This window comes from Chiloscyllium punctatum, chromosome 40, assembly GCF_047496795.1.
Source record: "Chiloscyllium punctatum isolate Juve2018m chromosome 40, sChiPun1.3, whole genome shotgun sequence".
Lineage (NCBI taxonomy): Eukaryota > Metazoa > Chordata > Chondrichthyes > Orectolobiformes > Hemiscylliidae > Chiloscyllium > Chiloscyllium punctatum.
Window position 1 is genome coordinate 33,445,359 of NC_092778.1, and position 144,179 is coordinate 33,589,537.

General features: G+C 43.9%; 1 protein-coding gene across 1 annotated transcript; it reads right to left on the reverse strand.

The window, feature by feature from the left end:
- Nucleotides 1-3,298: 3,298 nt before the first annotated feature.
- LOC140464450 (heparan sulfate glucosamine 3-O-sulfotransferase 2-like) lies at nucleotides 3,299-76,438 on the reverse strand. Its single transcript, XM_072559510.1, has 2 exons — nucleotides 74,680-76,438; nucleotides 3,299-5,190 (listed from the first exon to the last, which is right to left on the reverse strand). Exons 1-2 carry the CDS (start codon nucleotides 75,144-75,146, stop codon nucleotides 4,572-4,574), a joined length of 1,086 nt encoding a protein of 361 aa, XP_072415611.1. The 5' UTR covers nucleotides 75,147-76,438; the 3' UTR covers nucleotides 3,299-4,571.
- Between the last annotated feature and the right edge of the window lie 67,741 nt (nucleotides 76,439-144,179).

Here is a 144,179-nt window from a genome sequence, read left to right on the forward strand (position 1 = left end):
AGAGGGAGTTAGGTCCATTGGGTTCTCTATAATGGGAGTGAATGGAAAGGGGTTTGGGTGTTGATGAATTAGCAGTTTTAGTGGATATCAGAAATACGCTGTGTTAATGAGTTACTGACTCTGACCCATTTCTGCACATCTTAAGTGAACAGTGGCTTTTCAAACCCTGCAGCATTAGATAGAAACTTCTAAAACTATTTCTACCTCAGGCCATATGTCAGAATGCTGTTGTAATAAATGGTGTGTGTGTAATTCCCACTAGCAACCCAGTCTCTAACCTGCTCCACGTCTGATACACAATCGCTGCATACTGTCTGTCTTGTGTCAAGTCACCTGATGGAACCTGCACAGCAAAACCTTCTGTCCTTTAGTTGCTGTTTGGGGACATCACGTACCTCTCTCCAGCTTCAAGGTGAAGAGAAAGGAAAAGAAAAGGATTGATCCTGACTGATTCTTATTGTTAATAGGGCATTGCTACAAGCCAGAGTGTTTGGCTGGAGATAGAGTGGAGCAGGGTGTAAATAATAGAATTAGCAGCAACTCATAGAGTCTTCTGAGGCTTGTTCTAATTCTTGAGCTGCCTTCCTTTTATTTCCATTTGAGTGCGAGTCTCTCATCTCCTCTCTTTCCACCTGTCACCCTAATTAGCATTCTGGCTGGTGCACAGAACTTTCTTACCTGAAACTTACTCACCTGTAGTTAGTCAATGAAACCAAGATCTATGCAGGAAAGTTATCAATATTGTAGAACATTGATGCAATGTTCCTCAAGCACTCTTCTAGTGGGGATTGGCCAGACTATGAAACCACTGGCCCTTGGTCTGTGTAATGGTGTTTGAATTTATTTCCCAATTTTTTATTTAATGGTAAAAGAGTGAAAGAACTGCAGCTGATTTCATGTTTTGTTATCAGGTAAGGATTAAGAGAATAAAAACAAAAAGAAAAAAAGTTAAAAAATGGGATTACATTAGGAGATCAGAGAGCTGCTTGGATAGATTCTCCATTTCAAACTAAACCAATTTGCACTCCTTTGTTACCACCCTGGCATTTTTGTGTTTTTAGAATGAGGCACAGATTTTGAAGAGAGATTCTGCTGATTAGCTTTGGTCACTTTTGGATTTTTTTTCTGCAAAATTCTCATTCCTTTTATGTTTTGTATTGTGACAGTGGAATGCCAATTTTTTTTATTGGAGTGTGCAACTTTATCAGAGTGTACTATTTTCACGGTGTGCCATTTTCACAGAATAAACCATGTTTAGTACTATGTGGAGTTGGTTGGCCCTAATAGAAACACCAAAACACCTTATCTATATTTTCTGTGGGACTTTATAACCCTCTGAAATGTTTCCCATTCCAAACAAGACACACCAAGCAATCTCATTGTTTTGCAGTCAAATCATTGACAGCCCACCCTGAAATATATTGCCATTGTTTCTTTAACATTTTCTTAGCCACAAATGACACAGTGGACCTCCCCCCAACTCTGCTATATTTTTTACAAAATCATTCTTGTTATTAAATGTTGTTGAAGCACAGGAAAAAAAAAGAGCAAGCCTTGCATTTTTACGCTACTTTTCATCATCTCAGGATATTCCAAAATGTTCCACATCCAAATAAGTATTTTTGAAGGGTCCAAATAATAATCCAAATAAAAAGAGCTGTCATTTTGTGCACAGTGCAAGATTTGACAAATAGCAATGTTCTATGAGCAGATCATCTGTTTTAACATTGTTGACAGATAAATATTGGCCAAGGATGCACAGCAGATACAAAAGCTCCTCTCTGACTCGTGCAGTAGGATCTTTTGTGTCCACTTGGCAGGGCAAATGGGGCCTCAGTTTAATATCTCACTTTAAAAGTACCGATCCCTCAGTTTTGTGCTGAAGTGTCTTTGGTGTGGAACTCAAACGCACAGCCTTCTGGCATTTCAATTTACTCCAACTTCCTTCCATGTTTTTAAAGTTTGCAATCTTTATTTTAGAAGCTTTAGCCCTTCACCCAATTTCCTCAACAGAAACAAAAATGTTGTGTGAATCCTTTCTATTTCTGACAACTTCATGCTATGTAGAAATGATGGCAGATAATGCTCAGGCAGACGGTATGAAGTAGATTTCATTATACTGTGACAATACTCTCTTTCATCGATCAATAAGCTTAAGTAAATCTGTTCCAAGGGTAATAAAATGTCACTATTGACACAGCACCACCAAGAATATAAGGTTACTAACTGTGAAACCTTGTTACGTCAAGTGCTGAGGGTTTTGACCTTCGAAAGATGGAGACAAACCCTTGGCTCAATGTAATTTGAGAGAGTAGTTATTCTAATTAAATCACATTATCTGCATTCATTTCTGGCTAATGCTTCTTGACATTATATAACCCAGACAGTTTGCGGGGAATATGGGAGGGATGGGGTTGGAGTGGTAGGAGTGAATGTCTATCCACTGTGGCCATACAAGATTACTGCTTCTCTTTCAGTGAGGCCAGTGCAGCGTGGTGAAAGGAGGTTACAAATACAAATCTTGTAGAGAACCAGCAACTACTTCAGATAGGGATTCAGGCAGAACCTGTCATCTGCTAGTTCAGTTAAAAAATTTAAATTTGAGATTGACAGTTTCTGCTAGGTTAGGATACAGACAAAAAAAACCCTGCAGATATCAAAATAGACAGGCAGGAGGCTGAAAGAACACAGCAGGCCAGGCAGCATCAGCAGGTGGGGAAGTCGACATTTCGGATGTAACCCACACAGTCACCATGAGGCATCAATGCTGATCTTTACATATAACGCAGTGAAAGGGTCCTCCATGATCCAACTGATAGGCACAATTCTACAACATGAATCTGTTTTTCTGTAGATTTGGACAATCTAGCGTGACACAGCCATTCCTTTGACTAGCAACGTATCCCTTCTTTTAGAACAGAAATATGTGCCATTATTTTTCTCTGACAAATTGACTGCTGAGTTTCTGTGAATTACCCACAGTGACTAATTCCTTATACTTGCTTATAATAAAATATAGGGTCCCATTGTGAGGACAGGGCAGTCAGTTAAACAAAATGTATCACCTAAATTACCCCTTAAACCAGTTTGAGGCAACTAAATTGCCTGTCCAGTGAGAAATGGAGCGGAGTAGAAAAATAAGGAGGATTCAAAGCTAACTGAAAAGAACTTCTGTGCCAAGGATGGGTATTACTGTATAGTGTAATCATTATGTTATTAAACTTGTAATCTACAGAATGTAGCAGTAATTTGGACTTTGAATGATACTATAAAACAAGTTATATTGATTAGCCTCCTATTATACGTCTTCTTAGTTGGGCTGTTGTAGCACAGTGGTAGCTTCCCTACCTGAGTCAGGAGTTCTGCTTTCAAGTCCCATCTGCTCCACAATGTGTAATAACATCCCTGCACAGTTTTATTCAAAAATATCAACATTGCTCTACCTTTCCTTGTTGCCCATTTTACATGAGTACCCTAAGTTAAATTCTACCTTTTAATTTCAAACTCTACCATGGGCAGTTGAGAGTTCGAGAATGGAATGCTGGCCTCAGTAAAAGTGACCATGAAACTGTTGTATCATTGTAAAAACTTCAACTGTTTCACTGATGTTGCCTCAGGAATGAAATGCTGTCCTGACCAGGCTGGGCCTGTTAATGATTCCAAGTCCCTCACCAACATGGTTCACCTTTGCATGCTGTTCTACAGACACCTTGAATTGTTTAAGTCTCAGTCTACTTGTGGGATAGGCTGAGGACATTAAGGACATTAGCTGGGCCGCATACTGAGAACGAACAAACAATAATGTACACTATGATATCATATAGCAATAGATCCTCTCTATAAGTTGGGGCAATGCTGATAAATCCATGCTAAATAAGCCTGTGACAACTGAAACACCCACGGGGATTAGAAAAGAGAGATTAACGATTGCAATAAAATAAACTATGGAAGAGGAAATCAATAAAGGGAGAGAAGCATAGGTCTCTACATTCAATCACTCCTTCAACCATGATACATGCTGCAGAAGGATTTTTATTGGATTCTTTGTTTTATGCTATAATGGGGTGAGCGTCTGTTTGTTTTAGAGCGCAGGTGAATCTTAGAGTTCCAATTGGTTTCAATGGCAATATTTCAGATGCCAACGATATCGGTACAATACGACACATTTCACTTAAAAAAAAAACACACATCATTTGGACTGATGCCACTACACTGCCTCAGTAGTGGACCAAAGTGATGGCTGGTCCAAGGTACCCCAGTGTGTAAATCTTGTGGTTGGCTCTGGTCTCCCAGTGATTGCATCCATAACTGACCCTCATTTCCCCAGTGGCTTCCTTAGGAGGTGCCCCAGTGGTTTGCCTTGCTTTTCCCAGGATTGACCTAAACTCTGATGAATTACGGAGGAGGATCTTTAGCTCACAGTTCAACCTCAGGGTGTCAGCTTTGAGCTCTGGAACAGCTTGCCTGTTGTGTGCCAGACAGGCTATCATTTTGAATGTGTTAAGTCCTCTAATATGGAAGACGTATATAAATTTTCTCCTTTTTTTCCTCAATTTGTGGGATGTTAGTGGTTAGTCCCATCGAAAGTCATGTCCCACCATTTGATAAAATTTAATATTATATGATCTGTAAAACTCCTTCAACTGCTCAATTACATCTTGGTCTATTTGGACATGAGTCCTTCCTTTTGATTTGCCGAGGCACCTCGGCGTGCTGCTGCTCTCTGGTTTCTTCAGGCAAGGAAAGCCCTTGGTTTTGTTGAAATAAAAGTGCTTGTCAGTGACGATCCTCTTGAGGCCCAGAAAGTCCTGCACTTTGCCCATTTCTCCAGCCGGGTCGATGATGAGCCTCTCCCCACTGACAAAATGGATCTGGGAGAGGGGAAAGAACTGGAGCCAGTTCTCCAGGTGCAAGGCGTAGATTCCAATGCGGATTGCACTCCAAGAGGCATCAATCAGGCCCAGGGTCCGGTTCTTGAACGCTAGAACCTCAAAGGTCGGAATCTCCGGTTTCTTGGACAGTGTCTGGGTATAGTCTGAAATGGCTCTCGTCACTGGGTTCCTGACCACTACGATGAGTTTAGTGCCTTTTGCCATCGAGAAGATTCGCTTTGGTGCCTCCCTGGTAACAAAGTAACTGGGTGTTTTCTCCATGGTGATCTGACCATCCAGCGTCTTGGGCATCAAGCTTCTAAAGACATATAAAAAGCAGCTATTAGTATTCTTGGTGGTAGTCTATTCAATTATCTTCCGGTCTACATAGAATGCATGAAAATGGTTAACAGATAATCAGACAAATTATTTTACATGGTGTGCAGAAGGAGTTTCAGTCAGTGGGTCAGGTCTATGACAGGGGAGATTGTACGTCAGCTGTGGAAGGGACTTTCTAAATTACTTTTTCTCTCAAGTCCTGCATATTACAAACAATCAATTTGCAGTGTATTGAGAATGTAAAAAGCAAATGTGCTCTGATGAGGTGGCTACATTCACTTTGACATCTAGAAGGACAAAGGCAGGCTTGAGGATTAAATGATTAGTTACATTTCAAATTTAATTTGACTCTGCAGAACTCTTAAATGTGATATTAACTTCCTTCCAAAGCTGAGCTATTAAAGGTATTAAGTTACTGCAAACCTTCCTTTGCTGCCTTGCTTTTATATTCCCAATCCTAACCACACAGGAAGTGTTCTTTAACCATGCACCAGTGTGACTAACAGATCATAAAATATTTTCCTGTCAATCTAATTTCCTCACAGTATTATTTATTTCTGAGAAAATTCCTGGCCCATGCTATAACATCTCTCCAAATATTTGCTGTGGTTCACTGAGTGACATAAATTCCTGAGTTAGAACATTATGGATTGATCAGAGATTGAGCATAAAATGATATTGATATTTCACTTTATTTCATTAAGCCCAATGAGTCCATTCCAATGTTGATCTCCCATCTTTCCTCATCTAACCTTATAATTGTACCTCCCTATTCCTTATCTCTGACATATTGCCTACCTTCCCCTACAATGCATCTGCATTATTTTCTTTAATAATGCCCTGTGGTCGTGTTCTTAGAAGTTTTTTTCTAAATTTCCTATAGGATTTCCTGGTGATGATCTTTTATTGATAGTCACTAGTCTGCATTTTTACACAAGAGGAAACGTTTTCTCTGTATCCACTCAACCAAAACCTTCCATAATTTTAAAGACCTCTGGTAAATCAATCTTTAGCTTTCTGTACTCAAGAGAAAAGAGGTTTAACCTCTCAATACTTTCCTGACATGTAAACTCATACATTTTTGCTATCATCTATGTCAGTCTTCATGAACTTTCCAGTGCCTCTATATGCTTTCTATATTCAAGCAATCAGAACTTCATGCAGTAATCCGTGTCATTTAACCAAGGTTTAAGACAGGTTTAGCATAATTTATCTACTTTACGAATCTACCACTTTAGAAATGAAGGCTAGAACTTGGTTTGCTATTCTTTTAGTGATCTTTTTCTCCCAGAAGCTTTTCTACTCAATGTAGACTTGCACCTTCCATTGGTTTCTAAAGCACTTTGGGACATCCTGAACTGCAATAGAAAGAAAAGATATTTTCCTTTTACATCTCTGACTCATGAACAAACACACATTTAATATTTGAAACCACTCTTACATCTAACTTTTCATAGAGTCATACAGCATGGAAACAGATCCTTTGGTCCAACTAGTCCATGCCAACCATGTTCCCAAACTAAATTGGCCCCACCTGCTTGCATTTGGTCCATCTCCCTCCAACCCTTTCCTATTCATGTACTTATCCAAATGTCTTGTAAATGTTGTAAACGTATCTGCATCCACCACTTCCTCTGGCAGTTCATGCCACATATGAGCCACTCTCAGTGTAAAAAAAGTTGTCCCATATGTCCTTTTCAAATCTTTCTCCTCACCTTAAAAAATGCCTCTTAGTCTTGAAGTCCCCTACTCTAGGGAAAAGACCCTTTCTATTCACCTTACCTACGCCCCTCATGATTTTCTAATCCTCTGTAAAAGGTCACCCCTCAACCTTTTATGCTCCAGTGAAAAAAAAATCCCAGTGTATCTTTATCAAACCTTCTATCCCTGGCAACATTCTGGTAAATCTTTTCTGAACCCTCTCCAATTTAATAACATCCTTCCTTTAGCAAGGCAACCAGAACTGTACACATGATTTGGAGATGCCGGTGTTGGACTGGGGTGTACAAAGTTGAATATCACACAACACCAGGTTATAGTCCAACAGGTTTAATTGGAAGCACTAGCTTTCAGAGCATCGCTCCTTACCACCTGATGAAGGAGCGATGTTCTGAAAGCTAGTGTGCTTCCAATTAAACCTATTGGACTATAACCTGGTATTGTGTGATTTAGAACTGTACCCGGTACTCTAGAAGAGGCTTTTCCAATATCCTGTACAACCTCAACATTACATCCCAACTCATACACTCAAAGGCCTCAGCAATGAAGGCAAATTTCAAACTCCTCAATCTCTGTTCTACAGCTCAACCCAGAGACCTCCCATTAATTGTATAAGTCCTGTCCTTGTTTGTTTTACCAAAATACCTCACATTTATCCAAATTAAACTTCATCTTCCACTCCTCAGTTCATTGACCCAGTTGATCATGATCTCTTTGTAATCTTCAACCTCTCTGTCCCTCAGTTTTCTTTGTTACTGTTTAATCAAATTGTCTATAATTAAAGCTCATTTTCATGTACTCCGGTTTCTCCTATCACTTTCTTTTGATGAAGTTAGTGCATAATCTTTGATTTTGACATGTTTGTTTTCTTCATAATTTTCCAATTTCCACCACCTCAGACATCCCCCTCCTGCAATTAGTATTTATTTCACACCTGAGACTGGCCTTAAGAATGAGGCAGTGGGAAATAATTATAGAGAGTCAGGAAATGGTGGAGGGAAGTGAATAAGTATTTGACATCAGTCGTTGTGGTGGGGGACACTAATAACATTCCAAAAATACTAAATAATCAAGGAGTTAAAAGGGACAGAACATAAACAGAATGACTATCACAACAGATAGTACTAGGGATATGAAAACCGATACTTTTCCTGGAACCAATGAGTTGTATTGATGTTAAAAGGAAGTAGCTACAGAGAAAATGGATGCACTAATGATAATCTTCTAAGATTCTTAGATTCTGGAGAGTCACAGAGGGTTTGAAAACTGCCAATGTAATGCCCTTATTCAGCAATGAGAAGGGACACAAAACAAATAACTACAGATAGTTAGCTAAACATTTGTTATTGGGAAATTATTACAGTCCATTATAAAGGATGTAATAGCTGAAATTTAGAAATACAAAATATAATCAAGCAAAGTCAACATGGCTTCATCCTGATAAGTTTATTAGACTTCTTTAAGGAGGTAACAAGCAGAATAGACAAATATTTTCTAATCAATGTGTTCGGAGATGTTATTACACACATCCAGAACAGGTGACATTTTACCCTGGTCTTCTGCCTCAGTGGTAGGGACACTACCACTGGACCACAAAAGCTTTCAAGGGAGCCAAGAGAAACAATGTAACAATGCAGCAAGTTACCTCATAAGATAACAGCCTGTGGTGTTGGAGGCAATATATTAGCACAGATAGATGATTAGCTAACCAACAGAAGACAGAGACTTTCGAGGGAACTTTCTGGCTAGCAATCTGTAAATGGTGGAGCACCATAGGGACTATGGCTGGGGTCACAATAATATATATTAGTGACTTGGATGAGAAAAGTAAATGGAACATCACTAAGTTTGTAAAATACACAATAACATGATAAATGGTGAGGATGATACAATCTACAGTGGGACATTTGATAAGGTTAAGTGAGTGGGCAAAAACTTGGCAAATGGAATATAATGTGGGAAAATGTGAAGTTGTGCATTTTATTTAAATAAAGAAAAACTGCAGAAAATTGCTGCCCAGAGGCATTTGGAGGTCCTTCGGCATGAAGCACAACAAGCTAGTGTACAAGTTCAGCAGGCAATAAGGAAAGCAAATGGAATAATAGCCTTTATTTCAAAGGGAACGGAGAATAAAAATGGGGCATCTTGTTTTAGTTATTTAGACCATAGCTGGAATACTGTGAACAGTTTGATCCCTTTATCTAAGGAAAGATATCTTGGTATTGGAGGCAGTCCAGAAAAGGTTCATGGTTGATTCTGGGTATGGAGGGAGTTTCTGGGAGTAGGTTTGAACTTATTAGAGTTTAGAAGAATGAGCCATGACCTTGTATGTAATGTATAAAATTTGTAGGAGGCTTGATAGGTTCAAAGTGGAGATGTTGTTTCTTCTTGTCAAGAGTCAGAGGGCATAACCTCTGAGCAAGGGTTCAGCCAGGTAGGACAGGGCTGAAAAGCAAATTCTTCTCTCAGATTGGAGTGAATCTGTGGAATTCCTTGCCACAGAGAGCTGTAAAAGCTGAGTTGTTAAGGCTGAGATGGACAGATTTTTAATTAGTAAGAGAATCAAAGGAATAGGCAGGGAAGTAGAGTTGGAGATTATCAGATCAGCCATGATGATCTCATCGAATGGCAGAACAGTGTTGATGAGCTGAATGGCTTGCTTCAGTTCCTACATCCTTTGGCCTTGTGGTTACCTACCAACCATTTCTCAATTTGTTTCTGTGTCTGTGCTACACTTTTCAACATTACCTCCAGGCAATGAAAAAAATCCATAAACTAAAGCTCCATTATGGCAAGGGTGAGCAGAGGAGAAGATAACTGCAGAGGTAGTGGATACATTTGTCAGTGAAGAATGACTCTGCAAGGATTTATGGTGTTTGAAATCCACATTGCTGTGCATGTTTCCCAGGGATGGACTAACAGAACAATACCAGATAAGAACCAGGAAGATGCCCACATCAGATCTTCACATTAGTCAGAATTCTTTTGGCGGCCTGACAGAGTAGGACGTCACTCATCTCACAGGCCTACTCCATGCATTATCATTGCATTCTTATTTAACATAAACTGCCATTACTGGAGGGATACAAACAGCTTTTTCCCTGACAATGCCATTAATATCTCTTAATTTCTCTTCTCAATACATTTTGATCCAGTAACTGACATTGAATCAAACTCCCTTTCTCTGGATGTTGGTTCTAAGTGTTCATTATTTTGTAGGAGACTTTTTAAAAAAAAATCCAATTTATACAAAACTGGCTAATCTTGTACATGTGTCTTCATGTTCATCATGCACTGTGTAAATTAAATAACTTGTTTTCTGCTTCGTGCACAAGACCTTTTATTGTGATAAAGACCTTCAAATAAAAAAAGGAAATTGCAAAGTTGTACAGCACTTTATCATGTACGCATACCATGCAGCAGGCTGTAATACATCAGGGAACACTTACTCAGAGTAATACAGCAGAGAACAAACAATACATTTGATGGAAACTCAGAGGAAGTCAGCAGGGAATAATGCATCTGGGAGGGATACAGCAGGGGACAATACAGCAGGTAATAATAGGTATGGGAGTAATAGGGCATGCAACAGTACATTTAAGAGTTATACACCACAGAATATTACAGCAGGAAGAAATACATTTGGGAACGACACAGCGGGGAATGGTTGCGTTGTGATTATGTTTCTGAGCTAGCAATCCTCTTTTAGAAACATGAATTCATCCCACTGCAGCGACTTGTAAGGTAAATTCCACTTACTTTATACATACCTAAAATAAAAACTGGTCTCAGTAATGGTGACCATGAATTGTCAACAAAGCCATCTAATTCATTTATGTACTTTAGGGAAGGAAATCTGCCACCTTTACTTAGTCTGGCTAACGAGCGATTCCACACCCACAGCAATGTGGTTAACTTGTAACTGCTCTCTCAATTTGTCTTGCAAGTCACTCAGTTGTCTCCAGCTGTCAGGAAAAGGTAAAATAAGACTGAAAGTAAAAGGATTACTATGAATTCTCTAGGCACTGAAAACAACATACTGACCAGCCATTATTACAAAGTTCCTGATGAAAGGCTTATGCCCAAAACGTCAATTCTCCTGCTCTTCGAATGCTGCCTGACCTGCTGTGTTTTTTCCAGTGCTATGCTTTTAGACTCCAATTTCCAGAATCTGCAGTCCTCACTTTCTCCAAACTACAACCTGGTCTTCCTGGCTAACATCTTTGTATCAGAACTGGGACAGTTGTCCCACAGACTAGTCAAGCAATAGAACAAAATAGTCTATTCACAGAATCATTCCATTTGGTGGATGTCCCAGATACCAGCATCACCATTCGCACACAGAGCCACCAGAGGTGGTAGTGGAGGCAGTCAAATGGGAGTTGCCCTGGCAATCCAGAATACTGGCAGAACTTATGTCGTCTTGTAGCATCAAGTCAAAAAGTGAAAAAGGAACTCCCCTGATGATTCCCCCATATTGGACTTCCTTGGCTGATGAATCAGTACTCCTCCATGTTAAAACATTGAGAGTAGCAAGGGTGCACAATGTACTTTGGTAGGGAACTTCAATGCCCATCATTAACAGTGCCATAATATTACTCCTGACCAAGCCAGCTGAGTCCTGAAAAGATTTCTCACAGACTATTCTGCAGCAGCTGGTGATAAGGAAGAACTTTGTTGACCTTGTCCTCACCAATGTACAAAAGATAAGGCTAAAGAATTTGCAACAATCTTCAGCCAGAACTTCAGAGTGGATGGTCTATCTCAGCCTCCTCCTGAGCTCTCCAGGATCATAAAAGATTGTCTTCCGTCAATTAGATTCACACTTGATATCAAGAAGTGGCTGAAGACACTGGATACAGAAAAGGCTATGGGACCTGATAATATCCCAGCTGGAGACTTGTGTGTTAGACCTATTGGTGCTCTCAGTCCAGTTGTCCACGTACAGCTACAACACTGACTATTACATGACAATGGAAACCTTCCAAGCTATGTCCTTCATATAAAATACAGTGCAAATCCAATCTAACTAATTATTACCCCATAAACCTATTGTCAATCAATAGCAAAGTGCTGGAAGGTGTCATTGACAGTACTATCAAGCAACACTTAGTTTGAATATTATACTCAAGATGCTCAGTCAGAACCATGTGGCTCCTAATACTATTACAATTTTTGTAACAAACATGGACAGAACAGCTGAATTCCAGAGATGAGGCAAAAGTGACTACTCTTGATATCATGGCAGTATTTGACTAATCAACGAGACCTAGTGAAAATGAAGTCAATGAGAATCAGGGGGAAAACTCTCTGCTGCTTTGAATTATAAAAGCACAAAGGAAAATGGTTGCATTATTGAATGCCAATTATCTCAGCAGGAGTTCCTCAGGCCAACAATATGGGTATCGATTTGCTCTATGACTCTATGACTACAGCTACACATTAATGCCTTTCCTTCCAATGTAAGGTCAGAAGTGAAGATATGTTTGATGATTACACAATGTTACCATTGACCACTTCAAGGTGCTGGAACAGTCTGTAGCATGTGAAAAGACATTGACAACAGTCATGCTTGGTATGATATGTGAGGTAAATATTACCCGTCACTTATGAGAAACTAGCCAACTCCCTTTTACATTCAATAGCTTTATTATCATTGAGCACATTGGCCAGAGCTTTAACTGGAACACCACAAACACTACAAAGCAAATGAAAGGCTGGAAATGTTGTGGTGGGTAACTCATCTCCTGACTCCCCAAAGCCTACATAATTTACACTGCACAGGTCTGAACTGTGAAGGAATATTCTGCATTTGCCTGGATGGATGAAGCTCCAACAACACTCAAGCTCAACATCATCCAGGACAAAGCAGCTGGCTTAATTGGTATCCCATCTATACCCCCTCCATCACTCGTGCACAGCAGCAGCATGTGTCATTCACAAGAGACATTGTAGCTATTCAACAAGGGTCCTTGCAACCCATGAGCTTTACCAACAGGAAAGTCAAGATCAAGAGATGGATGGGATCATCATCACCTTTAGGTTACCTCCAAAGGCTTACATCAACCTGACTTGGAAATAATATTGCAATACGTTTGCTTTTTCTTGGACGTTCCTTCTTTACAACACTGTGGATGTACTCACATGACTTAGATTGTAGCAGTTTGGATTGGGCTTTGTCTTTAGCTGGGTGTTTTAACTAATGCACCAATGTTTATGTTATCTCCCTTAACATACAAATCTGGGAGTACTGAGGTGTTCAAGACTCCAACAGACCTTAAGTTAACTGTGATATACAAACATTACATTCGCAGGCACAAACAGAACAACTTAATATTAAACCGGACATGTTACAACAGAGAAACAGGTTTTCAGTGTGAACGTTATGCTTCAAGTGAACCAAGCTAAGTTGGATTATGAGATCTTTATACCTCTGGTTCATATGCTTTAAAATGCTGATATTAGCATGGGCAGGTCTCTTAAAAGGTTATGACAGTGCAACATAACACAACGTTCTTCCCTTTTTCTGTTGATAAAACCTCATCCCAAACGGAAATACATGGTTGTACATTAAGTGTGTGCTGTCAATTTTTTAAAACAGGCAAATAAGGAGAACAGAGTTTAAAAATCTAACATTTCAAGCTTCAGTTTAAGGCTTTGGAGGTTTGATGATTGCCTTGATCTGGTAATCATAAATCCAGCTGGATAAGTATTAATTCCCTGTTGCACATGTTTGACAAATTGATTGCCTTGCTGCTGGGTTCTGTCACTCACTGTCACTAAACAATCATCTTCAAGATTTCTTTCCTCTTCATGCATGATCGATGTGCCATACATTGCAAAGGAACAGAAACCAGCCAATGTAGCATCATGATCAGTGTTGAGTTCATATGACACGGAATGGTTGCACTTCTAGAAACCTTTTCTGGACCTCAAGTATTTCTAACAAGCATTGTTCTCCCAATTCTGGTCGTTCTCTACCTGCTCATACACTGTGTGCCTCTCCCATCAAATTTATAATTGAAGAAAAATGTCCTGTGTCTCAGAACTTCAGCTGTGTATCTCAGATTACTGGCTGCTGGGAAATGTCATTTGCAATTGCCTCCCGAGCATTTCTTTCATGAGGGATGGTAATTCCCTTCTCCACTGGGGTTGCATTAAAATTACATATGAAAATCTTGCTGTGTTGCAGAACTAAATGCTCATTAATTTAGAAATACTTTTCATATGTCCTGCTATATTTTTTGAGCATGGAGTGACAATGTGATATGGGTCACCCCTCAGTACCCCTATCTTGAAACAGTTTGCCAGTTTACTGGAGTCCATTGTCAGACACTATCTGATCTGGGACACTGAATAAACAAGAATAGTGCACTGTCAGTGTCCTGTTGCACTCTTGTGTTGCTAAATTGTTGAACAACAGGAAATCTGGAGAAGTAATTCATCACAAGGCTGTAATCTTACCCATGCACTGTAAATAGGTCTGTTGCTACTTTCATTCAAGAAGTGGATGAAACATCATGTGGATGTTTGATATGTTTGGCATGCCTCACATGCACTCACCAGTTGTTGAATGTCCTATACATTTCTGTAAATCTTTTCTGATCCCTTTCAAGTTTCACAACATGTTTCCAATAGGAAGGAGACCAGAATTGCACGTAATATTCCAGCAGTGGCCTAACCAATGTCCTGTTTAGCCGCAACATGACCTCCCAACTCCTGCACTCAATACTCAGACCAATAAAGGGAAGCATACCAAATGCCTTCTTCACTATTCGATCTACCTGCGACTCCACTTTCAAGGAGCTATGAACCTGCACTCCAAAGTCTCTTTGTTCAGCAACACTCCCTAGGATCTTACCATTAAGTGTATAAGTCCTGCTAAGATTTACTTTCTCAAAATGCAGCACCTCACATTTATCTGAATTAAACTCCATCTGCCCCTTCTAACTCAAACCTTTAACAGCACACTAGTCAACAGATGAGCACCATTGACCAGAAACTGAACTTGATTAGCTGTATAAATACTGAAGCTACAAGAGCAGGGCGGAATCTTGCAGTGAGTAACTCAGCTTCAGCATTCCTTCTGATCCCATGGGCCTCTGAGGTCCATGTGCAACAGCAACTTCTGGAAGCCAATATCAGAATTGGTGCGCTGACACCAGTTGCCGTGTGTGGAACCTTGGAGAGAATAATACACACCTCGTGATTCCCCAAAGCCTGTCCGCCATCAACAAGGCACAAGTCAAGGGTGAGACGGAATATTCCCCACTTACCTGGATGGGTGCAGCTCCAACTACATGAGGTAATTTGACACCACCCAGGACAAAGCAGCCCGTTTGATTGGCAATCCAACCACAAACATTAACTCCCTCCACCACTGGTGCTCAGGAGCAGCAGTGTGTACTATCCATAAGATGCACTGCAGAGATTCGCCAAAGATCCTCAGACAGCACTTGACAAACTCACAATCACTTCCACCTAGAGGGACAAGGGAAGCAAATACATCAGAATACCACCACCTGCAAGTTCCCCTCCAAGCCCTTCACCACCTTGACTTAAATATTCCTTCATTGTCACTGGGTCAAGATCTTGGAATTCCTTCCCTAAGGGCATTGTGGGTCAACCCACAGCAGATGGTCTGCGGGGGTTTGCAGAGGTTCAAGAAGGCAGCTCATCTCCACCTTCTGAAGGGCAACTAGGGATGGGTAATAAATGCTGGCCAGCGAGCAATGTCCACATCCCACAAATGAATTAAAAAGAATATATTAATGGTTATGAAAGCTTCTGATCACCTTCTTCCATTAACACAGTGTATGAGATTAACAGTGTGGAAAGCTTGGTCATCTTCTGAAATGTATCTTTTGCCTGGTTGAATCGGAACCTCACTGAGTGTTTACATTTCTGTATATTCTTAACCCTTTCCTTGCTGTCAGCATTGTGTTGTTGTACCACCTTATTGGTCATGTGGCATTCTCCAATAAACTGGTCAATAAACAAACTCTTGGGGTTGCTGATTTAATAACAAAACTTCAAGTCTGTTAATCCTAAAGTTAATCCTGAGCTGGTCCTTGATAAACTTCCAGACACTGTTTCTCCACCTGCTGTGAAGTCCAAACTTGATAATGGCAAGTATAATTTTTGTTCACTTTTCAGTGTCACTTATCATTTCATAATGAGTTTCTGCTATCAATGATTCTATCCGATCAATTGAACTCAACCACCACAAGCCATGTCCCTGACTTTGTGTCAGCAAAGGTTAAAAACTGCTCCTCTTTTCAGAGCACAGACTTTATTGACAGTCAAGAATGCAGTAGCCATATGTAAGTAAAAGCACTCTAGTCAAGTGTGTGTTGCTGGAACAACACAGGTCAGGCAGCATCCGAGGAGCAGGAGAATTGACGTTTCGGGCCTTCATCAGGAATGAAGCTGAGAGCCAAGGGGGTGGTGAGATAAATGGGAGGGAGTGGGCTGGAGGGGGAGGTAGCTGAGAGTGCAATACATAGATGGGGGTTGGGGTAATGGTGATAGGTCAGAGAGGAGGGTGGTTGGAAGGAAGAATGACATGTAGGACAGGTCATGAGGGCAGTGCCAAGTTGGAATGTTGGAACTGAAATGTTCATCTGCCCCTCCCACTCCACCAAAGAAATTCAGGTCCTGGGCCTTCTCCATCACCACTCCCTAACCATCCGACGCCTGGAGGAAGACTGCCTCATCTTCTGCTTCAGGACCCTCCAACCCCATGGTATCAACGTGGATTTCACCAGTTTCCTCTTTCCCCCTTCCCCCACCTTATCCCTGTTCCAACCTTCCAACTCGGCACCGCCTTCATAACCTGTCCATCTTCCTCCCCACTTATCTGCTCCACCCTCCTCTCTGGCCTATCACCATCACCCCCACCTCCATCCACCTATTGCCTTCCCAGCTACCTTCCCCCCAGCCCCACCTCCCTCCCATTTATCTCACCACCCCCTCATTCCTGATGAAGGGCTTTTGCCTGAAAAATCAATTCTCCTGCTCCTTGGATACTGCCTGACCTGCTGTGCTTTTCCAGCACCATACTCTTGACTCTAATCTCCAGCATCTGCAGTCCTCACTTTTTCCTAAAAGCATTCTAGCCTGCAGTTTCTGTACAAAACTTCACTGACTTTGTGTTTTAGGTCAAAGTGCATTGCAGCTTATTTATATTAAGCAGAGCAATGTTAGAAATGTATTTTGTCTTGAAAAAAATTATGTTCCAATAAAAAAAATTAGCTGTTTTCTTGGTGGCTAATGCCATATCCACAGATTCGTACAGCTGTCTATTCTCCCTTTTGTCTGAACTCTCTGTTCGACAAAGCTGTCATGCAGTTGGTCTTCAATTAGTTTTCCAAATGTCTACCTCCACATTATTATAGCCTTTTCTAGACAGCTTTTTACAGTTAACCTGGCGTGAATTTTGCCTCTGTCAGGGGTTTTACCTAAATGTTGTTTCCTATAAAATAAGAAACTGGGAATGGATATTGGGGTAGGAAGAATTCTATAGACTATAATGAAAACCAGCTATCATGTACAAACATTGTGTTCATTGTCTGAGCTGATACATTACAGAAATGAAGCATGCTTTCAGTAGAATGGCATACTTCAAATGATTCAAGGGAAGATGCAACCTCAGATCTTAATAACCTCAGGTCACAACCAATGGTGCAACGATGATATAATGTACATGTCTCTTAAAGACATACTGACATATCGACCAGAAATAACAAAACATAGTTTGCCACCACATTCGCAAGAGCTAAGATGGATAATAAATGTTAGCCTTATTGGTGAGGGCATGCCAAATAAAAAGAGCAACTGGGAGTAAACTGGCATGGAGCAAACATTTGGGCAAAGTATAGCATTGAATACTTCCATCTGGGAGTAATCAAGCAAGGAACTGGATATGTATAGCACAAACAGGCCCGACAGTACCAAGAGGAAATGAATCATTCCCTATTACCCACTCTATCAGATTTCTGCCTGACTTAACCCTTTCTAAATCAGAGCAGCAATTCCAATGACTTGCATGACACAGTACCAGCATGCTGCTGCCGCAGTGAGCTCTGTGTGAAAAGGACGAGGCCCTGAAGCAGAATGAAAATGCTGTGCTGGCCTTTCAATGAGATACATCTGTGAAATAATGAGAGAGAAATTGCACCCACTTTGTATTCATTTAATCCAATAACATGTCTTACATGCATACATGTAGCTGGTACTGGACACTAACATGAACAGAGAAAGATCAATCATTAATTTTACACCAGGCCTTACCTGTAAATCCATTAAAAAGCAGTCTCTTACTTTCAAAAGTTTTGTGGCATTTAATTATCTATTTTAAGTTACATATTGATTTGGTTAATAGGCATTAATTGGATTCTTTTTCAGAACATTTTATTCAGACTCCCATCAGTGGAATCTAGCTGATGAGGTATAATTTGGTTAACCTTTTCCAAGAGGCAGGTGGGAGACTTGGGAGGTTGGGCAGAGTTAGTCGGGCTGGTAAATAAGAAGAGGAACCCAAATGCATCACATTTAGATATCTTTCATTTTAGGATCCCTTTACAAACACTGTCTAATACACACCAGGTAGATATCGAACTGCTTGGAGACATTCTACCAGAAAAAGAAGATAAAACTATTTCTTAATATTCATTCAGAGAATGTGGGTGTTGCTGGCAAGACCAATCCTTATTTAAGCACCCTTCTGAGTTGTATCTTATAAATAGTGGATGTGCTTTGTAGAAGAATTACTTGCTACCGAATTTCCAGCCTCACTGTATTCATGTCCAGTGCTGATGGATTCAACAACAGCAGCATAATGGAATCTCAAGGGGAAGCATTTACTTTCATTCCTGTTGAGATGGTCTTGCCTTGTGTGGTACTAATGTACTTGCCACTTCCTGGCTCAAAACTGGAGCATTGTGACACGAACCTAAAATTTTAAAAAGTCTTTACACGAAAGAACCCACAATGACTACCTGGTAGAGCTGATGGGACAAGTTAGTTCATATCATTTAAAGAGTTCAGAGAAACAAAAATTTATTTTGAATTCTTCACTGTCTCTTTGGCTACATGGGTTCACTAATTCAGGACAGGAAGGGCTATCATAAAGAGGGTTAGTAGTTATTAGAATTTATTTGTCAAATGATGAAAGTAATAGTGAGCGTGTTCTTGTATCTTTGCACTCTGGGCTTCCATGGGCAGAACAGAAGAGTGTTGTCAGCGTGCTGAGGCCAAAGTCTCATCAATCCAATACAGACAAACTACTTCAGCTGTGTGTTAGTGTGTAGCACATTTAAAGGTATGGCAGAAGGCTGTGTATTAAATTCCTGATCCAGGACCGAAACACAAAAAATGAGGCTGATACTGGAATACAGTTTAAAAGTTGTATTGTGCTGTTGGAAGCCCTGACGTTTGGATCAGACTGAAATCTAAGGCCTGGTCTGCCTTCTCAGGTGATGGCATTATTTTGATGAAGAGTTGGAGTGTTCTCAAAAATATTCTACTCAATATTTATCCCTCAATCAGAATTGTATTACCCAGTCATCATTATGTTGATCTTTGAGAGAGTTTCCTGTGTGCAAGTTGGCAGCCATGTTTCTTACATTTCAACAGTGACTACATTTCAAAATTGGCTGCAAGCAGTACGTCCTGAAAAATACTATATAAATGCAGGTCTTTTTTTAAATCCCTTACATTGCAGAACCAGATGGACTTCTCTGTAATAAGAGTAAATAATTTCCCACATGTGAAGAATATTAACACGTGCTGTCACCTTGACAATGTGCAATGTAAGTACAAACCTTAATTTAAATGTCTGATCTCAGAAGGTGGGCTTTAACAGTGATTGGTGCTATAGTGGGTTATAGAAAGTCAGGGTTGGGAGGTCAGGTGGGGAATATGGACTGTTGAGGGGGGCGGGGGTGAGGGGTGAAGAGGATGCACGAGACATTCTGTTTCAGGAACCAAGCCAATAGCTCCTGATAAAAGGTTCTGTAGGACTGGGATGACAAATCAGACTTGTCTATTTTACTCCTTGCCTATATTCACAGGCAGTAATAAACTAAAACTTGGGGGCGGTGGTGTTAGTGATTGGCATGAATATCTCTGGCATTAATTGATTATTGAGACTGTATCTATCTGTGCTGTCACACTTCTATTGACTAAGGCTTATTATGTACTTAACCCTTCTTCCCTCCTCTCAGTGATCTGTTCTTAGTACACAATGCTGACTGAGCTCATTATTGTTCAGCTTGTATATCATTGCCCCACATTTGCAATTTAATTCAAAGAATTTCTGTGCTCCCACTTTATTCACTGCCCTCATTATGTTGAAACCTGTTTCCACACACTGTTCAATTTACTAAGGATCTCATTTCAGTGCTGGCAATCTCAGTTTCCTGTAACTGGCCATTTGCTGAGCTGAGCTTGTTTCTCCCTTCTCATGCATCACTGTCTTTTTGCATCTGTGCTGACCTTAAGTGAGTACAATATTCTAAATGCTGCCTTACTAATGGATCTCACACACACCTAATACGACTTTCCTCAAATCCTTGATACTGTAAGACTGCTAATGTGGATCCTAATCTCCTCTTGGCCAGTTACCTGAAACATTCAGAGTCTTGCCTCAACACATGGACGGATTCAACTATCCAGGGCATTGTTGGGGTACGAATGGCTAGTTACCATGGTATAAAGGGAATGTTACTGGTCCAGACATTGTGAGTTCAAATCTCACAACAGTCTTTTGGGAGTCTCAATTCAATTTTAGTAAACATAACTATAGAGCTGTTGCCTATTGTAGAAATGCATGTCCAAATTCAGTAAAACCTGGAAAATATTCAGGCATGGAATGATAAGTGGCAAGTAACATTTGTGACATGGAAGTATCAGATGATGACCATCATCCAACCATCATCTCTTGACATTCAATGGCATTTCCACTACTTAATCTTCCATTATTAGCATCATGGAGATTACCATTAACCCAAAACTGCAGTGGACTAGTCGTAAAAATACCATGTCTACAAGAACAGGTCAGAGTCATAGAGACATAGAGTCATAGAGATGTACAGTACAGAAACAGACCCTTCGGTCCAACCTGTCCATGCTGACCAGATATCCCAACCCAATCTAGTCCAACCTGCCAGCAACTGGCCCATATCCCTCCAAACCCTTCCTATTCATATACCCATCCAAATGCCTCTTAAATGTTGCAATTGTACCAGCCTCCACCACATCCTCTGGCAGCTCATTCCATACACGTACCACGCTCTGCGTGAAAAAGTTGCCCATTTGGTCCCTTTTATATCTTTCCCCCCTCACCCTAAACCTATGCCCTCTAGTTCGGCACTCCTCCACCTCAGGGAAAAGAATTTGTCTATTAATTCTATCCATGCCCCTCATGATTTTATAAACTTCTATAAGGTCATGCCTCAGCCTCTGACGCTCCAGAGAAAACAGCTTTAGCCTATTCAGCCTCTCCCCATAGTTCAAATCCTTTAACCCTGGCAACATCCTTGTAAATCTTTTCTGAACCCTTCCAAGTTTCACACCATCTTTCCGACGGGAAGGAGACCAGAATTGCATGCAATATTCCAAAAGTGGCCTAACCAATGTGCTGCAACATGACCTCCCAACTCCTGTACATACTCTGACCAATAAAGGAAAGCATCCCGTGTCTGTGTGGGTTTCCTCTGGGTGCTCTGGTTTCCTCATATAGTCCAAAGTTGTGCAGGTCAGGTGAATTGGCCATGCTAAATTGCCCGTAGTGTTAGGTGCATTAGTCAGAGGGAAATGGATCTGGGCGAGTTAATCTTTGGAGGGTGGGTGTGGACTGGTTGGGCCAAAGGGCCTATTTCCACACTGTAGAGAATCTAATCTAATCTAATATCAAACAGTTTTGTCTTCTGTGGTAACTCAGTTGCTGACTCACTAAAGCTTGCCTACTACCTGCAAAACATAAGTCAGGAGTGTGATGAACTACTCCTCACTTGCCTGGGTGGGTGCAAATTCAACAACGTTCAAAAAACTTGACAATATCCATAGAATCATAGAATCCCTACAGTGTGGAAGGAGGCCATTCAACCCATTCCTGATGAAGGTTTTTACCCAAAACGTCAATTTTCCTGCTCCTCGGATGCTGTCTGACCTGCTGTGCTTCTCCAGTACCACTCTAATCTTGTCTTGCGCCATTCAACCCATTGAGTCCACACTGACCCACTGAAGCATTCCACCCAACCGCTGAAGCTAGAATCACACAATCATAGAACCCCTACAGTGTGGAAACAGGCTCTTCGGCTCAACAAGGCCACACTGACCCATTCCCCTACATTTAACCCCTGATTAATGCATCCAACCTGCACATCCCTGAACGCTATGGGCAATCTAGCATGGCCAATTCACCTGACCTGCACATCTTTCGACTGTGGAAGGAAACCGGAGCACCTGAAAGAAACCCAGACACACATTGGGAGAATGTGCAAACTCCACACAGGCAGCCGCCTGAGGCTGGAATTGAACCCGGGTCCCTGGCACTGTGAGGCAGCAGTGCTAACCACTCAGCAACCCAGGAAAAAGCAGCCAGCTTGATTGGCACTCCATCCTAAAACATCTACTCCTTTCACCACCTTCCAAACCTGTCAACTTTTGTCATCTATGAGGACAAGGGCTGCAGACATATGGGAACACCACAACTTTCAATTTGTGCTCCAGAGAAACTTCTGGAACTCTTTCCCTAACAGTGTCCTACAGGCTTTTCCAGAAGTTGAGGACTGCAGTGGTTAAAGAAGGTAGTGCACCTTCTCTAAGCCAATGACTGTCTCTAAGCCAATGACGACTGTCTCTAAGCCAATTAGGGATGAGCAATAAATGGTGGCCAAGCCATGACACACACATTCTTAAAGGAATAAAGGAAAGTAAGCATCATCTACAAGCTGGATTGCAAAACATTGTCAAGCTTTCTAACAGAATCCTCTAATCTCATGACCTGTCCTGCTTAGGAAACAAATATAGCAGGTGTCAGGGAACACCAACACCTGAGGTTCACCTTCAAATCACACATTATGATGTCATGAAACCATGTCATTGTTTCATTATTGTCAGTGGGACAAACTCCTTAATCTGCTGATCCAATGGCACGGCTGGTGCAACTTTATTTCTTTCGTGGGATGTGGATGTCGCTGACCGGGGTGGTATTTATTGCTCATCCCTAATAGCCCCTTGAGAAGGTGGCAATAAACTGCCTTCTTGAACTGCTGCAGCCTATGGGGATAAGTACAGTCAGAGCAAGGGACCTTCAGGATTTTGATTCAATTATCCAGGAAAAGAACAGTGGTAATATAATTCCAAGTCAGGATGATTTGTGAGAAATTTGAACATGGTAATGTTCCCAAGGTTTGGAAGGTGCTGTCAAAGGAGGGTGACTGATCAGCTGCAGATGTCAAGCTTCTTGGGTGTTGTAGCAGATGCACTTAAGCAGACAGATGGAGAGTCATCCATCACAAATCCAACTTGTGCCTTTACATGTAGGCTTAGGCTCGGGGGAGTCAGGAAGAGAGTGAACCTCTGCAGAATTTCAGCATCTGACCTAATCTTATTCGCACAGTACTCGTAAAACTAGGCCAACTGAATGTCCTGATCAATGGAAACCACAGGATGTTGATAGTGGGGGTTTCACTGATTGTAATGACATTGAATGGCAAAAGGAGATGGTTGAATTCTCTCTTGTGTGGCATGCAGGTCAGGTAAAAACAAAGACTGCAGATGCTGGAAACCAGAGTCTAGATTAGAGTGGTGCTGGAAAAGCACAGCAGTTCAGGCAGCATCCAAGGAGCAGGAAAATCGACGTTTTGGGGAAAAGTCCTTCATCAGGAATAGAGACAGGATGCCTGCAGAGTGGAGAGATAAATGAGAGGGGGGTGGGGGTGGGGAGAAAGTAGCATAGAGTACAATAGGTGAATAGGGGTGGGGATGGAGGTGATAGGTCAGAGCTGAGGGTGGAGTGGATAGGTGGAAAGAAAGATAAGCAGGTAGGACAGGTCATGAGGACAGTGCTGAGCTGGAAGGTTGGAGCTGGGGTGAGGTGGGGGAAGGGGAAATGAAATTTCCCTGTAACAGTGAATAACAAAAACGTTAGTAGTGTTGAAATAGTTTGTCTGGTTATTAGCACACTACTGTTTGTGGAAGCTTGGGTAGCACCAAATAGTTGCTTTGTTTGATATATTTTGACTGCATTTCCAGTAGTACTTTCCTGGTTGTAAGGTGCTTGAGGACTGCCTGGGAATATGAAGGCACTACAGAAGTGAAAATCTTATTTTTCCATAGACCAAGGCATGCGCCCCCATCCAAATAAATTCCAGAAGGCCATTCAACCCCTTCAACCCATTCTACCATATAATAAGATCATGGCTGATCTGTGTCCTAACTCCACATATTCATCTTTATTCCACATCCCTCAATACCATGACTCACCAAGAAACTGCTACTCTGATCTTGAATCCACCAATATACTGTAATATATTGTGACATGATTATTAATGCAGGATGTAAACTCGTACAAACCTGTTTCTTCAGACAATTTACATAGAACTATTGAAAATAGGAGCAGTAGGCCATTCAGCCTTTCTAGCCTTGTTCACCATTCAATATGAACACGGTTGATCATCTAACTCAATAGCCTCTATACCTTTTGATCCTAATTGCCAAATTACAATGTTTTAACCTTGCCTCATTCCAGTGGTAGGAAATTCCAATGGCCCTCACCACTCCCTAGGCGAAGAAATTTGTCCAAATTTCAGTCCTAAATGGTCTACTCTGTATCAGACTGTGACCCCCATGTCATTGGGAACATTGACCCTATTGAAACCCTTACGATACAGTTGTTCTTTTCTAAGGAGATTGGAGAGCTTTTATTGCTGCAGGATTAGGGAGGAACTGTAAATTCATTTTGAAGATCTCAACAGGTTACCCACAAGTCTTAATTCCACTGCAGAGGTTATATCCAGCGGTTTTAAATTGATCCTCTCAAAACACCTTAAACCTTCCTTGATCCTAAATAAACCCAAGCATCTTTTATATTCATTGTGAACAATTTTGGGAGAATCAAGATCGTGATTTGATTTCATCACTAAAACCAACACACAGAGGAGCACAGTGGTTACCTGAATAAAGGAAGTGCTTGTATAAACAATGCATGGAATGCAGCATATGAAAAATTGATTAGCCTGCCGACAACTCTCCGATTAGTTTACAGCTGAGCTTCTCAGGCACAATATCATAATAGAACAGGAATGTAGGAGGAACACACACACACACAAACCCCTTGTGGGATTAGCTGTTAATTTTTATTCAATGGGTCTCCACAGACTCAAAGCTTAAAGATATAGGAGCTGCTAATGGCTGGCTTTAGGAGGACACCGACTAGTTTGTCACCACCTGCAGTAGGAGGGGCTCAATTTAGATCATAGTTTCAGTATGGTTCAAAATCAAACACACACCTGTCAATCTGCTCACTCACTTAAATAGCGAACCAAACTCAGTGTGGCTTACTCTCTAACCTCTACATTTGTATGCTCCAAGTTGATTTCTGGCTTGTATCCTCAATATTCCACAGCTCCTAATTTATTTCTTCCATAACTTATACTCAGAGTAGCTCCCCGTATATTCCACTATCTCTTGTATTTATTCTCTATGTACCACATTCCCTCATTGTATCCATATTCTATTGCTCCCAAAGTGACTCTCTATATCTTATGTCTTTAATGTACTGTACTCCATTGTATCTATCTCAATCCTTGCATTTTCTTTAACATGTCTTTTTGGTGGAGTATGGGAATGTAGAAACATTTTTTTAAAATGGCCTCCAGAAAACAACCCCAGGAATCTCTTAGATTATTCTTCAATACCTTGCTGGTTCCTTAATGTTCCATTACAGAAGGAACCCTGTCATCTTCCCTTGTTTCTTCGGTTTTTCTCCCCAGAAGTGTTATCACCACACTTCCCACCATCACAAATCACTGACTTTTAATTTGTGTTTTATCTTTACACTACCAACCACCACCATAAAAACACCCATGTAGACAATTCTATATTTACACACACAGCCTGACAAGGGCAATACAAACTATCAAAAGAAGGGGGGGGGGAAAGAGATGGAGAGGGACCTTGTCACCTTGACCTGCTCTGACTTAGTTGTGATTCCTGTACCACACTAATTATCCTTGGAAATGGTCTAGCAAGCTCATCAGTTCTATCATCTTCCAAGAACATCTCTAGATGGACAACAAATGCTGACCTTGTGAGCAGCAATCACATTCAGACAATGAATTAATCATTCCTTTAGATTGTTCTGCTCTTCTGACACCTGAACAAATTCGCAAAATATTTAGTGTCTTCATCCAATTTGCTTAATGATTAAATTGACAATGAGCTGTCTGTGCACATGTGATGGAGTTTTATGACAGGCTAAAGCAGAGCACAATCCACTAATTGTGAGACACACTTAACTCCATATCAGTTACAAGAGCTTGAGATCAATCTTGGGGGAGACAGTTTTATAAGCATCTAGTTATTACTATTAGCTGGAACTTAGCTGAAAATTGCTGTTAAATTAATGAAACATTCTCTCCTTTGTCATGCTTTCAATACCAGAAGTCCACTAAATCAATTTGTCTTCAAACACTACCAGGTGGAGGATTGATAAATATCAGACATGGGGGCCAATGTCAATCAATTACACAAATGAAGGAGGAAATTAGATCAAGACTTTGGCTGATTAAAGCACATTGCATTACTTGAGACAATAATAACACTCTCCATCTAATGATCGCAGGCATTAACCTGCTGATAATTCAGAAGGTGTCATCTAGCCTATTAGCATGCAGAGAATGTCACATTACTTGAGTAAAAGTGCCATTGAAAATTACATTAACGTCAAAAATGTAGGATTTTATTTCAGGAAAACTTCACCGAGGTGTTGGGGAAGTTATTAATACTTAGCATCATTTTTAATTTTCTTCAGATCAACTTTTCAATTCGGAAAAACTCTTGAGAAGCTCTTTCCATCTCCCTATTTCACTGACTAATGATTTCTCCACATGTGTTTCTGCTTCAATGAGATTTCCATTTAAGAGGAGATGTGACTGTCAATAAGATTCACATTAATCTTGCCAAATCTGGAAGGAGCATTGGGTGCAGAAGGAGATCATTCAGCTCCTCTAACCTGTTCTACTATTCGGATAGATCATTGCCGAACTCCAACTAATTCCATTGACTTGCCTTTGACCCATGTCTCTTGTTACCCTTGCCGAACAAAAATCTACCCACCTTTGGCAAGAATATTTCAATTGACCTCCCTCAGCTCTGGTAGCCTCCTGTGGAAAGTTTTAGAAATTTTTATGGAAATTCACCAAGGCTCCTTTAGACACACTTCCCAAGCACAGGACCACATCCATCTATGAGGACAAGGGCAGCAGATATGTGAGAATACTACCACATGTATGTTCCCCTCCAAGCTCTTTACCATCCTGACTTGGAAATAGATCACTGTTTCTTCACTGTCACTGGGTCAAAACCCTTTAACTCTCATGCTAACGACAATGTGGGTGTAACTGGGCCAGACAGATCGCCCCGGTTCAAGAAGGCAGATCAGGACCATCTGCACTTCAAGTGCCACCACTGGTGGGCAATAAATGTTGACTCAGCCAGTGACACTCACATCCCCTGTATGAATAAAACAAAATCTAATGTAGGAAGTCCATTAGAACTTTAGCGATCGAATAATTGAGATTGAGAGAACGCTGCCAGGGATGCAAGATGATGTGGAGTGACTGCAGATACTTGGACTGGCAGAGAACTGTGAGGGGAAATCTAATAGATGTTTATCAAAAATTCTGAAGGTTTTGTATAGGCTGAATCGGAAAAGACTAAGTCCTTAGTTTGGAACCGTCTGTATTGTGCAATAATCAATTTAAAATTGTCACAGAGAATGAAGGGAAAATTAAGGAAGGAAGTGTTTCATTACACAGAGGTTGATCGGAATGCTTTGTTGCAGGATGGTCAATGCGTCACATCTTTTGGTGGAAGGTTGGATAAATACTTTACAATGGTACAGGGAAGCAGGGTTTGTTTGGGATTGATACAGTGTTAGGGTAGAGAGTGGGAGAGTGCCATTACTTCACAACTGATATAGAGCTATCGGGGCAGAATTGGCAGATGGGAGTTGTTTGGCATTGAAACAGGGCTGTTGTGAGAGCGCTGCGGGGCAATGGCATTAGTTTAACATTGAGCCAGGGCTTTGGAGAACATATCCAGAGCTTTGGGATAGGTTTGGAATTGATAATGGGCTATGGCAGACAGCATTAAATCGGGATTGATACAAAGCTTTGGAAAGGGTGAGGCAGTGGAATATATGTTTGTGATTACTTGACGAAAAACCCACACAGAAATGATGAGCTGATTCCATCCTACTGTGCAGTAAATTTCTAATTCGGTATGATTCATGTGCTCCTGTTGTTTCTGCTACCTCAATGCTCCTACATTTCCTGGATCAGAGCTTGTCTTTGATAATTGCAAGTGTTGTCTGCACTGAACGTGAGCAGCCTTGTCCTGAGGGAATTTCTGAAAGTAGCAAGATTTCTCTCAATACAAAGTGGAAATATGCAACTTGCGAACCTGAATCCCAAAGGCTGTTACATCAGGTTCTCAGCTACCGAAGCCAAACAAAAATAACTCACTAACAGATCCTTCACATGAACGTGAGCAGATTTGTAAAATATGTTTCTGTCTATCAGTATGAGCACAAACACAGGGATTGCAAGATGAGAAAAAAAACACACTCCAAATACTATCCTCACAGCAGCATGATGCAATGTCAAAGGAGTTGTTAACTAATCATGGCAATCAATCTCCATCAATTAGTCTCCAGTGGACTCAGTCAAGAGGCAAGGAAACCCTCATTGATGGAGAACTTTGGGAGGCATAGGCTCAAAATGATCAGATCCTCCCATGCAACGCTATACTCACCAGATGCCATGTCTCAAATTAATCAAACACTGTATTCAGAAATATTATTTTCTGTGAAAGGTATTTCCAATTTGCACTGGAATCTATCAATACTAACTGCTCTTCCAGTCTCCCTACAGCGTATATTCCACAAATTGACGACTCACTCACTAATTGCTTCCACAGTCTCCCCAGGAAGTGTATTTCACAACTTGACCACTCACTCACTAACTACTCCCACCGTCTCCCCAAGGAGAGTATTCCATAGACTGACCTTCTGCCCGCTGGTTAAAAAGTACATGATTTTAAATTTGGATCAGGTCTTCTCCGTGAAAAGGTGAGCAACAGGTTTGCATCTCTCGGCCCAGAGAGATTTTAACTCACTGCTCTCATTACAGTATCTGGGCACCAACCCCAATGCAAATTAATAGCTGGCTGGGGGGAAGGAGGACACTGTGTGAGAGTATTATAGTGATGTCATGTTATGCAGGGAATGTTACAGCAAAGTGTGATAAAGAGATGGCTACAGTGAGGTTTGTCGTTCAGAATGAAGTATAAGGGTGTCTCTGGAGCTTGAAGGAAGACCCCTGAGTTTTCTGGTTTTTGATCCGGCTCCTGACAGGTTTGGTGTGAAAATGGGTGGAAGGTCCATTGCTTGCTTGTCTTAGGCTGTGGATTAAAGTTGTAGATTGGGCCTCAGTGAGGTTCGGGGAGCTTGGTACATACATTTAAAAGGCATCCTTCTCAGCTTGATATAGGTTTCCATTCTGCCTGTAATTTAAGTCTGTAGATAGTCAGATTGAGGTGGATGAGAACTAGGTTCATCTCTCATTAAACTTTAATTGCTTTCTGGTCTGTTTCCTGCCTGGAATGAGAGTTAAATTCAGTGTAATGTTTCAGTAGATTAGTTTTGAATTTCTCTATGGCTCCCTCCACGTCCACTTTCAAGTGTAACCTGTGCTCTTTCATTCTGGGTAAAATTAAACAACTTGCCATATTTAACAACATCTCGCACTTTCAGAACCTCATCACCTTTAAAGTTTCTATTTCCCAGTGAGATGTGCCAGTCTTATAGAGTCATTTCTCAGCGCTCAGGTAATCTAAGAGATACAAGAGTTGATTGATAAAGAAACATATATCTTTCAACAACTTGTTTCCTGGTTATTGATCTGAACTCACCTCTACCATCCATTATGCATCGACACGCATTTTGCAAATTGGCAGAGTTCATATTGCTTTGCAATTTTTGGGTCAGCTATAATTTACTCAGCTTCTAACTACAGTTTCATTCAGAAACTTGGATTTTGTCCCAACAGCACTTGCCATTGAAATAATGCTCAGTTTATATTGTTTATTCCTCACTAGTTTTTGATCTCAGTCATGAAACTCTCAGGTTCTGTGCACCTCAAATGGCAGCAGCTCATTGGGTGAAATCTGGCCAAATGCTTCCTAAAAATCCACTAACCTCCATTGATCCTCCTTTTGTCATACACCAGAGTGACCCAGTAAAGAATTCAATCAGATTATTTACAAACAGGATAGCTTTCAGTAAACCGTATTAACCCTCTCTAATTAAAGTATAAATTACCATGTGCTCACTTTTCTAGCCTGAAATGATGAATTTCAGCAGTTTGGACACTATTAGACTTAACGACCTGCAGTTCATCTCTTCCTTCTTTTCTGACATGATTTGCGAGCTTTGGAAAATTAAAATTAATGCTAGATGGATTTTTGAAGATTTAAAGGGCCACATTTACGATTTTCATTCAAGTAATGATCTGATAATGTCACTTGTGCAGTCCTGAGTGGTGAATAAGGAATATTTTGAACATATTAACCTTGGCTTAGAAACACTCACAGCCTAGGCTCACTCAGCACAAGTCTCTAACCTTGACCTCAACTGATTTAACAAGATTTTGGCCAAGCATTCCTGCTGTCATATCAGGTCTTGACTACTCATTTCTTCTGTATACCTCACTTTGTAAAGTACTGGAGATTATTTTATTGTATGCAAGGTGGTCTGTGTGTACCACAAGGGGGAGCACTTCCTGCACAGGCTCAGTTGTCGTATCAATATATCGGTTAGCAGGATTTTTAAAAAAAGTTAGCATGAACTAGACTAACAACAAAGTTCTGTAAACTTGTGCCTTATTTTATTTTTGTGTGTTTTTAAATCTTAGACTCAAATGATAAAGAATTGTTTTAAAACCAGGATTGGTGCATGTTTTGAAAAGCAAATAATGTGACACTCTCAGCAAGCTGCTTAAATAAGCAGGAATTGCAGTTTAGTTTGCAGATGAACTGGAACCAAATGGTTTTGTATTCAAATGAAGCTCTATTGGTAACAAGAAGTTGATTGGTCTGTGGGCACAGAAACCTTTGTGTCATTGGCAAATTTACTAACCCATCCCTCAACCTCCTCATCCAAATTATTTATAAAAACTACAAAGAAAAGAGGCCCAAGAACAGAGCCCTGCAGGACACCACTGATCACTGACCTCCAGGCAGAATACTTTCCATTTACGACCACTCTCTGCCTTCTGTCAGCCAACCAATTCTGAGTCTAGACAGTCAAGTCTCCCTGTATCCCATACCTCCTGACTTTATGATTGAGCTTACCATGAGGAATCTTATCAAAATGCCTTGTTGAAGTCCATATACTGCACTGAAAGTATCAGCCTGTTAATGGTTAATCTGCTTGTCAAGCAATCACTGAGCTCGGCAGTGAACGAATTAAGGTCTGGACTAGTTACTGAGCAGTACATTTTTCTGGACAATGTGTTGACAATCAGTATTGCTCAGTCTATCACATGCCTGGGGCAGCAGGGTACATGTATTAAATGGGCTCTCAACGTGAGACCTCCATATTCCCACTCACGCATTGGCCCAACTAATCCAATCAGAGATGGAGAGCTTATTTCCACCCCAGTCATATGAAACATTTACCACTGGTCTTTAGAAGGCTTCTGTGCTGGAGATTTCTGGACACAGAACTTCTGGTATGAAACTGTCCAGGATTCATGAATACAGCAGTGAAGTAAATGTGCCCCCTTTTGTCACAGTCAGCACCCCAAGTACTGTCTTTGAAATGCCCAGCACTACAACCAGACACTTTGGCAGCTCCTGTAAATGGGTATGTAACTAAGATAAATATGGGGTTACAGTGTCAGGTTGAGAGAGTAGGATGCTGGGCAGGAGTATAAAGGCAAGTCAGGATCTGGCAGTGGGGAGCAGTAGGCAGAGCATATTGTCTACAGGAGGTTCCCAGACTGGTGTTTGGGAGAAGTGCCAAGTCTAGTGGCAGGGGATGTTGGTTTGGCCAAAGGGGAGGTATTGGGTCACAGCAGGAGGTCAGAGCAGTGAAAGGGGGTGTTGTCCTGGGGTGGGGAGGAGTGGAGGTGTCAGGGAGGGAGTGTTAGGTCTGGGGTATCAGGTTAGCAATGATGCTAGGGGTGTGGGGAAGGGGATTAGATTAGATTAGATTAGATTACTTTTAGATTAGATTACTTACAGTGTGGAAACAGGCTCTTCGGCCCAACAAGTCCACACTGCCCCGCCGAAGCGCAACCCACCCATACCCCTACATCTACATCTACCCCTTACCTAATACTACGGGCAATTTAGCACCCGGAGGAAACCCACGCAGACACGGGGAGAATGTGCAAACTCCACACAGAGAGTCGCCTGAGGCGGGAATTAAACCCGGGTCTCTGGCGCTGTGAGGCAGCAGTGCTAACCACTGTGCCACCGTGCCGCCCACGGAGTGGATGGCTGTTAGGTAGAGATGAGGGAGGTCAGGTTGGTAGTGGGAGTGTCAGGTCCGAGGGATGGAATCATGTTGTGTGAGTGTTGGGTGGTGGTGGTCAGGATCTGCTGGTGTACATGGTGAGGGAAGTGTAGTTCTGGTTAGTCAATGTTTAGATAATCGTTCCTCTTTAATTCTTTCCTGGGTAATTATAAACTTAACTATGTCAGCACTGTCCGAATTCCCTGACTTTAATGGACTCTACTGGAGGGTCCCAGATACAAGGAAATTGTCCATTGGAGTCTTCAATCTCCTGGATAATTTCCACAGAATCTGCTGCATTTGGGATTCGGCATGGTCCATCAGAATATCGGGGCCATTCATTGGCATCGGGGTAGACACAGAGTGAAACGTACATTCTTTAAGAAGCAATCAGACTTAGAAACGTGAGCCAGTCTCAGATATTGCTAGTCCTCACTTGGTAGAAATCTAAGGAGAAGCCACTAGCTCTCAGTACTGGAGAACAAACACCGGAAATAGCAAGGGACCAGAAACAAGAGAGCTGTTTTCATTTGAAAATACTTTGTCGAGAATTGCAGAGATGGAAGGAATCCTACACATATTTCCTGGATGTGCATTATCCTTTGATTCATTTTCCTCCTCTGCCATTACCTTCAACAATAGATTGATCGGAACTGCAAGACATTGGGAGGACATTGAACCAAAATGAGTTACCCAGCTGCTTTTCAGTAATTCCTTTGTGAATCTTCCTACACTGTAAATGAGTAACCTGATTGTAATCTGCCTTCATGGGGTTGGCTGCAGATTCATGTGAAATGTGCAACTCTTTGCTCATCCCACCTGTGATATATGGTATTAGAGATGTTGTATCTCACTTCTCAATCATACTGGGAGCAAGTTATCAGGGAGTTAATTAAATGAAGCTCTAATGTGAGGCAGCAGCGCTGACCACTGAGCCACTGTGCTGCCCCAAATTCAGTAAAATCAAATCTGGAAAGAATCTACCCTTGTCCACGAAACTATTGCCTGACTGACAGGATAAGAGTCAAGAGTGTGGTGCTGGAAAAGCACAGCAGGTCAGGCAGCAACCGAGGAGCAGGAGAGTTGAAAAGCCATTCATCAGGAAGGATTGACAGGATAAACCCATCTGGCTAATATCCCTAAGGGAAGGGAAGGAAATCTGCCATCCTCACCTGGTCTGGCCTACATGTGACTCTAGACCTACAGCAATATACTTGGCTCTCAACTGAAATAGCCCAGCAAGCCATTCAGTTCAAGGGCATTTAGGGATGGGCAATAAATGCTGACCAGCCAGTGACACCCACGTCCCACAAATGATTCAGAATAAAAGTTAGCAGCAAAGTGAGAAACCTGTAACACTCAGTTTCCTTCCTGATTTTAACACCTTCCTCCCCTCCCATCTCACCTCCTAACTCACTCCTGCAAAGCCCAGTAGAATTCAGCCCTGGGTTTGTAAAAAGTGCTTTCAGCAGAATGTAAGATTTACTCAGAGTACAACTTGATGGAAAAAAAAATCAAATCGACTGAGCTAACAGGAATGGAAAACTGAGAACAGTTCAATAAACCTTAACTGCAGCTACCAGAAGATTTGTCATTTCAATTTATAATGGCTAATTAATTTTTCAATTAGTTAGAAATATGAACCATAATTACCAGGGGCTGTGACAAACACTGCATTATTTATTTGGTGTTACTGAAGAAACAGCTCAGACACAGGACGAAAGTCAACATGAACCTGGGATCTGCTTAAGTCATTGTTAGTATCTATGTGGATCACAAGTTCATTGGGAACAGATTTGCACAGAAATTCTCAAAGATAAGAATATTAGCATGAAAGGAATGAAAAGGTGCCGTTCATCTGTTCTACCCTCTGCTATTTCCCACATGGAATTACACTCCAGATGGAGCCTACAATTGACTGAATGTTCTTCCACATTCCATGTGCAACTCCCCTATTATGGCCTTTACCCGTCCAGAACAACCAGTGGATTACCTTTGTATATTTGGAGGCTCATTATAGGCTGAATTGAGAGTATATAGAAATGGAAACATTCGAAAACATGGGTGGAACACAGATAAACTTTTGAGGAATTGATGAATTCTGATCATTTTCTACTTGTACCCATTGTAGAGCAAATAATTGTTAGTATCTATTTTTATATGATATAGGTTTACAGTGACTAGGAGAAAATGAGAAAATAGGAACTATTTGGCACTTTGAGACAGTTCTGCCATTCTGACTGCGGCTAAGAGGAAGCACTAACTATAGGATCAATGTGGGGATAAAGTGAAGACCTGATGGACAATATTTAATTCAGGTCAAGGGGATTGCCCACTGGCCAAACACAGAGAACTCCACACTTGATCCTTTTGGGATTCCAACTCAGGCACTTAAGTGACCAATAGCAGGCCAAGATCAAGGATCTTGGGAGGCAGAAATCCTGCCAATCTAAGGTTGGTAGTTGCCTATTGCATACAGTTCCAGTGGAGCCACTGTAACTGCCAACAATGCAGCCACCAGAGGTACAGACTCATTGACGGATATCAGGCCAAAGACGAGTGAGGATTATGGGATAGTGTTGGCTGCAGTGGGTCAGAAGCAAGGGCATTCCCTCGATCAGGTACTGAGTGGCATCGAAGGAGGGACCTATGGGAGTTTAGAGTAAGCAAGGCAGGGTTTGTGTATTCCCACTGCCTTGCCTGTCACTGGAAGCAGGGTGAGGCCCTCAAGTGGGCATTAGTGCCAACTTGAATTGACTGAAAGGTAGGGATATATTTCCCTCCCCTCCCCTATCAGCGTTCTGAAAAGACCACTCCCTCCGTAACTCTCTTGTCAGATCCACACCCCCCACCAACCCAACCTCCACTCCCGGCACCTTCCCCTGCGATCGCAAGAAATGCAAACCTTGCACCCACACCTTCCCCCCTTACATCCCTCCAAGGCCCCAAGGGATACTTCCATATCCGCCACAAATTCATCTACACCTCCACACACATCATTTATTGCATCTGCTGCACCCGACATGGCCTCCTCTATATTGGGGAGACAGGCCGCCTACTTGCAGAACGTTTCAGAGAACACCTCTTGGACACCCGGACCAACCAACCCAACCACCCCGTGGCTCAACACTTCAACTCCCCCTCCTACTCTGTCAAGGACATGCAGGTCCTTGGACTCCTCCATCACCAGACCATAGCAACACAACGGCTGGAGGAAGAGTGTCTCATCTTCCGCCTAGGGTCCCTCCAACCACAAGGGATGAATTCAGATTTCTCCAGTTTCCTCATTTCCCCTCCCCCCACCTTGTCTCAGTCCCAACCCTCAAACTCAGCACCGCCTTCCTAACCTGCAATCTTCTTCCTGACCTCTCCGCCCCCACCCCACTCTGGCCTATCACCCTCACCTTGACCTCCTTCCACCTATCGCATTTCCAACGCCCCTCCCCCAAGTCCCTCCTCCCTACCTTTTATCTTAGCCTGCTGGACACACTTTCCTCATTCCTGAAAAAGGGCTTATGCCCGAAACGTCGATTCTCCTGCTCCTTGGATGCTGCCTGACCTGCTGCGCTTTTCCAGCAACACATTTTCAGCTCTGATCTCCAACATCTGCAGTCCTCACTTTCTCCTTGACTGAAAGGTAGACAGGTTGTCCACAACTCTTTCTACCCCAGGCCTCATTGATCAGAGGTTGGAAGGCAGCAGGGTCCCAGCTCAGCCCCCTCCTGCCCCCATCGCCACGCCTGTCTTTAGGTTGGACAGCAAACCCCACCCACTGTTTCTGATCCAATGTAGAAACAGTATCCTTGCTCTTAGTTACAGTCTAGTGAATATCAAAGAAGGGCTTTTCAGGCCTGGTCACCAGCTTTCTAATTGTGGCTGCCAATGTTTGCTGTTTGAGATGTCAGCAAGTGGAGAAGCTCCACTGGCAGAATCCTGGTGTTTTTGAGACTGAGTGTGGAGACAAGCGTATTAACAGGAGGGACTGCTTCCTGGGGGTGGCTTGGGTTTCCTCATGCAATTTCTTGTCAGCTCATTACATATGCATACATGTGTGGAACAATAAACTGTATGGCCAGGTGGGCAGGAATTCCCGTCCCTGGCCAGGACCTTCTGGGCTCCCAGTGCCACCTTCCAACGGCATCTGGATAGCACTTCATTTTCTGTAACTCAGCAGCAGCAATTGAGCCTTGCTCATCCTGTGCACCTAGCCCTGGAACTATCAGAGATCAGCCACAAGGGGGCACCATGTTTGAGCAACTTCCCCCTACAACTTCTCTTGAAGGCTGTCCTGAATAGAAAGCAAGTTCGTTTCCCGAACGCTGGCCAAAGATGCCATCCTGATTGATGATGGCAGCCTGGGCAGAGGTGGCTGCAGAGCTCAGTGTCCATGACTAGCTGAAGAGTAGCTGGCAGAAGAGGATGTGCGACCTGCTGTGTTCCACCATCATCTACTCAGTGCTCCAAAATCCTACAAGAGTGAGTTAGTGTTCTAAAGTTGCCGCTGTGTGGGACTTTTGGGTGCAAAGCTTCTCCATCAGAAGTCTTATGCTTAATCAATCTCTGTCACTTCACTGAAGCTACTGCTGTAGCACGACTGTGATATACACTGGGACTTTCTTCCAGATATCTGCCAAGGGTTACACTTAAAACATAAAAGGAGCTGCACCATTCATCAGCTCACAGACCACCAGCTCATTGACCTGTCTTCACAATGAGGAGAGTGTACACGTCTGACAGCTTTTCACGAACGGCTTGTGGGGAACAAGGATACAACCACAAAAGATGACTTAAGGACAAATGCCTCAGATATCTCAGGCTCATGCCTCAGTTAATGATTTATTGTATTTTGTTAGCAATAGCTCTTTTATGACCCTGAACTACCTTTCATTAATAACTCTTTAACTCCTAACTTGCTCCATACGCTATGCTGCTTATTGGTAATATTGGTATAGGTTTGGTGCTGTTAATGCTCCTCTTCTCTCAAGATAAGAATATGCACAATAAGCATAAATGTAGACAGACAGTCGGGGTGAGGGGATGGGGAAGGTGTTGAGATAGCAGGAGAGGAAGGGGAATATGTATGTGTGCTGAAGGATATCTATAGCCATCTAGTGAGAGAGTCTTCAATCTGCTGCTCCCAGCTACACTTCAAGCACCAACATCTCAATGGAACCATGGGTGTGGGTGGAAGTCCACGCTATGTACAGTGTTTTTTCTGTGCAGCTCCAGATCTCATTGCCACGCCTGGACAAGAAGAAAATGGCCCCAACCTGAGGCCCACCTTGACCAGCTTTTCTGAGGAGAAGCAATCATTCACCTCCAGTGGATGTGCCGTCAAGTCATTGATCCCCACACTCCACCAATACAGAGACATTCACTTTGGTGTGCCATCTACCTTAGGCTTAGGGTCATGTTCGGCAAGTGCAACACTGCCACGGGCCCACAGCAAGAGGAGGAAGAAAGGAGGAAGAAACAGCAGAGGATTCAGAGAGTTGGAGAACAGGTCCATGCTGTGTCCAGTCGAAATGAGAAGCCTCTGGACTTGGCCATTCGTGAACTGACATGGATGTTGAGGCAAGACAGGGGAACATCTGGCAGAGATGCCAAAGCCCATGCACAGACTGAGTAAAGGACAGAGAGATCTGCTCAGGCCCTGTCTGCTGCTGTAGCTACAGTGTATGAGCATGTGGAATGGCTGGCAGCTGCCATGCAGAGCTGGGTCCCTACGTGCCAGCTACCTGCAGGAACTTCATTCGCTGATTAGGGGAGATGTCCCTTTCAGTGTCCCAGCCCCTCAAGGGTTGAGGAGTGAAGGGTGCCCACCATCAGGGAGGAAAAGTGACCGACTTCCACCCAAAGATTGTCATCTCAGACCACTCCAGAGGCATCCTGCAGCATCCACCTTCCCCTCTGCCAGGATTCCAAACATCTCCGTCAAGTTGGATTGAGGAAGCTGTGCCTGTAGCTGTGCAGGTAACCCCCAGCAGGCTGGTGTCCACTAGCTTCAGACCACCAGAGGGTGCCCACCAAAGGCTGGCAAAGTGGTCAGCAGCTTCCTCATGTTCAGCTGCAGCTGCTGAGGAGGGACCAAGAGGCGGCAGTGAGAAAAGAAAGATTAAACAATACTGCAGTCTCTTTGGGTGCACGGCTGTCAACCTTCTGGAAAACTGGCACTTGATACAAATCTAGCACTTTGTAGGAGAGGCCTGTACTCTCTATCAGTCTGTTAAGGTTTCTGACTCTTCATGTTTTCTGTGTAGACTACACTGAGGGACATGGATCTCCATACACACTCACAGGCTCATCATATGGAGCAGTGCACAGAGGGCTGTGGCTGTTAGTCTGTACTGACCTCTGGGAGGAACGTAACCCCTGGAAAGCTGGGATTGAAGCAGGATATTAGTGTTTCTGGAGTCAATCAGCATAGATTAGTCCATCTCATGAATGCTCACTGCAATCTCATTCATATCATTGCTGCCCACAACCCCCTCCACAATGTCATCCTGCACAATTCCACACAAATATCCTGGTTATTAGTGCAAAGGGAACAAATTAACTTACAGCTAATGGAGAACAAAGTATCTTAACGTTTTAATATTAGAAAGCAGGGATGCCCCTGCATTATAATTAGATTATAGTTCTGATCCTCTACACATGTTAAAGCAGTCATTTGTCCTCAGATCAGGCTCCTACCAGATTCTCTCAGGCCTGTCTGACTCATATCATTCCTTTTTCAGGATCCTCACCCTCAACATGGCTCCTTCAGCATCTCCACAGGACAAAGCCTCTCCCTGGTCTGACGTGACAGGTGGCTGGTATCTCTTCTAACCCTGTCATTGTGTTCGGTTCTATAAAGTGCTTCAAACAATCATTATTCTGGAGACACCATCCAGTGAGTCCTAGCGTGCTCCTCTTGCTTAGTCCTGGCATCAGAAGCACATCTACAGAAGACCAATTGTCTACTCAATGATGGCCAGAGGACAAAATAAGGGCTCCTCTTCAGGGCTACGTTTGATGCTGGGGTGGGGGGTAGGGGAGGGAAGTCTACCTTTCCATTCTCACTCCTTTATTAAATTACACAGTCAGGGTGTAATATTATCTTTTCTATTTCTGTTTTGATGCGTGAACCTTTTAGACACTCACTGGAGCAGAATTGGGAGAATATCTTCACTAATTATAATTACATTTAAAACCACAATACGTCAAGGAAAGCATTAATTTCCTCAATACCATCGTATTTAAACTGGCATAAGAGGCATGGTGAGGAACAAAAGATTTTTTTTCAGAATAACTGACATACATTTCTAAATACAAAAAGCCATCATCCTAAATATACCTTCCAGATTGGTAGGTCACAGGTAATGCATTTTCATCACATACTCACGATGCTGGAGTACTCTAACTTGGCAATTACTACCCTTTTTACTACATCTCCAATGTAAATTTGACAATTGACACAGTGATCATTGCAATCAAATCCACTTGCATTTCTCTCATATTGTAGCCCCTGAACATTTGTAGCATTAAGTCAGATATTAATTTGCAGATAATGCATTACCTCATTGATTTCAAAGTTTTCCGGCTTCTAGTTATCTGAGCATTCCTTTACTGACAGGTTTGAACCTATTCTCTCTTGTTTGCTCTTCCACATCCCTTTGCTGCCTTGACCTCTATCTCCCATCCCTCTTGCTGCCTCCCTCTCTCTCCATTCGTGTCACTGCCTCCCATTTGCCCCTACCACCATTCAGTCCCCATCTCTAGCTAGCTCAACTGCAGCCTCTCTGTTTCTCTCCAGCCTATTTGGGGCCTCCCTGTCTATTCTCATCCCTGTACAGCCTCTTCCTGCTGGGACCAGTTGGATTTGTGAATATTTTTAACACTTTCCTTGCTGCCAGTGTTGTGGTGTGGTACTATGTTGTTCTGTAACCTGGCTTGGCCTCAGGATCCAGATTTCCTGCACTTGTGTATCCACTGTCTTTTGGTGCCTTATGTGTGGCAGATATCACAAAAGGCTGGATAGCATGATATATCACATCTACTGTAGCTTTTCTGGTTTGGAGCACTTTGCTGTCTATTGCAATAGTGCTGGCTGTACCTAATGAACATCATTGTTTAGCCTGCTACAATGACTTCATACTAGCATCCATAGCTCCTCCCCTAAGGCTCTACTATAGCATAAAGACGATGACTATCTCAATGAGCCTCTCTCACAGTTCCCTTTGCTGTGACACTCACTGACAAACTGTTCGATAGACTCTTGGTATTGCTGTCTTTATGACATGAGTTGGAGTCTGTTAATTCTGCAATTAATTCTACCGTTGAGCTGGTCTTTGAGAACTTCCCTGATCTTTTCTGGATTGCTTGATTATCACCAGAAAGCACGGTTGTATTCATTCTGAGAAGTCCCTTCTTGCCAGAGGCAAGCAAGATTTTCACAGCTCTCTTCCCAGAATTATCTGTGACAATCTGTGAAATAAAACTGCTGAAGTTGCTTGAATAGCTGTACTTCAATAAGGATGTGGTTTGCTGCACGTACAGTCTTTGTTTATTTCCTTTTCCTGCTTTGGCTTTCTTCTCCTTTCTTATTCCCGTATTTGCTTCTGTTTCCCTTTATTTTGCAATGTTCCTTTACTGGCTTTAGTTCCTTTAAGAGTTGTTTTGAAGAATGACAGCCTTGAATTGAAACAAACTCAGGTTTGTAGTTGCAGATTTCAGCCATCAGATGATGCATTTGCTAAATAAAGAATGATCATATCACAGGGGCTTTCTGCTATTTTGATGCTGATTCGTAGAGGCAAAATGGTGGAGCCATTTTAGGGCGGCACGGTGGCTCAGTGGTTAGTATTGCTGCCTCACAGCTCCAGGAACCTGGGTTCGATTCCCACCTTGGGTGACTGTCTGTGTGGAGTTTGCACATTCTCCACGTGGCTGCATGGGTTTCCTCCGGTTGCTCCGGTTCCCTCCCACATTCCAAAGATGTGCATGCCAGGTGAGCTGGCCATGCTAAATTGCCCATAGTGTTAGGTGCATTAGTCAGGGGTGAATGTAGGGGTGGGAGATTGGGTCTGGGTGGGTTATCTTTGGAGGGACAGTGTGGACTTGTTGGGCTGAAGGGCCTGTTTACATACTGTAGGGAATCTAATCTAAACAAAATCCCTTACTCACAGGTAAGCCTCCTTGGTATAGAAAATTGTGGATGTAGGTTTGCCTGCTGAGCTGGAAGGTTTCTTTTCAAATGTTTCGTCACCATTCTAGGTAACATCATCAGTGAGCCTCTGAATGAAGCAAGAGAATTGTATTTTAAAGGGTTTTTTTAGCTGCAGTTTATTTCAGTGAAAGTTACAAACTGTACTATGAATAGCTGTCAACTGCATTTTTTTTCCATAATTGAAAATGCAGACACTTAAGTTTTTGTAGAAGACAGCTTTTCTAGTTTGACATAATTTAGATTTTAATCGGAAAAACATAGCTCTGGCTTCTGGCTGCTCAATTCTACTCACAGATGATCCTGCACGGTCTGAATTCTTTGATGTCTTGGGCTGTTGTCCAGGTGATGTTGAAATGGACCTTCAAGTAGCTAACACCAGTATCTTGGGGTTATTTCTTTATCGATGGCCACTGATGCCAACCACAATGTGTGTTTTGTCTTAAAAGCAGGATATTTGTATCTGATGTGACAGTACCGATGTTATCTTTCATAAGGTAAGAATCTACAGGTGTGTAATGAGCAATGTTCTCTCCAAGCTGCACCCATGCAAAGCAACACCATTTCTCACACCAGTGAGGTGATCAATCTTGACTTCTGGTTCTGGAAGTCACTGCCGCACGTGGACCTCAAATGTCCAGGCAGAAGAAAAAGAATTAGCGGTAACATTGGTAATGAAAGTTTACTCCAGCTCACTGATAGATACAAACAATACGGACTGAAGGGCATCTTCTACACACTGATTCCACGCTTAGATTCACAGAAACAATATGTTTTCATCAAAAGGTCATGCTTCAAGTGACCTGAGTAAAGATGGAGTCTGAGACATATATGGCCGCTGGCCACATGCTGTGATATGGTGTTGGTATCATGAGCACATCTCATAAAGGTGTACTGACACACCCATTGTGATCCTGAAGGTTAAACCTGTCTACCACTTCTAGCCTTGGTCGAGCAGCTCCAACTGTCTATGCTCCTTTCTCGGCCTCAGGTCCCTTGCTCTTGGTCTCAAGCTTCACCACTCTGAGCCTCAGTCCATTGGTATCAGGCATGGCACTATTCCCTTGCTCTTAGCTCCCTGGCTCTCAGCAACAGGTGCCCTGCATCTCATTATCATGCACCTGCCTCTCAGAATTGGGTCCTTCCCTCTCAAGTTCTGCCTCCTGGTGCCCAGCGACTCTGGCTCATTGGTGCTTGGCTGAGGCACTGTGCCATTCCTACCCCCTCTCCAGTGTCAGCGCCACCTCCTCTTCTTCTATCCCTTAGATATTCCCTGAACATTTTTTCTCCTTCTTCCATCTCTGCAATATCTCAGCCACTTCTCTCTGTACTCTCCCAGCTAACTCTCCTCCTTCTATTCCTCCTCACTTTCTGAGGTCCCTGGTTTGGATTTCCCTTCCTCCCAATTTTCTGTAATATTCCAATCCTCCTATCTCTCTAGCGCTCTGTCCTCATCCCCTTATCACCTCCTCTCTGTCGCTCTCCCTCCTCCCTTTCTTGGTGCCTGGTGAGTTCAACAACAAATGAGTATGAACCTCATTAGCCCAGCCCCACTGAACACGTGTATCTTCATACTGAAAGCACAGGAAAGCAAAAAAGTAAACAAGAAGAAATAGTCAAGCAACATGTTTGTGAGATTAATTTTCAATACTGAAACCGTTCATTTCTTCACTCGTCATCAGTAGTTTATCTGTCACTAACGTCTGCAAATTTGTGCTTCGCAAATTCCCCAGATCCAATCATAAATTCTAATTACGCCAATTGTGAAGTGTTGACAGATCATTTGCACAAATCCATCACTAAGCAATGCTTCTTCTTGAATTCCTCCTACCCACTTCCGAGATGCTCATTAAGCAGCTGACTGACCACTGGGCCTTGATGAGAAATCATGATTCATAGAACGTAAAGCACAGATAAGCAAGCCATTCAGTCCATTGAGTCTGCACCAGTTCGTTTGCAGAGTAATCCTTTTAATCCCATTCCCCCCCTCTTAGATTACCTTGTTTCTCCATTTTTCTCTCCCAATTCTATTTGGAAAGCTACAATTGAATTTGTAACCATCATCTGTGGATTCCAAATCACAACCACTTACTGCAGTAAATAGTTTTCCAAATGATGCCCTTCTATGCCTTTTACCCTTTTGCGATCAGCCCTTCAACAATTGCAAGCAGTGGACTGATTAGATTATATTACTTACAGTGTGGAAACAGGCCCTTCGGCCCAACAAGTCCACACCGACCCTCCGAAGCGCAACCCACCCATACCCCTAAATTTACCCCTTACCTAACACTACGGACAATTTAGCATGGCCAATTCACCTGACCTGCACATCTTTGGACTGTGGGAGAAACTGGAGCACCCGGAGGAAACCCACGCAGACACGGGGAGAATGTGCAAACTCTACAGTTCCTGAGGCAGGAATTGAACCCAGGTCTCTGGCGCTGTGAGGCAGCAGTGCTAACCACTGTGCCACCATGCCGCCCTCTAGCCTCTTATCAGAAATCAGCAAAGTGTCAGTGTCATCGAGTTCTATGGAGGGTTTCTCTCTCTCCCATAAGCCCAGAGACTTTTCTCACATAATCTTGCCCCATTAACTGGGTACAATGCCTGCAGGGTACCCCACCTGCCCAATGCTAGCACAATAATACACTTGCAGAAATTGACTCCCTGCTTTGAGGTGCAGAGTATGGCACAGAGCAGGATTGTCCTCAGGCTAATAGAGGAGGCCACAACTCTAGACCCTATCACAAATACAGGAATTGCTGGAAATAAACTCAGCAGGTCTGGAAGCATTTGTGGAGAGAAAGCAGAGTTAATGTTCTGAGTGACTCTTCTTCAAAACTGATAGTAGCTAGGAAAAGGCAGTACATATGCTGACGATGGGGGGTGGGGTGGGGTGGAGATGGCGTGCAGAGAGACAGAACAGTCAACAGAAAAAGGGATGGATCATGGTAAGTCGGGGAGAAAGAAAAGCTCAAAATTGGGAACATGGTTAGGTAAAAATAGGTTGGCTATGTTATTAGCAGCCCATATGATGTCAGGGCTGGGGCCTGGGGCTAATGAAAGGAGGTGAACTCATTATTGAGTTCTGAAGGCTGCAGGGGCCCCAAACAGAAAACAAGGAACTGTTCCTCCAGCTTTCGTTGAAGCACTGTATCAGGCCTGACACAGAGATTAGGAGAACGTGCAAACTCCACACAGTCAGTCACCTGAGGCGGGAATTGAACCCGGGTCTCTGGCGCTGTGAGGCAGCAGTGCTAACCACTGTGCCACCGTGCTGCCCATGTTGGTCACGGAACACAGCAGTGTGTTAAAGTGGCAGGCAATCAGAAACTCACGGTCATTCTTATGGAGAGAATGTAGGTGTTCTGCAGAGTGAGCGTCCAGTCTGCCTAACCAGTATTTTCTCTCTCTCTCTTTCTCTCTCTGGACTCCATCTCCATCTCCACCTATCTGCTCACTCTTACCCCGTCCATCCCTCCGGACTCCATCTCCATCTCCATCTCCACCTATCTGCTCACTCTTACCCCCCTCCATCCCTCTGGATTCCATCTCCATCTCCGCCTATCTGCTCACTCTTACCCCCCCTCCATCCCTCTGGATTCCATCTCCATCTCCGCCTATCTGCTCACCCTTCACCCCCTGTCTTCAGCACACATACCATCTTTATCCAGTTGCTATCAGTTATCAGTTCTAAAGGAGTGCACTGGACTCGAAATATTAACTCTGCTTTCTCTCCATCGATGCTGCCAGACCTGTTTCCGTATCAGATTTCCCGAATCTGTAGTTTGTTGTTTTATTACCCCAGACCGTGGCGGCCTGTGTCAGCACACTGTCCACAACTTGGAGTAAATACACAGCAGTGCCACAAGAAAGGGGACTAGGCTCTTCCTCTCACCCAGGGTAAGCGCCACCATCTTCTCTCTGATATCTCCTGCTCTGTGCTGGCACTGCACCCATATTCATTCTCACTATCACACACATCTTCTGTCATTTGCTCTTGAAACCCCAATAATGCTATCACTATCTGCCCTCTGTATTGCCTACTCACTCCATCAGGAAACCTTACCATGGATGCCTTAGAGAAAGTACTGGATGGCAGTCTCCTTCATCCAACTGGCTCTGATACTGATCTGCCCCCCCCTGACTGGGTATTTTAGCCAGATCAGAGTCAGGAGCACCTACTGGTGAGCATCCCATTGCCACGTCCTCACAGACTGCCAAGAAGAAATGCCCCAGCTTGCTGGCACTCAAAGGGTAACCAGAAAGCAGGCCCTGCTTACCCCTAGGGCAGGACCCCCATTGTCAGCAATTCAAACCAATGGTGGAGCAGACACTGGCGCAGGTTTATCAGGGCACTGCTTAACCCGGCACAAATACTGCCGAAAGGCAAGACAAGGTGAGCCTCCAGACCAACACAGGATGAGTCAGGGATCAAGTGAGGGGCCCTAGATGTAGTTTGGAGCTGTCTTTGAGAGCAAAGTGTCTTTGTAGCAACACTGCAAAGGGAAAGCCTGACATGCTTTAAAATGTGGCACTGGAGTGTACAGTTAATGGATCAACTGATGTGGTGAGGCTAGTCTGTGGGTGTGTGGTGTGTGAGGTTGCTGGCCATGGATGTTGGTGCAGAGTGTCCCACAGAAGGAAGTGGTGAGCTGGGATCATCAGGTACCTGCTCAGATATTTACACTGGGAATTCTCCGCATCTAGCTTCTATCCACAGGGATGGAGAATAGAAGACTGCATATTAATTAGGAAGATTCAGTAGTAGTGATCAATATGTTAATCGGTGTCTCCATGCTTAATAGTGAGAATCGCACCTTGACGTCTGGGACTTGGTTCGAAAAATGGACTTCTGGTCGCAACAGTGAGAAGGACCTTGACATTTCACTCGATTTTCACAAATCTCTTATCATAGACTTAACTGTTCAGGGCCTGGGAAGATTCCTTCCTGTCTATTTATTTGCTGTATCTAAACCCTTCAGGATTTTTATTTACCTTTTACTCAACCTCCTCTTGACCCACCTGTTTTAGATGGCACGGTGGCCCAGTGGTCAGCACTTCTGCCTCACAGTATCAGGGACCTGGGTTTGAATTCACCCTCTAGTGACTGTACGTGTAGAATTTCCACACTCTGCCTGTGTCTATGTGGGTTTCCTCCAGGTGTTCCGATTTCCTCCCACAGTCCAATGATGTGCAAGTTAGGTGGATTAGCCATGCTAAAATGTCCAGGGATGTGCAGGCTAGGTGGGTTAGCCATGGGAAATGCAGGGTTACAGGGATGGAGTGGCTCTGGGTGGAATGCTCTTCAGAGGGCCGGCACACACCCAGTGGGCTGAATGGCCTCTTCCCACACTGCAGGGATCCTATGAAAATAAATCCAGCTTTCTCCAATCTACGCATGTAGCTTAAATCTTGTGGTCTGGACCTGTCTGAGTAAATTTTTCCCCAACTCTTTCTAAAGCCTTGACCTTTTTGTTAATGCAGTGAGAGGAAGGATCTGGAAAGCATTGTCTGAGGGTGGCAGATTGAATTGTGGATTTCACGAGGGAATTGGATCAGGTCCTCCTGAAGGGAACCTTCTCTCGGACTGTGAGATGGGGTTAGGGGAGTGGGACTGGCTGAAATCCCCATGTTGAGAGCCAATATGACCAGGATTGGTCAAGGGACCCTGCCCGCCCCCCCACTACCTTCTGTGCTGTGAACATTCCGTGATATTATACAAGCCTTAAAAACCTCAAAAGAGGAAAAGAGAAATGTTTGGTTTGTTGGTATAAATATGTCCAGAGATTCAACCAGGTATGAAATCAAGGAGAAGAAGGGAATTCAAAATGTCACTGAAAAAAAATCCCATCACAAAACAGCAGTGAGAGCACACAAGTAAACAGAACTGACAGAGGAGAAATGGAAAAGTGACACACAAAAGACTTCAACTGTGCTGTATGTGAGCTGTGTGACTGCGTAGATATAGTTCTGTGCTTATGGTTGATGTGTGTAAGTGTAAACATGGATAACTGTTTGGATATAGGTGTGGGTATGTAACTGTGTGTGCATTGGACATGTGTGTTTGTGTATAACAGTGTCCAATGGGTGTGCATATGGAGCTATAACAATAGACTCAATGAAATGAGTGGGCATCTGACTGACTCTGTATGGGGATAGGAAGATACATGTGTGACTCTGAAGTATGTTTCTGACAACATGCTGCCTCTGTTTCTGTGCTGTTAAGCTCATCAGATCCTTCTTGCCTTATTTTATAATAATTGTGGGCTATCTGCAGAGTGAATGGTGATACAGGGTGGTGAGTGTGTGGGCCTGAGTCATTCCAGGTGAGAGCCTGCCGGACAACATGTCAGCGCGATGTTAGCATTTCTCCTGTATCTCTCACAGACCTCTGGAAAGGAGGGAGTACTGCAGATTGGGGGTGAAATAACTCCACAGAGGCCAGTATCCCATCACCAAGTCACTTTTTACTTATACATGGAGAGTCCTTGACACTGATCCAGCTCCCTCAGAACGGGCTCTCAGAGTGAACAGGATGGCAGACTCTCCTGTTTATATCTGTCAGCCAGGGCTCCCCGATTGGATCAGATTAACAACCCCAATCGGGGAACTCATATTCTATGAGGTCCATCTGGCTGATGTTGTTACAATCACTACAGGAGGGTCAGTGCTGAGGGAGTGCTGTACTGTCAGTGGGTCAGTACTGAGGGTGTGCCGCACTGTCAAAGGGGCAGTACTGATGGAGTGCCACACTGTCAGAGGGGCAGTAATGAGGGAATGCTGCACTGTCAGAGGGTCAATACTGAGGGAGTGCCGCACTGTCAGAGGGGTCAGTACTGAGGGAGTGCGACACCGTCAGAGGGTTAGTACTGAGGGAGTGCCACAGTCAGAGGATCAGTACTGAGGGAGTGCCGCACTGTCAGGGGGCAGGACTGAGGGAGTGACGCAGTGTCGGTGAGACAATACTGACAGTGCTGTGCTGTTGAATGAGCTAACTTTTACTAGTTAATCGGCTTAACCAAAAGCTTGATTTCATATCTTTCCCGATGCACAGGATCTTTATCATCACAATTCAATCTCTGTACTACAGTGTCAGAATAAATTCTGTCCTCAGCTTCAGAACTGTGATTTGGGTGCTGCTCCAAGCCTAACCAACAGTGAGATCGGGGGTAAGTTAATATTACAGTGTTTCCATTGGCCTGCCTGGAATTCATCACATGGTGGGGAGTGAATTATTCTTCTTTTACTCATCGTGTATGGTACATATGCAATAGCAGACTCTGAAACACGCACACACCTCTCAAAACCAGCACTTGAAATTGAAATTATTGCCTTTCCTGAGTCTCATCTTCTAACCCGGGCACTGAATTCCACAGAAATATGCATCCACTTACAGTTACTCTGAGCCATAACTACAGATAGGAGCTGGTTCTGAATTAGTAATTTCTGATCTCCCCCAGTCCCTGTCCAATTGAAGCTTTGCCTGGTGAACATGACCCAGTTCGAGATTCTTTCCTGTGTTTACTGCCATGTTTCCCAAGGTTCCTCAGGGCAGTGTCTGCTGAATGTTAGGGACAGGCAGACAGGAAGTACAGGCAATACAACATAGCCCTGGCATCTACTTCCAAAATACCTGGCACTAGACCGAAGAAAGTGGTTAACACTTGCGTGACTGCAACATTTGTTTTCTACTGATCCCAGACTGGTAGGCAGCAGGACACAGGGAGTCACAGGGCCCTGGGAGGAGCAGGACTCGGGGAGTCACAAGGTCCTGGGAGGAGCAGGACTCGGGGAGTCACAGGGCCCTGGTAGGAGCAGGACTCGGGGAGTCACAGGGCCCTGGTAGGAGCAGGACTCGGGGAGTCACAGGGCCCTGGTAGGAGCAGGACTCGGGGAGTCACAGGGCCCTGGGAGGAGCAGGACTCGGGGAGTCACAGGGCCCTGGGAGGAGCAGGACTCGGGGAGTCACAGGGCCCTGGGAGGAGCAGGACTCGGGGAGTCACAGGGCCCTGGGAGGAGCAGGACTCGGGGAGTCACAGGGCCCTGGGAGGAGCAGGACTCGGGGAGTCACAGGGCCCTGGGAGGAGCAGGACTAGGGGAGTCACAGGGCCCTGGGAGGAGCAGGACTCGGGGAGTCACAGGGCCCTGGGAGGAGCAGGACTCGGGGAGTCACAGGGCCCTGGGAGGAGCAGGACTCGGGGAGTCACAGGGCCCTGGGAGGAGCAGGACTCGGGGAGTAACAAGGCCCTGGGAGGAGCAGGACTCGGGGAGTAACAAGGCCCTGGGAGGAGCAGGACACAGGGAGTCACAGGGCCCTGGGAGGAGCAGGACTCGGAGAGTCACAGGGCCCTGGGAGAAGCAGGACTCGGGGAGTCACAGGGCCCTGGGAGGAGCAGGACTCGGGGAGTAACAAGGCCCTGGGAGGAGCAGGACTCGGGGAGTCACAGGGCCCTGGGAGGAGCAGGACTCGGGGAGTAACAAGGCCCTGGGAGGAGCAGGACTCGGGGAGTAACAAGGCCCTGGGAGGAGCAGGACTCGGGGAGTCACAGGGCCCTGGGAGGAGCAGGACTCGGGGAGTCACAGGGCCCTGGGAGGAGCAGGACTTGGGGAGTCACAGGACTCAGAGTGTAACAGGAACTGGGGAGAAACAGGAACTGGGGAGTAACAGGACTCAGGGAGTAACAGGACTCAGGGAGTAACAGGATTCAGGGAGTAACAGGACATGCAGTAACAGGACTCAGGGAGTAACAGGACATGCAGTAACAGGACTCAGGGAGTAACAGGACTCGGGGAGTAACAGGACTTGGGGAGTAGCAAGAATCAGGGAGCAACAAGACTCGGGGAGTAACAGGACTTGGGGAGTAACAGGACTCGGGGAAGGAGGTGAGACAATCACTGCTGAGTGGGAGAAGAGCATGGGCTAGGTGTTGAGTCTTTGACAGTTGTTGGGACATTTGGAAGGATGAGTTGACAGTTGTCTCACCCTGATCACATGGTCAACACTTACGTATTGCTAATTATTAAACTGTTAATTGTAAAAGTCGTTAATGCTACGTTAATTGCATTTTCAAAGTTAAGGATAAAGAATGTATTGATTAATTAAGTATATAGAACGATGGGTTTAGGGCTCTAGTGGCACAGAACAAAGAAAATTTCAGCACAGGAACAGGCCCTTTGGCCCTTCATGTCTGCACCAATCCAGATCCTCTATCTAAACCTGTCATCTATTTTCTAAGGGTCTGTATGCCTTTGCTGCCTGCCCATTCATGTATCTGTCTAGGTACATCTTAACTGATACTATCATTCCCGCCCCTACCACCTCCAGGCATTCCAGGCACCCACCACCCGCTGTGTAAAGAACTTTCTGCACATATCTTTCTACACATATATTTTGGTTAAGATAAAAAAGGAAGCATATGTCAGGCACAGACAGGATAGATCGAGTGAATCCTTAGAAGAGTATAAAGAAAGTAGGAGTATACTTAAGAGGGAAATCAGGAGGGCAAAACGGGGACATGAGATAGCTTTGGCAAATAAAATTAAGGAGAATCCAAAGGGTTTTTACAAATATATTAAGGACAAAAGGGTAACTAGGGAGAGAATAGGGTTCCTCAAAGATCAGCAAGGCGGCCTTTGTGTGGATCCACAGAAAATGGGGGAGATACTAAATGAGTATTTTGCATCACTATTTACTGTGGAAAAGGATATGGAAGATATAGACTGTAGGGAAATAGATGGTGACATCTTGCAAAATGTCCAGATTACAGAGGAGGAAGTACTGGATGTCTTGAAACAGTTAAAGGTCGATAAATCCCTAGTACCTGATCAGGTGTACCCAAGAACCCTGTGGGAAGCTAGAGAAGTGATTGCTGGGCCTCTTGCTGAGATATTTGTATCATCGATAGTCACAGGTGAGGTGCCGGAAGACTGGAGGTTTGGCAAACGTGGTGCCACTGTTTAAGAGGGGCAGTAAAGACAAGCCAGGGATAGACCAGTGAGCCTGACCTCGGTGGTGGGCAAGTTGTTGGAGGGAATCCTGAGGGACAGGGTGTACATGTATTTGGAAAGGCAAGGACTGATTCGGGATAGTCAACATGTCTTTGTGCATGGGAAATCATGTCTCACAAACTTGATTGAGTTTTTTGAAGAAGTAACAAAGAAAATTGATGAGGACAGAGCAGTAGATGTGTAGCAGTAGGACTTCAGTAAGGCGTTCGACAAGGTTCCCCATGGGAGACTGATTAGGAAGGTTAGATCTCATGGAATACAGGGAGAGCTAGCCATTTGGATACAGTACTGACTCAAAGGTAGAAGACAGAGGGTGGTGCTGGAGGGTTGTTTATCAGACTGGTGGCCTGTGACCAGTGGAGTGCCACAAGGATCGGTGCTGGGCCCACTACTTTTTGTCATTTACATAAATGATTTGGATGCGACCATAAGAGGTACAGTTAGTAAGTTTACAAATGACACCAAAATTGGAGGTGTAGTGGACAGCGAAGAGGGCTACCTCAGATTACAACAGGATCTGGACCAGATGAGCCAATGGCCTGAGAACTGGCAGATAAATTCAGATAAATGTGAGGTGCTGCATTTTGGGAAAGCAAATCTTAGCAGGATTTATACACTTAATGGTAAGGTCCTAGGGAGTGTTGCTGAACAAAGAGACCTTGGAGTGCAGGTTCATAGCTCCTTGAAAGTGGAGTCACAGGTAGATAGGATAGTGAAGAAGGCATTTGGTATGCTTTCCTTTATTGGTCAGAGTATTGAGTACAGGCGTTGGGAGGTCATGTTGCGGCTGTACAGGACAGTGGTTAGGTCACTGTTAGAATATTGCGTGCAATTCTGGCCTCCTTCCTATCGGAAAGATGTTGTGAAACTTGAAAGGGTACAGAAAAGATTTCCAAGGATGTTGCCAGGGTTGGAGAATCTGAGCTACAGGGAGAGGCTGAACAGGTTGGGACTGTTTTCCCTGCAGTGTCAGAGGCTGAGGAGTGACCTTATAGAGGTTTGCAAAATTATGAGGGGCTTGGATAGGATAAATAGACAAAGTCTTTTCCCTGGGGTTGGGGAGTCCAGAACTAGAGGGCATAGGTTTAGGGTGAGAGGGGAAAGATATAAGAGAGACCTAAGGGGCAACCTTTTCACGCAGAGGGTGGTATGAGTATGGAATGAGCTGCCAGAGGATGTGATGGAGGCTGGTACAATTGCAACATTTAAAAGGCATTTAGATGGGTATATGAATAGGAAGGGTTTGGAGGGATATGGGCCAGGTGCTGGCAGGTGGGACTAGATTGGGTTGGGATATCTGGTCGGCACGGATGGGTGGGACCAAAGGGTCTGTTTCCATGCTGTACATCTCTATGACTCTATGACTCTGTGACTCTATCTCCCCTAAACGTTTCCCCTCTCACTTTTAACTCGTGACCCCTAGTAATTGAATCCCTCACTCTGGGGAAAAGCTTCTTACTATCCGTCCTGTCTATACCTCTCATGATTTTGTAGACCTCAATCCGGTCCTCCCTCAACCTCCATCTTTCTAATGAAAATAATCCTAATTTACTCAACCTCTCTTCAATAGCTAATGTCCTCCATACCAGGTAACATCCTGGTGAACCTCCTCTGTACCGTCTCCAAAGCATCCACATCCTTATGGTAATGGGGTGCCCAGACCTTTATGCAGTATTCCAAATACAGCTGAACCAAAGTCCTATGCAACTGTAACGTGACCTGCCAACTCTTGTACTCAAAAGCCAGTTCAATGAAGGAAAGCATGCTGTTTGCCTTCTTGACCACTTTACTGACCTGCGGTGCCACCTTCAGGGAACAATGGACCTGAACACCCAAAACTGTCTGTAAGTCAATTTTCCCCAGGACATTTCCATTTACTGTACAGTTCGCTCATGATTTGGATCTTCCAAAATGCATCACCTTGCATTTGCCCAAATTGAACTCCATCTGTCATTTCTCTGCCCATCTGCCCAATCTATCTATATTCTGCTGTATTTTCTGACAGTCCCCTTCACTATCTGCTATTCCACCAATCTTGGTGTCATCTGCAAATTTACGAATCAGGTAACCGATACTTTTGTCCAAGTCATTTATATATATCACAAACAACAGTGGTCCCAGCACAGATTCCTGTGGAACACTGCTGGTCACAGGTCTCCATTTCGAGAAACTCCCTTCCATCAGTATTCAGTCTCCTGTTGCCCAGCCAGTTCTCTATCTATCTAACCAGAACACCCTGGACCCCATGAGACATCACCTTCTCCATCAGCCTACCATGGGGAACCTTATCAAACACCTTACTAAAGTCCATGTATATGACATTTACATCTCTTCCCCCATCAATCAACTTTGTCACCTCCTCAAAGATATGATCTTCCCGGCACAAAATCATGCTGCCTATCACTGATAAGCTCATTTTCTTCCAAATGTAAATAAATCCTATCCCTCAGTATCTTCTCCAGCAGCTTCCCAATTGTTGATACCAGCCTCACTGACCTGTAATTATCTGGTGTATCCCTGCTGCCCTTCTTGAACAAGGAGACAACATTAGCAATTCTCCGGTCCTCCGGGACTTCACCTTGTTCAAGGATGCTGCAAAGATATCTGTTAAGGCCCCAGCTATTTCCTCTCTCACTTTCCTCAGTAACCTGGGGTAGGTCACATCCGGACCTGGAGACTTGTCCACCTTAATGCCTTTTAGAAGACACAAAACTTCCTTCTTCCTTATGCTGACTTGATCTAGAGTACTCAAAGATCTATCCTTAACCTCAACATCCATCAGGTCTCTTTTCTTGGTGATGCAAAGTATTCATTAAGAATCTCACTCATTTGTTCTGACTCTACACATAACTTTCCTCCTTGAGTGAGCCAACTCTTTCTCTAGTTACCCTCTCGCTCCTTCTATATGAAAAGAGGTTTTGGGATTTTCTGTAACCCTATTTGCTAAAGATATCTCATGACCCCTTTTAGCCCTCTTAATTTTCATTTCAGCGTCCTACATTCCCGATATTCTTCCAAAACATTGTCTGTCTTCAGTCGCCTAGACCTCATGTATGCATCCTTTTTCCTCTTAGCTAGTCTCACAACTTCACCTAACCTTTCCATTTCTATCCCTCATTTTCACAGGAACATATCTCTCCTGCACTCTAATCAACCTCTCTTTAAAAGCCTCCCACATATCAAATGTGAATTTACCTTCGAACAGTTGCTCCCAATCTACATTCTCCAGCTCCTGCTAAATGTTGGTATCATTGGCCTTCCCCCAATTTAGCACTCTTCCTTTAGGACCAATCTCTTTGTTGTCCATGAGTATTCTAAAACTTATGGAATCGTGATCACTATTCCCAAAGTAATCCCCCATAGAAACATCGAACACCTGGCCGGGCTCATCTCCTAACACAAGGTCCAGTAAGACCCCTTCCTGAGTTGGTCTATTTACATACTCCTATAGAAAACCCTTCTGGATACTCCTTACAAATTCTGCTCCATCTCGACCTCTAACACTGAGTGAATCCCAGTCAATGTTAGGAAAATTAAGATCTCCTATCACTGCCACCCTGCTGCTCCTACATCCTTCCATGATCTGTTTACATGTTTGCACCTCTACCTCATGTTCACTGTTGGAAGGCCTGTAGTACAGCCCCAACACTGTTACCGCACCCTTCCTATTTCTGAACTCTGCACGTATTGCCTCACTGCTCAAGTCTTCCATAGTGCCCTCCTTCAGCACAGCTGTGATATCCTCTCTGACCAGTAGTGCAACTCCTCCACCCCTCTTAGCTCCCACTCTATCCCGCCTGAAACATCGATATCCTGGGACATTAGTTGCCAATTATGCCCTTCCCTCAACCCAAGTGTCAGTAATAGCAATAACATTATGCTCTCAGGTACTAATCCAAGCCCTAGATCATTCGCCTTACCTACTATACTTCTTGCATTAAAACAAATGCACCTCAGACCACCAGTCCCTTTGAATTCATCATCAGCTCCCTGCTTCCTCTTCCCCTTAGTCACTCTGACTTCATTATCTAGTTACTTACAGGATTTAGTTACTGCTTCCTGACTGTCCTCTAACCTCATTTGGTTCCCATCCCCCTGCCACATTAGTTTAAACCCTTACCAGCAGCATTAGCAAAACTCCCCCCCCAAAGGACATTGATTCTAATCCAGTCCAGTTGGAGACTGTTCAATTTGTAATAGTCCCACCTCCCCCAGAACTGGTCCAATGTCCTAAAAATCTGAACCCTTCCCTCCTGCACCATCTCTCAAGCCACACATTCATCCTGCTTATTCTATCATTCCTCCTTTCACTAGCACAATGGTCTGGTAGCAATCCTGAGATTATTACCTCTGGGGTCCTACTTTTTAACTTGGCTCCTAATTCCCTAGATTCTGCTTGTGGGACCTCATCCTGTTTCTTATCGGTATCACTGATGCCTATATGGACCACGACAACTGGCTGTTCACCCTTCTCCTTGAGAATGTCTTTCAGCGGATCCGAAACATCCCTGACCTGTGCACCTGGGAGGCAACATACCATTTTGGAGTCTCATTTTCGACCATGCAACCATCTATCTACTCCCCTTACAATTGTATCCATTCCACTCTTTTTCCCGCCCTTCTGTACAGCAGAGCCAGCCACGGTGCCATGAACTTGGCCAATGCTGTCTTCCCCCGGTGAGCCTCTCCCCCAACAGTATCCAAAATGGTATACCTGTTTTGGAGGGAGATGACTGCAGGGGACACCTGCATTGCCTTCCTGCTCTTTCTCTGCCTTTTTGTGACCCATTCCCTTTCTTCCTCAGCAATCCTAATCTGCGGTGTGACCAATTCACTAAACGTGCCATCCATGACCTCCTCAGCATCACGTATCCTCCAAAGTGAATCCATCTGCAGCTCCAGAGCCATCATGCGGTCTAACAAGAGCTGAAACTGGACACACTTCCTGCACATGAAGGAGCCAGGGATATCAGCCGTGTACCTGAGCTCCCACATTGAACAAGAGGAGCATAACACGGCTGCTATGGTGGCAATGTCCCTATCTTTGAGTCCCCCTTTCTAGGTTCAAGTCCCATCTGCTCAAGAAATGCGTAATAACATCTCTGAGGATTAGAAAATATCTATAAAGCAGGGACTCCCAGTGTTGGTTAGTGAGATGGCAGACATATGTAATATTTCATACTGTAAATAAACCACACATTAAAAATATACTGGTGCTGCCTTCTTAGCAAACTGTCTGGTGCAGAATGAATTAACAAGGATTTGGTAAAGTGAACGTTCAATTAGAATACTAATAGAGTCTTAGGGTCACTACTCAATGTGAGCTGCTTGAGCTGTTCTCAGCCAGTGCTCACGGCCTGATCTGCTCTGGAGGAGAGTGAGGTGTCATATCTATTCCCATTGCCCTCCAATACCTAAAAAAACCAGAACTGGGTGGGAGTACCATTAAGGGGTGCTGGGAGAGGGCATCAAAAGATTTTACTAACTTTTGTAACCTCAGGAAACTTCAGGACATTTTACAGTCAATTAAGCGGTTTTTGAAATGCCGCTGTAATTTTAAAAAAAATTGTATACAGCAAACTCCCATTAACAGCAATGCAACAATGGGCAGATAATCATTATTAGTGATGCAGACTGAGGATTGAGCTCAGTACCAGGCACATCTCCCCATCATTGTTGAATAGTATCACAGGGTCTTTTACTTTCACCCAAGAGAGCAGTTGGGGCTTGGTTTAATGTCTCATATTGATATCAGTAACTCTGTTAGAGCAACACTGAGTTGAAGTCTGTGCAGTGGGTCTTGAACTTATTGTTCTGACTCAGAGGTCAGAGAGAGAGTACTCCAGACTGAGTCACAGCTGACACCTGCCAGTGAGCAGTTGAAGCCTCCAGAGAAGTGGACAGGAACTTTGGAAATTAAACATCACGAGGGATGTGATTTATTTTTAATTGGTGAACAGAAGCACAGAGCGATCCCATGTCAGAACAGTGTGGTTCCTGAGAATAATACGTGCTGTCGATATGTGAAGTATTTAAAAGTCATCTAACAAGAAAATGATATCGTTGAGTGGATACTTGTTTGAAGATTATCTAAGCACTCGTTTTAAAACAAATCTCCTGACATGGCAACATTTAATAAAGGTTACACGACAGGGCAGAAACTTCCCCTTGCACATGGACCATAAATATTATGAGGGATCAGGGAAGGTAATTAGTCAGAAAGAGGCTGCACACAATCCAATGTACAATGTATAAATCAGGCATTACATAAAAGCCATACATTGAATGTAGCCCAGGGGATTATTGTTTGTAAAATTAGCCAATGAGCATTTAATAATTTTATAAAACCCCTCTCACTGGAGTTTTGTTCTGCATCAGGTAGATGTTCATTTTTCAGAATAAAGCCCCCTGTTTTCTTTTTTTCACTTGTTCAGATTAATGTTCCCCTTAAATTGATACAGATTAATGTGATTAAGGCTCCCGCTCGGTTAATGCCCCCTCACTAGTCATAGTTTCACTTGGTCATACTTGAGTTCAGTTAAAGTGCTCATTCTATTCATAATCTCATTCAGCGAATGCTCCAATTCAGTCTCTACCTTCATGTTTCCATTCTGTTCCTACTCCCAATTAGTTCTTTCGTTGTTCAGTTAACATTCCCATGGGTTTATTTCTTTTCCCTTTAATTAATGCTATCATCCACTTTGTGCTCTGCTTCAGTCAATGCTCCCATTTGTTTAATGCTCCATTTCAGATGATTTAAAATAGTTAATGCTCCCATTCCACTGATTCTCAAAATTTAGTTATCAACCATTTTCATTAATAGTGAAGCTTGGTTAATTTTGGGGGGAAATTGCTGCGATTTGGTTAATGTGTGTGTTCAGTTATTCCCTTGTGTGGTTAATAGTTACTCTTAGTTTTCACATTAAGACAATGGAAGCATCATATTAAATCAACACATTAATCTGATGCTTTCATGAGTGGTAAATATTTGCCTGATGTTATTTATATTGTTGGTATTTAGTGTTCATCTCCAATATTGAAATGTTCTCAAATTCACTAAATGCTAATTAATTTTTAAATTTTGTCTAAATCCAGATTTGCAAGGAGTATAAGGTACATGGCCATCTTTCACTGTGTGAGTAATGTGCCCTATACTGTACATTATATACTGCATTATATATCCTCTATCTCATACATTATTTGTACATTTCAGATCCTATACATCATAAGGAGAGGGGATAATGGTAATATCACTGGACTGGTAATCCAGAAGGCCACATCAATTTTCTGGGGACGTGCGACATGGTGAAATTTTGAATTCAATAATATTCTGGAATTAAAAGTGGTGACCATGTAACCATTGTCAATTGTTGTGAAAAAAAAACCCATTTGGATTACTACTATGCTTTAGGGAAGGAAATCTGTCATGTTCACTTGGTCTGGTTTACACGTGACTCCAGTCCCACTGAAGCATACTGACTCTTAACTGCCCTCAATGTAATTAGGGATAGGCAACAAATGCTGGCTCACATCTCATAAGTGAATGAAAAGAGAGCTTCCTACCCTTTGACTAATTTGGTCAATCATGGTCTCTTAAACTTCATGACAATGGGAACACTAAGCCTGTGGGTGTCTCAAACTCCAGCTGAGAAATTCTGCAACAGACAGAATCTTTCCTGTGATGCATGTTCTCTCACCCTTGATAAAGTGAAGCTTTCGTGGATATGGTTTCACCCAGACTGTCTGAATTCACTCTGATTTATCCCAGCGGAATTCAGAGAAAATACAAGTGCGTTCTGGTAAACCTTGAAACATGAACAGGATCAGAATCAACATCAAAGATTTCTAAATTACAGTTCCAGCAAGCCAATTTGGCAATCAGTGCCTCACATTGTCTATCTAATGTTAATTCAGTAGTTTAATGAATGAATAAAACAGAAACAGTGCAAAGCATTTAGATTTTGCACAAAAGACTGTGAATCGATTGGCACTATCTGCAATCTGGCTGGGGGCTCAGTATATTCAGTGCACAAAGCTCACACTCCTGATAAGAAAGAATATTTAATCAGCAATCCTTGATTTAATTATTTCTATTTTGAGACTTGTGCAGAGCATGCGGACTACATGTTGCCAATTCACAGAGATTATTAGGCCAAATGTCTTGTGAATTCTATGCCTGCATCAAACGAACACGTGTGTAAAATTGCAAATCAGTGTGTGCTCTAGGATACAAGTTAGCATTGGCTGCAATTCATCAGTTGAGATTCAGTACATGGCAGTGAACGGGAATGGACTTGGTCCACTGGGAATCTGTACAGTGGGCCTGATAGGGAGGAATTTGAATTTGAATTGCAAGTTCAAATCCAACTCAGGACAAACATCAGAGCGAATATACCAGTACAGTACTGAGGAAGCAGTGCTTATCAGAGGTGCCACCATTCTGATGAGTTGTTATACTCAGGTCCATCTGCCTGGTTCAGTGGCTGTAAAGCATTTCCTGGCACTATTTCAATGAAGAGTTGGGGAGTTATCTACAGTATTCTAGCCAACACTTATCCCTCAATCAATATTTTTAAAAAAAGGTTTTTCTGGTCATTATCACATTACTGTTTGTTGAGTACATATTGGCTGCTAGGTTTCTTACATTACGACACTCAAGTGTATTTTGGTTAGAAAATGCTTTGAGATAACCAGTGGTTACAGAAAATGCCACACAAATGCAAGACATTTTCTTCTGGGATTCCATACAATGGCATGAATGGAAAAAGGTTTGACTCTTTGTAATTCTATATAATAGAAGTGAACAGGAAAAGATTTGGTCCATTGGGATTCTATACAATGGGAGTAATTGAGGACAGATTTGATCCTCTGAACTTCTGTACAAAGGGAGTGAATGAGAAGTTACATCCCCTCATTTTTATTTCTGCAGCAACTTCCGTAGAGATTTGATCCTTTGGGCTTCTTTAGAATGGAAGTGAATCAAAGGGATGATAGTATCGTGATTAAGATACAAGGCTCACAGAGTTTTTAGGATTTCCACCATTGGTGATACCTGGAGTGTGGTTCTGACTAAATGGAACATGGAAGAATAATTAGGGTCAGAAGTAATTCTGCATGGACAAAATGGGAATTCGATTAAATAAGAGCCGGGTCTAGAATCATAGCAGGCCATTTGGACCATACCGACTCTCCGAAGAGCATCCCACTCCAAAGCTACATCCTTCCCCTATACCTGTATCCCTGCATTTCCCATGGCTAATCCACCTAACCTGCAGACCCTGGATAATTTAGCATGGCCAATTCACCTAACCTGCATAACTTTGGACTGTGGCAGGAAACCAGTGCACATGGAGGAAACCCACACAGGCAGTCACCTGGGGGTGGAATTGAATCCAGGTCCCTGGTGCTGTGAGCCACTGTGCCACCTTACTGGAACGGTTATATCTCTGGCTCTCCCTGACCATAGGTCCTTACTCAGACAGATATTGAGCAGGGAGGGATTGTTACATTTATATTACAAGAAACTATACTGTATTACCACTGTAGTTGTCTATATGTTCTCAGTGCAAAAATGTCTTACTGAGGAAGAATTCCTCAAGGAATTATACGCCAATAGGTTCATGTATAACAGGTGTACACAATCACTGGAAGTGGGAAATAGTTTGACTTACAAAGTTAACCACTACATCCACATTAGTATAAATTTGTTAATGATTAATTTCTTCATCTGTACCAGGACTGACTGCGATGATGTTTACTTCCTTGACCTGATATTAATAGGGAAAGGTGTTATTCGGGTTGGAAGAATTCATCTAGGATGACAGGAGTTTAGTAAATTGAAGGGAAATGGAATTGAGGAATATACAGAAGAAGATTATTAATGGGGATGGAATTAATGGAAGCTGGGACTAACAAGAGGTCAGGTTAACAAGGTGAAGGTGTTTCTCTAATGGTGTTAATGCCATTAGAGAGTTAATGGAGATAAGGAATAACTGGGGTGGAGGCTAAAGGGGTAGGGTTTAATAGGTTGAGGGGTTAATGGTCAACTGGTGGATTATATGAGCAGAGAAGGTTAATGGGGTGGAGGAGTTAACAGCATTCAAATTTACTGGGTGGGCTGGGCTTAAGATATTTTAATGGGGATGGAATTTGCTAAATGAGCTTGAGGTTAACAGGGTTAGGGATTAATGGGGTTGGAAACAAAGACGTTGGAAGGGTTAACAGGGTCAGTTCTTTGTTGGGGGTGGGTATGGCTGATGTTAGCAGATTTGAGGTTGACAGTCTCCATAGTGGTAAAAACAATGACTGCAGACGCTGGAAACCAGACTCCTGATGAAGGGCTTTTGCCCGAAATGTCGATTTCGAAGCTCCTTGGATGCTGCCTGAACTGCTGTGCTCTTCCAGCACCACTAATCCGGAGTCTCCATCGTGGATTGAATCCATTTTTAAAGGATCCCAGGACAATGCAAAATGCTCACCAGTTTCAGGCAACAGCCCAGTATACCATTTGGAAAATGGGGTCCTGTGACACAAATTCCAATTGGACTGAAGCCTCTGCTTGTAATTTTATATTTCAATTCTCCATAGTCTTCTAGGAATAAGTATTCTTTGCCTGAACTGCAGAACTAGTGAGGTGAAAGAAAGCAGAGAAAATACAATAAAATCAATTTCTCGGGAGTCAGGATCCATGGGAAATTAAACTCAACCCTTCTGATTTGTAACCAGGGATCAGTGTGCAGTCACAATGATAGAATAATGGGTCTCACTGGCTTGAGCTCTCCTGTCAGTGTAAAACCCCGTTGTCTGTTAGAATCCCTACCATATGGAAGCAGGCCATTTGACCCATTTAGTCCACACTGATCATCTGAACATCCCACCCCCTTCCCTATTCCTGAATTTCCCCTAGGGCTAATCCAGCTCGCCTGTGGACACTAAGGACAATTTAAGCACAGCCAACCACCCAACCTGCACATCTTTGGACTGTGAGAGGAAACCAGAGCTCAGACAAGGGGAGAATGTGCAAACTCCACACAGTCAATTGCCTGAGGGTGGAATTGAACCTGGGTCCCTGGTGCTGTGAGGCAGCAGGGCTAACCCTTGAGCCATTGTGTTGGCCCCATCTTGCATTCTCAGCTATCTTCCCCCAGCCCCACCCCTCTTCAATTTATCTCTCAGCCCCCTTGGGCCACCCCTTCATTCCTGATGAAAGGATTATGCTCGAAACGTTGACTCTCCTGCTCCTCGGATGCTGCCTGACCTGTGGTTTTCCAGCACCATACTTCCATACTGTGTGTCAAAGAACTGCATTTGCATTAGCATTTGGACGCATGTGCCTTTGGGAACTCTAGCAGCATCTTTCTAAGTCATCAGTGTAAATTAATATGGGGGGGGGAGCGGTGTGGTGAAGAACCTGAAAGGGGAGAGGCACCCATGAGTCAGTAAGGGGGAGGGGCTTGAGTGGGTGCGGAGGTCTAAAAGTGGCTTCACAGCAAACTGCAGGAGCGATTTAGCAGGCGGTGATATTTACATAAATCTTTATGAACCAAAATAACCAGCATACAGTATCAGATATTCTGGTGTGTCAATGAGCTGGGGAAATTATTTCAGTGATTAAATGTTGACTGGTGCAGAGCAATGCCTCCCAATTAGGAGAGCAAACTGGATCAAGTGTCATGAAAGCTGAGGTAAACTGGCCACCTTAGGGTGCCAATTATAACATTAGGACAAAGAGGACGATTGAAATCAGATCCAGTACAAACCGCACACTGAGTGGGAGGCAGTGAACGCATTGTTTAATTCACACATTAAAGAAACCTTGTCAATTGCAAGTAACAAATTTGCAAATCACACAGAATAGATGTCCTGGAATAATCTATTTATATAACCTGGATCTCACAGTGTTTTGTTAAAGAATTTGCAACACTTTCTGATCGTGAAATGTCACTGATAGGTTCCGTAGTCTGTGTTTAATCCTCAATCTGACTAAGACTGCTATGGCTGGAGTTGCCCTCTGGGGATAAGAAATAGGATGTGGGATTCCTCTGGGCTATAAACCAAGCACCTCCATGTGGGGGAAACCAGTCACTCAGAATTGCAGAGAGTGTTTCTTTAAATGTCTTGGAGACAGGTTCGCTGTTGGCAAGATGATATAGAACATATAGAACATAGAAAAGTACAACACAGAACAGGCCCTTTGGCCCATGATTCATCCTAATGTAAAATAAAATAACTTAACCTAAGCACCCCTCAACCCACTGCTATCCATGTGCTCATCCAGCAGTCACTTAAATGTTCCTAATGACTCTGCTTCCACCACCACTGCTGGCAACGCATTCCATGCATTCACAACTGTGCGTAAAGAACCTTCCTCCGATGTCCCCTCTATACCTTTCTCCTAATATCTTAAAACTATGATCCCTTGTGTCAGTCATCCCTGCCCTGGGGGAAAGTCTCTGGCTATTGACTCTATCCATTCCTCTCATTATCTTGTACACTTCGATCAGGTCCCTTCTCTTCCTCCTCTCTAGAGAGAAAAGTCCAAGCTTAGTCAACTTCTCTTCATAAGGCAAGTCCTCCAGTCCAGGCAGCATCCTGGTAAACCTTCTTTGCACCCTCTCCAAAGCCTCTGTATCTTTCCTACAGTAGAGCAAACAGAACTGGACACAATATTCCAAGTGTGGTCTCACCAGGGACTTGTAGAGCTGTAGCAAAACCTCACGGCTCTTAAACTCAACCCCCGTGTTAATGAAAGCCATAACACCATAATCTTTCTTAACAACCCTATCCACTTTGGTGGCAACTTTGAGAAATCTTTGTACTTGAACACCAAGATCCCTCTGTTCCTCCACACTGCCAAGAATCCTGTCTTTAATTCTTCGAGTTCAACCTTCCAAATTGTATCACTTCATATTTATCCAGGTTGAACTCCATTTGCCATTTCTCAGCCCAGATATGTGCTAGAAGTGGGAGGACCAGTCTGAGGCCCTTCAGTAATCTGAAAAGAGCCATCACCCTATAGTGGACAATAAAGAAGAGAACACATACTTCAAAATAGCAGACACTGCTGTCAAACCTTTAAAACTCTACAATTAAAAATAGTTGAAGTGACATCCGCCATCTACAGGGCACAAGTCAGGAATGTGATGGAATACTCCTCACTTGCCCTGGATGGATACAGCTCCAACAACACTCAAGAAGCTTGACACCATCCAGGGTAAAACAGTCTGCATGATTGGCATTACGTCCACAAGCATCCACTCCCTCCCCCACTGATGCTCAGTAGCAGCAGTGTGTACTATCTACAAGATGCACTGCAGACATTTACCAAAGATTCTCAGACAGCACCATCCAAACACATGGCCATTTCCATCTGGAAGGACATGGATGGCAAATACATGGGGACACCATCATCTACAAATTTCCCACTCACCATCCTGACTGGAAATATATGACCACTCCTTCAATATCCCTGGGTCAAAATCCTGGCCCAGCTAATACTGCCCAGATCTATTGAGTGAATTAAACAACAGCCTCATTAGCCAGATCAGCGCTGGGGTGGAGTGACAAGGATTATCTTACAGGGTGACCTGTGACTGTCTTCCATCCAGCTAGGCAGCGAGCTCTGCCTGGAGGCTCACTGGAAAATTCCAGTTGGATCTTTTAGTTGCCTTCAGTTAGATCTTTAAGGAGATAGATGTGAGGGTGGCCAGTACATGGAACAATTCACCAGCAAGAGTTAGTGCTTCTGAGAGAGGGGAGGGAGAAGGGGGGAAAGGACTTGTGTTTTCTTGTACACAGCCCAAATGCTGTAGTTATTAGGTATTAATTGTCATGGTTACAGTCAGTCGACAGTGTGGTCACTGACTGTTTGACTCTGATTTGACAAGTCCATGAGTTGCAAATTTGTAAATAGTAATCCCTGAAGTGAATTCTAGTGTGAGGCACCAAGTATTTTTCCATTGGGTGTTGGTAGCAGAGTGTTCACCAGATCACCTTCTCCAACTCAATGTAAGATATAAAACAAAGATCCCCGCCTACATCAACTCCTAATCCCAGTGACAGTACATCACATTGCAGATTAAAAATCTTCAGGAGAGGAAAAGACCATCAGACTCCACAAGTTCATCCCTTTCCATAGACAACTCCAAATACCTAGCACCTCAATCCCATCCATCCCTTGACCACTTATCCACCCTACAGTATCTTCCACACCCATTCCTGCATCTCCTCCATAATCTTACTATGCTTTAACAGATACCAAAGCAATAAAGGGCCTTGAGAATGGCTAGCTCACTGATAACAATGTGTAAGGCTTAATACAGAAGGCTCTGCACATTTGCAAAGCTAAGCACAAAGCTGGTTAGTCTACTCTAAAATGTCCTGATGCCCTGTCCTTTGCAACTGGGTCATTCCACTGTAGGACTGGGGAGTTTCCTGATGCACTGTGGGATTGGGCCATTCCACTGGTGCAGTGTGGACTGGACTTTTCCTCTCATTCACTGTTCAGTTGGGTCATTTCCCTGGTACACTGTGAGAATGGACCATTTTCCTGGTGCATTGTGGGAATGGGCTGAACTCTTAAAGGTGCAGTAAACTAGATGCATTTTTTCCTGTTTTGTTCTTTGATATGTTGCAGAATGAAATATAGTTTCCCTGTCAACATTTTCTCTTGATCAATTTTAAGATCAAAGTGCTAAAATTTTGAAATGAACAAGTGTCTCTTAGTTTGTGGGAACAATCAAAGATTGAATCAACTGGAGAGCATTCAGAGAGTCTCTCTGGTAAAGTGCTGTCTCTCTGTCTCTCCACATCCTCCTGCAATACTTATCCCAGTAGTTAGCAGCCACAGGACTACAGCTCAATGTCAATTGACCGAAATGACTGAATTAACCTATCAATCAAACTGATTTATACTGTAGAGAAATCCAACAGCCGTCACACAGCAGTGTTATTTGGACTAAAAAGATAATAATCTCTTTATTCGGTCCTCTAAATGGAAGAGCATTTGCTGGGACAGCGAAGAGGAGACGGGACAATGAGATAAGCTTTACAATCTTTCTGAAAGTGCCGTTTGCTTGTTTGCGGACTCAAGTCCAGTCCATAAGCGCTTTAAAAACATCAACCACTGTCTGGATTTCTAATTTTGATCTATTTATTAGGAAGTAGAACTGAAGGGCCAAGTATGAATGAACACCAGTGATGTAGTTTATTTGGCTGGATGAGTGCAGCCAAGAATTTATTATCCAACTGACAGCTAGTGAATAATGAAACGGTTTTAAATTGGCTTAATCTGTTTACTGAATTGAACTATCAAAGCATACTTGAACCAGGTAGAAACTTTACAGGAATATATGTGTCAATCAAGTTAACTACCAGAGTCTGAAACAATGCAAAGAATAGGATAAAGGTTATCATAAAAACAAACAATTTGCACCGACACTGGGGAGAATCTTAGTGGCTCTGAGTGACGTGGGCTATGGCAAGGTGTGTGATAGAATTTGGCAATAAATGTTGTGAGGCCAATCTCAACATAGAAAGCCACTCGCTCCATCTTTTATGTTTTTCACAAGTGCATTGGTGAAAATCTCACTGGGTAGTGGCAAGACCATAAGACATAGCACCAGAATTAGGCTATTTGGTCCACAGAGACTGCTTCACCATTCGATCAGAGCTGATATGTTTCTCAATCCTATTCTCCTGCTTTCTCTGCATAACCCTTGATCCCCTCACTGATAAAGAACCATTTATTTCTGTCTTAAATGCACTCAATGACTTGATCTCCACATGGTTTGTATCAATGAGTTCCACCGATTAACCAGCTACTGAGTGAAGAATTTCACCCACATCGTTGTTCTCAAGGATCGTCCCTTCATTCTAAGTCTGTGTGCTCAGGTCCTAGTCTCTTCTATTTGTGGAAACAATCTTCTCCACACCCATTCTATCAAGGCCTCTCAGTATTTTGTAAGTTCCAATCAGATCCCTCCCTCAACCTTCCAAACTCCATCAAGTACAGACCCAGAATTCTCAACTGCTCCTCATGCGGCAACCCTTTACCCCCAGAATTATTCTTGTGAGTTTCTTCTAGGCCACCTCCAAGGTCAGCCCATCCTTTCTTAGACATTGGGCTCAAAACTGCTCACAATATTTCGAATGCGGTCTGACCAGAGCCTTATACAGCCTCAGCAGTACATCTCTGTTCTTGTATTCTAGCCCTCTTGAAATGAATGCCAACATTGCATTTGCCTTCCTAACTGCCAACTGAATCTACATGTTAACCATAACATGAACTGGGACTCTTAAGTGCTTCAGATTTCTGAAGCCTTTCCCCATTTAGAGTCCATATCTCTATTCCTCCTACCAAAATGCATAACCTCCCATTTTCCCACACTGTATTCCACCTGCCATTTCTTTGCCCACTCTCCCACCCTGTCCAAGTCCTTCTGCAGCCTCCTCACTTCCTCAATATTACCTGTCTCTCCACCTACCTTTGTGTTATCTGTAAACTTGTTATTACTTGTTCAGGAATTGTTTATTAACCCTACCTCCCCCACCTTTAACTTGGTTAGAGTTTTTGTGACCACCTTATTAACCTTTGCACTGAGATCGTGGTTCCAATCAGTTCAGGTGGAGCCCGCCCCAATGATACAGTTGTTCCTGTCCCAATACTACTGCCAGTGCCTAATGAAATGGAATCCTTAGCTGCATTGACAGTTATTATTGTTTGTTAACCACTTTGTTAACAGCCCAACTCACCTCACTAATGTTCAGCCTCCCATCTCACCAAACGTGGTAAATGAATTAGACGTCAGGAGAATTTGACAAAGGAACCAGAGTAAGTAACTGGTGGTTTCAGCTAACTGCTCACTCTGAATGACCTCATTCAGAGTGTAAAATGGGCACTGACATCTCAGGCATACCCCACAGACACTGGGCACACAAACCCCACATCCACAGACATTGGCACCCAACATGTGCCAGCCTTTAAGGACCGTGATAGCACATCACCAACCCACTTACAGTACACTACTGCACTTCCATGCTACACTTTGGGCAGCACTGGCCCCTCTCATTGTAATGCAGCAGCAAGGGCATTGTGTACTCAGGAATTCACAGCCAGCTCATGGACTGGACCTAGCTGCATCATTCAGTGTCATACAGCTCACTCATTCTGTGCCCACTTGGACGCTCACAGCACCCTCACCTGACATTGCCCTGCCTTTTGGTGCTCAGAGGTACCAGCCTCACATTACTGCTGTCTTACTGTACTACTTAGTGCAGACACAAACCCAGTAAACTCGTTGTCAGCAGCCTCAAGCATGTCAAGGAGGGATAGCTTTCGCTCAGAATGTTCTGGCATGGTATGTCAAGGACAGACTCTGAGGCCTGCTCAGGGTGGTCCAAGGTGGTCATAAAGAGCAAGGAGCAGAATGACCAGGAAGCATACCACCTATCATCAGTCTTTTGACTGAGCTGCTCCCTTGTGGAGTGAGAAAGTGGTATGTATTACTGATGACGAACGTGGGTGGCACAGCTATTACTAAATGTGGGGATGGAGGTGTGTCCTGAGTGAGTGACGAGGCATTGTAGTGGGCAGGGAGGCTTAGTGGGGGTTGGAGTGGAGGAGGGTGAGTGGGGAAGATGTCGCATGGCTCTAGTGAGAGTTATAGAATGTGAGCCTTGCTGGGAGGTAGGTAGAGTAGTGGAGATATAGTGGAGTGTGAGATATTGGGCAAAAGATGGTGGCACTTGGGCTGGTAGAGTGGAGAAGATCATTGACCTTCTTCCTATGTTACTGGACGTTCCTCCAGGTGCCTGAGACTGCTTCACCTGGGTACCTATATCGGATCAGGCTGGCATGGTATGGCATGGCACCCTATCCAGCAGGGGTCCAGGAATCTGCTCACAAAGCAGGGTCCTGATTTCTCCCTGTCTGCCATACCCGGGGAAAATGACAGCAGCTGGGCAGTGCAGCTCAGACTGACAGTAAAATAAAACAAAGATCTGCTAATGATCGGAAATGAAAACAGAAACAAAAGGTCTGGCAGCACCTGTGGGGAGAAAGCAGCGTTAACGTTTCGGGTCCAGTGACCCTTCTTCTGAACTCCTTCTTCAGAATTCTGACTCGAAATGTTAACTTTGTTCTTCTGTCTCTCCACAGTTAGGGTCAGAACTGGGTCCACTACTTTTTGTCATTTATAGCAATGATTTGGATGTGAACATAGGAGGTATAGTTGGTAAGTTTGCAGATGACACCAAAATTGGAGGCGTGGTGGACAGCGAAGAAGGTTACCTCAGATTACAACAGGATCTTGATCAGATGGGCCAATGGGGTGAGGAGTGGCAAATGGAGTTTAATTTAGATAAATGGGAGGTGCTGCATTTTGGATAGGCAAGTCAGGACAGGACTTATACGCTTAATGGTAAGGTCCTGGGGAGTGTGGCTGAACAAAGAGACCTTGGAGTGCAGGTTCATAGATCCTTGAAATTGGAGTCTCAGGTAGGTAGGATAGTGAAGAAGGCATTTAGTATGCTTTCTGTTATTGGTCAGAGTATTGAGTAAAGACGTTGGGAGGTCATGTTGTGGATGTACAGGACATTGGTTAGGCCACCTTTGGAATATTGTGTGTAATTCTGGTCTCCCTTCTTTTGGAAGGATGTTGTGAAAGTTGGAAGGGTTCAGCAAAGATTTACAAGGATGTTGACAGGGTTGGAGGATTTGAGCTATAGGGAGAGGTTGAATAGGCTGGGGCTGTTTTCTCTGAAGCATTGGAGGCTGAGAGGTGACCTTACAGAGATTTATAAAATCATGAGGGACATGGATAGGATAAATAGACAAGGTTTTTTTCCCTGTAGTGAGAGAGTCCAAAACAAGAGGGCAAAAGTTTAGAGTAAGAGGGGAACGATTTAAAAGGGACCTACAGGACAATTTTTTTCATGCAGAGGGTGGTACGTGTATGGAATGAGCTGCCAGAGGAAGTGGTGGGCACGGGTACAATTACAACATTTAAAAGGCATCTGGATGGATATATGAATAGGAAGGGTTTAGAAGGATATAGGCCAAAGCTAGCAAAGGGACTAGATTGATATAGGATCTCTGCTGGCATGAATTGGTTGGACTGAAGGGTCTATTTCCGTGCTGTACATCTCTGTGACTCTGAGTCTTTCACAATTTCAGGATGCGGCAAAGCGCTTCAGAATAAAAGTACTCTTTAAAGTATCATCACTGCTGAATTGTGGGAAACACTGCACTCAGTTTGTGCACAGCAAGTTCCCTCAAGCAGATTGGATAAGAACCAGTCAACCTGTATTAGTGACGTTAGCTCAGGGTCAAATGTTGGCCAGAATGCAAGGGGAAACTCTAATGCTTTCCTTTCCAGATTGAGTCATGGCAGCTTTTCCTGAGGAGTTGGGTTAGCTTATCATCCTATCTGAGAGATGGCTGCTCTGTCAGTGCAGCATTCTGTCAGTACTGCACTGTTAGCCAAGATTATGTGCAAGAACCTCCAGCGTAGGACTTGTTGCCTCTGAGATGAGAGTGTTGCTCATTAAGCCACAGTTGCCAATAAAGGTAACCTTAGCAATTCTTGCTAATTGATGAGTGTTCTATGTTCACACTAATGCAAAGAGTAATCATCAGCTCCTATCCCTCAGGCTGATGAGGGACAAATACAATAAAAACAAACAAGCTCATCAAAGTCAGACCTAATTTCATTCTTTTTTAATGTTCACTCACACAGATTTTGTCAGCAAGTGACAGAAAAATTAAACAAGTCCCTGTTATCTTGTAGATTGTGTATTATACAATGGGCACTGTTTGATGGCATCAAACAAGGATCTTATTTTGTACTGGTGGGTAACACTTGAGTCTCAGCTTGTGGTTCTCCTTATCAACAGACTGGAAGGATTTAACTAATGTCATTTACTGCAGGGTGGAGGTGAGGAAACAAATCAGAGAATCCGTCATAAAGACTGTCAATGGGGATGGGTACTCCCAGCGTGACAACTCACCTACATCCAGAAATTGCCAAGGAATTACAGTCAGTCCGTTAGCAAGCCACACTGCTGCCAGGTAGAAATTCTTGATCTGGAATGACCACACACTTAAAATACCAATTTTATTTCTGCAATACCAAGTTTACATTGCAGTATTTTATGAGTGGAGACAGCAGAATAAACCTCCACCATTCAAACAGCAGTAACAGGATAATGTACTGTGCACAGGAACAGATTGGGGTTTTACATTTTGATTTGATCTGCTTTGCCTGGCCCCTGTTGATTTATTTTCTGAATGTGTTTAAAAACTGCTCTCTGGATGGATTAGGTGTGCACTGGGAAAAGACGACCCTGTTGACAGAGTCTGAGCAGAGGCTGAGAAACAAACTCTCAGGATTTCCTGATGCAACCATTTGCTGTACTTCCCCTAGTTTCTGTGCTATTTTCTTGCAAGGGGAGTAGACTTCCTACTGAGTCCTGAATACTCCACAATATGCAACCTGAATGACCCCATTTCTCACATCTGTGCTCAGACGGTGAGTGGCGGCTGGTCATTCTAACACGTGGGGCATTGTATCAAAGCTGATTTTGTCCCCAGCTGGTATATGTGCCCTCTGTCTCTGGAGGGCATGTTCCCTGCCCTGATCCACAGTCACTGTGGTTAACATCAACTGACTCAACAGTGTAGTCTGGGATCTTCCTGCTCTCTATATTTCATTACATCACTACAAAGGCCATGTTGCCAATCAGTCCTTGGGGGAATCTGTCATTTAATTTTTTCATAAATTTACACTTTTTTTAATGGACATCAGGTGACAAGTCTTAATCTGGCAAGGTGAAAAAGGGAGAGTGAGAGGATGAGGTTAGAGGGAGAGACAACAACAAATAAAAAGAGAACGTGAGGGAGGAAAAGAAAGAGGGAAGGAGCAGACAGAGATGGAAAGCAGACAGCGAGATTGGGGGAGAGAAGGATGGAATAGAATGGAGGAAGTGGGGGAGCAAAAGGAGTTCAGGAGGAAGGTCGGGAGGGTGAGTTTGAAAGAGGGAGGGGGAGAGGGAGAAAAAGCTGGAGGGATGAACTTAATCACATCTACTTTCATTGACTTTCAAACTGATAACCTCAAGGCTATATGTGTTCACAAATCAATAAAAAAGGTTTCCATTAGACATTCTCCCTTGATGAGAGGATTAAGAATCATAAATGTGCCTCTGTCCCTGAACAACAGGAATAGTCATGATGACACAAATTACTTTTCCCTCCAAACCAACTACCGAGGCTAGTTAAGAACTGGTTCCTTATCTGTCCTGTCAGTAAATGATCAGTCTGATGGGAAGCAAACCACAAAAAAACAGGCATTGAAACTGAGATTAGATTACTTACAGTGTAGAAACAGGCCCTTCAGCCCAACAAGTCCACAACGACCCTCCAAAGAGCAACCCACCCAGACATTTACCCCTTCACCTAACACTATGGGCAATTTAGCACGGCCAATTCACCTAACCTGCACATCTTTGGACTGTGGGAGGAAACCCACACAGACACAGGGAGAATGTGCAAACTCCACACAGACTGTTGCCTGAGGCAGGAATTGAACCCATGTCTCTGGCGCTGTGAGGCAGCAGTGCTAACATTGTGCCACCCACAATATAACCCATTCCACAATATAACCCATTCCACAATATAACCCATTCCACAATATAACCCATTCCACAATATAGCCCATTCCACAGAAGCACACTAACCCTTTAATTGTATCACACAGCCACTATTAAACTGTTTAAAAGGTAAGGCACCAAAATATGGCACTCATTTTAAAATAATTTAACAAAGGATCAGCTACACTTGAGATCAGATACAGCTCACATAGAGTCACAACAAATGCAGAATTTCCAACTGACTTTCAAAGTAGGTTGTAGGTAGAAAGAGAAAAAATGGTTGTGGCAACAAATGTAAATAGATTAAGACGGGGAAGATGTTAAATGCAGTTACCTCAGTAAACAGAAGAATGAGGGCGAGAGGTTGGTTTGTACAGCCAGACCATCCAAATCATGTCATCAATAAAATGGCACACCACACTCTAATCATACCCACACTGTGCCTTTCTGATACCCAATTCTACCCTGATACCATGCACACACTGTACCGAGATCAGACCCATAACATGTATAGAGTCATACAGCACAGAACCCAACCCTTCCATCCAACCAGTCCATGCTGAACATCATCTGAAACTAAACTAGTCCCACCTGCCTGCTCTTGGCTCATGTCCCTGCAGCCCTTTCCTATTCATGAATCCACCCAATGTCTTTTAAATGTTGTAATTGTATGGGCATCCATCACTTCTTAAGAAAGTTCATTCCACAATTGAACCACCCTCCGTGTTAAAAGAAAAGGGTGCCTCATGTCTTTTTCTCAATCCCTCTGCTCTCATCTTAACAATGTATCCCATAGTCTTGAATTCCTAGGGAAAATACAACTGCCATCAACTCTATCTGTACCCGTTGTTATTTTATAAACTTCGCCTCTCAACCTGCTAGGCTCCAGTGAAAAAAGTCCCAGCCTATCCAGCCTTTCCTTATAACTCAAACCTTCAACATCCTGGTAAATCTCTTTGGAACCCTTTCCAGCTTAATGATATTCACATATAACTGGACAGAATCCAGTGCCCATTCTGTCCCCATGCCCATGGTAAGTGTCATGCCCACCCTGACTGTACCAATGCCAGTGTTACCTGTACCACTCCAGTCCTTTCTCGTAATGCCTGTCAAAGAAGTGCGGCTCGGTGCCCAGCGCCCTGACCTCGGGGTGGACTCGGATGAACTCTAGCACCGCCCGGGTTCCTCCCTTCTTCACACCGACAATAATGGCCAGAGGCAGGCGCTTACTGCCCGGCCTGGGGGATGTCTCGCTGACCCTGTCCCGCTCCGGGCTCCTGCCGCTGAGTGTCCTGTTAGGGGCTGCGTGCCCCCGGCCCGGGCTGTTGGGATGGGCAGAGTGGCCACAGTGCTGGGATCTCTGCAGCAAGTAGCAGGCTCGGTGCTCGGGGAAAGCCAGCGGCTTCTGCATGATGGAGTGGCCACAGAAGATGAGGCTGTAACACAGGTAGGTGAAGGAGAGCGACAGGCTGAAGATGAAGACGAGCCTGCGCGTCCCTCTGGGTGGAGTTGGCACCACTCTCACCCCTAGTCTAGATGCCATGTCTCAGGGCAGCTGCTGACAGGGGCGCGAACATGATCTTGGTCCAGGAGCTCGGCACCGGCTCTTCGGGCATCTGGGGCTGTGGGCACAGACTGAGGGCGGAGGACCCTGGCCACCAGAGCAGGGACACTGCCAGGCTTCAGGGAGAGAGGGCAAGGTCAGCTCCGGGAAGGCAGCGCTGTCCCCAACTGCACTTCGTCCGCTCTACTTGGAGATGCTGCACATTGCTGCCTGCTCCCTGCTCCGTGCATTAGGTAAGGCAAGGAGGGAGTTGACACTGCAGGGGGAACCACACACACACACACACACAGACACACCCCCACACACAGACACACACACAGACACACACACACCCAGACACACACCCACACCCTCTCACAGACACACACCCACACTCACACACACACAGACACAGTCACACACACCCACACAGTCACTCACACAGACAGTCTCACACACAGTCACCTAGACAGACAGTCACACACACACCAACGCACAGTTACACAGGCAGTCACACACAGTCACAGAGATAAACGCATTCACACAGAGACACACAGATACACACAGACAGAAACACACGCCCTCCCACACAATGTATCTCTCCCTCACATACACACTCCCCCCTCACATAGACAGTCTCTTTCTGTCCCTCCCTCACACTTTCTCTCTCACACAGGCACGCTTTTCTCCCTCAGATATTATCTCTGTCCTTGTCACACACTCTGTCTCATAATCTTTCTCCCTCTCTTCCACACCCTCTGTCACCTCACTGACACACACACGTACACTGTCTCTCTCCCTGTCACATACACTGTCTCTCTCTCTCTCACACAGACATACACACACTGTCTCTCTCTCACACACACACTCTCCCTCACACTCTCACACAGTCTCTTCCTTTCACACACTCTCTCACACATATATACACTCTCTCCCTCTCACAGTCTCTCTCTCACACTCTCTCTCTCTCTCTCTCTCACACACACACACTGTCTCAGTCTCCCTCACAGACAGACACTCTCACACGGGGAGCTCCCTATCATTCCCGGATCCTGGCTGTGCTTGCTAACCCGGTCAGGGCACTGCATTGAGACGTTTGCTTTCCCCTCCTGGCTCCGTCTCCCTCCTCCTGGATTTTTTCTTTTAAACTCCAAAGTTGTCCAGGAATACCGATGCAGAGCGGGCTGAGGTCTGAATATTTAAACGCGCCGTCCTCCGCTCCCTGACGTTCGCCGCTCGCGTTATCTTACGCCTCTCTTATCAAACAGGGAGAATGTGTATAAAATCCCAGAGTCCACAGGTTTGAAAAGCAGTACTGTCGGCCAGGGACTGCCGCCTGGACTCAGGTACGGTCTCCCCTCCCAGCACAGCCCACAGAGGCTGCAGGAGAAAGCCTAAGGGCAGGAACCTCCCAGTGAAAGCAGAGGATTGGGAAAAGACTGCGATTTGGGGTTATCAGGGGATGTGAAGAGATGTTAGAGCAGTGCAAGGAATTGTCACCAGAAACGGGAGATAGTGAGATCTGGGAGAAAGGGTGGCACATTAGAGAAGGAGAGATGAGGGAGAATTGGGATGGATCTTTGGATGAGAAGAAGCTTTGATCTTTCTTAAAGGGTGACCTCCACTGGAACTCCCCCCCCGCACTCTCTACATCTATCACTGTACCTTCACAATCTGCTCCTGCCACCCATACTGTGCCACTTTACTGAGTGCCTGCAGATTGGCTTCATTCAAAAAGACTGGGAAAGCCTTGTAGGGCAGATGGGAATCTGTGTCTCTGAGGTAGACTATCTGGGTTTGAATCACCCCGACTGCTGATGGCTGTGATGAGGATGTTTGTTCCATGGTGAACTGGGATGGTCATCATGCAATGGATCTTTCTGGTCTGTCTATGACATGGTCAGCCATGCAAGTGTTACCTGACCAGCTCCAGGGTCAAGACCTGTTTCAGGAAAACCCTAGCTATGGAAACAGAGGTAAGTATGTTCTTTGCCTTCCTCACATGACACTATTAGATTAGATTACTTACAGTGGGGAAACAGGCCCTTCGGCCCAACTAGTTCACACCGACCCTCTGAAGAGTAACTCACCCAGAACCATTTCTGTCCTAACACTATGGGCAATTTGCCGTTGGCCAATTCACCAGACTTGCACATCTTTGGATTGTGGGAGGAAACCGGAGCACACGCACGCAGGCACAGGGAGAACGTGCAAACTCCACACAAACAGTCACCCGAGGCTGGAATCGAACCTTGGACCCTGATGCTGTGAGGCAGCAGTGCTAACCACTGTGAGAAGAGCAGAGAAAAGCAAGAGGACAGTATTGATTCCTTGGGCACATCCTGATCATTAGTATACACAGCCATTATTCCCACCATCCATCTGCTCCTCCTAATTAATGAGATCCAAACCTAACTGACTAATGTGGAATCTTGCTGAATGTTTATATAACTTCCACACATACTCATCTATCTACTACATTCTTTAGAAATGTCTTCTTTCATGGGATGTGTGCCTGGGCCAGTATTTACTACCCATCCATTGAGAAGGAAGTGGTGAGCTGCTTTGTTGGACTGCTGCAGTCCTTGTGGTGTGACAGTGCTGGTATGGAAGGGAATCCCAGGACATTGTCCCAGTGATGCTGAAGAAACAGCAGTATATTTCCAACTCAGGACAGTGAGTGCCTTGGAGGGGAACCCCCAGGCAGTGGTGTTCCCATGTTTTTGTTACTCTTCCACTTCTCAGTTGGAAAGGTCATGGGTTTTAAAGGTGTCGCCAGTGTAAGTTACCACAGTACATTTTACCACAGTACATTTCAGTGGGCGGCACGGTGGCACAGTGGTTAGCACTGCTGCCTCACAGCGCCTGAGACCTGGGTTCAATTCCCGCCTCAGGCGACTGACTGTGTGGAGTTTGCACGTTCTCCCCGTGTCTGCGTGGGTTTCCTCCGGGTGCTCCGGTTTCCTCCCACAGTCCAAAGATGTGCAGGTCAGGTGAATTGGCCATGCTAAATTGCCCATAGTGTTAGGTAAGGGGTAAATGTAGATGTAGGGGGTATGGGTGGGTTACGCTTCGGCGGGGCGGTGTGGACTTGTTGGGCCGAAGGGCCTGTTTCCACACTGTGTAATCTAATCTAATCTAATTTTGCAGATGGTACCCATTGCTACCACTGTGAGTTGGGGAAAATGGTGGATGGTGAAGGTGGTGGATGGCAACATTAATTCTAAAGTTTTGACTAACATTTTTTGACATGACTTACCCATTCCAATTCTACATGGCTTTTCCTGGCAAACTTATGCTCAGTAACAGATTCCAATAACTTGCCCACAACTAATTTTCACCACTCCTATCCTTTTGAAATGATAGGAGTAACATTGGTAGTTTTCCAAACAATGGGACCAGGTCCTGGATTGGGACAGTTTTGGAAGACTAGCAAATCAATAATTTCATCACTGACTCAGACAGAAATATCTGGAGCCTGAAGGTTGGTCAGTTTTTAATGATGCTCAGGTTTCCATTACTATTTTTAATTTATAATGAATCCAGTTAGTTCTTCTCCTTAATTTATCCAGTTAAGGGAGATATGGAGGCAAGTGTCAAGAAGAGGAGATGTCGTTGAGGGAAATGAAGCTTTAGAGTACAAGAGTGAGCATTTTGGAGAGTGTGAAGGTGATCAGAGAGCATGGGAATTAATTAGAATGGTGAGATCACAGAGAATGTCATGGAAATGGATTAAGGAGGGAGGTTTATGATTGTGATTTGTGGTTTCTGTTTTCTATTCTGCTTCTGATGAATCTCAGTACAGTCAACTTAAAACTAAGTATCAGAAATAGAAAATTAGGAAATTTCAAATCAAAAAGCTTCCTTTTGTTCAACATTAGATTAATTTCATCATCTTGTTATTTCTAGCAACTATTCTCCTCCATGTGAGAAAACACAATGATATATTGTGGAATTTGATATAGCTGTAATCTAATGACTTGTTAGGCTACTTAGAGTCATAGAGTCATAGAGATATACAGCATAGAAACAGACCCTTCGGTCCTACCAGTCCATGCCGACCAGATATCCCAACCCAGTCTAGTCCCACCTGCCAGCACCCGGCCCATGTCCCTCCAAACCCTTCCTACTTAAAAGGCTAGCTAAGATTTGACCAATTTGTGTTGGCACTGGAGTCACATATAGATCAAATAGGTGGACAACGATTCTTCCTTCCTTAACAAATGAATGAATAAGGTTGGATTTTTCTGACAAGTCGTTTACTTTCAGGGTAATTTAGTCTCATGCCATAATGCTGATTTAAACTCTCGCTGGTTGAGATGGTGATGCACCATAATAATGATCAACCCTCCCCAGCTGAGCAAGTGTTGCATTACGGGATCCTGCAGCCACTTCCACATTTGTCTATAGTGGCTTCTCTCCTCACCACCTCAGTCTCATTTAAAAGTGATAAATCAGGAGTATCAGGTCCAGACCCTGCCTTTCTATGCACAGAGAAATATCAATCAATGGGCTTTTTCTGTCTGCAAGCCTTTGTTAGGATTCAGGCACATGGGAGGTTGACAGTGTAAAGTCATAGTCAACATGCACAAGCGGTAATCCAGCAAGTACACATAATACACCATTTAATGGGATTTGCCTTGAATGAAACTGTTTGACTTTATATCTTGTCAGAACTGGTTATGTTTATTTGTTCATTTTAATTCTCAACGATGCACCCTCTTGTGACAGAGTGGAATCACTGCAAAAATAATTCAATATAGGAACAGGAAGAGACCATTCAACCCTTTATGACTGCTCTAGCATTTCATTACACCGTGCTTGATTTGTATTTTAACTCTTCTCACCTGCCTTTACTTCATATCCTTTGATACTGACCAACAAACATCTATTAGTTTCAGCTTTGAAATTTCCAGTTGATCTCCAGCAGCTCCAGCTTATTCTGGAGGGGGGAGGCAGGGAGCAAGGAGGGAGTCCTAGGTTTCCAGTGCCCTTGGATGAAAAATGCTTTCTCATTTTGCAGCTGAAGTTTTGCTCCAATTTGAAAATTGTGTCTCTTATTACAGATTCCTTCACAAGAGAAATATTTTCTTTCTATTTTCCCATTGAATCCTTTTAACATTCTAAACAACTTGATTAGATCTCCCCTCAACCTTCTAGACTCTAGGGAATGCAGAACAAATCAATGCAACCTTACTATATAGCTTAACTCTTTCAATTCCATCATGTTCTAATGAAATCTCGGAAATACTTTCCTTGATCATTTCTCTCACTTTGCATTAATGACTGTCCATCCATATCTCCTCCATCACATCGCAGGAAGCATTATTTTTCAGGCATTGCAGCTCAAGTATAGCACAGAGCAAACATTTACAGGACGGCTCAGTCAAGTACTGCATGAGTCAGGTAAAGCTTAATCAAGTACTGCATGAGTCAGGTACAACTCAACTCAGAACAGCACGTGTTAGGTACACAGATTGGGTTTAGCCTGGAGTAGGTAGAATCAGATTGTGTACAGTATGGGTTGGGTACAGCACAGGGTAGGGACAGAAATATGAGCTGATTAGCTTCTGGATGGATCAGAGCATTAGAATGCTATTGCTGCTGGAAATTTGGAATTATACACTAATCCATGTGTTTTTTGCAGTATGAATCAGGTATGGTATAGGTTAGGTATAGTATGAATCAGATACAGTTTAGATCATGTACAGTATGGGTTAGGTACAATGTGGGTCAGGTATTGTATCAGTCAGGTATAGTATAGATCAGGTACAGTATGGGTCAGGTACAGTGTGAGTCAGGCATAGTATAAATCAGGTACAGTGTTGGTCAGTTACAGTATGGGTCAGGTATAGTGTGGGTCAATTACAGTATGGGTCAGACATAGTATGGGTCAAACACAGTATGGGACAGGTATAGTGTGAGTCAGGTACAGTATGGGTCAGGCATAGTATGGGACAGGTACGGGTACAGTGTTGGTCAGGTTCAGTATGGGTCAGGTACAGTATGGGTAAGGAACAGTATCGGTCTGGTACAGTATGGGCCAGGTCAAGTGTGGATCAGGTACAGTGTGAGACAGGTACGGGTACAGTGTTGGTCAGGTTCAGTATGGGTCAGGTACAGTATGGGTAAGGTACAGTGTGGCTCAGGTCTAGTGAGGGTCAGGCACAGAATGGGTCAGGTACAGTGTGGGATAGTTACAGTGTGGGTCAGGTACAGTATGGGTGAGATCTAGTGTGGGTCAGGTACAGTGTGGCTCAGGTCTAGTGTGGGTTGGGTACAGTATGAGTCAGGTCTAGTGTGGAGATTAAAGTGGGGCTGGAAAAGCACAGAAGGTCAGGTAGCATCCGAGGAGCAGGAGAGTCGACGTTTCGAGCAAAAGTCCTTCATCAGGAATCCTGATAAAGGGCTTTTGCCCAAAACATCAATTTTCCTGCTCCTCTGATGCTGCCTAACCTGCTGTGCTTTTCCAGCGCCACTCTAATCTTGACTCTAATCTCCAGTGTCTGCAGTACTGACTTCCGCCAAGTCTAGTGTGGGTCAGGTACTACATGGATTAGGTTTTGTGAGGGTCAGGTTCAGTATTGGTCAGGTCTAGCGTGGTCAGGTATAGTATGGACCAGGTACAATGCTGGATAAATTGATGGATTAACCCAGAGAGAGAGAAAGAAGTGGAGAGAGAGAGAGAGAGAGTGCTCCTGTTATGAAATGTTTGAAGTAATATTGAACAGACACACGGAGGTAGGGCTTCTGTTTAATGCCTCATCTGAAGGACGGTAACATTAATGCAAAGCCACATTCCCAACCCCCCATCTTAGAACAGAAATCATTGCATTGTAACAGTGGATGCTTAACTGAGGCGAGAATTGAATTATACAGCAGAGCAGTGTAATAAAGCTTATTGGGGAGCAGGTTCAGCCTTGCTGTCGGAAATGGTGTCAAGAGGAAGGCTAGGTAATTTGAGTTTATACCTTGAGATGCTCTGCACACACACAGAATAGTGGAAAAAGAAGATTTGCAAAGAATGAAGAGATAGTGAAAATCAAGTTGAAAGAGGGGATATTGGAGATTGGGAAGGAGTGATTGGGCAATGAGTCAGATGGATCAAGGCAGTGGTATGATAGAGGTGGTGAGTGGAGGAAAGGGTATGGGTATTCTGAGGAGTGGCTAAGGGGAGATCTGGGTAGGGAGCGGATTGGAAAGGGAGAATGAGTCAATAGAGAGACGGATGAAGTGGGGGGGATGGAATTAGATTAGATTAGATTAGATTACTTACAGTGTGGAAACAGGCCCTTCGGCCCAACAAGTCCACACCGCCCCGCCGAAGCGTAACCCACCCATACCCCTACATCTACATTTACCCCTTACCTAACACTATGGGCAATTTAGCATGGCCAATTCACCTGGCCTGCACATCTTTGGACTGTGGGAGGAAACCGGAGCACCCGGAGGAAACCCACGCAGACACGGGGAGAACGTGCAAACTCCACACAATCAGTCGCCTGAGGCGGGAATTGAACCCGGGTCTCAGACGCTGTGAGGCAGCAGTGCTAACCACTGTGCCACCGTGCCGCCCACGAATGGGAGATTTGCGAGAGTGGAAATGGGAGATGGTGTAAAGAGATGCAGAGAAAGGGACCAGGAGATGGAGAGAGTGAGAAGGAAGGGAAAGAGGGAGTAAAGATGGGGAATGGAGGAGTGTAGGCAGGGATAGGGAAAGGGAGGGTAGGGACAGAGATGGAGGACGGAGCCTGGTTGTCCATCGGCAGGAGAAGAGTGGGGAAGGTGGAAGTCACCATGGGAATGACATGCATTAGTGCACTCCTCTCCCTTCAGTCCAAACATCTCTTCTAACCCTTAAATCCACTTCATCCTTGCTGTGTTCTCTATCCTTAAAATACAGAATATACTGTCTGTTCTGAAATTGGACAGGTTTTGGTGGTATCTCTAACTGACAGTATTGTTTTGGATCCCGTACCACAGAGAATGGGAGTCTGTTCAGATAAAATTCCATGTAAGGCCTGCAGAAGATGTCAGTCATGACAACATCAAATATGTCTTTGTGTTGAACATTTTGAGTTTCTCTTGCATCTTCACTGGCCAGTCCATGTTTTAATTTAATTTATATCGACATTTTCAGGATCAAGACAATGAAGTAAAATAAATTACTGCAAAAAAAGTGTTAGATAATTTATGGCAAATGTTCACAGTGATTATTGGTCAAAAAAACAAAGGAGCGAATATGACAGCCATTAAAAACAAACTATAAATAACACTATCTCACTCTAACACCTTCTGTACAGTCAGTATCACTATAACCCAGTCTAACACTATCACTGTGCCCTTTGGGAGGGGTGGGACTCTCTGCTTTGACTACCTGAGGCCCTCCATCGTGCTCAGGCATGCTGTCTGAAGCTATTGGCTGGCAAGCAGCTGGCATCTAAGACAAACATCTATACAGCATCGGTTACAGAATGTCTGTGCTGTGGCGATCCTCATTCCTTCTCTGCCTGTCCGTGTACAGCTCTTGTAACCTCTCAGAAATGTAGCACATGGAACTTCGACCATGTGGCCATCCTCTCAATTGGGGAGCTCATGCACTTAAATCCCTCGAGTACATGATGTGGAGGTGCTGGTGTTAGATTGGAGTGGACTAAGTTAAAAATCACACAACACTGGATTATAGTTCAACCAGTTTATTTGGAAGTACAAGCTTTCAGAGTACTGCTCCTCCGTCAGGTAGACAGCCCTACCCTACTCGCTACCGAACGAAGGGGCAGCGCTCTGAAAGCCTGCACTTCCAAATCAACCTGCTGGACTATAACCCAGCGTTTCGTGAATTTTACCCTTGAGCACATGCATTGCTAGTGCCTCGTCATTGTTTGTCCAAGGCTTTATAATTTCTTATGGATCTTAGACATTCAGGAATTCATCTGTTGCTGAGTCTTCAGTGGTACTCGTAACTTGTGACATCCGAGACCAAGAATCTTCACCCATACAGTACGGCTGTGTCTGTCTTCCATGTCCAAAATGGCCTCGGGGCTGCCACAGTCTTCTCTACCCCCTTAATTGTGATAGGGCAACCTATATCAATTCTGAGCCAGCTGGAGTGTGCACACCAATGTGGGGACAAAGCTGGATGTCCCTATGAAGTCTCCTCACCCCATGTATGACTTTCAGCTCCCCCTCCATGACAGTGCCTGTGGGAAACTCAAAAACAGGGGATGAGAACTTGAGCAACGGAACAGTTGCCTCAACACAGCTGGTCAAATAGATGGCAGGGGTGGGAAAGTCACAGTGCACATTGGGCAGGACGTTACTTCGCGCCTCTCACCTGACTCGCTGTAACACACGGTATAACAGACTCTCACTGTGACACACTGTTTTACAGACTCACTGTGACACACTGTACAACAGACTCTTACTGTGAGACACGGTGTAACAGACTCACTGTGACACACTGTTTTACAGACTCACTGTGACACAGGGTATAACAGACTCTCACTCTGACACACTGTATAACAGACTCACTGTGACACACTGTATAACAGACTGTCACTGTCACACCGGGTAGAACAGACACATCGTGACACACGGTATAACAGACTCACTGTGACACACAGTATAAGAGACTCACTATGGCACACGGTATAACAGACTCACTGTAACACACTGTATAACAGATTCTTACTTTGAAACACTGTATAACAGACTCTCACTGTGACACGGAGTATAACAGACTCACTGTGACACACTGTATAAGATTCTCAATGTGACACACTGTACAACAGACTCACTGTGACACAGAGTATAAAAGACTCACTGTGACACACTGAAAAACAGACTCACGGTGACACACATTAAAACAGACTCACTGTGACAAATGGTATAACAGACTCACTGTGACATACTGTATAACAGACTCACTGTGACACACTGTATAACAGACTCTCACTGTGACACAGGGTATAACAGACTCTCACTGTGACACACTGTATAACAGACTCACTGTGACACACGGTATAACAGACTCACTGTGACACACTGTATATCAGACTCTCACTGTGACACACGATATAACAGACTCACTGTGACACACGGTATAACAGACTCTCACTGTGACACACGGTATAACAGACTCATTGTGACAACTGTATAACAGACTCACTGTGACACACTGTATATCAGACTCTCACTGTGACACACGATATAACAGACTCACTGTGACATACTGTATAACAGACTCACTGTGACACACGGTATAACAGACTCACTGTGACACACTGTATATCAGACTCTCACTGTGACACACGATATAATAGACTCACTGTGACACACGGTATAACAGACTCTCACTGTGACACACTGTATAACAGACTCATTGTGACACACTGCATAACAGACTCACTGTGACACACGGTATAACAGACTCTCTCTGTGACACACTGTATAACAGAATCAATGTGACACACGGTATAGCAGACTCACTGTGACATACGGTATAACAGGCTCACTGTGACACAGGGTATAACAGACTCTCACTGTGACACACTGTATAACAGACTCACTGTGACACACTGTATATCAGACTCTCACTCTGACACACGATATAACAGACTCACTGTGACACACGGTATAACAGACTCTCACTGTGACACACGGTATAACAGACTCATTGTGACAACTGTATAACAGACTCACTGTGACACACTGTATATCAGACTCTCACTGTGACACACGATATAACAGACTCACTGTGACACACTGTATAACAGACTCTCACTGTGACACACGGTATAACAGACTCACTGTGACACACTGTATAACACACTCTCACTGTGACACCGGGTATAACAAACTCACTGTGACACATGGTATAACAGACTCACTGTGACACACGGTATAACAGACTCATTGTGACACACTGTATGACAGACTCTCACTGTGACACCGGGTACAACAGATTCACTGTGACACATGGTATAACAGGCTCACTGTGACACACCGTATAACAGACTCACTGTGACGCATTGTATAACAGATTCTCACTGTGACACACTATATAACAGACACACTGTGACACATGGTATAAAAGACTCACCGTGACACACTGAATAACAGACTCATGGTGACACACATTAAAACAGATTCACTGAGACAGAGTATAACAGACTCACGCTGACACACAGTATAACAGACTCACTGTGACACACGGTCTAAGAGACTCATGGTGACACAAGGTATAACAGACGTACTGTGACACACTGTAGAACAGACTCTCACGGTGACACACTGTATAACAGACTGTCACTGTGACACCAGGTAGAACAGACTCATCGTGACACACGGTATAACAGACTCACTGTGACACACAGTATAAGAGACTCACTGTGGCACACGGTATAACAGACTCACTGTAACACACTGTATAACAGACTCTTACTTTGAAACACTGTATAACAGACTCTCACTGTGACACGGAGTATAACAGACTCACTGTGACACACTGTATAATATTCTCAATATGACTCACTGTACAACAGACTCACTGTGAAACAGAGTATAAAAGACTCACTGTGACACACTGAAAAACAGACTCATGGTGACACACATTAAAACAGACTCACTGTGACACATGGTATAACAGACTCACTGTGACATACTGTATAACAGACTCACTGTGACACACTGTATAACAGGCTCTCACTGTGACACAGGGTATAACAGGCTCTCACTGTGACACACTGTATAACAGACTCACTGTGACACACTGTATATCAGACTCTCACTGTGACACACGATATAACAGACTCACTGTGACACACTGTATAACAGACTCTCACTGTGACACACGATATAACAGACTCATTGTGACAACTGTATAACAGACTCACTGTGACACACTGCATAACACACTCTCACTGTGACACCGGGTATAACAGACTCACTGTGACACACGGTATAACAGACTCATTGTGACACACTTTATAACAGACTCACTGTGACGCAGTGTATAACAGACTCACTGTGACGCATTGTATAACAGATTCTCACTGTGACACACTATATAACAGACACACTGTGACACATGGTATAAAAGACTCACCGTGACACACTGAATAACAGACTCACGGTGACACACATTAAAACAGACTCACTGAGACAGAGTATAACAGACTCACGCTGACACACAGTATAACAGACTCACTGTGACACACGGTATAAGAGACTCACTGTGACACACAGTATAAGAGACTCACTGTGACACAAGGTATAACAGACTTACTGTGACACACTGTAGAACAGACTCTCACGGTGACACATGGTATAACAGACTCACAGTGACACACGGTATAACAGAATCACTGTGACACACTGTATAACAGACTCTCACAGTGATATATGGTATAACAGACTCTCACTGTGACACATGGTATAAAAGACTCAATGCGACATACTGTATAACAGACTCACTTTGACACACTGTATAACAGACTCTCACGGTGTCACATGGTATAACAGACTCTCACTGTGACGCAATGTAAAAACAGACTCTGACTGTGACACAAGGTATAAAGACTCACTGTGACACACTGTATAACAGACTCTCACTGTGACACAGTGTACACCAGACAGACTGTGACACTCTGTATAACAGACTCTCACTGTGACATACTGTAAATGCAGACTCTCTCTGTGACACACTGTATAACAGAATCACTGTGACACACGGTATAAAAGACTCTCACTGTGTCACACTATAGCAGATTCACTGTGACACATGGTATAACAGACTCACTGTAACACACTGTATAACAGACTCTCACTGTGACACACTGTATAACAGACTCTCACTGTGACGCACAGTATAACAGACTCACTGTGACACACTGTATAACAGAATCTCACTGTGACACACGGTATAACAGACTCACTGTGACACACTGTATAACAAACTCACTGTGACACATGGTATAAAAGACTATCACTGTGTCACACAATAACAGACTCACTGTGACACAGAGTATAACAGACTCTCACTGCGACATATTGTATAACAGACTCACTGTGACACACTGTATAACAGACTCTCTCTGTGACACACTGTATAACAGAATCAATGTGACACACGGTATAGCAGACTCACTGTGACATACGGTATAACAGGCTCACTGTGACACACTGTATAACAGACTCTCTCTGTGACACACTGTATAACAGTCTCACACGGTGACACATGGTATAACAGACTCTCACTGTGACACACTGCATAACAGAATCACTCTGACACACTGTATAACAGATTGTCACTGTGACACACTGTATGACAGACTCTCACTGTGACACCGGGTATAACAGACTCACTGTGACACACTGTATAACAGACTCTCTCTGTGACACACTGTATAACAGTCTCTCACGGTGACACAAGGTATAACAGGCTCACTGTGACACACTGTATAACACACTCTCACTGTGACACCGGGTATAACAGACTCATTGTGACACACGGTATAACAGACTCATTGTGACACATTGTATGACAGACTCTCACTGTGACACCGGGTATAACAGACTCACTGTACACACTGTATAAGAGACTCTCTCTGTGACACACTGTATAACAGACTCTCACTGTGACACCGGGTATAACAGACTCACTGTGACACATGGTATAACAGGCTCACTGTGACACACTGTATAACAGACTCACTGTAACGCATTGTATAACAGATTCTCACTGTGACACACTATATAACAGACACACTGTGACACATGTTATAAAAGACTCACAGTGACACACTGAATAACAGACTCACGGTGACACACATTAAAACAGACTCACTGAGACAGAGTATAACAGACTCACGCTGACACACGGTATAACAGACTCATCGTGACACACGGTATAAGAGACTTACTGTAGAACAGACTCTCATGGTGACACATAGTATAACAGACTCACAGTGAAACACTGTATAACAAACTCACTGTGTCACACTGTATAACAGATTGTCACTGTGGCACACGGTATAACAGACTCTCACAGTGATATATGGTATAACAGACTCTCACTGTGACACACGGTATAAAAGACTCAATGCGACATACTGTATAACAGACTCACTTTGACACACTGTATAACAGACTCTCACGGTGACACATAGTTTAACAGACTCTCACTGTGACACAGGGTATAACACACTCACTGTGACAAAATGTATAACAGACTCTCACTGTGACACAATGTAAAAACAGACTCTGACTGTGACACAAGGTATAAAGACTCACGGTGACACATGGTATAACAGACTCTCACTGTGACACAGTGTATACCAGACAGACTGTGACACACTGTCTAACAGACTCTCACTGTGACATACTGTAAAAGCAGACTCTGACTGTGACACACGGTATAAGAGACTCACTGTGACACATGGTATAATAGACTCTCACTGTGTCACACTATAGCAGACTCACTGTGACACATGGTATAACAGACTCACTGTGACACACTGTATAACAAACTCTCACTGTGACATACTGTATAACAGACTCTCACTGTGACACACGGTACAACAGACTCACTGTGACACACTGTATAACAGACTCACTGTGACACACTGTGTAACAGACTCTCACTGTGTCACACTATAACAGACTCACTGTGACACATGGTATAACAGACTCTCACTGTGTCACACTATAGCAGACTCACTGTGACACAGGGTAAAACAGACTCTCACTGTGACACACTGTATAACAGACTCACTGTGAGTTTTTTATACCATATGTCACAGACTCTGGTATAAAGTCTGTATAACAGACTAACTGTGACACACGGTATAACAGACTTACGGTGACACACATTAAAATAGACTCACTGAGACATAGTATAACAGACTCACGGTGACACACAGTATAACAGACTCATCGTGACACACGGTATAACAGACTCACTGTGACACACGGTATAAGAGACTCACTGTAACACACTGTATAACAGACTCTCACTGTGAAACACTGTATAACTGACTCTCACTGTGACACGGGGTATAACAGAATCACTGTGACACACTGTATAAGATTCTCAATGTGACACACTGTATAACAGACTCACTGTGACACATTGTATAAAAGACTCACTGTGACACACTGAAAAACAGACTCATGGTGATACACATTAAAACAGACTCACTGAGACAGAGTATAACAGACTCACGGTGACACACTGTATAACAGACTCTCACTGTGACACATAGTATAACAGACTCACTGTGACACACTGTATAACAGACTCTCACTGTGACACATAGTATAACAGACTCACTGTGACACACTGTATAACAGACTCTCACTGTGACACAGTATATAACAGACTCTCACTCTGACACACTGTATAACAGACTCACTGCGACGCACTGTATAACAGACTGTGACTGTGACACACGGTATAAGAGACTCACTGTGACATATGGTATAATAGACTCTCACTGTGTCACACTATAGCAGACTCACTGTGACACATGGTATAACAGACTCACTGTGACACACTGTATAACAGACTCTCACTGTGACATACTGTATAAAAGACTCTCACTGTGACACACGGTACAACAGACTCACTGTGACACACTGTATAACAGACTCACTGTGACACATGGTGTAACAGACTCTCACTGTGTCACACTATAGCAGACTCACTGTGACACATGGTATAACAGACTCTCACTGTGTCACACTATAGCAGACTCACTGTGACACAGGGTAGAACAGACTCTCACTGTGACACACTTTATAACAGACTCTCACTGTGACTCACAGTATAACAGATTCACTGTGAGTTTTTTATACCATATGTCACAGACTCTGGTATAAAGTCTGTATAACAGACTAACTGTGACACACGGTATAACAGACTTACGGTGATACACATTAAAATAGACTCACTGAGACATAGTATAACAGACTCACGGTGATACACAGTATAACAGACTCATCGTGACACACGTTATAACAGACTCACTGTGACACACGGTATAAGAGACTCACTGTGACACACGGTATAAGAGACTCACTGTAACACACTGTATAACAGATTCTCAATGTGACACACTGTATAACAGACTCACTGTGACACAGAGTATAAAAGACTCACTGTGACACACTGAAAAACAGACTCACGGTGATACACATTAAAACAGACTCACTGAGACAGAGTAAAACAGACTCACTGTGACACACTGTATAACAGACTCTCACTGTGACACATAGTATAACAGACTCACTGTGACACACTGTATAACAGACTCTCACTGTGACACAGTGTATAGCAGACTCTCACTCTGACACACTGTATAACAGACTCACTGCGACACACTGTATGACAGACTGTCACTGTGACACCGGGTAGAACAGATTCATCGTGACACACGGTATAACAGACTCACTGTGACACACAGTATAAGAGACTCACTGTGGCACACGGTATAACAGACTCACTGTAACACACTGTATAATAGACTCTCACTGTGAAACACTGTATAACAGACTCTCACTGTGACACGGAGTATAACAGACTCACTGTGACACACTGTATAAAAGACTCACTGTGACACACTGAAAAACAGACTCACGGTGACACACATTAAAACAGACTCACTGTGACACATGGTATAACAAACTCACTGTGGCACTCTGTATAACAGACTCACTGTGATACACTGTATAACAGACCCTCACTGTGACACAGGGTATAACAGACTCTCACTGTGACACACTGTATAACAGACTCACTGTGACACACGGTATAACAGACTCACTGTGACACACTGTATATCAGACTCTCACTGTGACACACGATATAACAGACTCACTGTGACACACGGTATAACAGACTCTCACTGTGACACACGGTATAACAGACTCATTGTGACACACTGCATAACAGACTCACTGTGACACACTGTATATCAGACTCTCACTGTGACACACGATATAACAGACTCACTGTGACACACTGTATAAGAGACTCTCTCTGTGACACACTGTATAACAGACTCTCACTGTGACACCGGGTATAACAGACTCACTGTGACACATGGTATAACAGACTCACTGTAACACACTGTATAACTGACTCACTGTAACGCATTGTATAACAGATTCTCACTGTGACACACTGTATAACAGACTCACTGTGACACAGAGTATAAAAGACTCACTGTGACACACTGAAAAACAGACTCACGGTGATACACATTAAAACAGACTCACTGAGACAGAGTAAAACAGACTCACTGTGACACACTGTATAACAGACTCTCACTGTGACACATAGTATAACAGACTCACTGTGACACACTGTATAACAGACTCTCACTGTGACACAGTGTATAGCAGACTCTCACTCTGACACACTGTATAACAGACTCACTGCGACACACTGTATGACAGACTGTCACTGTGACACCGGGTAGAACAGATTCATCGTGACACACGGTATAACAGACTCACTGTGACACACAGTATAAGAGACTCACTGTGGCACACGGTATAACAGACTCACTGTAACACACTGTATAATAGACTCTCACTGTGAAACACTGTATAACAGACTCTCACTGTGACACGGAGTATAACAGACTCACTGTGACACACTGTATAAAAGACTCACTGTGACACACTGAAAAACAGACTCACGGTGACACACATTAAAACAGACTCACTGTGACACATGGTATAACAAACTCACTGTGGCACTCTGTATAACAGACTCACTGTGATACACTGTATAACAGACCCTCACTGTGACACAGGGTATAACAGACTCTCACTGTGACACACTGTATAACAGACTCACTGTGACACACGGTATAACAGACTCACTGTGACACACTGTATATCAGACTCTCACTGTGACACACGATATAACAGACTCACTGTGACACACGGTATAACAGACTCTCACTGTGACACACGGTATAACAGACTCATTGTGACACACTGCATAACAGACTCACTGTGACACACTGTATATCAGACTCTCACTGTGACACACGATATAACAGACTCACTGTGACACACTGTATAAGAGACTCTCTCTGTGACACACTGTATAACAGACTCTCACTGTGACACCGGGTATAACAGACTCACTGTGACACATGGTATAACAGACTCACTGTAACACACTGTATAACTGACTCACTGTAACGCATTGTATAACAGATTCTCACTGTGACACACTGAATAACAGACTCACGGTGACACACATTAAAACAGACTCACTGAGACAGAGTATAACAGACTCACGCTGACACATGGTATAACAGACTCATCGTGACACACGGTATAAGAGACTCACTGTGACACACAGTATAACAGACTTACGGTGACACACTGTAGAACAGACTCTCACGGTGACACATGGTATAACAGATTCACAGTGAAACACTGTATAACAAACTCAATGTGTCACACTGTATAACAGATTGTCACTGTGGCACAAGGTATAACAGACTCTCACAGTGATATATGGTATAACAGACTCTCACTGTGACACCCGGTATAAAAGACTCAATGCGACATACTGTATAACAGACTCACTTTGACACACTGTATAACAGACTCTCACGGTGACACATGGTATAACAGACTCTCACTGTGACACACGGTATAAAAGACTCAATGCGACATACTGTATAACAGACTCACTTTGACACACTGTATAACAGACTCTCACGGTGACACATGGTATAACAGACTCTCACTGTGACACAGGGTATAACACACTCACTGTGACAAAATGTATAACAGACTCTCACTGTGACACAATGTAAAAACAGACTCTGACTGTGACACAAGGTATAAAGACTCACTGTGACACAGGGTAGAACAGACTCTCACTGTGACACACTGTATAACAGACTCACTGTGAGTTTTTTATACCATATGTCACAGACTCTGGTATAAAGTCCGTATAACTGACTAACTGTGACACACGGTATAACAGACTTACGGTGACACACATTAAAATAGACTCACTGAGACATAGTATAACAGACTCACGGTGACACACAGTATAACAGACTCATCGTGACACACGGTATAACAGACTCACTGTGACACACGGTATAAGAGACTCACTGTGACACACGGTATAAGAGACTCACTGTAACACACTGTATAACAGACTCTCACTGTGAAACACTGTATAACAGACTCTCACTGTGACACGGGGTATAACAGAATCACTGTAACACACTGTATAAGATTCTCAATGTGACACACTGTATAACAGACTCACTGTGACACAGAGTATAAAAGACTCACTGTGACACACTGAAAAACAGACTCTCACTGTGACACAGTGTATAACAGACTCTCACTCTGACACACTGTATAACAGACTCACTGCGACGCACTGTATAACAGACTCTCACTGTGACACAGGGTATAACAGACTCTCACTGTGACACACGGTATAACAGACTCATTGTGACACAATGCATAACAGACTCACTGTGACACACTGTATATCAGACTCTCACTGTGACACACGATATAACAGACTCACTGTGATACACTGTATAACAGACTCTCACTGTGACACACGGTATAACAGACTCACTGTGACACACTGTATAACAGACTCTCAATGTGACACACGGTATAACAGACTCACTGTGACACACTGTATAACACACTCTCACTGTGACACCGGGTATAACAGACTCACTGTGACACACTGTATAACAGACTCTCACTGTGACACCGTGTATAACAGACTCACTGTGACACACGGTATAACTGGCTCACTGTGACACACTGTATAACAGACTCACTGTGACGCATTGTATAACAGATTCTCACTGTGACACACTATGTAACAGACACACTGTGACACATGGTATAAAAGACTCACCGTGACACACTGAATAACAGACTCACGGTGACACACATTAAAACAGACTCACTGAGACAGAGTATAACAGACTCACGCTGACACACGGTATAACAGACTCTCACGGTGACACATGGTATAACAGACTCACAGTGACACACGGTATAAGAGACTCACTGTGTCACACTGTATAACAGATTGTCACTGTGGCACACGGTATAACAGAATCACTGTCTAACAGACTCAATGTGGCATTCGGTATAAAAAGCTCACTGTGACACATTGAATAACAGACTCACCGTGCCTCTCCGTATAATAGACTCACGGTGAAACACTGTATAACAAACTCACTGTGAAACACTGTGTAACAGACTCTCACTGTCACACACTGTATAACAGACTCTCACAGTGATATATGGTATAACAGACTCTCACTGTGACACACGGTATGAAAGACTCAATGCGACATACTGTATAACAGACTCACTTTGACACACTGCATAACAGACTCTCACGGTGACACGTGGTATAACAGACTCTCACTGTGACACAGGGTATAACACACTCACTGTGACAAAATGTATAACAGACTCTCACTGTGACACAATGTAAAAACAGACTCTGACTGTGACACAAGGTATAAAGACTCACTGTGACACATGGTATAACAGACTCTCACTGTGTCACACTATAACAGACTCACTGTGACACATGGTATAACAGACTCTCACTGTGACACAGTGTATGCCAGACAGACTGTGACACACTGTGTAACAGACTCTCACTGTGACATACTGTAAAAGCGGACTCTGACTGTGACACACGGTATAAGAGACTCACTGTGACACACGGTATAAAAGACTCTCACTGTGTCACACTATAGCAGACTCACTGTGACACATGTTATAACAGACTCTCACTGTGACATACTGTATAGCAGACTCTCACTGTGAAACACGGTACAACAGACTCACTGTGACACACTGTCTAACAGACACACGGTGACACACATTAAAACAGACTCACTGAGACAGAGTATAACAGACTCACGCTGACACACGGTATGACAGACTCTCACGGTGACACACGGTACAACAGACTCACTGTGACACACGGTATAACAGACTCTCACGGTGACACATGGTATAACAGACTCACAGTGACACACGGTATAAGAGACTCACTGTGTCACGCTGTATAACAAATTGTCACTGTGGCACACGGTATAACAGAATCACTGTGACACACTGTATAACAGACTCAATGTGGCATACGGTATAAAAACCTCACTGTGACACATTGAATAACAGACTCACGGTGCCACACCATATAATAGACTCACGGTGAAACACTGTAAAACAAACTCACTGTGAAACACTGTGTAACAGACTCTCACTGTCACACACGGTATAAAAGACTCACTGTGACACATGGTATAACAGACTCACAGTGAAACACTGTATAACAAACTCACTGTGTCACACTGTATAACAGATTGTCACTGTGGCACATGGTATAACAGACTCTCACAGTGATATATGGTATAACAGACTCTCACTGTGACACACGGTGTAAAAGACTCAATGCGACATACTGTATAACAGACTCACTTTGACACACTGTATAACAGACTCTCATGGTGAGACATGTTATAACAGACTCTCACTGTGACACACTGTAAAAACAGACTCTGACTGTGACACAAGGTATAAAGACTCACTGTGACACATGGTATAACAGACTCTCACTGTGTCACACTATAACAGACTCACTGTGACACATGGTATAACAGACTCTCACTGTGACACAGTGTATACCAGACAGACTGTGACACACTGTCTAACAGACTCTCACTGTGACATACTGTAAAAGCAGACTCTGACTGTGACACACGGTATAAGAGACTCACTGTGACACACGGTATAAAAGACTCTCACTGTGTCACACTATAGCAGACTCACTGTGACACATGGTATGACAGACTCACTGTGACACACTGTATAACAGACTCTCACTGTGACATACTGTATAACAGACACTCACTGTGACACACGGTACAACAGACTCACTGTGACACACTGTATAACAGACTCACTGTGACACATGGTATAACAGACTCTCACTGTGTCACACTATAACAGACTCACTGTGACACATGGTATAACAGACTCTCACTGTGTCACACTATAGCAGACTCACTGTGACACAGGGTAGAATAGACTCTCACTGTGACTCACAGTATAACAGACTCACTGTGAGTTTTTTATACCATATGTCACAGACTCTGGTACAAAGTCTGTATAACAGACTAACTGTGACACACGGTATAACAGACTCACTGTGACACACTGTATAACAGACTCTCACTGTGACACACGGTATAACAGATTCACTGTGACACACTGTATAACAGAATCTCACTGTGACACTGGGTATAACAGACTCACTCTGTGACACACTGTATAACAGACTCTCACTGTGACACCGGGTATAACAGACTCACTCTGTGACACACAGTATAACAGTCTCTCACTGTGACACACCGTATAACAGAATCAATGTGACACACGGTATAACAGACTCTCACTGTGACACACTGCATAACAGAATCACTGTAACACACAGTATAACAGACTCTCGCTGTGACACTGGGTATAACAGACTCACTCTGTGACACACTGTATAACAGACTCTCACTGTGACACCGGGTATAACAGACTCACTCTGTGACACACAGTATAACAGTCTCTCACTGTGACACACCGTATAACAGACTCACTGTGACACACGGTATAACAGGCTCACTGTGACACACTGTATAACAGACTCTCTCTGTGACACACTGTAAAACAGTCTCTCACTGTGACACACGGTATAACAGACTCACTGTGACACACTGTATAACAGACTCTCTCTGTGACATACTGTATAACAGTCTCTCACTGTGACACACTGTATGACAGACTCACGGTGCCACACCGTATAATAGACTCACGGTGAAACACTGTATAACAGAATCACTGTGACACGCTGTATAACAGACTCTCACTGTCACACACTGTATTACAGACTCTAACAGTGATATATGGTATAACAGACACTCACTGTTACACACGGTATAAAAGACTCAATACGACATACTGTATAACAGACTCACTGTGACACACTGTATAACCGACTCTCACGGTGACACATGGTATAACAGACTCTCATTGTGACACAGGGTATAACACACTCACTGTGACAAAATGTATAACAGACTCTCGCTGTGACACAATGTAAAAACAGACTCTGACTGTGACAGATGTTATAAAGACTCAATGTGACACACGGTATAACAGACTCTCAATGTGTCACACTATAACAGACTCCCTGTGACACATGGTATAACAGACTCTCACTGTGACACAGTGTAGACCAGACACACTGTGATACACTGTATAACAGACTGTCATGTGACACACTGTAAAAGCAGACTCTGACTGTGACACACGGTAGAAGAGACTCACTGTGACACAGGGTATAAAAAACTCTCACTGTGTCACAATATAGCAGACTCACTGTGACACATGGTATAACCGACTCACTGTAACACACTCTATAACAGACTCTCACTGTGACACACTGTATAACAGACTCACTGTGACACACTGTATAACAGACTCACTGTGACACACGGTATAAAAGACTCACCGTGACACACTGAATAACAGACTCACGGTGACACACATTAAAACAGACTCACTGAGACAGAGTATAACAGACTCACGGTGACACACTGTATAACAGACTCACTGTGACACACGGTATAAAAGACTCACGGTGACACACTGAATAACAGACTCACGGTGACACACATTAAAACAGACTCACTGAGACAGAGTATAACAGACTCACGGTGACACATGGTATAACAGACTCACAGTGACACACGGTATAGCAGACTCACTGTGACACACTGTGTAACAGACTCTCACTGTGACACACTTTAACACACTCACTCTGACACATGGTATAACAGATGCACTGTGACACACTGTATAACCGACTCTCACTGTGACACACTTTATAACAGATTCTCACTGTAACACACTGTATAATAGACTCACTGTGACATATGGTATAAAAAACTCACTGTGACACAGTGAATAACAGACTCACGGTGACACACATTAAAACAGACTCACTGAGACAGAGTATAACAGACTCACGGTGACACACGGTATAACAGACTCACAGTGACACACGGTATAACAGACTCACTTTGACACACTGTGTAACAGACTCTCACAGTGACACACTTTAACAGACTCACTCTGACACATGGTATAACAGATTCACTGTGACACACTGTATAACAAACTCTCACTGTGACACACTTTATAACAGATTCTCACTGTGACACACGGTACAACAGACTCACTGTGACATATGGTATAAAAAACTCACTGTGACACACTGAATAACAGACTCACGGCGACACACATTAAAACAGACTCACTGAGACAGAGTATAACACACTCATTGCGACACATGGTATAACAGACTCACTGTGACACACGGTATAACAGACTTAATGTGACACACTGCAGAACAGAATCTTATGGTGACACACGGTATAACAGACTCACTGTGTCACACGGTATAACAGATTCACTGTGACACACGGTATAAGAGACTCACTGTGACACACTGTGTAACAGACTCTCACTGTGACACACTTTAACAGACTCACTGTGACACACGGTATAACAGACTCACTGACACACTGTATAACAGATTCTCACTGTGACACACGGTATAACAGACTCACTGCGACATACTGTATAACAGACTCACTGTGACACACTGCATAACAGATTCTCACTGTGACACACTGTATAACAGACTCACTGTGACACACTGTATAAGAGACTCACAGTGTTACACTGTATAACAGACTGTCACTGTGGCACACGGTATAAGAGACTCACTGTGACACACTGTATACCAGACTCTCACGGTGACACACGTTATAACAGACTCACTGCGACATATTGTACCACAGACTCACTGTGACACACCGTATAACAGATTCACGGTGAAACACTGTATAACAGACTCACTGTGACACACTGTAAAACAGACTCTCACTGTGACACACTCTATACAGACTCTCACTGTGACACACTGCATAACAGACTCTCACTGTGACACATGGTATAACAGACTCTCACTGCGACACAGGGTATAACACTCACTGTGCCAAAATGTATAACAGACTCTCACTGTGACACACTGTAAAAACAGACTCTGACTGTGACACACGGTATAAGTGACTCACTGTGACACACGGTATAACAGACTCTCTCTGTGTCACACTATAACAGACTCACTGTGACACATGGTATAACAGAATCTCACTGTGACACAGTGTATACCAGACTCACTGTGACACACTGTATAACAAACTCTCACTGGGACACACCCAAAAAGCAGACTCTGTCTGTGACACACGGTATAAGAGACTCATTGTGACACACGGTATAAAAGACTCTCACTGTGTCACACTATAACAGACTCACTGTGACACATGGTATAACAGAATCTCACTGTGACACAGTGTATACCAGACTCACTGTGACACACTGTATAACAAACTCTCACTGTGACACACCCAAAAAGCAGACTCTGACTGTGACACACGGTATAAGTGACTCATTGTGACACACGGTATAAAAGACTCTCACTGTGTCACACTATAACAGACTCACTGTGACACACTGTATAACAGGCACTCACTGTAACACTCTGTATAACAGACTCACTGTGACACACTGTATAACAGACTCTCACTGTGACACGGGGTATAACAGACTCACTGTGACACACTGTATAACAGACTCACTTTGAGACACTGTGTAACAGACTCTCACAATGACACATGGTATAACAGACTCTCACTGCAACACAGGGCATAACACACTCACTGTGACAAAATGTATAACAGACTCTCACTGTGACACACTGTAAAAAAAGACTCTCACTGTGTCACACTATAACAGACTCACTGTGATACATGGTATAACAGACTCACTGTAACACACTGTATAACAGACTCTCACTGTGACACGGGGTATAACAGACTCACTGTGACACACTGTATAAGATTCACAATGTGACACACTGTATAACAGACTCACGGTGACACCCATTAAAACAGACTCACTGAGACAGAGTATAACAGACTCACCATGACACACGGTATAACAGACTCATCGTGACACACGGTATAACAGACTCACTGTGACACACTGTATAAGATTCACAATGTGACACACTGTATAACAGACTCACTGTGACACAGAATATAAAAGACTCACTGTGTCACACTAACAGATTGTCACTGTGGCACGCGGTATAAAAGACTCACTGTGACACATTGATTAACAGACTCACTGTGCCACACTGTATAATAGACTCACAGTGAAACACTGTATAACAGACTCACTGTGACACACTGTATAACAGACTCTCACAGTGATATATGGTATAACAGACACTCACTCTGACACACGGTATAACAGACTAAATGCGACATACTGTATAACAGACTCACTTTGACACACTGTATAACAGACTCTCACGGTGACACATGGTATAACAGACTCTCACTGTGACACAGGGTATAACACACTCACTGTGACAAATGTATAACAGATTCTCACTGTGACAAGGGTTATAACAGACTCACTGTGACACACTGTATAACAGACTCTCACTGTGACAAGGGTTATAACAGACTCACTGTGACACACTGTATAAGATTCTCAATGTGACACACTGTATAACAGACTCACTGTGACACACTGTATAACAGACTCTCACTGTGACAAGGGTTATAACAGACTCACTGTGACACACTGTATAAGATTCTCAATGTGACACACTGTATAACAGACTCACTGTGACACAGAGTATCAAAGACTCACTGTGACACACTGAATAACAGACTCACGGTGACACACATTAAAACAGACTCACTGTGACAGAGTATAACAGACTCAAGGTGACACACGGTATAACAGACTCATCGTGACACACGGTATAACAGACTCACTGTGACACACGTTATAACAGACTCACTGTGACACACAGTATAAGAGACTCACTGTGACACACGGTATAACAGACTCTCACTGTGCCACATGGTATAACAGATTTACTGCGAGACACTGTACAACAGAATCTCATGTTGACACACTGTATAAGAGATTCTCACATTGACACATGGTATAACAGACTCACTGTGACAAACTGTATAACAGACTGTCACTGTGACACACTGTATAACAGACTCACTGTGACACACGGTATAACAGATTCTCACTGTGACACACTGTGTAACAGACTCTCACTGTGACACAGGGTATAGTAGACTCACTGTGACACACTGTATAACAGACTCTCACTGTGACACACAGTATAACAGACTCACTGTGACACACTGTATAACAGACCCACTGTGACACATGGTATAACAGACTCTCACTGTGACAGGCGGTATAACAGACTCACTGTGACACACTGTATAACAGACTCTCACTGTGACACACTGTATAACAGAATCAATGTGACACACGGTATAGCACACTCTCACTTTGACACACAGTATAACATACTCACTTTGACACACGGTATAACAGACTCACTGCGACATACTGTATAACAGATTCTCACTGTGACACACTGTATAACAGATTCTCACTGTGACACACTGTATAAGAGAATCACTGTGTTACACTGTATAACAGACTGTCACTGTGGCACACGGTATAACAGACTCACTGTGACACACAGTATAAAAGACTCACTGTGACGCTGAATAACAGACTCACGGTGACACACAGTATAACAGACTCAATGTGGCACATGGCATAAAAGATTCACTGTGACACATTGAATAACAGACTCACGGTGACACACGTTAAAACAGACTCACGGTGACACACGTTTAAACAGACTCACTGTGACACACTGTATACCAGACTCTCACAGTGACACACGTTATAACAGATTCACTGCGACATATTGTATAACAGACTCACTGTGACACACCGTATAACAGACACACGGTGAAACACTGGATAACAGACTGACTGTGACACACTGTATAACAGACTCTCACTGTGACACACTGTATAACAGACTCTCACGGTGATATATGGTATAATAGACTCTCGCTGTGACACACGGTATGACAGACTCAATGCAACATACTATATAACAGACTCACTTTGACATACTGTACAACAGACTCTCACGGTGACACATGATATAACAGACTCTCACTGTGACACAGGATATAACACACTCACTGTGACAAAATGTACAACAGACTCTCACTGTGACACACTTTAACAACAGACTCTGACTGTGACACACAGTATAAGAGACTCATTGTGACACACGGTATAACAGACTCTCACTGTGTCACACTGTGACACACATTAAAACAGACTCACTGTGACAGAGTATAACAGACTCACAGTGACACACCGTATAACAGACTCATTGTGACACACGGTATAACAGACTCACTGTGACACACGGTATAAGAGACTCACTGTGTCACACTGTGTAACAGACTCACACTGTGACACACGGTATAACAGATTCACTGTGACACACTTTAACAGACTCATTCTGACACACTGTATAACAGACTCTCACTGTGACACACGGTATAACAGACTCACTGTGACACACTGTCTAATAGACTCATGTGTCACACTGTATAACAGACTCTCACTGTGACACACTTTATAACAGATTCTCGCTGTGACACACTGTATAAAAGACTAATTGTGACACATGGTATAACAGACTCACTGCGACATACTGTATAACAGAATCACTGTGACACACTGCATAACAGATTCTCACTGTGACACACTGTATAACAGACTCTCACTGTGACACACGGTATAAGAGACTCTCACTGTGACACACGATATAACAGACTCACTGTGTCACACAGTATAAAAGACTCACGGTGGCACATGGTATAACACACTCACTGTGACACACTGTATAAGAGACTCTCACATTGACACATTGTATAACAGACTCACTGTGACACCTGGTATAACAGTCTCTCACTGTGACACACTGTATAACAGACTCACTGTGACACACGGTATAACAGACTCATTGTGACATGCTGTATAACAGACTCACTGTGACACACGGTAAAACAGACTCACTGTGACACACGGTATAACAGACTGTCTGTGACACACTGTATAACAGATTCACGGTGACACACGGTATAAAAGACTCACTGTGACACACCGTATAACAGACTCTAACTGTAACACACTGTATAGCGGACACACGGTGGCATACAGTTGTTCAGAAATACGGTGTCACAGGGTATAACAGACTCATAGTGACACACTGTATAACAGACACACTGTGACACAATGTATAACAGACTCTCACTGTGACACACTGTAAAACAGACTCACGGTGACACACGGTATAACAGATTCACTGTGACACACTGTATAACAGACTCTCACTGTGACACACTGCATAACAGATTCACGGTGACACACGGCATAACAGACTCACTGTGACACTCTGTATAACAGACACACTGCATAACAGATTCACGGTGACACACGGCATAACAGACTCTCTGTGACACTCTGTATAACAGACTCTCACAGTGTGTCACAGTGTGTCACGGTATAACAGACTTTCACTGTGCCACAGGGTATAACATTCTCACTGTGACACATGGTATAGCAGACTCACTGTGACACACTGTATAACAGACTCTCACTGTGACACACTGCATAACAGACTCTCACTGTGACACACTGTATAACAGACTCACTGTGACACACTGTATAACAGACTCTCACTGTGACACACGGTATAACAGACTCACTGTGACACACTGTATAACAGACTCTCACTGTGACACATGGTATAACAGACTCACTGTGGCACACTGTACAACACAATCTCACGGTGACCCACTGTATAAGAGACTCTCACTTTGACACATGGTATAACAGACTCACTGTGACACACTGTATAACAGACACACTGTGACACACTATAACAGACTCACGATAACACACGGTATAACAGACTTTCTGTTACACACTCTATAACAGACTCACGGTGACACACGGTATAAAAGACTCACTGTGACACACCATATAACAGACTCACTGTGACACACAGTATAACAGACTCTCCCTGTGACACATGGTATAACAGACTCACTGTGGCACACTGTACAACAGAATCTCACGGTGACACACTGTATAAGAGACTCTCACATTGACACATGGTATAACAGACTCACTGTGACACACGGTATAAGAGACTCACTGTGACACACTGTATAACAGACTCTCACGGTGACACACGTTATAACAGACTCACTGCGACATATTATAAAACAGACTCACTGTGACACACCGTATAACAGATTCACGGTGAAACACTGTATAACAGACTGTCACTGTGACACACTCTATACAGACTCTCACTGTGACACACTGCATAACAGACTCTCACTGTGATACACTGTATAACAGACTCATGGTGACACACTGTATAACAGACACACTGTGACAGAATGTATAACAGACTCTCATGGTGACACATGGTATAACAGACTCTCACTGTGCTACAGGGTATAACAGACTCACTGTGAGACACGGTATAAAAGACTCTTACTGTGACAAGCTGTATAACAGCCTCACTGTGACACACTGTATAACAGACTTTCACTGTGACACACTGTATAACAGACTCATGGTGACACACTGCATAACAGACACACTGTGACACACTGTATAACAGAATCTGACTGTGGCACACTGTATAACTGTCTCACTGTAACGCACTGTAAAAGAGACTCACTGTGGCACAATATAACAGACTCATGGTGACACACGGTATAGTAGACTCTCACTGTGACACACTGTATAACAGTCTAAGTGTGACACACACTGCATAACAGACTCTCACTGTGGCACACTGTGTAACAGCCTCACTGTGACACACAGTTACAGACTATCTGTAACACACTGAATAGCAGACACACTATGACACACGGTTGTACAGAAAAACAGTGACACACTGTATAACAGACCCATGGTTACACACTGTATAACGGACTCACGGTGACACACAGTATAACAGACTCATCGTGACACACGGTATAACAGACTCACTGTGACACACGGTATAAGAGACTCACTGTGACACACAGTATAAGAGACTCACTCTGACACACGGTAGAACAGACTCACTGTGACACACTGTAGACCAGACTCTCACGGTGACACACGGTATAAGAGACTCACTGTGTCACACTGTAAAACAGACTGTCACTGTGGCACGCGGTATAACAGACTCACTGTGACACACTGTAGAACAGACTCTCACGGTGACACACGGTATAAGAGACTCACTGTGTCACACTGTATAACAGACTGTCACTGTGGCACGCAGTATAACAGACTCACTGTGACACACTGTATAACAGACTCAATGTGGCACACGGCATAAAAGACTCACTGTGACATATTGAATAACAGACTCACGGTGACACATGTTAAAACAAACTCACTGTGACACACTGTATACCAGACTCTCACAGTGACACACGTTATAACAGACTCACTGTGACATATTGTATAACAGACTCACTGTGGCACAATGTATAACAGACTCTCATGGTGACACACGGTATAACAGACTCTCACTGTGTCACACTGTAAAAACAGACTCTGACTGTGACACACGGTTTAAGAGACTCACTGTGACACACGTATAACAGACTCTCACTGTGTCACACGAGAACAGACTCTCTGTGACACATGGCATAAAAGAATCTCACTGTGAACAGTGTATACCAGACTCACTGTGACACACTGTATAACAGACTCTCACTGTGACACACTGTAAAAACAGACTCTGACTGTGACACACGGTATAAGAGACTCACTGTGACACACGGTATCAGAGACTCTCACTGTGTCACACTATAACAGACTCACTGTGACACACGGTATAAAAGACTCTCACTGTGTCACACTATAACAGACTCTCTGTGACACATGGCATAACAGAATCTCACTGTGAACAGTGTATACCAGACTCACTGTGACACACTGTATAACAGACTCTCACTGTGACACACTGTAAAAGCAGACTCTGACTGTGACACACGGTATAAGAGACTCACTGTGACACACGGTATAAAAGACTCTCACTGTGTCACACTATAACAGACTCACTATAACACACTGTGTAACAGACTCTCACTGTGACACACGGTAGAACAAATTCACTGTGAACCACTGTACAACAGACTCTCGCTGTGACACACGGTAGAACAGATTCACTGTGACACACTGTACAACAGACTCTCGCTGTGACACACTTTAACAGACTCACTGTGACACACGGTATAACATACTCGCTCTGATACACTGTATAACAGAATCTCACTGTGACACATGGTATGACAGATTCACTGTGACACAATGTATAACAGACTCTCACTGTGACACACAATATAATAGATTCTCGCTGTGACACACTGTATAACAGACTCACTGTGACACACGGTATAACAGAATCACTGTGACACACTGTATAAGAGAATCACTGTGTTACACTGTATAACAGACTGTCACTGTGGCACACGGTATAACAGACTCACTGTGACACACAGTATAAAAGACTCACTGTGACGCTGAATAACAGACTCACGGTGAACACAGTATAACAGACCCAATGTGGCACACGGTATAAAAGACTCACTGTGACGCATTGAATAACAGACTCACGGTGACACACGTTAAAACAGACTCACTGCGACATATTGTAAAACAGACTCACTGTGACCCACTGTATAACAGACTCACGGTGAAACACTGTATAACAGACTCACTGTGACACACTGTAAAACAGACTCTCACTGTGACACACTCTATACAGACTCTCACTGTGACACACTGCATAACAGACTCTCACTTTGACACACGGTATAACAGACTCAATGCGACATACTGTATAACATACTCACTTTGACACACTGCATAACAGACTCTCACGGTGACACACTTTAAAAACAGACTCTGACTGTGACACATGGTATAAGAGACTCACTGTGACGCACGGTATAACAGACTCTCACTGTGTCACACTGTGACACACATTAAAACAGACTCACTGTGACAGAGTATAACAGACTCACGGTGACACACGGTATAACAGACTCATCGTGACACACGGTATAACAGACTAACTGTGACACACAGTATAACAGTTTCACTGTGACACACTGTATAACAGACTCTCACTGTGACACACTTTAACAGTTTCACTGTGACACACTGTATAACAGACTGTCACTGTGACACACGGTATAACAAACTCTCACTGTGACACATTTTATAACAGATTCTCTCTGTGACTCACTGTATGACAGACTCATTGTGACACACGGTATAACAGACTCGCTGCGACATACTGTATAACAGACTCACTGTGATACACTGCAAAAACAGATTCTCACTGTGACACACTGTATAAGAGACTCACTGTGTCACACTGTATAACAGACTCACTGTAACACATGGTATAACAGACTCACTGTGACATGCTGTATAACAGACTTACTGTGACACACGGTAAAACAGACTCACTGTGACACACTATAACAATCTCACGGTTACACATGGTATAATAGACTGTCTGTGACACACTGTATAACAGACTCATGGTGGCACATTGTATAACAGACTCTCACGGTGACACACTGTAAAACAGACTCACGGTGACACATGGTATAACAGACTCACTGTGACACACTGTATAACAGACTCTCACTGTGACACACTGAATAACAGATTCACGGTGACACACAGCATAACAGACTCACTGTGCCTCAGGGTATAACAGACTCACAGTGACACACGGTATAGCAGACTCACTGTGACACACGGTATAACAGAATCACACGTTGACACATGGTATAACAGACTCACTGTGACACACTGTATAACAAACTCACTGTAACACATGGTCTAACAGACTCACTGTGACATGCTGTATAACAGACTTACTGTGACACACGGTAAAACAGACTCACTGTGACACACTATAACAGACTCACGGTTACACATGGTATAACAGACTGTCTGTGACACACTGTATAACAGACTCATGGTGACACATTGTATAACAGACTCTCACGGTGACACACTGTAAAACAGACTCACGGTGACATATGGTATAACAGACTCACTGTGACACACTGTATAACAGACTCTCACTGTGACACACTGAATAACAGATTCACGGTGACACACAGCATAACAGACTCACTGTGCCTCAGGGTATAACAGACTCACAGTGACACACGGTATAGCAGACTCACTGTGACACACGGTATAACAGAATCACACGTTGACACATGGTATAACAGACTCACTGTGACACACTGTATAACAAACTCACTGTAACACATGGTCTAACAGACTCACTGTGACATGCTGTATAACAGACTTACTGTGACACACGGTAAAACAGACTCACTGTGACACATGGTATAACAGATTCACTGTGACACACGGTATAACAGAATCACACGTTGACACACTGTATAAGAGACTCTCACATTGACACATGGTATAACAGACTCACTGTGACAAACTGTTTAACAGACTCTCACTGTGACACACGGTATGACAGACTCACTGTGACAAACAGTACAACAGACTGTCACTGTGACACACTGTATAACAGACTGTCACTGTGACACACTGTATAACAGACTCACTGTGACACACGGTATAACAGATTCTCACTGTGACAGATGGTATAACAGACTCACTGTGACACACTGTATAACAGACGCTCACTGTGACACACTGTGTAACAGACTCTCACTGTGACACACTGTATAACAGACTCACTGTGACACACTGTATAACAGACTCTCACTGTGACACACGGTATAAGAGACTCACTGTGACACACTGTATAAAAGACTCTCACTGTGACACATGCTATAACAGACTCACTGTGGCACTCTGTACAACAGACTGTCACTGTGACACACTGTATAACAGACACACTGTGTCACACTGTATAACAGTCTCACTGTAACAAATGGTATAACAGACTCACTGTGACATGCTGTATAACAGACTTACTGTGACACACGGTACAACAGACTCACTGTGACACACTATAACAGACTCACGGTTACACATGGTATAACAGACTGTCTGTGACACACTGTATAACAGACACATGGTGACACATTGTATAACAGACTCTCAAGGTGACACACTGCTAAACAGACTCACGGTGACACATGGTATAACAGACTCACTGTGACACATTGTATAACAGACTCTCACTGTGACACATGGTATAACAGACTCACTGTGACACACTGTATAACAGACTCTTACTGTGACACATGGTATAACAAATTCACTGTGACACACGGTATAACAGACTCACTGTGACACACTGTATAAGAGACTCTCACTGTGACACATGGTATAACAGATTCACTGTGACACACGGTATAACAGAATCACACGTTGACACACTGTATAAGAGACTCTCACATTGACACATGGTATAACAGACTCACTGTGACAAACTGTACAACAGACTGTCACTGTGACACACTGTATAACAGACTGTCACTGTGACACACTGTATAACAGACTCACTGTGACACACTATATAACAGACTCACTGTGACACACTGTATAACAGTCTCACAGTGAAACACTGAATAAGCGACTCTCACTGTGACACACGGTATAACAGATTCACTGTGACACACTGTACAACAGACTCTCACTGTGACACACTGTATAACAGAATCAATGTGACACACGGTATAACAGACTCACTCTGACACACTGTATCACAGACTCTCACTGTGACACACGGTGTAACAAACTCTCACTGTGGCACAGTTTATAACAGATTCTCGCTGTGACAAACTGTATAACAGACTCACTGTGACACACGGTATAAAAGACTCACTGTGACACACTGAATAACAGACTCACGGTGACACACTTTAAAATATACTCACTGAGACAGAATATAACAGACACACGGTAACACACAGTATAACAGACTCATCGTGACACACGGTATAACAGACTCACTGTGACACACGGTATAAGAGACTCACTGTGACACACAGTATAAGAGACTCACTCTGAACACACGGTAGAACAGACTCTCATGGTGACACACGGTATAACAGTCTCACTGTGACACATGGTATAAGAGACTCACTGTGTCACATTGTATAAGAGACTGTCACTGTGGCACGTGGTATAACAGACTCACTGTGACACACTGTATAACAGACTCACTGTGACACAATGTATAACAGACTCTCACTGTGACACAAGGTATAACAGACTCACTGTGACACACTGTCTAACAGACTCATGAGACACACTGTATAACAGACTCTCACTGTGACAAACGGTAGAACAGACTCGCTGTGACACACTGTATAAGAGACACTCACATTGACACATTGTATAACAGACTCACTGTGACACACGGTAAAACAGACTCACTGTGACACACTATAACAGACTCACGGTTACACATGGTATAACAGACTGTCTGTGACACACTGTATAACAGACTCATGGTGACACATTGTATAACAGACTCTCACGGTGACACACTGTAAAACAGACTCACGGTGACACCTGGTATAACAGACTCACTGTGACACACTGTATAACAGACTGTCACTATGACACACTGTATAACAGACTGTCACTGTGACACACTGTATAACAGATTCTCACTGTGACACACTGTATAACAGACTCACAGTGACACACGGTATAACAGATTCTCACTGTGACACAGGGTATAACAGACTCCCTCTGTGACAGATGGTATAACAAACTCGCTGTGACACACTGTATATCAGACTCTCACTGTGACACACTGTGTAACAGACTCTCACTGTGACACACGGTATAGCAGACTCACTGTGACACACTGTATAACAGACTCACTGTGACACATTGTATAACAGTCTCACTGTGAAACACTGATTAACCGACTCTCACTGTGACACACGTTATAACAGATTCACTGTGACACACTGTACAACACACTCTCACGGTGACACACTGTATAACAGAATCAATGTGACACACGGTATAACAGACTCACTCTGACACACTGTATAACAGAATCTCACTGTGACACATGGTGTAACAAACTCTCACTGTGACACAGTTTATAACAGATTCTCGCTGTGACAAACTGTATAACAGACTCACTGTGACACACTGAATAACAGTCTCACGGTGACACACTTTAAAATATACTCACTGAGACAGAATATAACAGACACACGGTGACACACAGTATAACAGACTCATCGTGACACACGGTATAACAGACTCACTGTGACACACGGTATAAGAGACTCACTGTGACACACAGTAAAAGAGACTCACTCTGAACACACGGTAGAACAGACTCACTGTGACACACTGTAGAACAGACTCTCATGGTGACACACGGTATAACAGTCTCACTGTGACACACGGTATAAGAGACTCACTGTGTCACACTGTATAACAGACTGTCACTGTGGCACGTGGTATAACAGACTCACTGTGACACACTGTATAACAGACTCACGGTGACACACATTAAAACAAACTCATTGTGACACACTGTATACCAGACTCTCACAGTGACTCACGTTATAACAGACTCACTGCGACATATTGTATAACAGACTCACTGTGACACACCGTATAACAGACTCTCATGGTGACACATGGTATAACAGACTCTCACATTGACACATTGTATAACAGCCTCACTGTGACAAACTGTATAACAGACTCTCACTGTGACACACGGTATAACAGACTGTCACTGTGACACACTGTATAACAGACTCTCATGGCGACACATGGTATAACAGACTCTCACATTGACACATTGTATAACAGACTCACTGTGACAAACTGTATAACAGACTCTCACTGTGACACACGGTATAACAGACTGTCACTGTGACACACTGTATAACAGACTCACTGTGACACACGGTATAACAGATTCTCACTGTGTCACAGGGTATAACAGACTCCCTCTGTGACAGATGGTATAACAGACTCACTGTGACACACTGTATAACAGACTCTCACTGTGATACACTGTATAACAAGACTCTCACTGTGACACACGGTATAGCAGACTCACCGTGACACACTGTATAACAGACTCACTGTGACACACTGTATAACAGTCTCACAGTGAAACACTGAATAAGCGACTCTCACTGTGACACACGGTATAACAGATTCACTGTGACACACAGTACAACACACTCTCACTGTGACACACTGTATAACAGAATCAATGTGACACACGGTATAACAGACTCACTCTGACACACTGTATCACAGAATCTCACTGTGACACACGGTGTAACAAACTCTCACTGTGACACAGTTTATAACAGATTCTCGCTGTGACAAACTGTATAACAGACTCACTGTGACACAGGTATAAAAGACTCACTGTGACACACTGAATAACAGACTCACGGTGACACACTTTAAAATATACTCACTGAGACAGAATATAACAGACACACGGTCACACACAGTATAACAGACTCATCGTGACACACGGTATAACAGACTCACTGTGACACACTGTATAACAGACTCAATGTGGCACACGGTATAAAAGACTCACTGTGACATATTGAATAACAGACTCACGGTGACACACGTTAAAACAAACTCACTGTGACACACTGTATACCAGACTCTCACAGTGACACACATTATAACAGACTCTCTGCGACATATTGTATAACAGACTCACTGTGACACACCGTATAACAGACTCACGGTGAAACATTGTATGACAGACTCACTGTGGCACACTGTATAACAGACTCTCATGGTGACACATGGTATAACAGACTCTCACTGTGACACAGGGTATAACACACTCACTGTGATAAAATGTATAACAGACTCTCATTGTGTCACACTGTAAAAACAGACTCTAACTGTGACACACGGTTTAAGAGACTCACTGTGACACACGTATAACAGACTCTCACTGTGTCACACGATAACAGACTCTCTGTGACACATGGCATAACAGAATCTCACTGTGAACAGTGTATACCAGACTCACTGTGACACACTGTATAAAAGACTCTCACTGTGACACACTGTAAAAGCAGAGGTAAAAACAATGACTGCAGATGCTGAAAATCAAATACTGGATTAGTTGTGCTGGAAGAGCACAGCAGTTCAGGCAGCATCCAACGAGCAGCGAAATCAACGTTTCGGGCAAAAGCCCTTCATCAGGAATAAAGGCAGTGAGCCTGAAGCATGGAGAGATAAGCTAGAGGAGGGTGGGGGTGGGGAGAGAGTAGCATAGAGTACAATGGGTGAGTGGGGGAGGAGATGAAGGTGATAGGTCAGGGAGGAGAGGGTGGAGTGAATAGGTGGAAAAGAAGATAGGCAGGTCGGACAAGTCAAGGAGACAGTAACTGAGCTGGAAGTTTGAAACTAGGATGAGGTGGGGGATGGGGAAATGAGGAAGCTGTTGAAGTCCACATTGATGCCCTGGGGTTGAAGTGTTCCGAGGCGGAAGATGAGGCGTTCTTCCTCCAGGCGTCGGGTGGTGAGGGAGCGGCGGTGAAGGAGGCCCAGGACCTCCATGTCCTCGGCAGAGTGGGAGGGGGAGTTGAAATGTTGGGCCACGGGGCGGTTTGGTTGATTGGTGCGGGTGTCTCGGAGATGTTCCCTAAAGCGCTCTGCTAGGAGGCGCCCAGTCTCCCCAATGTAGAGGAGACCACATCGGGAGCAACGGATACAATAAATGATATTGGTGGATGTGCAGGTGAAACTTTGATGGATGTGGAAGGCTCCTTTAGGGCCTTGGATAAAGGTGAAGGAGGAGGTGTGGGCACAGGTTTTACAGTTCCTGCGGTGGCAGGGGAAAGTGCCAGAATGGGAGGGTGGGTCGTAGGGGGGTGTGGACCTGACCAGGTAGTCACGGAGGGAACGGTCTTTGCGGAAGGTGGAAAGGGGTGGGGAGGGAAATATATCCCTGGTGGTGGGGTCTTTTTGGAGGTGGCGGAAATGTCGGCAGATGATTTGGTTGATGCGAAGGTTTGTAGGGTGGAAGGTGAGCACCAGGGGCGTTCTGTCCTTGTTACGGTTGGAGGGGTGGGGTCTGAGAGTGGAGGTGCGGGATGTGGACGAGATGCGTTGGAGGGCATCTTTAACCACGTGGGAAGGGAAATCGCGGTCTCTAAAGAAGGAGGCCATCTGGTGTGTCCTATGGTGGAACTTGTCCTTCTGGGAGCAGATAGGGCGGAGGCGGAGAAATTGGGAATACGGGATGGCATTTTTGCAAGAGATAGGGTGGGAAGAGGTGTAATCCAGGTAGCTATGGGAGTCAGTGGGTTTGTAAAAAATGTCAGTGTCAAGTCGGTCGTCACTAATGGAGATGGAGAGGTCCAGGAAGGGGGGCGAGGTGTCAGAGATAGTCCAGGTAAATTTAAGGTCAGGGTGGAATGTGTTGGTGAAGTTGATGAATTGCTCAACCTCCTCACGGGAGCACGAGGTGGCGCCAATGCAGTCATCAATGTAGCGGAGGAAGAGGTGGGGAGTGGTGCCGGTGTAATTACGGAAGATCAACTGTTCTACATAGCCAACAAAGAGACAGGCATAGCTGGGGCCCATATGTGTGCCCATGGCTACACCTTTGGTCTGGAGGAAGTGGGAGGATTCAAAGGAGAAATTGTTCAGGGTGAGGACCAGTTCGGCCAAACGAATGAGAGTGTCAGTGGAAGGGTACTGTTGGGGACGTCTGGAGAGGAAAAAATGGAGGGCTTGGAGGCCCTGGTCATGGCTAATGGAGGTGTAGAGGGATTGGATATCCATGGTGAAGATGAGGCGTTGGGGGACAGGGAAACGGAAGTCTTGGAGGAGATGGAGGGCGTGGGTGGTGTCTCGAACGTATGTGGGGAGTTCCTGGACTAGGGGGGATAGGACAGTGTCAAGGTAGGTAGAGATGAGTTCAGTGGGGCAGGAGCATGCTGAGACAATGGGTCGGCCAGGGTGGTCAGGCTTGTGGATCTTGGGAAGGAGGTAGAACCGGGCAGTGCGGGGTTCCCGGACTATGAGGTTGGAAGCTGTGGGTGGGAGATCTCCTGAGGTGATGAGGTTCTGTATGGTCTGGGAGATGATGGTTTGGTGATGGGGGGGTGGGATCATGGTCGAGGGGGCAGTAGGAAGAGGTGTCCTCGAGTTGGCGTTTGGCTTCAGCGTTGTAGAGGTCAGTGCGCCAGACTACCACTGCGCCCCCTTTATCCGCTTGCTTGATGGTGAGGTTGGGATTGGAGCAGAGGGATTGGAGGGCTGCGCGTTGTGAGGGTGAGAGGTTGGAGTGGGGGAGGGGGGACGACACGTTGAGGCGGTTAATGTCCCGGCGGCAGTTGGAAATGAAGAGGTCGAGGGCAGGTAATAGGCCAGCGCCGGGAGTCCAGGTGGATGCAGTGTGTTGGACGTGGGCGAAGGGGTCCTCGGAAGGTGGGCGGGAGTCCTGATTGTTAAAGTAAGCTCGGAGGCAGAGGCGACGGAAGAATTGTTCGATGTCACGTCGTGTAAGAAATTCATTGATGCGTGGACGGAGGGAGATGAAGGTGAGTCCTTTGCTGAGGACTGATCGTTCGTCCTCCGTGAGTGGGAGGTCTGGAGGGATGGTGAAAACTCGGCAGGGCTGGGAGCTGGGATCTGGTGTGGGTGTGGAGCTGGGAGTGGGGTCGGAGCCAGTACCTGGAGTGGGTGTGATGGTGGGGGGAATGGGGGTGGAGGCATGAGCTGGGGTAATGTTGCCCTCGGGGTTCTGGGGTGTGGGGATAGTGACAGTGGGGTCTGTGGGGGGCGTGTCAGCAGAATGCAGGTGAGTGGCGCTGGTGGGGGTGGAAGTGGTGGTGATCATGGCAGTAGGGGTGGCGGAAGTCACTGAGCGTGTGGCATCAGCGATGATGTGGGGGCCGGAAGTGGCTGTGGGAGTGGCCATGATGTGGGCGGAAGTGACATCATCACTCAGTGTGGGGGTGGTAGCTGCGTCAGCCGCATGGCTAATGGCATTTCCAAGGCCAGGGGAATCTTCTGGAATGTTTGAGGAGCGCTGGTTATGGAGGTGGGTGGATAAAAGTTTGTTGTACTTCCAGTTTTTGATGTTTGAGATGGAATTGAAATACTGTTTGTTGAGAGTATGAATTCTCCTGAGGACGTAGTACAGAATGGGTCCTTTGCAATTCTGAGAGAGTGTGGCCCTCAGCTGAGGCAGGGATGACTGGAGAGAGGTTAGGTGACGGCAAAAGCAGACTTTGACTGTGACACATGGTATAAGAGACTCACTGTGACACACGGTAGAACAGATTCACTGTGAACCACTGTTCAACAGACTCTCGCTGTGACACACGGTAGAACAGATTCACTGTGACACACTGTACAACAGACTCTCGCTGTGACACACTTTAACAGACTCACTATGACACACGGTATAACAGACTCGCTCTGATACACTGTATAACAGAATCTCACTGTGACACAAGGTATGACAGATTCACTGTGACACACTGTATAACAGACTCTCACTGTGACACACAGTATAACAGACTCTCACTGTAACACACGGTATAACACATTCTCGCTGTGACATACTGTATAACAGACTCACTGTGACACACTGCATAACAGATTCTCACTGTGACACACTGTATAAAAGACTCACTGTGACACATTGTATAAGAGACTCATTGTGTTACACTGTATAACAGACTGTCACTGTGGCACACGGTATAACAGACTCACTGTGACACACAGTATAAAAGACTCACTGTGACGCTGAATAACAGACTCACGGTGAACACAGTATAACAGACTCAATGTGGCACACGGTATAAAAGACTCACTGTGACACATTGAATAACAGACTCACGGTGACACACGTTAAAACAGACTCACTGCGACATATTGTATAACAGACTCACTGTGACACACCGTATAACAGACTCACGGTGAAACACTGTATAACAGACTCACTGTGACACACTGTAAAACAGACTCTCACTGTGACACACTCTATACAGACTCTCACTGTGACACACTGCATAACAGACTCTCACTTTGACACACGGTATAACAGACTCAATGCGACATACTGTATAACATACTCACTTTGACACACTGCATAACAGACTCTCACGGTGACACATGGCATAACAGACTCTCACTGTGACACACTTTAAAAACAGACTCTGACTGTGACACACGGTATAAGAGACTCACTGTGACGCATGGTATAACAGACTCTCACTGTGTCACACTGTGACACACATTAAAACAGACTCACTGTGACTGAGTATAACAGACACCCGGTGACACATGCTATATCAGACTCATCGTGACACACGGTATAACAGACTAACTGTGACACGCGGTATAACAGTTTAACTGTGACACACTGTATAACAGACTCTCACTGTGACACACTTTAACAGTTTCACTGTGACACACTGTGTAACAGACTTTCACGGTGACACACGGTATAACAGACTTTTACTGTGACACACTTTATAACAGGTTCTCGCTGTGACTCACTGTATGACAGACTCATTGTGACACACGGTATAACAGACTCACTGCGACATACTGTATAACAGACTCACTGTGACACACTGCAAAACAGATTCTCACTGTGACACACTGTATAAGAGACTGTCACTGTGATACATGATATAACAGACTCACTGTGACACACAGTATAAACGACTCACTGTGACGCTGAATAACAGACTCACGGTAACACACGGTATAACAGACTCGCTGTGACACACGATATAACAGACTCTCACTGTGACACATGGTATAACAGACTCACTGAGACACACTGTATAACAGATTCTCACTGTGACACACTGCATAACAGACTCACGTGACACACATTAAAACAGACTCACTGTGACAGACTATAACAAAATCACGGTGACACCCGGTATAACAGACTCATCATGACACACGGTATAACAGACTCACTGTGACACACTGTATAACAGACGCACTGTGACACACTATATAATAGACTCGCTGTGACACACGGTATAACAGACTCACTGTGACACACTGTATAACAGACTCTCGCTGTGACACACTGTTAACAGAATCAATGTGACACACGGTATAGCACACTCTCACTGTGACACACAGTATAACATACTCACTGCGACATACTGTATAACAGAAGCACTGTGATGCACTGTGACACACTGCATAACAGATTCTCACTGTGACACACTGTATAACAGACTCACTGGAACACACTGTAGAACAGACTCTCACTGTGACACACGGTATAACAGTCTCACTGTGGCACACGGTATAAGAGACTCACTGTGTCACACTGTATAACAGACTGTCACTGTGGCACGCGGTATAACAGACTCACTGTGACACACTGTATAACAGACTCAATGTGGCACACGGTATAAAAGACTCACTGTGACCTATTGAATAACAGACTCACTGTGACACACGTTAAAACAAATTCACTGTGACACACTGTATACCAGACTCTCACAGTGACACACATTATAACAGACTCACTGCGACATATTGTATAACAGACTCACTGTGACACACCGTATAACAGACTCACGGTGAAACATTGTATAACAGACTCACTGTGGCACAATGTATAACAGACTCTCATGGTGACACATGGTATAACAGACACTCACTGTGATACAGGGTATAACACACTCACTGTGATAAAATGTATAACAGTCTCTCACTGTGTCACACTGTAAAAACAGACTCTGACTGTGACACACGGTTTAAGAGACTCACTGTGACACACGTATAACAGACTCTCACTGTGTCACACTATAACAGACTCACTGTGACACACGGTATAAAAGACTCTCACTGTATCACACTATAACAGACTCTCTGTGACACATGGCATAACAGAATCTCACTGTGAACAGTGTATACCAGACTCACTGTGACACACTGTATAACAGACTCTCACTGTGACACACTGTAAAAGCAGACTCTGACTGTGACACACGGTATAAGAGACTCACTGTGACACACGATATAAAAGACTCTCACTGTGTCACACTATAACAGACTCACTATAACACACTGTGTAACAGACTCTCACTGTGACACACGGTAGAACAGATTCACTGTGACACACTGTACAACAGACTCTCGCTGTGACACACTTTAACAGACTCACTGTGACACACGGTATAACAGACTCGCTCTGATACACTGTATAACAGAATCTCACTGTGACACATGGTATGAGAGATTCACTGTGACACACTGTATAACAGACTCTCACTGTGACACACAGTATAACAGACTCTCACTGTAACACACGGTATAACAGATTCTCACTGTGACACACTGTATAACAGACTCACTGTGACACACGGTATAACAGACTCACTGTGTCACACTGTATAACAGACTGTCACTGTGGCACGCGGTATAACAGACTCACTGTGTTACACTGTATAACAGACTCAATGTGGCACACGGTATAAAAGACTCACCGTGACATATTGAATAACAGACTCACGGTGACACACGTTAAAACAAATTCACTGTGACACACTGTATACCAGACTCTCACAGTGACACACATTATAACAGACTCTCTGCGACATATTGTATAACAGACTCACTGTGACACACCGTATAACAGACTCACGGTGAAACATTGTATAACAGACTCACTGTGGCACAATGTATAACAGACTCTCATGGTGACACATGGTATAACAGACTCTCACTGTGCCACAGGGTATAACACACTCACTGTGATAAAATGTATAACAGACTCTCACTGTGTCACACTGTAAAAACAGACTCTGACTGTGACACACGGTTTAAGAGACTCACTGTGACACACGTATAACAGACTCTCACTAGGTCACACGAGAACAGACTCTCTGTGACACATGGCATAACAGAATCTCACTGTGAACAGTGTATACCAGACTCACTGTGACACACTGTAAAAACAGACTCTGACTGTGACACACGGTATAAGAGACTCACTGTGACACACTGTATAAGAGACTCTCACTGTGTCACACTATAACAGACTCACTGTGACACACGGTATAAAAGACTCTCACTGTATCACACTATAACAGACTCTCTGTGACACATGGCATAACAGAATCTCACTGTGAACAGTGTATACCAGACTCACTGTGACACACTGTATAACAGACTCTCACTGTGACACACTGTAAAAGCAGACTCTGACTGTGACACACGGTATAAGAGACTCACTGTGACACACGGTATAAAAGACTCTCACTGTGTCACACTATAACAGACTCACTATAACACACTGTGTAACAGACTCTCACTGTGACACATGGTAGAACAGATTCACTGTGAACCACTGTACAACAGACTCTCGCTGTGACACACGGTAGAACAGATTCACTGTGACACACTGTACAACAGACTCTCGCTGTGACACACTTTAACAGACTCACTGTGACACACGGTATAAAAGACTCGCTCTGATACACTGTATAACAGAATCTCACTGTGACACATGGTATGAGAGATTCACTGTGACACACTGTATACCAGACTCTCACAGTGACACACATTATAACAGACTCTCTGCGACATATTGTATAACAGACTCACTGTGACACACCGTATAACAGACTCACGGTGAAACATTGTATAACTGACTCACTGTGGCACAATGTATAAATGACTCTCATGGTGACACATGGTATAACAGACTCTCACTGTGACACAGGGTATAACACACTCACTGTGATAAAATGTATAACAGACTCTCACTGTGTCACACTGTAAAAACAGACTCTGACTGTGACACACGGTTTAAGAGACTCACTGTGACACACGTATAACAGACTCTCACTAGGTCACACGAGAACAGACTCTCTGTGACACATGGCATAACAGAATCTCACTGTGAACAGTGTATACCAGACTCACTGTGACACACTGTATAACAGACTCTCACTGTGACACACTGTAAAAACAGACTGTGACTGTGACACACGGTATGAGAGACTCACTGTGACACACTGTATAAGAGACTCTCACTGTGTCACACTATAACAGACTCACTGTGACACACGGTATAAAAGACTCTCACTGTATCACACTATAACAGACTCTCTGTGACACATGGCATAACAGAATCTCACTGTGAACAGTGTATACCAGACTCACTGTGACACACTGTATAACAGACTCTCACTGTGACACACTGTAAAAGCAGACTCTGACTGTGACACACGGTATAAGAGACTCACTGTGACACACGGTATAAAAGACTCTCACTGTGTCACACTATAACAGACTCACTATAACACACTGTGTAACAGACTCTCACTGTGACACATGGTAGAACAGATTCACTGTGAACCACTGTACAACAGACTCTCGCTGTGACACACGGTAGAACAGATTCACTGTGACACACTGTACAACAGACTCTCGCTGTGACACACTTTAACAGATTCACTGTGACACACGGTATAACAGACTCGCTCTGATACACTGTATAACAGAATCTCACTGTGACACATAGTATGAGAGATTCACTGTGACACACTGTATAACAGACTCTCACTGTGACACACAGTATAACAGACTCTCACTGTAACACACGGTATAACAGATTCTCGCTGTGACACACTGTATAACAGACTCACTGTGACACACGGTATAACAGACTCACTGTGACACACTGTATAAGAGACTCACTGTGTTACACTGTTTAACAGACTGTCACGGTGGCACACGGTATAACAGACTCACTGTGACACACAGTATAAAAGACTCACTGTGACGCTGAATAACAGACTTATGGTGAACACAGTATAACAGACTCAATGTGGCACAAGGTATAAAAGACTCACTGTGACACATTGAATAACAGACTCACGGTGACACACGTTAAAACAGACTCACTGCAACATATTGTATAACAGACTCACTGTGACACACCGTATAACAGACTCACGGTGAAACACTGTATAACAGACTCACTGTGACACACTGCATAACAGATTCTCACTGTGACACACTGTATAACAGACTCACTGTGACACACTGTATAAGAGACTCACTGTGTTATACTGTATAACAGACTGTCACGGTGGCACACGGTATAACAGACTCACTGTGACACACAGTATAAAAGACTCACTGTGACGCTGAATAACAGACTCACGGTGAACACAGTATAACAGACTCAATGTGACACACAGTATAAAAGACTCACTGTGACGCGTTGAATAACAGACTCACGGTGACACACGTTAAACAGACTCACTGCGACATATTGTATAACAGACTCACTGTGACACACCGTATAACAGACTCACGGTGAAACACTGTATAACAGACTCACTGTGACACACTGTAAAACAGACTCTCACTGTGACACACTCTATACAGACTCTCACTGTGACACACTGCATAACAGACTCACTGTGACACACGGTATAACACACTCAATGCGACATACTGTATAACATACTCACTTTGACACACTGCATAACAGACTCTCACGGTGACACATGGTATAACAGAGTCTCACTGTGACACACTTTAAAAACAGACTCTGACTGTGACACACGGTATAAGAGACTCACTGTGACACACGGTATACCAGAATCTCACGGTGACACACGTTATAACAGACTCACTGCGACATATTGTACAACAGACTCACTGTGACACACCGTATAACAGATTCACGGTGAAACACTGTATAACAGACTCACGGTGACACACGGTATAACAGACTCATCGTGACACACGGTATAACAGACTCACTGTGACACACTGTATAACAGACGCACTGTGACACACTGTATAAAAGACTCGCTGTGACACACGGTATAACAGACTCACTGTGACACACTGTATAACAGACTCTCACTGTGACACACGGTATAACAGACTCACTGTGACACACTGTATAAGAGACTCACTGTGTTACACTGTTTAACAGACTGTCACGGTGGCACACGGTATAACAGACTCACTGTGACACACAGTATAAAAGACTCACTGTGACGCTGAATAACAGACTCTCACTGTGACACAAGGTATAACAGACTCACTGTGACACACTTTCTAACAGACTCATGTGACACACTGTATAACAGACTCTCACTGTGACACACAGTCGAACAGACTCGCTGTGACACACTGTATAAGAGACACTTACATTGACACACTGCATAACAGACTCACTGTAACACATGGTATAAAGATTCACTGTGACATGCTGTATAACAGACTTACTGTGACACAAGGTAAAACAGACTCACTGTGACACACTATAACAGACTCACGGTGACACATGGTATAACAGACTGTCTGTGACACACTGTATAACAGACTCATGGTGACACACTGTATAACAGACTCTCACGGTGACACAGGGTATAATAGACTCTCACTGTGACAGATGGTATAACAGACTCACTGTGACACACTGTATAACAGACTCACACTGTGACACACGTTAGAGCAGACTCACTGTGACACACGGTATAACAGACTCTCACTGTGACAGACGGTATAACAGACTCACTGAGACGCACTGTATAACAGACTCTCGCTGTGACACACTGTTAACAGAATCAATGTGACACACGGTATAGCACGCTCTCACTGTGACACACAGTATAACATACTCACTCTGACATACGGTATAACAGACTCACTGCGACATACTGTATAACAGACGCACTGTGACGCACTGTGATACACTGCATAACAGATTCTCACTGTGACACACTGTATAACAGACTGTCACTGTGACACACGGTATAACAAACTCTCACTGTGACACACTTTATAACAGATTCTCTCTGTGACTCACTGTATGACAGACTCATTGTGACACACGGTATAACAGACTCGCTGCGACATACTGTATAACAGACTCACTGTGATACACTGCAAAACAGATTCTCACTGTGACACACTGTATAAGAGACTCACTGTGTCACACTGTATAACAGACACACTGTAACAAATGGTATAACAGACTCACTGTGACATGCTGTATAACAGACTTACTGTGACACACGGTAAAACAGACTCACTGTGACACACTATAACAGACTCACGGTGACACATGGTATAACAGACTGTCTGTGACACACTGTATAACAGACTCATGGTGACACACTGTATAACAGACTCTCATGGTGACACAGGGTACAATAGACTCTCACTGTGACACACTGTATAATAGACTCTCATTGTGACACACTGTATAACAGACTCATGGTTACACCCTGTATAACAGACTCACTGTGACACATGGTATAACAGACTCATTGTGACACACTGTATAACAGACTCTCACTGTGACACAGAGTATAACAGACACACTGTGAAACACTGAATAACAGACTCTCACTGTGACACATTGTATAACAGATTCACCGTGATACACGGTATAACAGACTCACTGTGACGCACTGAATAACAGACTCGCATTGTGACACACTGTATAAAAGACTCTCACTGTGACACAGAGTAAAACAGACTCACGGTGACACACTGTAAAACAGACTCACGGTTACACACGGTATATCAGACTCATTGTGACAGACTGTATAATTGACTTCCTGTTACTCACGGTAAAATAGACTAACTGTGGCACACTATAACAGACTCACGGTGACACATGGTATAAAAGGCTCACTGTGACACACTGTATAACAGACTCACTGTGACACACTGTATAACAGACTCTCACTGTGACACACGGTATAACAAACTCACTGTGAAACACTATAACAGACTCACTGTGACACACTGTATAACAGACTCTCACTGTGACACACTGTATAACTGACTCACTGTGACACACTGTATAACAGACTCTCACTGTGACAGACGGTATAACAGACTCACTGAGACACACTGTATAACAGACTCTCGCTGTGACACACTGTTAACAGAATCAATGTGACACACGGTATAGCACGCTCTCACTGTGACACACAGTATAACATACTCACTCTGACACACGGTATAACAGACTCACTGCGACATACTGTATAACAGACGCACTGTGACGCACTGTGATACACTGCATAACAGATTCTCACTGTGACACACTGTAAAACAGACTCACTGTGACACACTGTACAAGAGAGTCACTGTGTTACACTGTATAACAGACTGTCACTGTGGCACACGGGGTCACAGACTCACTGTGACGCTGAATAACAGACTCACGGTGACACACAGTATAACGGATTCAATTTGGCACACGGCATAAAAGACTCACTTTGACACATTGAATAACAGACTCACAGTGAACACGTTAAAACAGACTCACGGTGACACAGGTTAAAACAGACTCACTGTGACACACTGAATACCAGACTCTCACGGTGACACACGTTATAACGGATTCACTGCGACATATTGTATAACAGACTCACTGTGACACACCTTATAACATACACACGGTGAAACACTGGATAACAGACTGACTGTGACACATTGTATAACAGACTCTCACTGTGACACACTGTATAACAGACTCTCACGGTGATATATGGTATAATAGACTCTCACTGTGACACACGGTATAACAGACTCAATGCAACATACTGTATAACAGACTGACTTTGACACACTGTACAACAGACTCTCATGGTGACACATGTCATAACAGACTCTCACTGTGACACAGGGTATAACACACTCACTGTGACAAAATGTATAACAGATTCTCACTGTGACACACTTTAAAAACAGACTCTGAATGTGACATACGGTATAAGAGACTCATTGTGACACACGGTATAACAGACTCTCACTGTGTCACACTGTGACACACATTAAAACAGACTCACTGTGACAGAGTATAACAGACTCACAGTGACACACCGTATAACAGACTGATCGGGACACACGGTATAACAGACTCACTGTGACACACGGTATAAGAGACTCACTGTGACACACTGTGTAACAGACTCTGTGACACACGGTATAACAGATTCACTGTGACACACTTTAACAGACTCATTCTGACACACTGTATAACAGACTCTCACTGTGACACACGGTATAACAGACTCACTGTGACACACTGTCTAATAGACTCATGTGTCACACTGTATAACAGATTCTCGCTGTGATACACTGTATAACAGACTCACTGCGACATACTTTATAACCGACTCACTGTGACACACTGCATAACAGATTCTCACTGTAACACACTGTATAACAGACTTTCACTGTGACACATGATATAACAGACTCACTGTGACACACAGTATAAAAGACTCACTGTGACGCTGAATAACAGACTCACGGTGACACACAGTATAACAGACTCAATGCGGCACACTGTATAAGAGACTCTCACATTGACACATTGTATAACAGACTCACTGTGACACCTGGTATAACAGACTCTCACTGTGAGGCGCTGTATAACAGACTCACTGTGACACACGGTATAACAGACTCACTGTGACATGCTGTATAACAGACTCACTGTGACACACGGTAAAACAGACTCACTGTGACACACTATAACAGACTCACGGTGACACACGGAAAACAGACTGTCTGTGACACACTGTATAACAGACTCACAGTGACACACGGTATAAAAGACTCACTGTGATACACCGTATAACAGAATCACTGTGACACAGGGTATAACAGACTCACTGTGATACCCGGTATAACAGACTCTAACTGTAACACACTGTATAGCGGACACACGGTGGCATACAGTTGTTCAGAAATACGGTGTCACAGGGTATAACAGACTCATGGTGACACACTGTATAACAGACACACTGTGACACACAGTATAACAGACTTTCACTTGTACCACAGGGTATAACAGACTCACTGTGACACATGGTATACAAGACTCACTGTGACACACTGTATAACAGACTCTCATTGTGACACACGGTAAAACAGACTCACTGTGACACACTATAACAGACTCGCGGTGACACACGGAAAACAGACTGTCTGTGACACACTGTATAACAGACTCACAGTGACACACGGTATAAAAGACTCACTGTGATACACCGTATAACAGAATCACTGTGACACAGGGTATAACAGACTCATTGTGATACCCGGTATAACAGACTCTAACTGTAACACACTGTATAGCGGACACACGGTGGCATACAGTTGTTCAGAAATACGGTGTCACAGGGTATAACAGACTCATGGTGACACACTGTATAACAGACACACTGTGACACACGGTATAACAGACTTTCACTTGTGCCACAGGGTATAACAGACTCACTGTGACACATGGTATAGCAGACTCACTGTGACACACTATATAACAGACTCTCACTGTGACACACAGTATAACAGACTCACTGTGGCACACTGTACAACAGAATCTCACGGTGACACACTGTATAAGAGACTCTCACATTGACACATGGTATAACAGACTCACTGTGACACACTGTATAACAGACTGTCACTGTGACACACTGTATAACAGACTCATGGTGACGCACTGTATAACAGACACACTGTGACACATGGTATAACAGACTCTCACTGTGCTATAGGGTGTAACAGACACACTGTGACACACTTTATAACAGACTCTCACTGTGGCACACTGTATAACTGTCTCACTGTAACTCACTGTAAAAGAGACTCACTGTGGCACAATATAACAGACTCACGGTGACACACGGTATAGTAGACTCTCACTGTGACACACTGTATAATAGACTCTCATTGTGACACACTGTATAACAGACTCATGGTTACACCCTGTATAACAGACTCACTGTGACACATGGTATAACAGACTCATTGTGACACACTGTATAACAGACTCTCACTGTGACACAGAGTATAACAGACACACTGTGAAACACTGAATAACAGACTCTCACTGTGACACATTGTATAACAGATTCACCGTGATACACGGTATAACAGACTCACTGTGACGCACTGAATAACAGACTCGCATTGTGACACACTGTATAAAAGACTCTCACTGTGACACAGAGTAAAACAGACTCACGGTGACACACTGTAAAACAGACTCACGGTTACACACGGTATATCAGACTCATTGTGACAGACTGTATAATTGACTTCCTGTTACTCACGGTAAAATAGACTAACTGTGGCACACTATAACAGACTCACGGTGACACATGGTATAAAAGGCTCACTGTGACACACTGTATAACAGACTCACTGTGACACACTGTATAACAGACTCTCACTGTGACACACGGTATAACAAACTCACTGTGAAACACTATAACAGACTCACTGTGACACACTGTATAACAGACTCTCACTGTGACACACTGTATAACTGACTCACTGTGACACACTGTATAACAGACTCTCACTGTGACAGACGGTATAACAGACTCACTGAGACACACTGTATAACAGACTCTCGCTGTGACACACTGTTAACAGAATCAATGTGACACACGGTATAGCACGCTCTCACTGTGACACACAGTATAACATACTCACTCTGACACACGGTATAACAGACTCACTGCGACATACTGTATAACAGACGCACTGTGACGCACTGTGATACACTGCATAACAGATTCTCACTGTGACACACTGTAAAACAGACTCACTGTGACACACTGTACAAGAGAGTCACTGTGTTACACTGTATAACAGACTGTCACTGTGGCACACGGGGTCACAGACTCACTGTGACGCTGAATAACAGACTCACGGTGACACACAGTATAACGGACTCAATTTGGCACACGGCATAAAAGACTCACTTTGACACATTGAATAACAGACTCACAGTGAACACGTTAAAACAGACTCACGGTGACACACGTTATAACGGATTCACTGCGACATATTGTATAACAGACTCACTGTGACACACCTTATAACATACACACGGTGAAACACTGGATAACAGACTGACTGTGACACATTGTATAACAGACTCTCACTGTGACACACTGTATAACAGACTCTCACGGTGATATATGGTATAATAGACTCTCACTGTGACACACGGTATAACAGACTCAATGCAACATACTGTATAACAGACTGACTTTGACACACTGTACAACAGACTCTCATGGTGACACATGTCATAACAGACTCTCACTGTGACACAGGGTATAACACACTCACTGTGACAAAATGTATAACAGATTCTCACTGTGACACACTTTAAAAACAGACTCTGACTGTGACATACGGTATAAGAGACTCATTGTGACACACGGTATAACAGACTCTCACTGTGTCACACTGTGACACACATTAAAACAGACTCACTGTGACAGAGTATAACAGACTCACAGTGACACACCGTATAACAGACTGATCGGGACACACGGTATAACAGACTCACTGTGACACACGGTATAAGAGACTCACTGTGACACACTGTGTAACAGACTCTGTGACACACGGTATAACAGATTCACTGTGACACACTTTAACAGACTCATTCTGACACACTGTATAAAAGACTCTCACTGTGACACACGGTATAACAGACTCACTGTGACACACTGTCTAATAGACTCATGTGTCACACTGTATAACAGATTCTCGCTGTGATACACTGTATAACAGACTCACTGCGACATACTTTATAACCGACTCACTGTGACACACTGCATAACAGATTCTCACTGTAACACACTGTATAACAGACTTTCACTGTGACACACGATATAACAGACTCACTGTGACACACAGTATAAAAGACTCACTGTGACGCTGAATAACAGACTCACGGTGACACACAGTATAACAGACTCAATGCGGCACACTGTATAAGAGACTCTCACATTGACACATTGTATAACAGACTCACTGTGACACCTGGTATAACAGACTCTCACTGTGAGGCGCTGTATAACAGACTCACTGTGACACACGGTATAACAGACTCACTGTGACATGCTGTATAACAGACTCACTGTGACACACGGTAAAACAGACTCACTGTGACACACTATAACAGACTCACGGTGACACACGGAAAACAGACTGTCTGTGACACACTGTATAACAGACTCACAGTGACACACGGTATAAAAGACTCACTGTGATACACCGTATAACAGAATCACTGTGACACAGGGTATAACAGACTCACTGTGATACCCGGTATAACAGACTCTAACTGTAACACACTGTATAGCGGACACACGGTGGCATACAGTTGTTCAGAAATACGGTGTCACAGGGTATAACAGACTCATGGTGACACACTGTATAACAGACACACTGTGACACACAGTATAACAGACTTTCACTTGTGCCACAGGGTATAACAGACTCACTGTGACACATGGTATACAAGACTCACTGTGACACACTGTATAACAGACTCTCATTGTGACACACGGTAAAACAGACTCACTATGACACACTATAACAGACTCGCGGTGACACACGGAAAACAGACTGTCTGTGACACACTGTATAACAGACTCACAGTGACACACGGTATAAAAGACTCACTGTGATACACCGTATAACAGAATCACTGTGACACAGGGTATAACAGACTCATTGTGATACCCGGTATAACAGACTCTAACTGTAACACACTGTATAGCGGACACACGGTGGCATACAGTTGTTCAGAAATACGGTGTCACAGGGTATAACAGACTCATGGTGACACACTGTATAACAGACACACTGTGACACACGGTATAACAGACTTTCACTTGTGCCACAGGGTATAACAGACTCACTGTGACACATGGTATAGCAGACTCACTGTGACACACTATATAACAGACTCTCACTGTGACACACGGTATAACAGACTCACTGTGGCACACTGTACAACAGAATCTCACGGTGACACACTGTATAAGAGACTCTCACATTGACACATGGTATAACAGACTCACTGTGACACACTGTATAACAGACTGTCACTGTGACACACTGTATAACAGACTCATGGTGACGCACTGTATAACAGACACACTGTGACACATGGTATAACAGACTCTCACTGTGCTATAGGGTATAACAGACACACTGTGACACACTTTATAACAGACTCTCACTGTGGCACACTGTATAACTGTCTCACTGTAACTCACTGTAAAAGAGACTCACTGTGGCACAATATAACAGACTCACGGTGACACACGGTATAGTAGACTCTCACTGTGACACACTGTATAATAGACTCTCATTGTGACACACTGTATAACAGACTCATGGTTACACCCTGTATAACAGACTCACTGTGACACATGGTAAAACAGACTCATTGTGACACACTGTATAACAGACTCTCACTGTGACACAGAGTATAACAGACACACTGTGAAACACTGAATAACAGACTCTCACTGTGACACATTGTATAACAGATTCACCGTGATACACGGTATAACAGACTCACTGTGACGCACTGAATAACAGACTCGCATTGTGACACACTGTATAAAAGACTCTCACTGTGACACACTGTAAAACAGACTCACGGTTACACACGGTATATCAGACTCATTGTGACAGACTGTATAATTGACTTCCTGTTACTCACGGTAAAATAGACTAACTGTGGCACACTATAACAGACTCACGGTGACACATGGTATAAAAGGCTCACTGTGACACACTGTATAACAGACTCACTGTGACACACTGTATAACAGACTCTCACTGTGACACACGGTATAACAAACTCACTGTGAAACACTATAACAGACTCACTGTGACACACTGTATAACAGACTCTCACTGTGACACACTGTATAACTGACTCACTGTGACACACTGTATAACAGACTCTCACTGTGACAGACGGTATAACAGACTCACTGAGACACACTGTATAACAGACTCTCGCTGTGACACACTGTTAACAGAATCAATGTGACACACGGTATGGCACGCTCTCACTGTGACACACAGTATAACATACTCACTCTGACACACGGTATAACAGACTCACTGCGACATACTGTATAACAGACGCACTGTGACGCACTGTGATACACTGCATAACAGATTCTCACTGTGACACACTGTAAAACAGACTCACTGTGACACACTGTACAAGAGAGTCACTGTGTTACACTGTATAACAGACTGTCACTGTGGCACACGGGGTCACAGACTCACTGTGACGCTGAATAACAGACTCACGGTGACACACAGTATAACGGACTCAATTTGGCACACGGCATAAAAGACTCACTTTGACACATTGAATAACAGACTCACAGTGAACACGTTAAAACAGACTCACGGTGACACACGTTAAAACAGACTCACTGTGACACACTGAATACCAGACTCTCACGGTGACACACGTTATAACGGATTCACTGCGACATATTGTATAACAGACTCACTGTGACACACCTTATAACATACACACGGTGAAACACTGGATAACAGACTGACTGTGACACATTGTATAACAGACTCTCACTGTGACACACTGTATAACAGACTCTCACGGTGATATATGGTATAATAGACTCTCACTGTGACACACGGTATAACAGACTCAATGCAACATACTGTATAACAGACTGACTTTGACACACTGTACAACAGACTCTCATGGTGACACATGTCATAACAGACTCTCACTGTGACACAGGGTATAACACACTCACTGTGACAAAATGTATAACAGATTCTCACTGTGACACACTTTAAAAACAGACTCTGAATGTGACATACGGTATAAGAGACTCATTGTGACACACGGTATAACAGACTCTCACTGTGTCACACTGTGACACACATTAAAACAGACTCACTGTGACAGAGTATAACAGACTCACAGTGACACACCGTATAACAGACTGATCGGGACACACGGTATAACAGACTCACTGTGACACACGGTATAAGAGACTCACTGTGACACACTGTGTAACAGACTCTGTGACACACGGTATAACAGATTCACTGTGACACACTTTAACAGACTCATTCTGACACACTGTATAACAGACTCTCACTGTGACACACGGTATAACAGACTCACTGTGACACACTGTCTAATAGACTCATGTGTCACACTGTATAACAGATTCTCGCTGTGATACACTGTATAACAGACTCACTGCGACATACTTTATAACCGACTCACTGTGACACACTGCATAACAGATTCTCACTGTAACACACTGTATAACAGACTTTCACTGTGACACACGATATAACAGACTCACTGTGACACACAGTATAAAAGACTCACTGTGACGCTGAATAACAGACTCACGGTGACACACAGTATAACAGACTCAATGCGGCACACTGTATAAGAGACTCTCACATTGACACATTGTATAACAGACTCACTGTGACACCTGGTATAACAGACTCTCACTGTGAGGCGCTGTATAACAGACTCACTGTGACACACGGTATAACAGACTCACTGTGACATGCTGTATAACAGACTCACTGTGACACACGGTAAAACAGACTCACTGTGACACACTATAACAGACTCACGGTGACACACGGAAAACAGACTGTCTGTGACACACTGTATAACAGACTCACAGTGACACACGGTATAAAAGACTCACTGTGATACACCGTATAACAGAATCACTGTGACACAGGGTATAACAGACTCACTGTGATACCCGGTATAACAGACTCTAACTGTAACACACTGTATAGCGGACACACGGTGGCATACAGTTGTTCAGAAATACGGTGTCACAGGGTATAACAGACTCATGGTGACACACTGTATAACAGACACACTGTGACACACAGTATAACAGACTTTCACTTGTGCCACAGGGTATAACAGACTCACTGTGACACATGGTATACAAGACTCACTGTGACACACTGTATAACAGACTCTCATTGTGACACACGGTAAAACAGACTCACTATGACACACTATAACAGACTCGCGGTGACACACGGAAAACAGACTGTCTGTGACACACTGTATAACAGACTCACAGTGACACACGGTATAAAAGACTCACTGTGATACACCGTATAACAGAATCACTGTGACACAGGGTATAACAGACTCATTGTGATACCCGGTATAACAGACTCTAACTGTAACACACTGTATAGCGGACACACGGTGGCATACAGTTGTTCAGAAATACGGTGTCACAGGGTATAACAGACTCATGGTGACACACTGTATAACAGACACACTGTGACACACGGTATAACAGACTTTCACTTGTGCCACAGGGTATAACAGACTCACTGTGACACATGGTATAGCAGACTCACTGTGACACACTATATAACAGACTCTCACTGTGACACACGGTATAACAGACTCACTGTGGCACACTGTACAACAGAATCTCACGGTGACACACTGTATAAGAGACTCTCACATTGACACATGGTATAACAGACTCACTGTGACACACTGTATAACAGACTGTCACTGTGACACACTGTATAACAGACTCATGGTGACGCACTGTATAACAGACACACTGTGACACATGGTATAACAGACTCTCACTGTGCTATAGGGTATAACAGACACACTGTGACACACTTTATAACAGACTCTCACTGTGGCACACTGTATAACTGTCTCACTGTAACTCACTGTAAAAGAGACTCACTGTGGCACAATATAACAGACTCACGGTGACACACGGTATAGTAGACTCTCACTGTGACACACTGTATAATAGACTCTCATTGTGACACACTGTATAACAGACTCATGGTTACACCCTGTATAACAGACTCACTGTGACACATGGTAAAACAGACTCATTGTGACACACTGTATAACAGACTCTCACTGTGACACAGAGTATAACAGACACACTGTGAAACACTGAATAACAGACTCTCACTGTGACACATTGTATAACAGATTCACCGTGATACACGGTATAACAGACTCACTGTGACGCACTGAATAACAGACTCGCATTGTGACACACTGTATAAAAGACTCTCACTGTGACACACTGTAAAACAGACTCACGGTTACACACGGTATATCAGACTCATTGTGACAGACTGTATAATTGACTTCCTGTTACTCACGGTAAAATAGACTAACTGTGGCACACTATAACAGACTCACGGTGACACATGGTATAAAAGGCTCACTGTGACACACTGTATAACAGACTCACTGTGACACACTGTATAACAGACTCTCACTGTGACACACGGTATAACAAACTCACTGTGAAACACTATAACAGACTCACTGTGACACACTGTATAACAGACTCTCACTGTGACACACTGTATAACTGACTCACTGTGACACACTGTATAACAGACTCTCACTGTGACAGACGGTATAACAGACTCACTGAGACACACTGTATAACAGACTCTCGCTGTGACACACTGTTAACAGAATCAATGTGACACACGGTATGGCACGCTCTCACTGTGACACACAGTATAACATACTCACTCTGACACACGGTATAACAGACTCACTGCGACATACTGTATAACAGACGCACTGTGACGCACTGTGATACACTGCATAACAGATTCTCACTGTGACACACTGTAAAACAGACTCACTGTGACACACTGTACAAGAGAGTCACTGTGTTACACTGTATAACAGACTGTCACTGTGGCACACGGGGTCACAGACTCACTGTGACGCTGAATAACAGACTCACGGTGACACACAGTATAACGGACTCAATTTGGCACACGGCATAAAAGACTCACTTTGACACATTGAATAACAGACTCACAGTGAACACGTTAAAACAGACTCACGGTGACACACGTTAAAACAGACTCACTGTGACACACTGAATACCAGACTCTCACGGTGACACACGTTATAACGGATTCACTGCGACATATTGTATAACAGACTCACTGTGACACACCTTATAACATACACACGGTGAAACACTGGATAACAGACTGACTGTGACACATTGTATAACAGACTCTCACTGTGACACACTGTATAACAGACTCTCACGGTGATATATGGTATAATAGACTCTCACTGTGACACACGGTATAACAGACTCAATGCAACATACTGTATAACAGACTGACTTTGACACACTGTACAACAGACTCTCATGGTGACACATGTCATAACAGACTCTCACTGTGACACAGGGTATAACACACTCACTGTGACAAAATGTATAACAGATTCTCACTGTGACACACTTTAAAAACAGACTCTGAATGTGACATACGGTATAAGAGACTCATTGTGACACACGGTATAACAGACTCTCACTGTGTCACACTGTGACACACATTAAAACAGACTCACTGTGACAGAGTATAACAGACTCACAGTGACACACCGTATAACAGACTGATCGGGACACACGGTATAACAGACTCACTGTGACACACGGTATAAGAGACTCACTGTGACACACTGTGTAACAGACTCTGTGACACACGGTATAACAGATTCACTGTGACACACTTTAACAGACTCATTCTGACACACTGTATAACAGACTCTCACTGTGACACACGGTATAACAGACTCACTGTGACACACTGTCTAATAGACTCATGTGTCACACTGTATAACAGATTCTCGCTGTGATACACTGTATAACAGACTCACTGCGACATACTTTATAACCGACTCACTGTGACACACTGCATAACAGATTCTCACTGTAACACACTGTATAACAGACTTTCACTGTGACACACGATATAACAGACTCACTGTGACACACAGTATAAAAGACTCACTGTGACGCTGAATAACAGACTCACGGTGACACACAGTATAACAGACTCAATGCGGCACACTGTATAAGAGACTCTCACATTGACACATTGTATAACAGACTCACTGTGACACCTGGTATAACAGACTCTCACTGTGAGGCGCTGTATAACAGACTCACTGTGACACACGGTATAACAGACTCACTGTGACATGCTGTATAACAGACTCACTGTGACACACGGTAAAACAGACTCACTGTGACACACTATAACAGACTCACGGTGACACACGGAAAACAGACTGTCTGTGACACACTGTATAACAGACTCACAGTGACACACGGTATAAAAGACTCACTGTGATACACCGTATAACAGAATCACTGTGACACAGGGTATAACAGACTCACTGTGATACCCGGTATAACAGACTCTAACTGTAACACACTGTATAGCGGACACACGGTGGCATACAGTTGTTCAGAAATACGGTGTCACAGGGTATAACAGACTCATGGTGACACACTGTATAACAGACACACTGTGACACACAGTATAACAGACTTTCACTTGTACCACAGGGTATAACAGACTCACTGTGACACATGGTATACAAGACTCACTGTGACACACTGTATAACAGACTCTCATTGTGACACACGGTAAAACAGACTCACTATGACACACTATAACAGACTCGCGGTGACACACGGAAAACAGACTGTCTGTGACACACTGTATAACAGACTCACTGTGATACACCGTATAACAGAATCACTGTGACACAGGGTATAACAGACTCATTGTGATACCCGGTATAACAGACTCTAACTGTAACACACTGTATAGCGGACACACGGTGGCATACAGTTGTTCAGAAATACGGTGTCACAGGGTATAACAGACTCATGGTGACACACTGTATAACAGACACACTGTGACACACGGTATAACAGACTTTCACTTGTGCCACAGGGTATAACAGACTCACTGTGACACATGGTATAGCAGACTCACTGTGACACACTATATAACAGACTCTCACTGTGACACACGGTATAACAGACTCACTGTAGCACACTGTACAACAGAATCTCACGGTGACACACTGTATAAGAGACTCTCACATTGACACATGGTATAACAGACTCACTGTGACACACTGTATAACAGACTGTCACTGTGACACACTGTATAACAGACTCTCACTGTGACACACGGTATAACAGACTCTCAATGTGACACACGGTATAACAGACTCACTGTGACACACTGTATATCAGACTCTCACTGTGACACACGATATAACAGACTCACTGTGACACACTGTATATCAGACTCTCACTGTGACACACGATATAACAGACGCACTGTGACACACTGTATATCAGACTCTCACTGTGACACACGATATAACAGACTCACTGTGACACACTAGATAACAGACTCTCACTGTGACACACGGTATAACAGACTCACTGTGACACACTGTATAACAGACTCTCAATGTGACACACGGTATAACAGACTCACTGTGACACACTGTATAACAGACTCTCACTGTGACACATAGTATAACAGACTCACTGTGACACACTGTATAACAGACTCTCACTGTGACACACTGTATAACAGACTCACTGTGACACACTGTATATCAGACTCTCACTGTGACACACGATATAACAGACTCACTGTGACACACTGTATATCAGACTCTCACTGTGACACACGATATAACAGACTCACTGTGACACACTGTATAACAGACTCTCACTGTGACACACGGTATAACAGACTCACTGTGACACACTGTATAACAGACTCTCAATGTGACACACGGTATAACAGACTCACTGTGACACACTGTATAACAGACTCTCACTGTGACACATAGTATAACAGACTCTCACTCTGACACACTGTATAACAGACTCACTGTGACACAATGTATAACAGACTGTCACTGTGACACCGGGTAGAACAGACTCATCGTGACACACAGTATAAGAGACTCACTGTGGCACACGGTATAACAGACTCACTGTAACACACTGTATAACAGACTCTCACTGTGACACGGAGTATAACAGACTCACTGTGACACACTGTATAAGATTCTCAATGTGACACACTGTACAACAGACTCACTGAGACTTACTGTATAACAGACTCACTGTGACACACTGTACAACAGATTCACGGTGACACACGATATAACAGACTCACTGTGACACGCTGTATTACAGACTCTCACGGTGACACACGGTATAACAGACTCACTGCGACATACTGTATAACAGACTCTTGCGGTGACACACGGTTTTACAGACTCTCACTCTGCCACAGGGTATAACAGAGTCACTGTGACAAACGGTGTAACAGACTCTCACTGTGACACAGTGGATAACAGACACACTTGGCACACGGTATAACAGACTGTCTCTGTGACACGCGGTATAACAGACTAACTGTGACACATGGTATAACAGATTCTCACTGTGACACAGGCTATGACAGACTCACGGTGACACATGGTATTACAGACTCTGACTGTGACACACTGTATCACTTCAACCTGTCTACCTCCCTCCCCCACTCCAACTTCTCACCCTCACAACACACAGCCCTCCAATCCCTCTGCTCCAATCCCAACCTCACCATCAAGCCAGCGGATAAAGGGGGCGCAGTGGTAGTCTGGTGCACTGACCTCTACACTGCTGAAGCCAAACGTCAACTCGAGGACATCTCTTCCTACTGCCCCCTCGACCATGCCCCCACCCCCATCACCAAACCATCATCTCCCAGACCATACAGAACCTCATCACCTCAGGAGATCTCCCACCCACAGCTTCCAACCTCATATCCGGGAACCCCGCACTGCCCGGTTCTACCTCCTTCCCAAGATCCACAAGCCTGGCCACCCTGGCTGACCCATTGTCTCAGCATGCTCCTGCCCCACTGAACTCATCTCTACCTACTTCGACACTATCCTATCCCCCCTAGTCCAGGAACTCTCCACATACGTTCGTGACACCACCCACGCCCTCCACCTCCTCCAAGACTTCCGTTTCCCTGGCCCCCAACGCCTCATCTTCACCATGGATATCCAATCCCTCTACTCCTCCATCCGCCATGACCAGGGCCTCCAAGCCCTACGTTTTTTCCTCTCCAGATGTCCCCAACAGTACTCTTCCACCGACACTCTCATTCATTTGGCCGAACTGGTCCTCACCCTTAACAATTTCTCCTTTGAATCCTCCCACTTCATCCAGATCAAAGGGGTAGCCATGGTCACACGTATGGGCCCCAGCTATGCCTGTCTCTTTGTTGGCTACGTAGAGCAGTTGATCTTCCGTAATTACACCGGCACCACTCCCCACCTCTTCCTCCGCTACATTGATGATTGCATTGGCGCCACCTCGTGCTCCCGCGAGGAGGTTGAGCAATTCATCAACTTCACCAACACATTCCACCCTGACCTTAAATTTACCTGGACCATCTCTGACACCTCCCTCCCCTCCCCTCTCCATCTCCATTAACGACGACCGACTTGACACTGACATTTTTACAAACCCACCGACTCCCACAGCTACCTGGATTACACCTCTTCCCACCCTACCTCTTGCAAAAATGCCATCTCGTATTCCCAATTCCTCCGCCTCTGCCGGATCTGCTCCCAGGAGGACCAGTTCCACCACAGAACACACCAGATGGCCTCCTTCTTTAGAGACCGCAATTTCCCTTCCCACGTGGTTAAAGATGCCCTCCAATGCATCTCGTCCACATCCTGCACCTCCGCCCTCAGGCCCCACCCCTCCAACCGTAACAAGGACAGAACTCCCCTGGTGCTCACCTTCCACCCTACCAAACTTCGCATAAACCAAATCATCCGCTGACATTTCCGCCACCTCCAAAAAGACCCCACCACCAGGGATATATTTCCCTCCCCACCCCTTTCCGCCTTCCGCAAAGACCGTTCCCTCCGCGTCTACCTGGTCACGTCCACGCCACCAAACAACCCACCCTCCAATCCTGGCACTTTCCCCTGCCACCACAGGAACTGTAAAACCTGCGCCTTCACCTCCGCCCTCACCTCTATCCAAGGCCCTACAGGAGCCTTCCACATCCATCAAAGTTTTACTTGCACATCCACTAATATCATTTATTGTATCCGTTGCTCCCGATGCGGTCTCCTCTACATTGGGGAGACTGGGCGCCTCCTAGCAGAGCGCTTTAGGGAACATCTCTGGGGAACCTGCACCAATCAACCACACCACCCTGTGGCCCAACATTTCAACTCCCCCTCTCACTCTGCCGAGGACATGGAGGTCCTGGGCCTCCTTCACCACCGCTCCCTCACCACCAGGTGCCTGGAGGAAGAACGCCTCATCTTCCGCCTCGGAACACTTCAACCCCAAGGCATCAATGTCGACTTCAACAGTTTCCTCATTTCCCCTTCCCCCACCTCACCCTAGTTCTAAACTTCCAGCTCAGTAATAGTCACCATGGCTTGTCCGGACTTATCCTACCTGCCTATCTTCTTTTCCACCTATCCACTCCACCCTCTCCTCCTTGACCTATCACCTTCATCCCCTCCCCCACTCACCCATTGTACCCTATGCTACTTTCTCCCCACCCCCACCCTGCCCTAGCTTATCTCTCCACGCTTCAGGCTCACTGCCTTTATTCCTGATGAAGGGCTTTTGCCCAAAACGTCGATTTCGAAGCTACTTAGATGCTGCCTGAACTGCTGTGCTCTTCCAGCACCACTAATCCAGAATGTGACACACTGTATAACAGACTCACTCTGACACACGATATAACAGACTCTCTGTGACACACGGTACAAAAGACTCTCACTGTGACACACTGCATAACAGATTCTCACTGTGTCACACTGTATAACAGCCTCACTGTGACATACGGTATAACAGACTCTAACTGTAACACACTGTATAGCAGACACACGGTGACACACGGTTGTACAGAAATACGGTGACACACTGTATATCAGACTCATGGTGACACACTGTATAACAGACACATTGTGACACACTGTATAACAGACTCTCACGGTGAAACACTGTATAAACAGACTCACTGTGACACACTGTATAACAGACTCTCACTGTGACACACTATACAACAGACTCATTGTGATATATGGTATAACAGAGTCACTGTGACACACTTTATAACAGACTGACAGTGACACTGTGCAATAGACACATAGTGACACATGGTATAACAGAAAAAGGTAACACACTGTATAACAGACTCTCACGGTGACACACTGTATAACAGACTCACTGTGACACACTGTATAACAGACTCTCACTGTGACACACTATACAACAGACTCACTGTGATATACGGTATAACAGAGTCACTATGACATGCTGTATAACAGTCTCTCACGGTGACACACTGTATAACAGACTCACGGTGACACAGGGTATAACAGGCTCTCACGGTGGCACACTGTATAACAGATTCTCACTGTGACACATTGTGTAACAGACTCACTGTGACACACAGTATTACAAACTCACTGTGACACACAGTATAAATGACTCACTGTGACACACTGTATAACAGACTCACTATGACACATGGTATAACAGACTCTCACTGTGACACACTGTATAACAGACTCACTGTGACACACTGTATAACAAACTCACTGTGACACACTGTGTAACAGACTCACGGTGATACACAATATAACATACTCCCTGTGACTTCACGGTATAACAGACTCCCTGTGACACATTGTATAACAGACCCACTGTGACACACTGTGTAACAGACTCACGGTGTCACACGGTATAACAGACTCACTGTGACACACTGTATAACAGACTCACGGTGTTACACGGTATAACAGACTCACTGTGACACACTGTCTAACAGACTCTTACCGTGATACATGGTATAACAGACACTCTGTATATCAGACCCTCACCGTGACATTCTGTTTCACAGATTCACTGTAACACTGTCTAACAGACTCTTACTGTGATACATGATATAACAGACTCACTGTGACACTATATAATGCACACACTGTGACACTCTGTATAACAGACTCAATGTGACACGTGGTATAACAGACTCACTGTGACACACTGTACAACTGACCCTCGTTGTAACATTCTGTCTAACAGACTCACTTTGATACACAGTATAACAGACTCACTGTAACACTCT

Bases quoted from the DNA above. Each gene is read 5' to 3' on its own strand.
- LOC140464450 (XM_072559510.1), bottom strand. From the start codon at position 75,146: ATGGCATCTAGACTAGGGGTGAGAGTGGTGCCAACTCCACCCAGAGGG. The intron at 5,191-74,679 runs GTAACACTGGCA...ATATGTCTTTAG, and splicing joins AAAGGACTGGAGTGGTACAG to AAGCTTGATGCCCAAGACGC.